The 136,509-nt window shown below is 45.4% G+C and overlaps 4 protein-coding genes, 1 long non-coding RNA gene and 1 other non-coding gene across 8 annotated transcripts; 3 read left to right on the top strand and 3 right to left on the bottom strand.

Annotated features, from left to right (window-relative positions):
* Positions 1–9,140: 9,140 nt before the first annotated feature.
* Positions 9,141–18,668, bottom strand: LOC132807086 (oocyte zinc finger protein XlCOF15-like). The gene is made up of 3 exons (XM_060821388.1): positions 18,613–18,668; positions 16,257–16,353; positions 9,141–9,641 (listed from the first exon to the last, which is right to left on the bottom strand). Exons 1-3 carry the CDS (start codon positions 18,666–18,668, stop codon positions 9,141–9,143), a joined length of 654 nt encoding a protein of 217 aa, XP_060677371.1.
* LOC132807088 (zinc finger protein 3-like) lies at positions 18,667–22,376 on the top strand. Its single transcript, XM_060821389.1, has 2 exons — positions 18,667–18,704; positions 21,862–22,376. Exons 1-2 carry the CDS (start codon positions 18,667–18,669, stop codon positions 22,364–22,366), a joined length of 543 nt encoding a protein of 180 aa, XP_060677372.1. The 3' UTR covers positions 22,367–22,376.
* A 12,159-nt stretch (positions 22,377–34,535) lies between these two features.
* LOC132807089 (zinc finger protein 850-like) lies at positions 34,536–60,001 on the top strand. Its single transcript, XM_060821390.1, has 3 exons — positions 34,536–34,664; positions 36,135–37,662; positions 58,185–60,001. Exons 2-3 carry the CDS (start codon positions 36,531–36,533, stop codon positions 59,459–59,461), a joined length of 2,409 nt encoding a protein of 802 aa, XP_060677373.1. The 5' UTR covers positions 34,536–34,664; positions 36,135–36,530; the 3' UTR covers positions 59,462–60,001.
* A 3,370-nt stretch (positions 60,002–63,371) lies between these two features.
* Positions 63,372–70,690, top strand: LOC132807143 (uncharacterized). Of its 2 annotated transcripts, XR_009641930.1 has the most exons (3): positions 63,372–63,686; positions 65,274–65,427; positions 70,388–70,690. It is a non-coding gene; the product is annotated as an uncharacterized LOC132807143 (long non-coding RNA). The 2 variants fall into 2 exon arrangements; XR_009641931.1 differs by lacking the exon at positions 65,274–65,427.
* Positions 70,691–74,620: 3,930 nt separating this feature from the next.
* LOC132807142 (oocyte zinc finger protein XlCOF15-like) lies at positions 74,621–80,901 on the bottom strand. 2 transcript variants are annotated; one of them, XM_060821465.1, is made up of 2 exons: positions 80,816–80,901; positions 74,621–76,401 (listed from the first exon to the last, which is right to left on the bottom strand). In XM_060821465.1, exon 2 carries the CDS (start codon positions 76,008–76,010, stop codon positions 75,291–75,293), a length of 720 nt encoding a protein of 239 aa, XP_060677448.1. In that variant the 5' UTR covers positions 76,011–76,401; positions 80,816–80,901; the 3' UTR covers positions 74,621–75,290. The 2 variants fall into 2 exon arrangements, with proteins under 2 accessions (XP_060677448.1, XP_060677447.1); XM_060821464.1 differs by having other exon boundaries at positions 80,812–80,901.
* Positions 80,902–125,289: 44,388 nt separating this feature from the next.
* On the bottom strand, positions 125,290–125,361 carry trnaw-cca (transfer RNA tryptophan (anticodon CCA)). The gene has a single exon. It is a non-coding gene; the product is annotated as a tRNA-Trp (tRNA).
* Between the last annotated feature and the right edge of the window lie 11,148 nt (positions 125,362–136,509).

Raw genomic sequence — 136,509 nt, forward strand, 5'->3', positions numbered from 1 at the left:
GTAAGTGAATCAGATGGGGGTTTTCTCCAGCCCCCACCCCACCCATGAAAATGGCTTCATCGTTAGATTCTGAACTCCAGATTTCTGACTGAATTCTAATTCCACCATCTGCCGCCGTGGGATTCGAACCTGGGAGTCCCCGGAACTGGGTTGATAGTCCAGTCAATAATAGCACTTAGTCATCATTCCTTCAACCCCCCTGCGATGGCACGTGAACTCGCTGGTGCCTCTGCAGTTGGAAGGAGCGGGTGAAGCCCTTCCCAAAGTGAGAGCAGGTGAACGGCCTCTCCCTGGTGTGGACCTGCTGGTGTCTCAGCAGCTTGGAGGAATCGCTGAAAGTCTTCCCGCACTCGGGGAAACTGAAGGCCCTCTCCCCAGCGTGGACCCGCTTCTGTTTCAGCCTGTCGGAGGAATGGCTGAAGGCCTTCCTGCACTCGGTTCAGGGGAAGGGCCTCTCCCCTGCATGGACCCGCTGGTGGGTCAGTAGGTTGGAAGCCCGGGTAAAGCTCCTCCTACACTTGGGGCAGCTGAACGGCCTCTCTCCTGTGTGGACCTTACCCTGGCCTCTGCTCTGCTGAGGCACAAGAAAGCCCTTTCTGCACTCAGGGCAGGTGAACGGCTTCTCCCCCATGTGGACCTGTCGGTGGGTCAATAGGTTGGAGGAATTGACGAAGTCCTTCCTGCACTCAGGGCAGGAGAACAGCCTCTCCCTGGTGTGACTGTGTCGATGAGTCTCCAAGACAGACAGGAAACAGAAGCCTTTCCCGCAGTCACAACACTTCCACGGTTTCTCCACGGGGCGGGATTCCTCTGGTTTCTTCATGGCTAAAGCTTCAGCTGCACACAAAATTGTGTACAGGCCCTCCCTGCAGTGAACTCCTCTTTCCAGTCCCATAAAACTGTTTCAGGCTCCACACTCAGTGCCCTGCAACAGATGGATCTCTCATCCAGTCCCACTGATACTGAAAACATACTCAAGCAGGAACCAAAAGCTTTGCTCCTTCTCATAGATTCAGTCGAAAATCGGTGGGGTTCCAATGGATTGAATGACTGTCAGCCATTGGCACCAAAGTGAGAATTGCAGACACTGGATAGTCAGAGTCTTAAAATGCAGCACTGGAAAAACACAGTAGGTCAGGCAGCATCTGAGGAGCAGCAGGGTCTGTTTCGGGCATAAGCCCTTCATCTGCTGATCTTGAAACTTCCATCTTCAGATCTTCAAATACTCTGTAAAAAGAGATTACAAAAGTTATCACTGTCAGTCCGGGGTAGTAGAACATTCTTTTCTTTTGTTATTTCATAAATTTGAAAGCACTACCTCACTCTCTTCCCCCTCTGTTCTCATTCCATTCTTTCTAATTCTCCTGATGTACCTGATTCAACATCTTACAGGGGCAGAAAAGCAAAAATGTCAGGACTGACATCACTGAGTTTTGGATAACTCCACCTGAGTGTTAATATCTTTCACAATATTGGGATATTGCCGAGAGTAAGCAGGTCTGATTTTGGGAAGCAAAAGAAGTGTAAATTCAGGTTGAACTTGCAAAACAGCTTCTTGAGGAAAAAAAAACAGACATGAAATGGTTAACATCCCCGGGAAGTGGGAGTGGAATGAGGCACCAAAACATTGACACTGACACGAGAGAGACACTGAACATACAAATGTGGCAAATGTTTAGTGGAAAGCCAGAGTCATTAAGATATACAGCACAGAAACAGTCCCTTCAATCCTACTTGTCCATGCCGACCAGATATCCCAAATTAATATAGCCCCGTTTGCCAGCACCTGGCCTCTATTCCTCTGTACCCTTCCAATTCACATACCCATCCAGATGCCTTTTGAATGCTGTAATTGTACCAGCCTCCACCACTTCCTCTGGCAGCTCATTCGTTGCACACACCACCCTCTGAATGAAAAAGGTGCCCCTGAGGTCCCTTTCAAATCTCCACCCATCACCACCCCACAGCCCCTACATTCTAACTCTGGACACCCCTATCCTAAGGAAAAGGCCTTGTCTATTTGCCCTATCCATGCCTCATGATTTAATAAGATCACCCCTCAGCCTCTGACGTGCAAGGGGAAACACCCCCAGTCTGTTTGGCCTCTCACTGACACTCAAACCCCCTGGCAATGTCATTGTAAATCTTTTCTGAACCCTTTCAAGCTTCACAACATCTGTCTGATAGGAGGGAGGCCAGAATTGTACACAATATTCCAAAAATTGCAATGGTTCTGTTGGGCAAAGGCAATTTAATTCCAAAATGCAAATTCCTTCATGAGAAGGGAATAATTGGCAATGTAGCTGTGAGAGGTCCCTTGTGGAAGAGTGAAGAACTGAGTGAGAGAACTTTCCATTATGATGGAGAGCAACAGAGTTGATAATGAGACTGGGGACTTAAATCTAAAGCAAGGAAATTACAACGGCAGAGACATGAACAGGCCACAACAAATGAGGGAACATTATTGAAAGAAATGACAAACATTTAGATAGCACCTGGAGGAACTGCAATAGTTGTCCCTTACTGTCTGAAAAATAAAACACAAAAGATGGCCCAGCCACGGCTAACAAGGGATATTATGGATAATACTGGATCCAAAGAAGTGGTGTACAAATTAGCTAAAAAATAAAGCAGCAGATCTGAAGACTGGAAGCAGTTCAGGTTTCAACAAAGAGATTGATTAAAAAGGGGAAAATGGGGTCTGTGAAGACAAAAAACAAATTGTTGAAAACAATTAGAGTTAGAAACAGGCAAAGTTCTCGTGGAACAGAGAGATGGCAGACCAATTAACCACATATGTTGCTTCTGTCATCACAAAGGAGGGCACAAGTAACATCCCCAAAATGTTGGGGAACACATGGTCCATTGAGAAAGAACTGAAGGAACTGAGTTGTTGTAGGAAAATGGTGTGAGAGAAATTGATAGGATTAGAAGTTTACAAATCCCCAACACCTGGTAATCCACACCCCAGACTATGGCCCAAGATGCATCATGCAGTTGTCGAATTTGGGCTGATCTTAGGACTTCTACATTTAATGGTAAGGTCTTTGGGAGTATTGCTTAACAAAGAAACCTTGGAGTCCAGGTTCGTAGCTCCTTGAAAGTACATTAGGAAGTGTGGCAGACATAGTGGATTCATGAGTTACACGATTTCAAAATTTTCTGGACATGACAAAAGCGGCAGAGACAAACCACTATAAATGCCAGAGGAAACATCACAGAAGCGCTTCACAGGAGGTTCCCAAGCACTGAGAATGTTACCTAGACAGGGGATGAAACGTCTGCAACACAAATTCCTAGCTCGGCGAACAGAACCACAACAATGAGAAAGATTCATTGAATTTATTTAAGACTGAGATAGGTAGGTTGTTGATTGTCAAGGTGATCAAACGTTATGGGGAGAAAGCGGGAGAATGGAGTTGAGAAGCTTGTCAGCCATGATTGAATGGTGGAGCAGACTTGACAAGCTGAATAGCCTAATTTCTATGCCTATATTTTATGATCTTATGGTTCCAGTGGATTGGAAAAATGCTAATACAATGCCTGTATTCAAAAAGGGAAGGAGGCAATATGTGGGAAATTTCAGACCAGTTAGTTTAACACCTGTTATTGGGAAGATGTTTGAGTCAATTATCAATGAAGCAATATCAGGATGTTTTGAAAGTCAAAACTCCATCCATCAGAGTCAGCATGGTTTTATAGAGGGCAAATCAGGTTTGACTATGTTCTTCAAAGATGTAACAAGCAAAGTGGAGAATGGAGATCCTGTAGATGTAATATATCTGGCCTTCCAGAAGGCATTTGCTGAAGTGCCGCACAAAAGGTTAATTCATGAGGTTGGATCATATGGGATTTGGGGGGATTTACCAGCTTCCATAGGTGACTAGCTGATAGGCAGAAAACACACAGTCCAAATCGATGGCTTTTTTCTGGATGGCAAGATGTAATTAGTGAGGTGCCAAAGGACTGGGTCCTTGGAACCCAGCTATTTACAATCTACATTAGTGACTTGGATACAGGGATTAAAAAGCTCTTTTGCCAGTTTTGTGAATGACACCAAAATAGGCGGACAGTAAATTGCAATGAGGAAATAAGAACCTTACAAATGGACAAAGATAGGTTAGGAAAGTGGGCCAAAACGTTAGGAGAGATGGAGTTTAAGGTGGATAAGTGTGAGGTCATGCATTTTGGTTGAAAAAACAGGAAGGTGGCCTATTATCTAAATGGGGAGAGACTTTGGTGTGCTCTGGTGCAGAGGGACATGGGTATCCTCATTAATGAGTCACAGAAAACTAGCATGCAGGTACAGTAGATAAGAAAGAAAGTGAATGCAACATTGGCTTTTATAGCTAAAGAAATAGAATATAAAAGATAAGGAAATGTTGCTGCAACTATACACGGCATTGCTGAGGCCACACCTGGAGGATTGTGCCCAGTATGCTTTCCATAATTGGTCAGAGCATTGAGTATGGGAGTTGGGAGGTCATGTTGCAGCTCCGCTGGACATTGGTTAGGCCACTTTTGGAATATTGCTTGCAAATCTGATCTCCTTCCTATCAGAAAGATGTTGTGAAACTTTAAAAGGGTTCAGAAAAGATTTACAATGATGATGCCAGGGTTGGAGGATTTGAGCTATAGGGAGAGGCTGAACAGGCTGGGGCTGGTTTACCTCGTGCATCGGAGACTGCGGGGTGACCTTAGAGAGGTTTATAAACATGAGGGGCAGGGATAGGATAAATAGACGAGGTCTTTACCCTGGGATGGGGAAGTCCAGAACTAGAGGGCATAGGTTTGGTGAGAAGGGAAAGATATAAAAGAATTCTATGGGGCAACTTTTTCATGTAGAGAGTGGTTCGTGTATGGAATGATCTGTCAGAGCAAATAGTGGAGGCTAGTGCAATTGAAACATTTAAAAGGCATCTGGATTGGTTTATGAATAGGACGGGTTTGGAGGGATATGGGCTGAGTATTGGCAGGTGGAACGAGATTGGGTTGGGATATCTGGTCAGCATGGACAAGTTGGACCGAAGGGTCTGTTTCCTGCTGTACATCTCGATGACTCTAAGACTTGAGGAGCCCTTTCTTTTCAAAATAGCAATTTGTGTGTGGAATAAACGTCCAGAGGGAGTGGTGGATGCAGGTAGAGTTACGACATTTGAAAATCATTGGAAAAAGTATATGAATAGGAAAGTTGGGAGGGATATGAGCGAAACACTGGCAGGTGGGACTAGTTTAGTTTGAGAACAGAGTCAGCATGGGCTAGTTGAACTGAAGGGTTTGTTCCTGTGCTGTATGACTCGAACTGTTCTGTACTGATCTTAAAATCATTTTCTTGCCTTCCCCCATAAATATCCACTTCTTTGTTTTTCAAAAATCAGCCTTGAATATATTCAATGACCCCCTAACTGCAGGACGACATTGCTATTATACCATTGCCTTGCAAAGTGGGAATTCATTACATTGTGGGGATGAAGTGCTTTAAGGCTTACCAGCAGTAAATACACTGTGCTGAGCGGGGTCCCCAGTGAAGGGCTAGGTGGATTTTTGAGTTAAACTGCTCATTTCTGTCAGCCTCTAACGCTTTATTTCCAATGCTGTCCATCTAAAGGAGCGGTGAATCAGTAACTGGTATCGTTAGAAGCCTTACAATTTTCAGTAGTGCAGGAATTGCATTGTTTCATCAGCATTGTAAAGGTTACTGGCAGAGGGAGGCACAGGTTGTATTCACTAGAAACGATTAAGCATATAGATAACACACATATGAGACGGCAGGGTGGGATTTGTCTTTTGATTTGCAGAAGGTGGGAGATTCTGGGAGCTGTGATCTGAGGCAAACGCAACTGCGGTAAACATAGAAGCCCTACAGTGTGGAAGCAGGCCAATCAGCCCATCAAGTCCATGCTGACCCCTCCAAAGAGCATCCTGCTCATACACCCCTCCCGCATTACCCCTTAGGGAATCAAGAGTGGCTGAGGTAATGCAGGTAGGGGGAGCTGAGACAATGAATAGATCAGCTACAATCTTAATAAATAGTGAAGCAGGCTCAACAGGCCAAATGGCCTACTCCTGCTTCTATTACTACGAAACTATAACTCTGCATTTCCCATTGGCTAACCCACCTAACCTGTACATCCCTATGGGCAATTTAGCATGGCCAATCCAAATCAAGGTAGGTAAGCAATTAGTGATGTGGAAAATGAACGTCAGAGAACAATAGAAAAATATAAGGAGCATAAACGTACCAGCAATTAGAACTGGATTCAAAAGATTGAAACAATAAAACTAAAAGGTCAGTATCTGAATGTGTGCTTGTTATGAAGGGATAGAAGTACTGTACCTTTAAGGGAGTTAAAAGTCTAGCAGAACAAAGCGTTCGAAACAAGATGACAATGTACATTTGGAAACACAAATAGAGCAACTGGGTTGCCATAAGGCACAAACATTGGAGCGACTGGACTTGTACACCATTGAGTTTAGAAGACTGAGAGGGGATCTGATTGAGACGTATAAGATTATTAAAGGATTGGACACTCTGGCAGCAGGAAACATGTTTCCACTGATGGGTGAGTCCCGAACCAGAGGACACAGCTTAAAAATAAGGGATAGGCCATTTAGGACAGAGATGAGGAGAAACTTCTTCACCCAGAGAGTGGTGGGTGTGTGGAATGCTCTTCCCCAGAAGGCAGTGGAGGCCCAGTCTCTGGATTCATTTAAGAAAGAGTTGGATAGAGCTCTCAAGGATAGTGGAATCAAGGGTTATGGAGATAAGGCAGGAACAGGATACTGATTGAGGATGATCAGCCATGATCATAATGAATGGTGGTGCAGGCTCGAAGGGCTGAATGGCCTACTCCTGCACCTATTGTCTAACTCATCCATGCCGACCGGGATTCCCAAACTAAACTAGTCCCACTTGCCTGCATTTGGCCCATATTCCTCTTAACCCTTTCTGTTCATGCACCCATCCAAATGCCGTTTAAACATTGAAACTGTCCCTTCATCTACCACTTCCTCAGCAAGTTCATTCCACCCTCTGTCAAAACATTGCCCCTCAGGTTCCTTTTAAATCTCTCTCCTCTCACCTTAAAAAAAATGCCCCTAGCTTCAAGCTCCCCCTTTGCTATTCACCTTATCTCCACTCCTCATGATTTTATAAATCTCAATAAGGTCACCCCTCATCCTCCTGTGCTCCAATGAAAAAAGTCCCAGTCTCTCCTTATAACTCAAACCCTCCAGTCCTGGGAACATCCTAGTAAATCTTTACTGAACCCTCTTATAGAATTCTTCCTATTACAGAGCCACCAGAAATGTACTTAGTACCTGGAAAGTGTCCTCACCAACATCCTCCATTTCCTATACTCTTTGGTGTGAACAGTGAAGTAAAAAATGAGGTCTGCAGATGCTGGAGATCACAGCTGCAAATGTGTTGCTGGTCAAAGCACAGCAGGCCAGGCAGCATCTCAGGAATAGAGAATTCGACGTTTCGAGCATAAGCCCTTCATCAGGAATAAGAGAGAGAGAGCCAAGCCGGCTGAGATAAAAGGTAGGGAGGAGGGACTAGGGGGAGGGGCGATGGAGGTGGGATAGGTGGAAGGAGGTCAAGGTGAGGGTGATAGGCCGGAGTGGGGTGGGGGCGGAGAGGTCAGGAAGAGGATTGCAGGTTAGGAGGGCGGTGCTGAGTTGAGGGAACCGACTGAGACAAGGTGGGGGGAGGGGAAATGAGGAAACTGGAGAAATCTGAATTCATACCTTGTGGTTGGAGGGTTCCCAGGCGGAAGATGAGGCGCTCCTCCTCCAGCCGTGAAGGCAATGGTGCTAAATGACTTCTTAACTGCCATGTCTACCAGAGTTACAACTTTCAAACAATTGTGTACTTGAACTTCCCGCCCATGTCTCACTGTTTTGCAATACGACCCAAGGTCCTACCCTTAATTGTACAAATCTTGCACTTCCTTGTTTGAGCAAAACACAACCCCTCTCTTTTATTCATACCTCTCTCATACACACAAACATACACCCCCACCCCCCACCCCCAACATCTCACAGGCTTCTATTCCATCACACAATTTACCAAGCATGCAAACACTCTTACGCGCACTCCCATGCACAAACTCACATGGACACAATCACACTCTCTCATGCGCGCACACACACACATAACTCTGGGGTGAATTTGTATTGGCAGTATTATATTTGCAGACACATTCAATTTTGCTCAAAACATGCACAGTCTGCAGGCAGCTAATACATGTAATATTTTATAAATTCCCACTTTGGAAATAGAACCAGTCTGATTCAAGACTGGGATACTGACAGATTCAAACCCCACACCTTTCACGCATTGTCTGAGCTGTCACTTTTTTTTAATGAAACCTTAAGTCATCTTGAGAACGTGACTGAAAAGATGTTCTGGGATTTACATATTAATGAACTGAAACCTGCAACCCACTTTAAAAGGTGAATGAGTTAACAGCAATCTAAGTTTGTTCAATATATCCTATCAGTTGCATGAAACTGTGAACTTTGGCTACAAAATATGTGCCTTTTGATCCTGCTTCACAGCGACCTGATGAAGGAGCATTGTTCCAAATGTTAGTGCTTCCAAATAACCTTGTTGGACCTTAACCTGGTGTTGTGTGATTTTTAACTTTGTCCTTTCCAGTCCAACACCGGCTCCTCCATATCGTTTCTAGTGAATACAGCCCACACCTTGGTGCTGCCAGTAAACTTTACAATCCCGATGAAACGACGCACTCTGCGCTCATGAAAAATTTACACTTTCTAATGATACTAGCTACTCATTCACTGCTCCACCTGATACACGACATTGGAAAGAAATGAACAGCTTTAAAACAAAAACCTCTAGGAGCTCAAAGCTTTCATTGAGAGTCTGAGCCTGGCCATAAATTCAGGTAACCTTTATTGTGACCCAACTTTGTTACAGCTTCAGATCTCCCCAGCAAAAAGGTGAAGAAAAGGTAGCTGCTTTTTAAACAGCTCAAAGTCAAAGAGCACCCCCCCCCCCCTCCAACACCACCACCAAGCCACCTCACTTCCTTTACTATTGGTCCAGTCAATAATGGCACTTGACCATCATTCCTTCAATTCCCCTGCAATGGCACATGAACTCGCTGGTGGGTCTATGGGTGGGAGGAACAGGTGAAGCCCTTCCCGCACTGAGAGCAGGTGATTGGCCTCTTCCCAGTGTGGACCCACTGGTGCTTCAGCAGGGTGGAAGAATTGCTGAACGTATTCCCACACTCGGGGCACATGAATGGCCTACCCCCAGTGTGGACCTGTTGGTGCTTCAGCAGGACAGAGGAATTGCTGAAGGCATTCCCACAGACAGGACATAAGAATGGCCTCACCCCCATGTGGACCTGCTGGTGCTTCAGCAGGTTGGAGGAATCGCTGAAGGTGTCACTGCACTCGGGGCATTTGAAGAGCCTCTTCCCAGTGTGGATCCACTGGTGCCTTAGCAGGGAGGAATTGCTGAAGACTTTCCCACAGACGGGGCAGGAGAATGGCCTCTCCCCGGTGTGGCTGTGCCGATGAGACTCCAGGGCAGATGGGACATGAAAGCCTTTTCCACGGTTGCCACACTTCCATGGTTTCTCCAAAGGGTGGGATTCCTCTGGTTTCTACATGGCCGAAGCTTGTGCTGCACACAAATGCGTGTACAGTCGCTCTCTGCAGTGAATTCCTCTTTCCAGACCGCATCGCTGTTACACGCTCCACACGCAGTGCACTGCACCAGTAGGGTCTCTCATCCAGTCCCACTGATGCTGAAAATGTACTGAAACAGGAACCAAAAAGCTTTGCTCCTTCTCAGAATCATAGTTGAAAATTGTTGTGGTCCCGATGGATTGAGTGACTGTCAGACATTAACGTCAAAGTGAGGACTGCAGACGCTGGAGAGTCAGAGTCAAAAAGTGCACACTGGAAAAGCACAGCAGGACAGGCAGCATCCGAGGAGCAGGAGAGTCAACGTTTTGGGCATAAGTACTTCATCTGTTGATTTTGAAACTTCTGTCTTCAGATCTTCAAATACTCCGCAAAAAGAGATTACAAAAGTCATCACTACCGTTGCAGGGTAGAAATTCAGAACAAGCAATTCTACTTTCTGCAGAATATTCTTTTCTTTTGTTATTCCACAAAATTGAAAACACCATCCCACTCTCTCTCTCTCTCCCCCTCTGCTCTAACTAATCCTCTTGACAGAGGATAATGGACAGAGGGTGCTATGAATTGCGGGGTAGTGGATTGGACAGGGGACGCTTAGGGTGGGAGGGGAATGGACGTGGGTGCTATGGGTGGCGGGGAAATGGATAGGGCACGGTGGATGGTGGGGCGGGCAGAATGGACAGGGGTGCATACGGGGCGCTGTGGGTGACAGGGTGAATGAATGGGGGAGATATGTGTGGCAGGGGAATGGACAAGGAATGCTGTGGGTGATGGGGGGGTGGATCGAGGGATGTAAGGGAACATCTTTTTATGCTAAAGTTTGTGATTGTGTGTGTGTGTGGAACAAGCTGCTAGAGGACGTTGTGCAGTTGAGTACAATTACAGCATTTAAAAAGGTGTCTGGATGAATCTTTTGGGTTTAGAGGGATATGGGCCAAATGTGGAAATTAGGATTGGGTCAGTCTCAGACAATCGGTCAGCATGGATGTGTTGAACTGAAGGGTTTGTTTTTGTGCAGTGTCTCTATAAGTCAATAACACTTAGAGTCATAAAGATGTACAACATGGAAACAGACCCTTCGGTCCAACCCATCCATGCTGACCAGATATCCCAACCCAAACTAGTCCCACCTGCCAGCACCCGGCCCATACCCCTCCAAACCCATTTTATTCATATACCCGTTTAAATCCCTCTTAAATGTTGCAATTGTACCAGCCTCCACCACTTCCTCTGGCAGCTCATTCCATACCCGTATCACCCTCTGTTTGAAAAGGTTGCCCTTCGGTCTCTTTTATATCTTTCCCCTCTCACCTTAAACCTATACCTCTAGTTCTGGACTCCCCGACTCCAGAGAAAAGACTTTGCCTATTTACACTACCTGTGCCCCTCATAATTTTTTAAACCTCTTATGAGCGAAACTTGACCTTTTTAGTGATAATCTTCCCACTGGATTTGTTTTAATGCACCCAGTTTCCGGAGCTTTTTAGTGGGTAAACGTGGCATAAATCCACTAGATCTTGTGGAAGCAGTGCATTTGTGAAATACTTTCATCTGTCCATCTTCTACAAGGCACAATTTAACAGTGTAATGTAATACTCTCCCACCAGCTTGGATGGATGTAGCTTCAACATCACTGAAAAAAACTTGATACCATCCAGGACAAAGTAACCTGGCAGATTGGCACCATATCCACATACTTCCACTCGCTCTGTTCCACTGTTCAGAACCAGTAGTGTGTACTATCTACAAGAGGCACTGCAGAAATTCAGCAAAGAACCTGAGAAAATACCTTCCAAACTAACAACCACTTCCATCTAGAAGGAGCAGGACAAAAGCTACTTGGGAATACAATCTCTTGCAAGTACCCCTCCAAGTCACTCATCATATTGACTTGGAAATATATTGCTGTTCCTTCAGTATCGCTGGGTCTAAATCCTGAAATTCTCTCCCTAAGGGCATTGTGGGTCATTGTGAAGCGTGTGGACCACAGCAGTTCAAAAAGGCAGCCCACCACCGCCTTCTCAAGGGGAACAAAATGCTAGCCAGCCAGCAACTCTCATGTACCACGAATAACTTTTAACAAATAATTGAAACAGAGAGTTGGAATGTGCAAACTAAAAATAAAATCAACGTTCAGGAGTGACAGGTGGAGGGTATTAATTCGGTCCTTGTTTGAGGACAGATAAAGAGCAATATACTGACACTGAACTGGAAAGAGAGTTGAGAGGTAAACACCTGCAGTCTTTCATTCAGTGTATACATTTAAAATCGATTAAAGGTTGGTTCCTGAGATGTACTACAGCAACACGCGAGTAGGACGGTTAAGAAGGCATATGAGACACTTGATTTCATCTCTTTAATAGTAGCTACATCTCCCATGCGATGGGGAAACCGCTCTTCTGATGGCGGATTGTGCACGTACGCTGAGAGGGAGGTGCTGGTAAGCATGTGTCAGATTGGCGTGGGGCGCCGCCCTTCATCGTTCTGATGGACGGCTGACCAATCTTTGGAAACCCTGGAGGACTGGAAGGAGTTTAGTCATCCGGCCAATCAGAGACCCCCCTATTGTGCAAATGCGGAAGGTGGACCATGAGCTTCTAAAGGTGTTGCTGCTCCTCGCTTTCTCTCTGAATGAAGATTGAGCTTAAACTCAGACGGCAACTTCCTTCCTCTGTCCAACACCCTCCAAATGGTCCAATTTGAAATCTAAATGTTGACATTGCTTTTGTGCACCTCCTGTACAGCCGTAACCCTGCACGCCTCGCTCGGTTTAAGCGCCGTATAACTTGCATGTCCGTGTTTGCTCGGATCTAACTGTACTGCTCACAAATCGAAATTTTTGACTAGAACACAGAACAGTACAGCCCCTTTATCCTACTCTCAAATGAGGCATACCCTTCATTGTACTAACTTCCATGTGCCTATCCAAGAGTCGCATAAATGTTGCTAATATATCTGACTCTACTATCACTGCTGGCAGTGGATTCAATGCACCCACCACTCTGTGAAGAACTACTTTGACATCTCCCCCAAATCTTCCTCCAATTACCTTAAAATTATGCTGACTTGGAACAATAATTTCTTCCAATGTTATCCACTCTATCTATGCCTCTCAACATCTTGTATACCCTCTATTAAGACACCTCTCATCCTTTTTCACTCCAATGTCCATTTCATACCTTGTGCTAATACTTTTTGAAGGACTTCTTCAGAAGGATAATAGATTACAAGGGGCAAAGATAGTGTACATACATAATATGAAGTCTTTAAACTTGATTACATTTTAATGAACAGAAGAGCTTATTTATAATAAAATGGGTAAACTGAATACGCATTTTGAAGGGTGAGTGTGTGGAATATTTAGAGGTGCATGGTAAAATAGGACTGAATCTGCACGGCTTTGACAAGAGGAGGTCATGTCTAACAAATCTATTAGGATTCTTTGAGCAGGGAATGAGTCCGTTAGACAAAGGGAGAGCCATTGGATGTGATGATTTGGATTTCCAGAAGGCCTTTGACAAGGTGCAGCACAGGAGGCTGCGAAATAAGATAAGAGTCCCAGGTGTTAGGGGCAAGGTGCTGGCACAGAGATTGGCTGGCAGAAGGCAGAGTCGCAATATAAAGGGACACTTTTCAGGAGGGGGCAAGTGGTGTTCCAGAAGGGGTCCATGCTGGAAACACAAAGAGACTTGGAGTTCCCAGCTCAGGATTCTCAGGGGAGGATTGTACCATTCTGGGGGGAATGGGGACTGAAAAGGATCCTACCATGGGCGGCACGGTGGCACAGTGGTTAGCACTGCTGCCTCACAGCGCACGAGACCCGGGTTCAATTCCTGACTCAGGCGACTGACTGTGTGGAGTTTGCACGTTCTCCCCGTGTCTGCGTGGGTTTCCTCCGGGTGCTCCGGTTTCCTCCCACAGTCCAAAGATGTGCGGGTCGGTTGAATTGGCCATGCTAAATTGCCCGTAGTGTTAGGTAGGGGGTAAGTGTGGGGGTATGGGTGGGTTGCGCTTCAGTGGGTCGGTGTGGACTTGTTGGGCCGAAGGGCCTGTTTCCACACTGTAAGTAATCTAATCATTCATAGGTTGTGGTAGGGGATGAAAGGATTGTACCATTCACATGGGAAGGGGACAGTTACACAATTCAGACAGCAAGGGTTGTACCATTCATGTCAGATGTGGGTAGGGGAGGACTGTACCCTGAATGGGTGTGGGACAGAAAGAATTATAATTGTTCATTTGAGAGGTAGCAGTGAGGAGGATTGTACCATTCACAGGGAGAACTATTTTTATTTTCCAAAATTTCAATGATACAGGACAGATGCCAATTTTTGGATTAGTGGTGCTGGAAGAGCACAGCAGTTCAGGCAGCATCCAAAGTGCAGCGAAATCGACGTTTTGGGCAAAAGCCCTTCATCAGGAATAAAGGCAGTGTGCCTGAAGCGTGGAGAGATAAGCTATAGGAGGGTGGGGGTGGGGAGAAAGTAGCATAGAGTACAATGGGTGAGTGGGGGAGGGGATGAAGGTGATAGGTCAGGGCGGGGTGGATAGGTGGGACTTTTTCACTGGAGCACAGCAGGTTGCGAGGTGACCTTATAGAGGTTTATAAAATCATGAGGGGTATAGATGAGGTGAACGGCAGGTCTCCTTTCTCTAGGGTTGTGGTTTCAAGATTAGGGAGCAAAGTTTGACGGTGAGTGGAGAAAGATTTTAAAAAGACGTGAGGGGCATCAGTTTTTTTTTAAAAAAAGAGCATGGTTTGTGTGTGGAATAAATGTCCAGAGGAAGGATGCAGGTACCGTAACAACATTTAAAAGAAATTTGGATAAGTACATGAATAGGAAATGTTTGGAAGGATATGGGCTAAACACAAGCAGATGGGACTAATTTAGTTTGAGAACATTGTCAGCATGGATGAGTTGGAGTGAAACTGTTTGAAAACCATTTTCTTGCCTTCCTCCATAAACATCCACTTCTTTGTTGTTCAAAAATCAGACGAACTCAGCCTTGAATATATTCAATGACCCCCTAACTGCAGGAAGGCATCCCCACTTCTGAACTCAATTCCTCTTGCTAACAAACCACTTGCCTTGCTAATTGCTGGCTGCACCTGTCTGACAACTGACAGTGATTGGTGTAGAAGGACGCTGAGCCCCCTTTGTACATTCACACATCATTCCTGATGAAGGGCTCATGCCCAAAACATCAACTCTCCTACTCCTTGGATGCTGCCTGACCTGCTGTGCTTTTCCAGCATCTGCAGTTCTCACTTTTCGAATCTGATCTCCAGCATCTGCAGTCCTCACTTTCTTCACATCCCAATACATCACCATTTAAATAATACACCTCCTTTCTGCTTTGTTTTTCACAGCAAAGGCTATACTTTTACATTGTGGTACTGCATTTGCCATGTGTTTGCCAATTGTGGTCTTCTCTACATCGGGGAGACTTGGGAAACAGTTCACCGAGCATCGTACTTGGGCCTGCAGAGGCCGACCGGACCTCCCAGTCACCAGCCATTTTAATTCCCCTTCCCACTCCCTTTCTGACATAATCATCTTTGTCCTCCTCCCTTACCACAATGAATCAAATTGAAAATTGGAGGAACAACACCTCATCTTCCGCCCGGACTGCATAAAGTCAGGACAACTCAACATTGGAGAACTCAATTTCAAATAAGCTCCCTTTCTTTCTAGCTCCTCCTCCTCCCTGCCACCAACCAGATTCTTTCCTGTCATTGATGGGGTCTAGAGAGTGGAGCTGTGGAGAACAGAGAAAGAGAATGGACGGTGGCTGGAGAGAATAGTGAGAGAATGCTCGGGAGGTGGTGGAGCTGTGGAGAACAGAGAGAGAGAATGGATGGGGGAGCAGAGGGTGAGGGAGAGGAGAAGGACTGGGGGTGGAGAGAAAAACCTGCAGGGCAGAGCGTGGGGGACCCAGAGAATGGGGGGGAAGGGTCTGAGCGGGAGAATGTGGGGGTAGAGTGTTGGGGGGGGGGGCGGGAGAGAGAATGGTGGGAGGTGCAGAATGTGAGGAGAGACAGAGAATGGATGGGGGACCAGAGGGTGGGTGGAGACAGAGAATGAGTGGCAAGGAGAGGGTGAGGGCACTGGAAGAATGGGCAGCAGAAGGTTGTGAGAGAGAGAGAATAGACAGAGAACTGAGGGATGGAAAGCGGAGGGTGAGGGGAGAGAGAGAGGATGGATGGGGGGCAGAGGGTAGCGAGAGGGAAATAGACTGTGGATGGCCAGGGGGCGCTGTGGGTGGTGGGGGAATGGTGAGGAGGTCTGTGGGTGGCAAGAAGGGAATAAGTGACCTCACGGACAACCTTTTTATGCAGAGGGTTGTGTGTGTGTGTGTGTGTGTGTGTGTGGAACAAGCTGACAGGGGAAGTGGTGGAGATGGGTACAATTACAATATTTAAAAGGCATCTAGGATGGATATGGGCCAAAGGCTGGAACTGGGACTGGGCCGGATTGGGACATCTGGTCAGCATGGATGAGTTGAACCAAAGGGTCTGTTTCCATGCAGTGTGTCTCTAGATGTCTATAACTCTATGATCGAAACCAGACCTTTCTACTGATAATCTTCCTGCTGGATTTCTTTAGTGCATCCAGTTTCAGGAGATTTGTGGTGGATTTCAGGAGATTTCCCCCTATCGTGGGAATTCTGGAAAATATAAAGGGGGTGTTAAAAGTACTTCAACTTTGGGAACACTGGGTCTTGTGGAAGCTGTGCATTTGACAAACCTTTTCAGAGAAATTCTCTCCAACTGGCGGACTATAGATAGTTTTCCCACGGAATATTACACATATATTAAGAATGTTACCTTCTGTAAAACATTTTCCTGAAAAATGCAGAAGAAATCAACTTGCTAATGTGAAACAAATGTTGGAGAGAAAGGAAACTGCCAAGATCAAAAGGCTAATGAATATCAACATTTATCAGATTGTTTCGAGAACAGAAAAACCCTGCACTGGAGACATCCTGAAGAGGGTTGTCTCATAACAATTAAGACATACAAACAATATTTCAAAACTAATTGAAGGAATAGTTAAGTCATACCTAGCACATGGAAAGATAGCTATGGTTTGTGGAGGTCAGTCATCTCGGCTCCAGGACATCTCTGCAGGGGTTCATTGATGAAGATGGTTCGGCCTATGACCTTCCTCCATCATAAGTTCAGAAGTATCAATGTCGCAATAATTGCAGATGTTCAGCACTATAAACAACTGCTCACAAACTGAAGCAGTTATTTGAAATGCAACAAGATCTTAACCATATCCAATGGGCTGATGAGTGGCAAATAACATGAATGCCACGCAAATGTCACACAATGACACATCCCCAAAAGAGATCATCTGACCACCGACCTGTGATATCAACAATGTTAATGTCACTAAATACCCCATGATCAACATCCTTGTGGTTTACCATTGAACAGAAACTCAACTAGATGAACCATATATACGAAGTGGCTACAAGACCAGGTCAGAGGCCAGAAATACTGTAGTGAGTAACTCACCTCCTGACTCTCCAAAACGTGTTCCAAAAGTCAGCAGTGTAATGGAATACTCCCCACTAGCTTGGATGGGGTTGCAGCTTCAACTGTATTTGAAACACTTCATACATTCCAGGTCAATGTTGCCTACTTGATTGGTACCATACCCACTGTTCAGAAGCAGTATTGTGAAGTATCTACAAGACGCACTGCAAAAATTTACCAAAGCACCTTACAAATTACCTTTCAAACTAATGACCACGTCCACCTAGAAGGACCAGGACAACATATACTTGGGAACACAACCTCTTGCAAGTACCCCTCCAAGCTACTCACCATCTTGATTTGGAAATATATTGTTGTTCCTTCAGTGTCACTGGTCCAAATCCTGGAATTCCTTCCTTCAAGACATTGTGGGTCACTGTACTAGATGTGGACTGCAATGGTTCAGGAAGGCAGCTCACCACCGTATTCTCAAGGGGAACCAAATGCTGGCCAGTCAGTGACACCCATGTACCAGAAATAGATGTTAATAAGTTTTTGAAACAGAGGGTTGGAATCTGCAAACTAAAAAAAATCAACGTTAAGGAGGGTCAGATGGAGGGCATTGATCTGGTGCTTATTCGAGAACAGATAAAGAGCAATTAAAAGCAAATTACTGCGGATGCTGGAATCTGAAACCAAAAGAGACAATGCTGGAAAATCTCAGCAGGTCTGGCAGCATCTGTAAGGAGAGAAAAGAGCTGATGTTTCGAGTCTAACTGACCCTTTGTCAGTTAGACTCAGAACGTCAGCTCGTTTCTCTCCTTACAGATGCTGCCAGACCTGCTGAGATTTTCCAGCATTTTCTCTTTTGGTTAAAGAGCGATTATACTGACACTGAATCGGTACTAGAGTTTAGAGTTGAACACCTGTAGTGTTTCACTCAATGTATTAATCTAAAATCGATGAAAGATTGGCCCCTGACGTGTACTTCAGTAACACGTGAATAGGACAATTAAGAAGGCGTATGGGATACTGGATTTCATGACATTAATGGCAGCTTCAATTCCCACGATGCCATGTGATGGAGAAGCGTCTCGATGGGGCCATGTGACTGAGTGTGAGAAAGAAATGGCGCCAGCGGCTGAAGGAACAAGAACAGAAACCGCTGGAAAAGCTGAGCAGGTCCGGCAGCTCGTGTTGAGAGAAATGTGAGGACGTGTTTCGGGTCCGGGGATCCTTCTTCAGAACAGGACCAGGTTTCAGAAACATCCCGGGGAGGTCGCCAGGCCCGAGCGCCAAGACCTGGCTCCTGCCCCCGGGGAGAGGATACAGTGAGACAGGGTAGGATTGGAGACCGCGGGAGGAGGGAGACTGGGGAGTTTATAAACTCCTCGGGGAGGTCTGAGGCCGCGAATAAAACCTCCCCAGGCCCACTTCACCACCGAAGGAGCTCCCGTGTTGCCCGGCAGGGCGCCATCATTGTAAGGATAAGGCGCATGTTGACTTGGGGCGGCGAGCGCGGGCGGCCATCTTGGTGAGGGCATCACCAACATCACTTCCGGGTGAGAAATGACAGTTGGTGTCATTCAACTAGAATTTCCTCATTTCACTCTGAGAGACCTGGCCCTGAGCTTGGTCTGTGTGTCATTAACACAGGAAAAGGGAGTGGGAGGGAGAGAGAGATCTAGAATGACACGGCTGTGAATTTGAGGTGAATGAATCTGATCACTTGTGGTGCTGGAACAGAAACTGGGTACTTCCAAGATCGCAGTGACCAGGAGAGCATTGATGTGTTGATGTTATTTTCAGTTTGTAGACAGGAGAAAAGAGAACGCCAGGAGTGGAGGAAAGACATGATGAAGATGGATTTGAAATTCAATGCAGAAAGAGGGATAACTTGAGCCAGCACCCGGCCCATATCCCTCTGAACCCTTCCTATTCATATACCCATCCAGATGCCTTTTAAATGTTGCAATTGCACTAGCCTCCTCCACTTCCTGAGGTAGCTGACTCCATACACTTAGCACTCTGTGTGAAAAAGTTGCCCCATAGGTCTCCTTTAAACTTTCCCCTCTCACCCTAAACTTATGTTCTAGAGTTATCGACTCCCCCACCCCAGGGAGAAAACTTTGTCTATTTATTCTATCCGTGCACTTCATAATTTTATAAACCTTTTATAAGGTCACCCCTCAGCGTCTGACTCTCCACGGAAAACAGCCAGCCTGTTTAACTTCTCCCTATGGCTTAAATCCCTCAACCCTGGCATCATCCTTGTAAATCTTTTCTGAACCCTTTCAAGGTTCATACATCCTTCATTAGGAAGGAGACCAGAATTGCATGCAATATTCCAAAAGCGACCTAACCAATGTCATGTACAGCCGCAACATGACCTTCCAACTCCTGTACTCAATACTCTGACCAATAAAGGAAAGCATACCAAACACCTTCTTCACTCTCCTATCATTCTGCAATGTTCCTTTCAAGGAGCTATGAACCTGCACTCCAAGGTCACTTTGTTCAGCAGCACTCCGTAGAACCTTACCATTAAATAGTTCTGCTAAGATCAGCCCAAGATTTGCCAATTGCATGACCTTGGACCATAGTTTGGGGTGTGGGTTACCAGCACTGGGATTTGTAAACTTTTAATCCGATCAATTTCCCGAACACCACTTTCCCACAACTACTCATTTCCTTCAGTTCTGCTCTCATTGGACCATGTGTTCCCTAACACTTTCGGGATGTTACCTGTGTTTTGTGAAGATTGAAGCAACATATGTGGTTAATTGGTCTGCCATCTCTTTGTTCCACATGAGAACTTTGCCTATTCTAATTGTTATTGTTTTCTCTTTTTTTTTGTCTTCACATACCCATTTTTTCCTTTTGATCAATCCTTTTGTTGAAATCTGAACTGCTGCCAGTCTTCAGATCTGCTACTTTAATTTTAGCCAATTTGTACGCCACTTCTTTGGATCTAGTTCTATCCATCATGTCCCTTGTTAGCCGTGGCTGTGCCACCTTCTGTGTTTTATTTTTTCAGACAGGAATGGACAACTGTTGCAGTTCCTCCAGGTGCTCTTTAAATGTTTGTCATTTCTTTCAATAATGTTCCCTCATTTGTTGTGGTCTGTTTGTGCCTCTGCCATTGTAATTTCCTTGCTTTAGATTTAAGTCCCCAATCTCAGAATCACTTCTGTTCCTCTCCATTTTAATGGAAAGTTCTCTCATTCAGTTCTTCACTCTTCTGCAAGAGACCTGTTACAGCTACATTGCCAATTATTCCCTTCTCATGAAGAAATTAATATTTTGGAATTAAATTGCCATTGTTCAGCAGAACCATAGCCACCTTTTGGAATGTTCTGTGCAGTTCTGGTCTCACTCCTATCAGAAGGACGTTGTGAAACTTGAAAGGGTTGAGAAAAGATTTACACGGATGTTGCCAGGGTTGGAGAGTTTGAGTGATAGGGAGAGGCCAAGCAGACTGGGTTGTTTCCCCTTGCGCGCTGGATGCTGAAGTTGATAAAATCATGAGAGGCACAGATAGGGTAAATAGTCGAGGTCTTTTCCTTGAGATGGGTATTCCAGAATGTAAGGGTAATAGGTTCAGGGTGGGAGGGTGGGGTGGGGAAGGGAATGTTTAAAAGGGACGTAAGGGGCAACTTTTTCATTAAGAGGGTGTTGTGTGTAAGGAACGAGACGTTAGAGGAAGTGGTGGAGGCTGGTACAATCACAACATTTAAAAGGCATCTGGACGAGTATATGAATAGGAAGGGGTTAAAGGAAAATAGGCCAAGTGCTGGCAAACGGGCTTAGATTGTTTCTGGATACCTGGTCGGCTACTTCACTTTCTCTCTGCTGTTGGTGTCAATACCTTGATGTCTCATTTGCTCCCCCTTCGAGGGGACGTTAACCATTTCGTGTCTCATTGTTCGTCAAGAAGCTGCATTGCAGGTTCACCCTGAATTGACATAGTTTTTGCTTCCCAAAATCAGACCTGTTCAGTCTCATCTTTCCCAACATTGGAATCCTGCTATTAACTTTCAGGTGGAGTTATCCAAAATTCAGAGAGATGTCAGTCTTGACGTCTTGGCTTTTCTGCCCCTGTAAGATCCTGAATCAGCACCTTCAGAAGAATTAGAGCAGAGTGAGAACAGAGGGCAAGAGAACGAGAGTGGGATGATGTTTCAATTTTGTGGAATAACACAAGAAAAGAATGTTCTGCAAAAATCAGAGTTGCTTGTTCTGAGTCTCTACAATGGACTGACAGTAATGAATTTTGTAATTTTTTTTACAGATTATTTGAAGATCTGAAGACTGAAGTTTCAAAATCAACAGATGAAGGCCTTATGCTTGAAACATCTACTCTCCTTCTCTTCGGATGCTGCCTGACCTGCTGTGCTTTTCCAGTGCTGCACTTTTCGACACTGACTGTCCAGTGTCTGCAGTCCTCACTTTGATGTCAATGTCTGACAGTCACTCAATCTATTGGGAACGCAACAATTTTCGACTGTGATTCTGTGAGAAGGAGCAAAGCTTTTTGGTTCCTGTTTCTGTACATTTTCAGAATCAGTGGGACTGGATGAGAGACCGTACTTTTGCAGTGCACTGAATGTGGATCCAGAAATAGTTATACAACCTGGAAAGAGGAATTTACGGCAGGGAGGGGCTCTACACATGTTTGTGTGCAGCTGAAGTTTTGGCCATGGAGAGACTGAGGGATCCTGCCCCGTAGAAAAACCATGTAAATGTGGTGACTGCAGGAAAAGTTTCCATTTCCCGTCTGTCCTGGAGACTCATTGGCGCACTCACACCGGGGAGAGGCCGTTCCCCTGCACAGAGTGTGGTAAGGCCTTCAGCAATTCCTCTGTTGCTTCAGCAGGTCAGGTCCACACGGGGGAGAAGCCATTCAACTGCCCCAAATGTGGGAAGGGCTTTACCCAGGCCTCCAGTCTGCTGACCCACCGGCAGGTCCACACCGGGGAGAGGCCGTTCCTTTGCACCAAGTGCGGGAAGGCCTTCAGCAATTCCTCCACCCTGCTGAGGCACCAGCGGGGCCACACTGGGGAGAGGCCCTTCAGCTGCCCTGAGTGTGGGAAGGTATTTAGCAATTCCTCGACCCTGCAGTGGGTCCATACAGGGGAGAAGCTTTTCAGCTGCCCCAAATGCGGGAAGGGCTTTACCATGCCTCCACCTTGCTGACCCACCAGTGGGTCCACACTGGGGAGACACCCTTCAGCTGCCCTGGGTGCGGGAAGGCCTTCAGCAATTCCTCCGACAGGCTAAAGTACCAGCAGGTCCACACAAGGGAGAGAGCCTTCAGCTGCCCCGAGTGTTGGAAAGGCTTTACACAGGCTTCCACCCTCCTGGCCCACCAGCGGGTCCACAGTGGGGAGTGGCCATTCACCTGCTCTGTGTGGGAAGGGATTCACCCGCTCTTCCCACCTGCAGAGGCACCAGCGAGTTCACATGCCATGGCAGGGGGATTGAAGGAGCAATGGCAGAATCCCATTATCGACTGGACCCCTGGGTTTGAATCCCTTTGTGGCAGATAGCGGAATTAGAATTCCATCAGAAGTCTGGAGTTCGGAATCTAACGATGCAACCACTTTTTGGGGGCAGGGGCATGAGAACCCCATCTGAATCACTCATGTGCTTTTTAGGAAAGGAAACTGCTGTTGCTGGAAAGGATTCATTCAGTTGTCCCAGCTGCATCCTTTACCCGGGTGGCCTACATGTGACTCCAGACCCACAGCAGTCTGGTTGACTCCTCGAACTGCAGAAATGAACAGGGAGAAACTTACTTGGATACAGGGTCTGGGTTGAAATCGCTGAGTATGGCAATATTTCCTACAGGTTAAGACTGTACCAAGGATCCAATTACAAAGGGATAACTCGGTGCTGACCAATAGTAAAGAAAGTTGGGGATGGGGGGACTGTGTACGCTTTGACCTTGAGCTGTATTTAAAAAAATAAGCTACTTTTTCTACGTCTTTTTGCTGGGGGGGGATCTGAAGCTGTAATAAAGTTGGGTCTTGATAAAGATTACCTGAACTTACTGCCGGGCTCAGACTTTCATTGAAAGCTTTGAGCTCCAAGAGATTTTTGTTTTAAAGCTGCTCATTTCATTTCAGCCTCCTGCACTAAGTTTCCAATGTCATGGAGCGGTGAATGAGTAGCTAGTATCATTAGAAATTGTAAATCTTTCATGAGTGCAGGTACTATGTCATTTAATCAGCATTGTAAAGTTTACTGGCAGCACCGGGAGGTGTGGGCTGCCTTCACTAGAAAGGATGTGGAGGAGCCAGAGATGGACTGGATTGGATCAAGTTAAAAAATCACACATCCGGTTATAGTGGTTTATTTGGAAGCACTAGCTTTCGGAGCGCTGCTCCTTCATCAGGAAGCTGTGGAGCAGGATCATAAGACAGAATTTATAACAAAAGATCACAGTATAGTGCAACTGATCAGATATATTGAACAAACCTATATTGTTGTTAAGTCTTTTGTCTTTTAGAATAGGTTGCAAGTTTTAGTTCATTAATGTGTAAATCCCAGAAAGTCTTTGAAGTCAGATCCTGGAGATGATTTAAGGTTTTATATCAATAGGTTACTTCTCAGTTCAGACAATAATGAAATGTGTGAGGTTTGAGTCGATCTGTATCCCAATCTTGAATCAGACTGGTTCTATTTCCAAAGTAGGAATTTACAAATATTACATGTATCGACTGCTTGTAGGTTGTGTGCTTTTTGATCAAAATTGAATGTATCTGCAAATGCAAATTCACCCCATGTCTGTGTGTGCATGACAGCGCGTGTGTCTGTTCACGTCTGTGCATGCTTGAAGTGTGATTGTGATCGAGTATAAACCTGTGAGAGGGTGCAAGTGTTTCAGAGAGGTATGGATAAAAGCGAGGAGTTGCATTTTGCTAAAATAAGGAAGGGCAGGATTTGTATAATTAATGATCAGGCCCTGGGTCGCATTGTAGAACAGAGACGTGGTGGGTTTCAGGTACATTGTTTTTTTTGAAAGTTGCATCATTGGTAGACAGGGTGGTTAAGAGGCGTTCAGTACACTTGCCTTCATTGTTCACACTGTTATGTATAGGAGTTGGGACATCATGTTGGTAAGACCACTTTTAGAGTACTGAGTACAGTTCTGGTCGCCCCGTTATAGCATGTCGGAGAAATTTGCCCAATATGTTAGAGATCACAAAGTGCAGGTCAAAGTGTAATTGACAAACAGTTTATTGCAAGCGATATTGCTGGAAGAAAAACTGACTAGGCTGACACAGAACTGACAATTCTGATCTACCTGTACAGACTTCTCTTCCAAGAGCTAAGGATGAGATCAGTTTTTATAATAATGCTGTGCAATAAGGCTGATTAAGAAATATACAATATATACAATATACAATGTATCTGGCAATGGAGTAATCTAGTTACAATGGAGTAATCTAATTGGAAAACAGTTATCGGATGAATGTCCTGTTCCTTCACACAATGCAACATCCTGACTATCGATGGTTCCATTCCTCTTCACAGGTAGGTGTTACTGTCTCCTCTGAAGTGGTGAGGTGTTCTGGAACAGTACAGGAAGTGGCAAACTCCACAGCAGATGCACTCTGGAAGCAATGTCCTTGCTGGTGCCTCTCTGTCTGACCTGCTCTTTGTGTGGCTTTGGTATTGCTGAGTTGTGAAACTGCCTTTGGGGCTTTGAGATATCTGTGATGCTCTGTCATTGTTAGTGAGGTTGAAGTATATTTCTTTGTCCATGTGTGCTGTCCGGTTTAGCTTGTGAGCCTGCATGGGCATTCTGGGTGTTTTTGGTACAGTTTGGCCAATATTGCTTTTGTGGGTCTATTGTGGGTTGGCAGAGTGGCAGATCTTTTCCCACAATTCCCCCTCTTTTTTTTTCTTCTTTTTGTTTTGCTAGGGGAGGGATGAGCAGGGGCAATGTAGCCAGAGCCAGGGGGATTGTCGAGTGGAGGGGGGGGGGGGGTGTCTAGGTATCAGACAGGCAGCTCTGTGTCCAAGGCTGGTCCAGGAGAGGCTATTTTAGGGGCAGGGATGTTCTCCCAGTGGATCTGTGCTAGCTGAGTGGTGAGGGGGGGCAGAAAGTAACAGAATTGCATGTAGGTGTAAACAGCACAGTTGGATAGCCATGGCTAGCACTCTAAGCCCGGCAATGAAAGCAATGAGGACTATTGGTCCCTGCAGTCACGTTATGCACATGCCCTCTTTCGCAGCAAGTCCAGCACCACCTTGTTTTGCAGAGCCACAGTACAGATGGCAACAGCCTCCACATTCAGCTGGGCGAATGCATCTGCTGTGGAGTTTGCCACCTCCTGTCCTGTGACAGCGAGTTTGTGGGCTTCTACCTGTAACTGTAAGGTTGCAGAGTGGGGTGACATCAGGCAGAGAGCTGCTTCAATGGCAGCGAGGGCTCGTCTGCTGCGTGGCATGGGCTTTGGGAAGGGAGGGGACTGGGAGTGATAAATGAATGGTACCGCAAACCCAACATTGCAGCTCCCAGTCCAGGACAACAGCAGCCAGGGGTAGGCTTTGTGGCCACAGATAAAATAGGTGCCATTGTCCTTCCGGAGATGGCGGGTCTGGGTCCCTATCCAGCTGGTGAGGAAGGTGGTGTTCTCGGTGATCCTGTTGAGGACCTGTCGGTTTAAAATGCTGCCTTCTGCAGTGGATCGGCGTGCTGTGGGGGTTAGGAGCAGGGAGTCAGTGCATCGGCTGCAGCCAGCCTCCCATCCGGGTGGCCATGTGTGTTTCAAATAGATGGATCCTGCAGGTGGACCGTGTGGGCTGGTGTCAGCAATGGTCAGGGCTAGGGGCTCATGGGAGAGGGTGTAGGCCGGGTAAAACCACCCTTTAAATTTGTCCAGGTGGTATCCCGCAGACCTCCAGCGGGCTGGGCTGTTGTCCCCATATTTGGTCATTGCTGGTGGTATTTTGAGTGTGGTAACCTCAGGGGACCTGTCTGGTTCCAGGCACCATTCCGCCATGTCAGAGATATTGAAGGGGATTGAGGCTATGGAAATGCCCCCCGTGAGAGTGGACAGGGACCTAGTACAGACCCAGCAGTGGGTCTGCTTAAATCTCCGAGTATACCCATGGGCCATTTTGAGGAAGATGTTGGCCTGCAAATCACAGTGGGTTATGAAATGTGCTGCGCCTTGGCCCTGTTTACCAGCAAGCCACAGTGTGATGGTCAGACAGATCAGATGGTGATGGCTGCTGCGAGCAGCTGGATTCATCCTCGGTGATCGGAGTGGTGCCTTCCTCTGTGTGGTCCCTGTTCATAGGTTGTGGAGCCCTCTTCCAGCGGGTGGCATGTGTCCATTCGGGCCATCCTTCCAGTTTCACAGCAGTCCAGGTTGTCATCAAGATCAGGTACAGGCCTTTCCACCGAGGGGGGAGAGAATCTTTTTCTAGCGATTTTATCATGGCATAGTCCTCAGGTCGGAATGGATGAATGGGCACTGATTGGGTTGTGGGCAACGCAGCATTGACCTGGTCGTGTGTGGCACTAATCCTCCTGCTAAGGGCCTGGACATACTCTAGTGGGGCCTCTCGTGTCAGAAGCAGGGCTGTGTCTGTGGGGAGTGTCGGGGTTCTGGTGGCAGTGAGCATAGGCTGCCCCATAAGTACTTGAAAAGGGGTGAGCACAGCTGTTCAGTTTGGCTGTGCATGTGTAGCACAGAGGGCAAGTGGCAAGGCGTCTGACCAGGTCAGTCCTGTTTTCTGGGGGGTTTTAGTCAGTGTGGTCTTCAGGATGCCATTCATCCGCTCGACCATGCCTGATGACTTGGGTTGGGAGTGGATGGGGTGTCACCATGGTATCCCCAGTGCCTCACTAATGCCGGTCACAAGCCAAGCCTTGAAGTGCATCCCCCTGTCCGTCCGGAAATTCCAAATCTGGGGATGACATCCTTTAGGAGGCATTTTGCTACCATTCGTGCATCATCCTTTCTTGTGGGAAATGCTTCCACCCATTCAGAGAATATGTCTCTGATGACCAGGATGTACTTGTAACCCTATGTTTGGGCCATGTGTGCGAAGTCAATCTGTAAGCGGCTGAAAGGTCCTTCAGAGACTGACAGGTGGTCATACTTGGCAACTGGCTTCCCTGCATTGTTCTGCTTGGGCAGTGGCAGTGAATCCTGGTGCATACTAGAACTGATTCAGTATGCATCATACCCCCTAGGGCCAGTGTGTGTAGGTGGGCTCTTGGGCAAATGATGCGGCCATCAGAGTGTATTAACAGGCTGAGGGAAGGAGATTGTGTGGTCCCAAGTGTCCTTTTCCTGCTGTGGACCAGCTTCTTGGATAGCTGGCACTGCCTCCATGGGGTCAGGGAATATTGGGGCCTTCACTATTCTGGGGACCTGCAGCATGTAATTGGTGGGGTGCAGTGCGACTTCCAGGCTGCTGTGTCAGCGGAGGCATTCCCGAGGGTGACCAGGTCAGTGGCTGAGGTATGGGCGTGGCATTTGATAATTGCTAGGGCTGAGGGTAACAGGGCTGCTTCCAGGAGATTAGAAATCAGTGTAGTATGTTGTAGTGGATGACTCCGAAGGCATATCTGGAGTCAGGATCAATGTTTGCTGTGTGTTCTTTAGCAATGACACAAGCCCTAGTGAGCACAAACGGCACCGCAGCTTGTGCAGATGTGCCTTCTGACTCCAGAACTGTGAATAGAGATCAGAGGGCATATCCTGCCAGTGTGCAGTGGTCTGAGGGCCTGAAGGATAAACCATCTGTATAGAGTATGAGGTCAGAGTTGTCTAGAGATGTTTTAAAGAGGTCAGGGCACGGGGTGATGACCTGTTGGACAACGTCTAAACAGTCGTGGGCGTCTATAATGGTGACATGAGTAGGGTGGCGGGATTCAGGACAGGGGCACGTTGTAGGGACAGGTTGGCTTTAGATAGTAAAGCGACCTCATCACCAGTTTTCTGGGTGGCAGTGAAATGTTGCTGCTGGAAATGGAGTAATCTAGTTTCAGTGATGCTAATTGGAAAACCATTATCGGAGGAATATCCTCATTCTCTACTTAAAGCTACATTCTGACAGTGTGGATGTGTCCAGAGCTTCCATTCCTCTTCGCAGGTCGGTGCTCATGTCTCCTCTGAAGTGGTGAGGTTCTCCCATTGTCCTGTCCTGGGAGCAATGCTCTTGCTGGTGCCTCTCTGTCTGACCGGTCCTTTGTGTGGCTTTGGTGTTGCTGGGTTGTGAAACTGCCCTCGGGACTTTGAGATGGCTGTGGTGCTCTCTCATTGTTAGTGGGTGCTTGAAGTGTACAGGTATTTCCTTGTCTGCGCGTGCTGTCTAGATTCGCTTGTCAGCCTGCTTGGTCCCTACTGAGGCATTCTGGGTGTTTTGGTACATTTTGGCCAATTTTGTTTTTGTGGGCCTATGTGGGTGGGCAGGGTGGCAGATCTTTTCTCACATAAATTAGCAGGAATACTTGGAATCCTGAGAAGGATTCAAGTGATTCCGAAAGAGATGTTGCATCCCTTGGACTATTGTTGTCAGGAATGTCCGAAACGTTGAATCTCCTGTTCCTTGGATGCTGCCTGACCTGCGCTTTTCCAGCAACACATTTTCAACTCTGATCTCCAGCATCTGCAGTCCTCACTTTTTTTTTTCCCTTGGACTGTTCCCAGAAAGTGATTGAATGATCAAGATTCATGTAAATATTCGTGGGAACTCTTGCAGGGAAGTAAAGAAAACTAGATTTATAATTTAAGGTCAGACATGTTATTCTACTAAATTACTCCAGTTAATTGGTATTTTTTTCCTTTGTTTAAAAATGTGAAAACTTAATGAACAGTTTCTCCAGTTAATCACTGGGTATTCAAATTTCTCTTCAGAATTAGAGGTCATAACAAACGTGGGAGTCATTGTGGGATTTTGAATCTGCAGCGTTTGCTTGGTAAAATTTGAATGAACAATATTTCAAAGAGAATTTTATCATCTTTAGTACTGAGACTTTCTGGAGAGGAAAGATTTGCCCTTGTGTGTTTTCCAACACTTAATCAAGGTCAGTTCAATAGAATAAGCAGACAGGTTGATGCTGGAGTTGAGAGCTGGGGCAAAACATAAGAAATAATGCAGGCAGTAGCACAGCAATTAGGGTTAGAAAATTAGTCAAAAATATAAAATCAGGTTGGAAAGTTTCATCAGGTTATTTTTTTTGTGATTTTTTAAATTAAGTACTAGTTTTGTGGATAAAGAGATGGCAGATGAATTGAAAAGAGTTTGAATGTCTTTACTAAAGAGGATACAAGTAACACCCTCATACTAGCTGTAAAGCAGGAATTGAAAGGGAGGGAGGAACTGAAGAAAATTACAATTACCAGGGAAGTAGTACTGAGTAAACTGTTGGAACTATGAGTTGCCAAGTCCCAGGTACCTGAAAGATTTCATCCTTGACTCTTAAAGAAAAACTAGGTAGTGAAATAGTTAATTTGTTTTAATTTTCCAAACCTCATTAGTTTCAGGGAAGGTTTCTTTAGACTGGGAGACACCTTTTCTTGAAAAAGGGAGATCGAGAACAGGAAACTGCAGACCATTTACCTTAACATACGTCATGGGGAAAATGTTCAAAGCTATTAACAAAGCTGATATGACAGGGCACTTGTCTAAGTTCAAGGTATTCAGCAGTGTGAATGTGTTTTTGTCAATATGAAATAATGTAATAATTTTTTGAGGAACTGCCGCTCCCCACTGCGAGTGAGCTGATGAATCTCCAGTGTGGACAGGGAATGAAATCTCTTCCCTCAGTCCCCACATTTCCATGACATCTCTGCAGTTCTGGTGTCCTTTTGGCTCTGTGTTTCTTTATGAACAATTGAAAGTGTGACCACAATCAGAAAACGTGTACAGTCACCCCTTACTGCGAATAGTGTAATGTTTCTTCAATCTGTGTAACTGGTTAAAACTTCTTCCCACAGTCAGCTCACAGGGCCACTCTCTCTCTCTCTCAACAAGGGTAAAAGACATACAAAAATTGAGCAGCCGGATAAAATGCAAAAGCAATAAGATTTTGAGGCACAGGACAAAAAAATTGAGACTGCTTTTTCTCTCCCCCTATGGGCGTTTGGACACTTAGTGACAAATTTTAAGTCCCGTGTTCCCACAAAGCATACAACGCATATTTGCCAGTCGTCAGAAAAGCAGTGCGTATGCCCACTGGTGTCAGCAAAACACTGGGCATTCTCATCGCTGCCAGCAAAAATGATGCGAGACCTTCTTTTGATGGACGATTGGGGAACTCTGGAGGACCGGAAGGAGACGAGTCCTCCTGCCAATCAGAGTCGCCCTATTGTCTGAATGGGGATGTTGGACCATGACCATCTGAAGTTGGTTGACCTGCTCTTTTCTGTCTGAATGAAGATTGAGCTTTGCCCAGACTCCAAATTCCTCCTTCTATCCAATATCTGTGAGTACGGTATTCTCTTTTCTTGCCCCTTTTTCCATTTCTCTTTTATTCTGGGGTTCAATTGTTGACTTGCAGCGACTGAAAGGAAAGGAGTGAACCCGGGAGGGGACAGACTCTGGAAATGTTGGTCCAAGATTGTGTCAATTGGCAAAATAGAAGGCAGGAGACTGGAAGAACACAGCAAGCCAGGCAGCATCAGGAGTTAGAGAAGTCGACGTTTCGGGTGTAACCCTTCTTCAAGACTGGGATGGGTGTTGAGGGAGGTGCAGATAAAGATAATCTTGAAACACCTCGAAAAGGACATGTGCTATTCACCTCCTCTATACCCCTCATGACTTTATAAACCTGTATAAGGTCACCTGTCAACCTCCTGTGCTTCAGTGAAAAAGAGTGTGGTGATGGAAAAGCACAACAGGTCAGGCAGCATCCGAGGAGAATCGAGGCTTATGCTCCTCTGATGCTGCCTGAGCTTTTTCAACACCACACCCTCTACTATGATCTGCAGTCCTCCCCTTCCAGTGAAAAAGTCACAGCCTATTCACCTATATGCAAGTAGATTCATATCTAGTTATGATCTGTTCAATGCTGATCCAGGTTCAAAAGACCAAATGGCCTACTTTTGCTCCCAATTCTTTTCTAGGACATCAACAGACCATGAGACATAGTAGCAAAAATTATGCCAGTCACCCCATTGGGTCTGCCCCACCATTTGATCATGACTCGAGTTTCTCAACCCCTTTCTCCCTGTAACCCTTAATACTCAAGAACCTATCTATCTTGTATTAAATATACTCAATGACCTTTCCTTCACTGCCTTCTGTGGCAGTGAATTCCATAGATTCCTTGCTCTCTAGCTAAAGAAGTTACTCCTTATCTCCTTTCTAAAAGGTCTTCCATTTACGCTAAGGCTGTGCCCTCGGGTCCTAGTCTCTCCTTCCAATGGAAGCATCTTCCTAGCCTCCACTGTGCCCAGGCCATTCACTATTCTGTATGTTTCAATTAGATCCCCCCTGTGTATGGGCCTGTTAATCAGCATGAATCAGATCCTTCAAGATGTGGGACAGCAGGGAATAGGTTCAGCAAATTGAGAATGGAGGGAGTGTGTGTGGAATGGAGATTTTCAGCTTTTTGGGAATGAGAGGGGAAAGAAAGTTTGATATAAAGTAGAATTGATTGGATGGACCGATGTCCCGGGGAGTTAGGGTTGGAGTTTATTTTGGAGAAATGTGAGGTGTTGCATTTTGGTCAAGCAATCCAGGCAGGACTGACTCAGGTAAGGGGAGTGTTGCAGAACAAAGAGACCTTGGCGTGCGGATTCAGAATTCCTTGAAAGCGGAATTTCCGGAAGATACAATAGTGAAACAGGTATTTCGTATGCTTTCCTTTATTGGTCAGAGCATTGAGTGTAGGAGTTGGGAGGTCAGGTTGCGCTACACAGGATATTGGTTACACCCATTTGCATTCAGTTATGGCCTCCCTGCTATCGGAAAGATGTTGTGAAACTTTGAAAGGGGTCAGAAAAGATTTACAAGGCTGTTGCCAGGGTTTGAGGTACAGAGACAGGGTTGTTTTCCCCAGAACTTCAGAGGCTGAGGGGTGCCCTGAATGACGTTCATAGGGGGCATGGCTAGTGTGAATATCCAAAGTCTTTTCCCCAGGGTAGTCAAACTAGAGGGCATATATTTGAGGTGAGAGGGGAACGATTTAAAAGGGACCCAAGGGGCAGCTTTTTCACACAGAGGGTGGTGCATGCATGGAACAAGCTGCCAGAGGAAGTTGTGGAGACTGGTACAATGACAACATTTAAAAGGCATCTGGATGGTTATATGAAGAATAGGAAGGGTTTAAAGGGATATGGACCACATGCAGGCAAATGAGACTCAATCAATTTAGGATATCTGTCGGCACGGACAGGTTGCGGTGAAGGGTCTCTTTCCATGCTAGATTACGTTGATCACCTTCGGTGAAAGCAGAAGTGTTGTGAAGGCTGGACTTTCAGAGCAGCTTTCAAATATGCTTTGCCCTCACTGGGAGCAGAAAAAGTCACAATAAATTCTTTGCTGTGTGAGACAGCAATTCAGTGAGTACATCTGCGATTTTAGTGGAAAGTGGGAACTGGGGGGATGAAACCCTACCCTATCCAGTCATTTCTGCTCGTGGACGAGATGAGGCATAAGATTACGGGGAGTAGATTTAGGACAGAAATGAGGAGGAACTGTTTTTCCCTGAGCATAGTGACTCTATGGAATTCTGTGCCCAAGAAAGCAGTAGAGGCAGCTTCATTAATTATGTTCACGACACAATTGGATGGGTTTTTGCATGATAGGGGAATTAAGGGTAGTTTCGATAATGCAGGGGGGAGGAGCTGAGACAAAGGATATATCAGCCATGATCTTAATGAATGGCTGATTAGGCTTGATGGGCCAAATGGCCTACTCCTGCTTCTGTTACGATGTTATAACCCTTCATTTCCCATAGCTAACCCACCTAACCTGAACATCCCTCAGCACTGGAGGCAACTTAGCATAGCCAATCCAAATCAAAGCTGGTGAGCAATGTAGCAATATAGAAAATGAACATCAGAGAATGATAGAAAGGGACAGGAGAGTAAATATACCAGCAATCAAAACTGAATTAGAAAGATCACAAAAATTGAAACTAAAAATGGTGTGCATTGTAACAAAAGTGAATGAATGAAGCGCACACATCGAAGAGAATAATTATGATCTGAAACTCCTTAAGATATATAGCTTTCGGATGACAAGGTTGGATCCTGAATATTGAGGGGGTAGTCAAATGGGAAGCTAGGTAAAGGCAGAGGGTTGGCATTGCTAATCAAAGCACTGATCACAGGATAGTCTGGTGTTCGTTCGGATTTCAGGTCCTGATGTCGGTCTGTTCTCAACTCTGCTGGATTTATGCTGAAGCTTTGACGCCCCCTCTCTTCCTTTGACAACAATAAAACATTCAGTCAATCAAGCCCCAACCCACAATCTCCCAGCCTGTCAACCATCCAGACAGACTGTAATCAAAGCAGGGGATCAAACGAGAAAAAATGAAAAGACATTCGAAATAAATGGGTGCTAGTGTTTAATGTTTGTTCATTCAGAAGTAAACCAGAAATGGGGGTCTCTCAGGATTCATGTAGTGCCTGACTTTAGATATTCTTTCTCCTTTACATTTAACTATTATTACTCAGCTATGATGTACAACAATATTTACACCAACAGAAATAAGGTATCTGTTCTCAAATAGGTATGGAGATATACAGGATGGATGAAGACATTTTCTTTCTCTCATGCAGTCGCACACGCATAAGTCCACGGAGTGAATGTGTTTGAGAAGACGCCTTACAGGAAGTTCTGGGATTTGCATATTAAGGGTACCTGCAACCCATTCGAAAAGATTAAAGTCTTAACAATCCAGGTTTGTTCAATGTATCATTTCAGTGGCAGGGCACTGTAATGTTTTTCCATAAATTATGTGTCTCATGATCTTATTCTCCGCAACCACCTATTGAATGAGCAGCACTCCAAAAGCTAGTGTTTCTAAATAAAACTGTTGGACCCAAACCTGGTGTTGTGTGATTTTTAACTTTGTCCAGGTTAGGCGGAATTTGCTACGCTAAATTACGCCTAGTACCTAGGGATGTGCAGGTTAGGTGCCGTATACGGGGGGGGTAAATGTAGAGCGGGAAGGGAATTGTTGTGGGTGGGTTAACCTTCGGAGGGTCGTTGTGGCCTGCTTCCACACTGTTGCGGTGCTCTGAACGGAAGGGATTTCCACAAAATGTGCAAGGCACTGCGCAGTGCGGGGTCCTGCTGTAGGTGGAGCCCAGATCTCACCCCGCCCCGTCTCCAATTCCCTGCCCGACCCCTGACCCATTGATGACATCACAATGCGGAAGTGGCCCTACCAGTTTGAGTGAAACTGCTTTCCTCTGGGCAACTCTTCATCCTGAGACAGAGAGAGGGGGAAATCTGTTCATTTGTAGTAACTAGAGTGAATCCAGGGAGGGAGCAGACTCTGCAAACTCAGGTATGTGTCTTAATTACCCGGGTGAGGAGGAACGGAAGGATAGGGTGGGGCAATTTTTTCCCAGCACGCCAGAGACTGAGGGGTGACACAGACTTTTATAAAATTATGAGGGTCATGGATAGGGTCAAGAAACAAGGACTTTTCTTTGGGTTGGGGGGGGGGGGGTGTTGTGGGAAGGTTAACCCACCCACAACAATTCCCCTCCCGCTCTACATTTACCCCCCGAATACGGCACCTAACCTGCACATCAAGGTTAATAGGTGGCACAGTGGTTAGCACTGCTGCCTCACAGCGCCAGAGACCCGGGTACAATTCCCGCCTCAGGCGACTGACTGTGTGGAGTTTGCACATTCTCCCCGTGTCTGCGTGGGTTTCCTCCGGGTGCTCCGGTTTCCTCCCACAGTCCAAAGATGTGCGGGTCAGGTGAATTGGCCATGCTAAATTGCCCATAGTGTTAGGTAAGGGGTAAATGTAGCGGTATGGGTGGGTTGCGCTTCGGCGGGTCGGTGTGGACCTGTTGGGCCGAAGGGCCTGTTTCCACACTGTAAGTAATCTAAAACTGGTCTATGTCAGCATGGCTTAGGTTTAGGGTGAGGGCAGGGAGAGATGTAAAAGAGACCTCAGGGGCAAGTGTATGGTGTGTGTATAGAATCAGCTGCCAGAGGAAGTGGTGGAAACTGGTACAATTACAACAGTCAAAAGGCATTTGGATGGCCGTATGAGTACATAGAGATGTACAGCACAGAAACAGACCCTTCAGTCCAATTCGTTCATGCTGACCAGATAGCCAACCCAATTTAGTCCCATCTGCCAGCACATGGCCCATATAGGAGCCAAGTTATGACGAATGTGACTAGATTAATTTAGGATATCTGGTCAGCTTGGACGAGTTGGGCCAAAGGGTCTGTTTCGGTATTGTACGATGCTAATCGTCCTTCGGTGAATGCAGAACTGTGGTTGTGAAGACTGAACTTTCAGAGCAGATTTCAAGAATGTTTTGCCCTGACTGGGAGCAGAAGAGTTTGACTGGAGTGTGTTGGTGTTAATGCCTTGATGTTTCATTTTGCTGCCACCTTCCTGGGGACGTTAACTGTTTTGTGTCTGGTTGTTCCTCAAGAAGCTGCATTGCAGGTTCACCCTGAATTGCCACACTTTGTTTTTTGCTTCCCAAAATCAGACTTGCTCACTCTCAGCAGTAGCCCGGTGTTGGAAAGACATTAACTTTCAGGTGGAGTTATCCAAAATTCAAAGAGATGTCAGTCTTGATGTTATTGCTTTTCTGCCCCTATAAGATCTTGAATTAGCACCTTCAGGAGAAGTAGTTAGAGCAGAGTGAGAACAGAGGGGGAGAGAGTTCTTTCAATTTTGTAGAATAACAAAAGAAAAGAATGTTCCGCAGAAAGTAGAATTGCTTGTTCCGAATTTCTACTCTGCACTGACAGCGATGACTTGTGAAATCTCTTTTTGCAGAATACTTGAAGATCTGAAGACAGAAATTTCAAAATGAACAGATGAAGGGCTTTGCCCGAAACGTTGACTCTCCTGTTCATTGGATGCTGCCTAACCCGCTGTGCTTTTCCAGCGCTGCACTTATTGACACTGACTCTCCAGTGTCTGCAGTTCTCACTTTCATGTCAATGTCTGACAGTCACTCGATTTTCAACGGTTTTCAACTGATTCTGTGAGAAGGAGCAAAGCTTTTTGGTTCCTGTTTCAGTACGTTTTCGGCGTCAGTGGGTCTGGGTGAGACACCCTACTGTTGTAGCGCACTGAGTGTGGAGAGTGTAACAGCTATACAGCCTGGCAAGAGGAATTCACGGGAGAGAGGGCCTGTACACACATTTGTGTGCAGCTGAAGCTTTGGCCATGGCGAAACCCGAGGAATCCCACCCAGTGGAGAAACCATGGAAGTGTGGTGACTGTGGGAAAGGCTTTTGTGCCCCATCTGCTCTGGAAACTCATCGGCGCAGCCACACCGGGGAGAGACCATTCTCCTGCCCCATCTGCGGGAAGGGCTTTAGTAGTTCCTCCGCTGTGCTGATCCACCGGCGGGTCCACACGGGGGAGAGGCCCTTCAGCTGCCCTGAGTGTAGGAAGGGCTTCTGCAATTCCTCTTCTCTGCTGAGGCACTGGCGAGTCCACACAGGGGAGAGGCCCTTCAAGTGCCCCAAGTGCGGGAAGGCCTTCAGCGATTCCTCCACACTGCTGAAGCACAAGCGGGTTCACACCAGGGAGAGGCCCTTCAGCTGCCCCGAGTGTGGGAAATGTTTGACCCAGGCCTCTGCCCTGCTGACCCACCAGCGGGTCCACACGGGGGAGAGACCTTTCAGCTGCCCCGAGTGCGGGAAGGGCTTCAGCAATTCTTCCGACCTGCTGAAGCACCAGCGGGTCCATACTGGAGAGAGGCCCTTCAGCTGCCCTGAGTGCGGGAAGGCTTTCAGTGATTCCTCTGCCCTGTTGAGGCACCGACGGGTCCACACCGGAGAAAGGCCCTTCAGCTGCCCCGAGTGTGAGAAGGCCTTCAGCAATTCCTCTGACCTGCTGACCCACCGGCGGGTCCACACCGGGGAGAGGCCGTACTCCTGCCCTGAGTGTGGGAAGGCCTTCATCAATTCCTCCAACCTGCTGACCCACCGGTGGATCCACACCAGTGAGTGGCCCTTCAGCTGCGCCATATGCGGGAAGGCCTTCAGGAATTCCTCCACTCTGCTGAGACACCGGCTGGTCCACACGGGCGAGAGACCTTTCAGCTGCCCTGAGTGCGGGAAAGCCTTCAGCGATTCTTCCACCCTCCTGAGGCACCGGCGAGTCCACACGGGGGAGAGGCCTTTCCCCTGTGCCGACTGCGGGAAGGCCTTCAGCAATTCCTTCAACCTGCGGACCCACCAGCAGCTGCACACAGGGGAGAGGCCATTCACCTGCTCTCAGTGTGGGAAAGGCTTCACCCGTGCCTTCCACCTGCGGAGCCACCAGCAAGTGCATGTGCCATCGAAAGGGGATTGAAGGAGTATTGGCTGAGTGCCATTATGAACTGGAATTTCCACCTAGTTCTGGGGATTCCTGGGTTTGAATCCCAACGCAGCAGATGGCAGAATTGGAATTTGGTGAGAAATCTGGAGTTAGAGTCTAACTATGAAACTATTTTCACGGGGGGTGAGGATCCAATTTCAAAGGGGTAACTCGGTGGTGACCAATAGTAAAGAAAGTGAGGTTGGGGGTTGGGAGGGGGGGAAGCGGTTAGGGAGTGTGTGCGCTTTAACCTTGAGATGTTTAAAAAGCAGCTACTTTTTCTATGCCTTTTTGCTAAGGGGATCTGAAGCTGTAACAAAGTTGGATCACAATAAAGGTTACCTGAACTTACCACCAGGCTCAGACTCTCATTAAAGGCTTTGAGCCCCAAGAGGTTTTTGTTTTAAAGTTGCTCATTTCTTTCAGCCTCCAGCACTAAGTTTCCAATGTTGCTTATCAGATAGATAGAGCAGTGAATGAATAGCTAGTATTGTTAGAAATTGTAAATTTTTCAGGAGTGCAAAGTGTGTTGTTACACTTTAGCATGCAAAGGAAACGGCAGCATCAGGAGGTGTGCGCTGTGTTCACTATAAACTATGTGGAAGTTTCTAGTGTACTGGACTTGGGTGGATAAAGTTAAAATCACACAACAACAGGTTATAGTCCAACTGATTTATGTGGAAGCACTAAGTTTCTGAGTGTTGCTCCTTCATTGGGTAGCTGTGGAACAGGATCATAAGACACCGATTTATTGCAAAAGATCACAGTGTCATGAAACTGAGAGGCTATATTGAACAAACCTAGATTGCTGTTAAGTCTTTCATCTTTTAGAGTGAGTTGCAGATTTCGGTTCATTAATATGTAAATCCCAGAACATCTTTTAGTCACGTTCTCAAGATCACTTAAGGTTTTATATACAAAAAAAGTTACATCTCGGCTCAGACAATGCATTAAAGGTGTGTGGTTCAAGTCTGTCAGTATCCCAATCTTGAATCAGACTGGTTTTATTTCCAAAGTAGGAATTTATAAAATAGTACATGGATTGACTGCCTGCAGACTGTGTTTTTTGAGGAAAATTGAAAGTATCTGCAAATATAATTCTTCCAATACAAATTATCTCCATAGAGTTATGTGTGTGTGCGTACATGAGAGAATGTGGTTGTGTGCGTGAGAGTGCATGTAAGAATGTGTGCATTCTTGGTAAATTGAGTGTGTGATGGAGTATATGTGTGTTTATGAGAGAGGTATGAATAAATGTGAGGGATTGCATTTTGCTAAAAAAAATGAAGGGCAGGACTTGTACAGTTAATGGTAGTGCTTTGGGTCATATTGCAAAATAGAGAGACATGGGTGGGGTGGTTGTGTGTTCAGGTACTTGGTTCTTTGAAAGTTGCATCACTGGTAGACGTGGTTAAGGATGCATTTAGCACCATTGCCTTCACTGTTCACACCATTGAGTATAGGAGTTGGGACATGATGTTAAGGTTGCACAGGATGTTGGTGAGGCCACTTTCCAGGTACTGAGTATGGTTCTGGTGGCCTTGTCAGAGGAAGAATTCTAGAGGGTTCGGTAAATATTTACCAGACGTTGCCAGGACTGGAGGGTTTGAGTTAGAAGGACAGGCTGGCACGTTTTTCAATGGGTGACCTCATTGAGATTTATAAAATCATAAGGAGTGGAGGTAAGGTGAATAGCAAAGGCTCTTCCTTAGCATAGCGGAGCTTGAAACTTGGGGCATATTTCTTACCTGCGCATCCCTGGGCACTATGGGTAATTTAGTACGGCCAATCCACCCTAACCCATATCCATATCGATAAATTACCTTCTCAAAAATGTAATTTAAATGCAGAGCTTTTCTAAGAAAATGTCTGGTTCAACATTTGGACGTAGAATCTACACCTATTGTCTCTCAAAGTGATATTTCTGCGAATAAATAGGGCAACGTCTCTTCGAATTGTAGATTCATTTAGATAAGACTGCGTCACTTTGCATAGCGAGATATCTCTCTGAATGTGCCCACACCCTTTAGAAATATAATCGTGTCCATTAAAAATTCTTTATTTGCAGAAATAGCCCTTTAAAATGCACATTTCCCCATTGAGATATGACGATGTTTTGTTATTATGTCGGAATATCTGTTTAAATGGAGCCGTGAGCTTTCCCAATGTAGACAGGGCTCCTCGAAACGTGGCAGTGTCCCCCCTGCAGCTGCAGAGCGAGACAGGAGAGTTTGTTTTTGTGAATGAGCAGTTGTAGCGCGAGGTGGCTGTTGCTTGGTGACGGTGAGGCTCCCCCGGCCCCGCCCATCCCCCCGTGCAGACGTCACGCGGGGGTGAAGGCGGTTGGGAGGAGAAGTCGCTCGAGCGGGGAAGCGGCGGCCGTTAGGAAAATGGCGCCGTGCGGCCCGGGGCAGACCCCCGTCACTGGTCACCGCCGCCTTCCTGGTGCAGCTGCTGTGTCACGGCCACACCGGCCGGCTGTACAGCAGGCAGGAGCCGGTGACCATTCTGGAGGCGGATGGGGTTAAGGGCCTGTTTGGGAACTGGTCGGCCGCCTGGGCGGTGGAGTTCTACTGGTCGTGGGGCGGCCCCTGTGTCAACTATGGGGCCACCTGGAAGGTACTGGGCCCGGGAGGTGAAAGGTGAGGCAGGTTGTGGGGGGGATGGAGGGGAAGGAATGTGGGGCCTGTCCTGTCATAGTCACATTTTACACTCACTTTCCATCTGCTTTTACTGGCGCTTGTGCTGTTTACCCCTCACTGTTTTTTAAAAAATCCTTGTGCTTTTTACTCTCTCACTCTTTAAAAAAAATCCTTGTTTTTGTACTCTTGCTGTTACTTGTGCAATTGCTGAGGCAAGTGTGTAAATACTAGTGAAGGAGATTATGCACCAGCATATGCGATGTTCCTCGGTCACTGAAGGGACAGGACCTGCTGAGACTGGTTAGTAAAGCATGTGGTGTACTAAGCCTTGTTAACATGGATATAGTTTGTTATTTTTCAAAGTATACTTTTTATTATTTAGAGTCACAGATATACAGCATGGAAACATGCTTCGGTCCAACCCGTCCATGCTGACCAGATATCTTAAATTAATTGAGTCCCATTTGTCAGCACTTGGCTCATATCCCTCTAAACCCTTCCTATTCATGTATCCATCCAGATGCTGTAATTATACTAGCCTCCACCATTTTCTCTGGCAGCTCATTCCATAGACTCACCACCCCCCCACCCCTTAGGTACCATTTATATCTTTCTGCTCTCACCCAAAACCTATGCCCTCTAGTTCTGAACTTCACCCCATACTGGGGAAAAGACATAACGTTGAGCAGCCAGACAAAATGCAAAAGGAATGAAGTGTCGAGCCACATGGGGAAAAAATATTGTGGCTCTACCCTTTTTTCTCCTATTGGCATTTGGACACTTAATCTGTTAAAAACACCAGCATCACCACAGAGTATATTGTGTTTGCTTTTCGGTGTGAACAAGCAGTGTGCATGTTTGCTGATGTCATCAAAACATGTTCCTTGCTGTTGGCAGAAAAGGCGACATTGCTTATCTCTGTTATACAGTCATAGGGATGTACAGCATGGAAACAGACCCTTCGGTCCATCCCGACCAGATATCCCAATCCAATCTAGTCCCACCTGCCAGCACCTGGCCAATATACTTCCTATTCATATACCTATCCAAATGCCTTGTAAATGTTGCAATTGTACCAGCCTCCACAACTTCCACTGACAGCTTATTCCATACACGTACCACCCTCTGCGTGGAAAAGTTGCCCTTTAGGTCTCTTTTATATCTTTCCCCTCTCACCTTAAACCTTTGCCCTCTAGTTCTGAACTCCCCGACCCCAGGGAAAAGACTTTGCCTATTTATCCTATCCATGCCCCTCATAATTTTGTAAACCTCTATAAGGTCACCCCTCAGCCTCTGATGCTCCAGGTAAAACATCCCAGCCTGTTCAGCCTCTCCCTACAGCACAAATCCTCCAGCCCTGGCAACATCCTTGTAAATCTTTTCTGAACCCTTTCAAGTTTCACAACATGTTTCCGCTAGGAAGGAGACCAGAATTGCATGCAATATTCCAACAGTGGCCTGACTAATGTCCTGTACAGCCGCAACATGACCTCCCAACTCTTGTACTCAATACTCTGACCAATAAAGGAAAGCATACCAAAACGCCATCTTCACTATCCTATCTATCTGCGACTTAACTTTCAAGCGGCTATGAACCTGCACTCCAAGGTCTTTTTGTTCAGCAACACTCCCTAAGATCTTACCATTAACTGTGTAAGTCCTGCTAAGATTTGCTTTCCCAAAATGCAGCACCTCTCATTTATCTGAATTAAACTCCATCTGCCACTTCTCAGCCCATTGGCCCATCTGGTCCAGACCTTTACCCTTAAAGCTGTGCCCTCTGGTCCTTGTCTCCCCTACCAATGGAAACTTCTTCGCACTGTAATTTTTACTGTGGGGATGAAGTCCTACCCTATCCAGTCATTTCTAATGGTGGGTGAGACGAGGCCTCAATGTTAGGGGGAGTTGCTTTTGGGCAGAGATGAGGAACTGCTTTTCCCAGAGAGCAGTGAATCTATGGAATTCTCTGCCCAAGGAAGCTGTAGAGGCAGCTTCATTATGTATATTCAAGACACAGTTGGATGGATTTTTGCCTGGTTGGGGAATTGAAGGATTACTTGTGACAATGCAGGGGGAGGAGCTGAGACGATGGATATATCAGCCATGATCTTAATGAATGACGGAGCAGGCTCACTTGTAACAACTGGAGTGAATCCGCAGATGTGTGTGGGGGGGGGGGGGGGGAAGAGGAGAGAGAGAGAGAGAGATCTGTTCACTTGTAGCAGCTGGAGTGAATCCAGGGAGGGAGCAGACTTTGCGAACTCTGGTATGTATCTTGATTACCCTGGTGAGAGTTGGATGGCAGGGTGGGACTGTTTCCCCATTGTGCTAGAGTCTGAGGGGTGATGTTATAGACTTTTATAAAATCAGTAGGGACTTGGATAGGGTAAATAGACATGGTGTTTTCCTTTGGATAGGGGATTCAGAACTAGAGGGTAATAGGTTTAGCATTGAGAGTGTGGTGCTAGAAAAACGCAGCAAGTCAGGCAGCATCTGAGGAGCAGGAAAACCGACTTTTCGGGCAAAAACCCTTCATCAGTAAAGTGTGTGTGTGCAAATTTGTGCATGAGAGTGCGCGTAAAAGAGTGTATTTGCATGTGTGCATGCTTGGTAAAGTGTGATTGTGATGGAGTACGAGCCTGTGAAAGGGTGAGTGTGTTGCAGGGGTGTGTGTGTGTATGTGTATGAGAGGGGTTTGGATAAAAGTGAGGGGTTGCATTTTGCCAAAATAAAGAAGGCAAGACAGGCAATGATAGGGTCCTGGGTTGTGTTGTCGAACACAGACCTGGTGGTATTCAGGTTCATTGTTCTTGAAAATTACATCACTGGTAGACAGGGTGGTGAAGAACGTGTTCAGGAACGAAGCATGGATGTACAAAGGGGCATCAGCGTCCTTCTACACCAGTCACTGCCAGTTGTCAGACAGGTGCAGCAAGCAATCAGCAAGGCAAATGATACATTAGCAAGAGGAATTGAGTTTAGAAGTGGGGATGTCTTCCTGCCAGTGAATATATTTGAGGTTGAGTTCATCTGATTTTTGAAGAACAGAAAAGTGGATAGTTATTGGGGAAGGCAAGAAAATAGTTTTAAGACCATTATAGACAAGTTAGTCATACAGCACAGAAACAGACCCTTGAGTCCAACTAGTCCATGCTGACTATATTCAAAACTAAACTAGTCCCACCTAGTTTGGCCCATTTCCCTATGAACCTTTCCTATTCACGTACTAATCCAAACATCTTCTAAACATTGTTACTGTACCTGCATCTACCACTTCCTCTGGACATTCATTCCACACACAAACCACTCTCTATGGAAAAAGATGCTTCTCCTGTCTTTAAAATCATTCTACTCTCACTTTAAAAGTTTGCTCCCTCATCTTGCCATTCACCTCACCTATACCCCTCATGACATTTTAGACCTCTCTAACATCACCTCTCAACCTCCAATGCTCCAGTGAAAAAAGTCCCAGCCTCTGCACCTAGATGTAGGGAGATCCATATCCATTTGTGATCTGTTCAATGCTGGTGCAGGCTTGAAAGGCTGATTCCTGCTCCCAATTCTCACTGTGTCCAGGACAATGAGACCATAAGACATAAGAGCCAAAAGTAGGCCATTCAGCCCATCAGGTCTGCTCATACCAATAATTTGTGGCTGATAAGTTCCTGAGCCCCATTCTCCTGCTTTCTCCCCATAACGCTCGATCACCTTGATACTCAAGGACCTAGCTATCACAGTCTAAAATATCCTCAGTGACCTGGCCTGCACAGCCTTCTGGGCCAATGAATTCCATAGATTCGCCACGCTTCTTATCTCCATTCTAAAAGGTCTTCCCTTTACTCTAAACCTGTGCGTTCGGGTCTTAGTTTCTCCTACCAATGGAAACATCTTCCCAACATCCAAACTGTCTAGGCCATTCAGTATTATATATGTTTCAATTAGATCTCCCCTGAGTGTGGGCCTGTTAATTAGCATGAATCAGACCCTTCAGGGTGAGGTGCAGCAGGGAATAGATTCAGCAAAGTGAGAATGGAGGGAGTGTGTGGGATGGAGATTTTCACCTTCTTCGGGATAAGAAAGGAAAGAGAGTTTGCTATAAATTAAAATTGATTGGATGGGCTGACGGGCCATGGTGTGGCAGATGGAGTTGAATTTGGAGAAATGTGAGGCTCACATTTTGGTCAAGCGATGCAGACAGGACTTGCACAGGAGGGGTGTTGCTGAAGAAAGAGACCTTGGAGTGCAGGTTCATAGTTCCTTGAAAGTGGAGTCGCAGGTAGACAGGATAGTGGAGATGATGTTTGGTATGCTTTCCTCAGTTGGTCAGAGCATTGACTGAAGGAATTGGGAGGTCATGTTGCGGTTAGGCTACTTTTGGAATATTGTATGTAATTCTGGTCTCCGTCCTGTGGAAGGATGCTGTGAAACTTGAAAGGGTTTGAGAAAGGTTTATAAGGCTGGTGCCAGGGTTGTTGGGTTGAGCGAGAGGAAGAGGCTGAATAGGCTGGGGCTATTTTCCCTGTAGTGTCAGAGGCTGAGGGGTGACATTATGTAAGTTTATAAGAGGCATGCATTGAGGTGAATAGCCAAGATCTTTTCCTCAGGTAGGGGATTCCAAAACTAGAGGGCAGAGGTTTGAGCTGAGGACAAAGATTTAAAAGGGACCTGAGGGGCCAATTTTTCACACAACGTGCTGGATGTATGGAATGAGCTGACAGAGGAAGTGGTGGAGACTGGTACAATTACAACATTTAAGTATCATCTGGATGAGTACATGAATAGGAAGGGTTTTGAGGAATACGGGCCACATGCTGGCAAATAGGAATAGATTGATTTTGGATATATGGTTGGCATGGACGTGTTGGGCCAAAGGGTCTGTTTCCATGGTATAGGACTCTAATTGCCTTCGGTGAAAGCAGAAATGTGGTTGTGAAGACTGGACTTTCAGAGCAACTTTCAAAGATGTTTTGCCCTTACTGGGACCGGAACAAGTTACAATGAAATCTTTCATTTGTGAGACAGCAAGCAACTTAGTGAGTACATCTGGGATTTTGGTGGAAAGTGGGAATTTGTTGCACTGTGGGTATGAAGCCCTACCCTATCCAGTCATTTCTAGGTCTCAAGCTTAGGGGGTGTCAGTTTAGGACAGAGATGAAGAGGAGGAAGTGAGGACTGCTGCTTTTCCCGGAGAGTAGTGTATCTGCAGAATTCTGAAGCAGGCTCCAATATACCCCGGTCCAAATTCTTCGGCTTGACGTACCTATGAATGTAAACTTTGAAGTGTTTTGGTTAACTGATGCAAATATTTTCCACTTGTCCAATGTTATAGTGGCAGCTGCTTCAGTCATTGGGATGGTTTTGATTCATCTACTAAATACACCACTCTTATTAGGCAATATTCATAACAATGTACGCAAGGTGATTCTGTAAAAGCAAGTTGTAGATAAGTAAAAAGGCTGACCAGGTAAGGAGGTGGTTAACAAACACAGAGTATGCATACAGGAGTATGCATCTTATTTGTTTACAAATTAAATATGGTTCAGCTCTTTTCCTAGCTGCTTTCCAAAAATCTGGGTGCCACCATGTTCGTGAGTGTGGACAATAATGTATATAATCAACTGAAATAGGCAACAGCAAAGAGTGAACACAAACCAGTCCAGTGGGGATCTCACACATTTTGGTTTAAGTATCGAGGGTGTACTGCTTTTGAGGCCATTGTTGTGCGCTTCAGCAGGGACTTCCCCTGTGATTTCAGTACCATACCCAGGTAAATGTGCATTTAAACCAGATTACTAAGTGTTAACCTTTCTGCAAACTTCTGTCTGTGTGTGTCTTTCTGTAATATTCTCCAACTTTGTTCATATCTGTTTGTCAGCTTTTTTCTTCCTTTTGAAGAGTAATGAAGCACACACTTTCCAGAACAGTCAAAGTTAGTGAGTTGAGCGTCATAAATCCTGGCTGTGATACATAGCTGCTTATATAAGTTGTGAGTGTCTCTGCATTAGTCCACAACCCAGGGGAAAGACAACAGATTCTTTAGTAGTTGCCCAATGTGTCCTGTATGCCAAATTCATTCAAGTCTGGACACCCTGAGGCGAGCAATTATACTTCAGATTTCTATTATCCAATTAAAACTAATGCTGGGCACACGATCGGATCGGGGGCATTTTTAAATAGATAATTAATTATTCCCTACAGTGTGGAAACAGGCCCTTCAGCTCAACAAGTCCACATTGACCCTCCAAAGAGCGACTCTTCCTATTCATGTACCCATCCAAATGCCTCTTAAATGTTGCAATTGTGCCAGCCTCCACCACATCCTGTGGCAGCTCATTCCACACATGTACCACCCTCTGCATGAAAAAGTTGCCCCTTAGGTCTTTTTCTATATCTTTCCCCTTTCACCCTAAACCTATGCCCTCTAGTTCTGGAGTCTCCGACCCTGGGAAAAGACATTGCCTATTTACCCTATCCATAACTTTGTAAGCTTCTATAAGGTCACCCCTGAAAATGTGTTGCTGGAAAAGCGCAGCAGGTCAGGCAGCATCCAAGGAGCAGGAGAATTGACGTTTCGGGCATGAGCCCTTGTTCAGGAATCAGAATTCCTGAAGAAGGGCTCATGCCCAAAATGTCGATTCTCCTGCTCCTTGGATGCTGCCTGACCTGCTGTGCTTTTCCAGCAACACATTTTCAGCTCTGATCTCCAGCATCTGCAGTCCTCACTTTCTCCCCTTCTATAAGGTCACCCCTCAACCTCCGATGCGCCAGGGAAAACAGCCCCAGCCTGTTCAGCCCCTCCCCATAGCTCAAATCCTCCAACCTTGGTAACATTTTTGGACTGTGGGAGGAAATCAGAGCACCTGGACAAAATCCACACAGGTGGTTGCCCGAGGTGGGAATTGAACCCAAATCACTCAAAGTTACTGCTTCCAAAGAAGCCTGTTGGACTAAAACCTGGAGTTGTGTGATTTTAAACTTGTAGATTTGATTAGGTTACTTATTTAGTGTGGAAACAGGCCCTTCAGCCCAACAAGTCCACACCAACCCTCCAAAGAGCAACCCATCCAGACCCATTCCCCTACGGTTTCCCCTTCGCCTAACACTACGGGCAATTTAGCATGGCCAATTCACCTAACCTGCACATTTTTGAACTGTGGGAGGAAACCGGAGCATCCGGAGGAAACCCACGCAGACACGGGGAGAACGTGCAAACTCTACACAGTTGCCCGAGGTGGGAATTGAACGCTGGTCTCTGGTGCTGTGAGTCAGCATTGGTAACCACTGTGCCTTGATGCCACCAGGTTAAAAACTTTGTCCATAGCGCCCAGGGATGTGCAGGTTAGGGTGGATTGGCTATGTTAAATTACCCATTGTACCCAGGGATGTTCAGGTTAGGGTGAATTGGCTATGCTAAATTATGATTGTATTCATTGGAGTTTAGAAGATTAAGGGGAGATCTAATAGAAACTTACAAGATAATATATGGCTTGGAAAGGGTGGACGCTAGGAAATTGTTTCCGTTAGGCGAGGAGACTAGGACCCCTGGACACATCCTTAGAATTAGAGTGGGTAAATTCAGAACAGAAATGCGGAGACATTTCTTCAGCCAGAGAGTGATGGGCCTGTGGAATTCATTGTCGCAGAGTGCAGTGGAGGTTGGGATGCTAAATGTCTTCAAGGCAGAGATTGATAAATTCTTGCTGTCACAAGGAATTAAGGGCTACGGGGAGAATGCGGGTAAGTGGAGTTGAAATGCCCATCAGCCATGATTAAATGGCGGAGTGGATTCGATGGGCCGAATGGCCTTACTTCCACTCAGGGTTAAATGTAGAGTTATGGGGGTAGGGAAATGGGTGTGGGTGGGTTACCCTTGGGAAAGTCGGTGAGGCCGAGTGGCCTACTACCACACTGTGGGGATTCTCCTGAAGGGAAGAGGTTTTTGGAAAGGGCGTTCTCCTCGCCTTCTGCCGCATGGCAACGCATGCGCAGAGCGAGGGCCCGCTGACGGCATCGCGCCGCCCCTTCATTGTCACTTTTCCTTGCCCCGCCCCTCATTTCCTTAATGACGTCGCAACGCGGAAGTCGCCATGTCAGTTTCAAAGTGAATATCCCCCTTTTTGGGCAACTCTTCAACCTGGGAGGGAGACAGAGATGGGAGGAGGTGAAATGTGTTCACTTGTAGCAACAGGAGTGAATCCAGAGAGGGAGCAAACTCCGCAAACTCAGGTGTGTGTCTTAATTATCCGGGTAGATAGCTTTTCTGTTTTTATTTTTAAAATGCACCCGATTCCCACAAGTAACTGCAACAAGTGCAAGTACAGCACATGCAATATTCGTCATTGCAGCTTCAAGCCGGTTTTGCATCCTCTGTTCTTTTTCCGCCTTGGCTCCAGCACACTAGTCAGCACACCATAGTGGTCTGAAAACGCCCGATCTCGGATGGTTAGTAGATTAGATTAGATCACTTACAGTGTGGAAACAGGCCCTTCGGCCCAACAAGTCCACACCGACCCGCCGAAGCGCAACCCACCCATACCCCCTACATTTACCCCTTACCTAATACTACGGGCAATTTAGCATGGCCAATTCACCTGACCCGCACATCTTTGGACTGTGGGAGGAAACGTGCAAACTCCACACAGTCAGTCGCCTGAGTCGGGAATTGAACCCGGGTCTCAGGCGCTGTGAGACAGCAGTACGAACCACTGTGCCACCGTGCCGCCCAGTACTTGGGTGGGAGACTGCCAGGGAATACAGGTGCAGTATGTGGGCAGCACAGTGGTTAGCACTGCTGCCTCACAGCGCCAGTGAATGTTTGCATGTTCTCCCGTGCACATTCCTCTGGGTGCTCTGGTTTCCTCCCACAATCCCAAAATGTGCAGGTAAGGTAAATTGGCCATGCTAGTGTTAGGGGAATGGGAAACCGTATGGGAATGGGTCTGGGTGGGTTGCTCTTCAGAGGGTTGGTGTGGACTTGTTGGGCCGAAGGGCCTATTTCCACACTGTAAGTAATCTAATTCTGCATTCTACCCCGCTTCTACCCCCCCCCCCGCTGACCCTCAAAAGGTCAGTTTGTCCCTCCATTCTGGCCCGGTTGTTTTTTTGTGGGTTTTGAAAATAGGGAAGTTATGTTATAGCTGCACCAGACATTTGGTTAGGCCACTTTTAGAATATTGTGTGCAGTTCTGGTCTCTCTGCTGGAGGAAGGATGTTGTGAAACTTGAAAGGATTCAGAAAATATTGACAAGGATATTGTCAGGGTTTGAGCTGAACAGGGTGGGGCTGTTTTCTCTCGAGCGCTAGAGGCTGAGGGATGACGCTATAAACTTTTATAAAATTATGAGGGGCATGGATAGAGTATATAAATAAGATCATTTTTCTTGATGGGTCGTAGGTTCAGGTTGAGGGTGAGATTTAAAAGGAACCTAAGGGGCAACTCCTGTAATCAGCAGTTGGTGCGTGCAAGGAATGAGCTGCCAGAAGAAGTGGTGACGGCTGGTACAATTACAGCATTTAAAAGGCATCTGGATGGGTATGTGAATGGGAAGGGTTTAGAGGGACATGGGCCAAGTGCGAGTAAATGGGACTAGATTGATTTAGGATATCTGGTCTGCATGGACGAGTTGGACTGAAGGGACTATTTCTGTGCTGTACATCTGTGATTCTGGCTTGCCACTAATGTTTGCCATGTCTGTATGTTCAGTTTCACTCTGGAGTTGGAGTTAATGCCTTGATGTCTCGTTTTGCTCCCCACATCCTGGGGACAGTAACCATTTCCTATCTGGTTGTTCTGATGATCCGGGTCATTGAGTTTCTGCGATTGGCTATTCTTATTCTTTGATATGGCTGGGTCGGTAGATTCTGATCAACCCAGAAGGATGAGTACTCCGAGACCGCCAAAAGAATCCGCTGACTTTTACAAAGTTTGCATACAGCTTATGTACATTGTTTAAAGTCAGACATGGAATGTGATCACATATTAACAACCAAACAGATCCCACAAGGTCCTTGTCCACTTTTGACTTAGCCTATCATAATTTCTTGTAAACAAACTGTTATTCATAGAGTCATAGTCATAGAGATATACAGCATGGAAACAGACCCTTCGGTCCAACCCGTCCCTGCCGACCAGATATCCCAACCCGATCTAGTCCCACCTGCCAGCACCTGCCCATATCCCTCCAAACCCTTCCTATTCATATATCCACCCAAACGCCTCTTAAATGTTGCAATTGTACCAGCCTCCACCACTACCTCTGACAGCTCAATCCATACACTTCCCCTCTGTGAAAAAGTTGCCCCTTAGGTCTCTCATATCTTTCCCCTCTCACCCTAAACCTATGCTCTCTAGTTCTGGACTCCCCGACCCCAGGGAAAAGACTTTGCCTATCTATCCTATCCACGCCTCTCATAATTTTGTAATAAGGTCACCCGTCATACTCCGACATGTCAGGGAAAGCAGCCCCAGCCTGTTCAACCTCTCCCTATAGCTTAGATCTTCTAACCCTGGCAACATCCTTGTAAATCTTTTCTGAACTCTTTCAAGTTTCACAACATGTTTCAGATAGGAAGGAGACCAGAACTGCATGCAATATTTCAACAGTGGCCTAACCAATGTCCTGTACAGCTGCAACATGACCTCCCAACTCCTGTACTCAATACTCTGGCCAATAAAGGAAAGCATACCAAACCGCTGCCTTCACTATCCTATCTATCTGCAACTCCACTTTCAAGGAGCTATGAACCTGCACTCCAAGGTCTCTTTGTTCAGCAACACTCCCTAGGACCTTACCATGAAGTGTATAAGTCCTGCTAAGATTTGCTTTCCCAAAATGTAGCACCTCGCATTTATCTGAATTAAACTCCATCTGCCACTCCTCAGCCCATTGGCTCATGTGGTCAAGATCCTGTTGTAATCTGAGGGAACTCTCTTTGCTGTCCACCACACCTCCAATTTTGGTGTCATCTGCAAACATACTAACTGTACCTCTTATGCTCGCATCCAAATCATTTATGTAAATGACAAAAAGTAGAGTACCCAGCACCAATCCTTGTGGCACTCCACTGGTCACAGCCTCCAGGCTGAAAAAAACCCTCCACCACCACCCTCTGTCTTCTACCTTTGAGCCAGTTCTGTATCCAAATTGATAGTTCTCCCTGTATTCCATGAGATCTAACCTTGCTAATCAGTCTCCCATGAGGAACCTCGTCAAATGCCTTACTGAAGTCCATATAGATCACATCTATTGCTCTGCCCTCATTAACCCTCTTTGTTACTTCCTCAAAAAACTCAATCAAGTTTATGAGACATTATTTCTCCGCACTGACTATCCCTAATCTGTCCTTGCCTTTCCAAATACATGTACATCCTGTACCTCAGGATTTCCTCCAACAACTTGCCCACCACCGAGGTCAGGCTCACAGCTCTATAGTTCCCTGGCTTGTCCTTACCACCCTTCTTAAACAGTGGCACCACGTTTGCCAACCTCCAGTCTTCTGTTACCTGACCTGTGACTGTCAAAGATATAAATATCTCAGCAAGAGGCCCCGAAATCACGTCTCTAGCTTCCCACATAGTTCTCGGGTACACCCGATCAGGTCCTGGGGATTTATCCACCTTTACCCGTTTCAAGAATCCAGCACTTCCTCCTCTGTAAACTGGACGGTTTGCCAGGTGTCACCATCTATTTCCCTACAGTTGATATCTTCCATGTCATTTTCCACAGTAAATACTGATGCAAAATATTCATTTAGTATCCTTCCCATTTTCTGTGGCTCCACACAAAGGCCACCTTGCTGATCTTTGAGGAGCCCTATTCTCCCCCTAGTTATCCTTTTGTCCTCAATATATTTGTAAAAACCCCTTGGATTCTCCTTAATTCTATTTGCCAAAGCTATCTCATGCCCCCTTTTTGCCCTCCTGATTTCCCTCTTAAGTATACTCCTACTTTCCTTATACTCTTCTAAGGCTTCACTCCCTGTCTGTACCTGACATGTGCTTCCTCCTTTTTCTTAACCAAACCCTCAATTTCTTTAGTCATCCAGCGTTCCCTATACCTACCAACCTTTCCTTTCACCCTGACAGGAATATACTTTTTCTGGATTCTCGTTATCTCATTTCTGAAGGCTTCCCATTTTCTAGCCATTCCTTTACCTGCAAACATCTGCCTCCAATCAGCTTTCAAAAGTTCTTGTCTAATACTGTCAAAATTGGCCTTTCTCCAATTTAGAACTTTTAGATCTGGTCTATCCTTTTCCATCATTATTTAAAATCTAATAGAATTATGGTCGCTGGCCCCAAAGTGCTTCCCCACTCCATCTCATTCACCTGCCCTGCCTTATTTCCCAAGAGTAGGTCAAGTTTTGCATTTTCTCTAGTAGGTACATCTACATACTGAATCAGAAAATTGTCTTGTACGCACTTAACAAATTCCTCTCCATCTAAACATTTAACACTATTGCAGAGAAAGATACGAACAGCATACTGTCAGCTGCGAGTCTTCTCTTGACCTGGAGCACATGTCAAGAAACTTCTATACATCTTATGATATAATCGGTCAGTGATGAGATTCATGTCTTTGTAACTTGATGTGTTTATTGTAAATCATTTGCAAAATCGTTGATAGTTTCAATACATTCTTTATCAGTTCCAGCACGGCCTTTATTAATTTTCGCACAGTCGTTGTCAGTTTCAGTGCAGACATTGCCAATTTCAATGTCTGCATAGAAATCCATTGTTGTAGTAATGGGCTCTGATTGCTCTTCCTGAGAAGGAGGATTCCTGCAGCCCTGGCTATTAGCATTTCGTATTGAGTCTGTATCAAGCTGTTAGCACTTCTATAAGAGATGATGGCTGGACCCAGTGCTCATTGCTCATGTGTATTCTCTCTCCCACCCACCTTAAACTGTGTTATGAATCCATTGTGCTGGCATTCTGGTGGCCCCAGGCAGTGTCTGTATCTGCTCTGCTGTTTCTCTGTATTGTGATCCGGTGGTCATTTTGTGTGTCAAGTTGGCCAACTGATGGCTCAGTGGCCGTCTTGTGTATCCGTGTGCCTGGTGTCACCCTGTCCCGTACTAGCTCCCACTTCTCTCTCTGCCCGTCCATTCTCTCTCTCAAGCCCACTCGTTTTCTCTCTCTCTGTACTCCCACCCTCTGTACCCCCAAGTCTCTGGATCAGTGGTGCTGGAAGAGCACAGCAGTTCAGGCAGCATCCAACGAGCAGCGAAATCGACGTTTCAGGCAAAAGCCCTTCATCAGGAATGAAGGCAGTGAGCCAGAAGCATGGAGAGATAAGCTAGGGGAGGGTGGGGGTGGGGAGAGAGTAGCATAGAGTACAATGGGTGAGTACAAAGGAGATGAAAGTGATAGATCAGGGAGGAGAGGGTGGAGTGGATAGGTGGAAAAGGAGCTAGGCAGGTCGGACAAGTCATGGGGACAGTGCTGAGCTGGAAGTTTGAAACTCGGTTGAGGTGGGGGAAGGGGAAATGAGGAAGCTGTTGAAGTCTACATCGATGCCCTGGGGTTGAAGTGTTCCGAGGTGGAAGATGAGGCGTAGTTCCTCCAGGCGCCTGGTGGTGAGGGAACGGCGGTGAAGGAGGCCCATGACCTCCATGACCTCGGCAGAGTGGGAGGGAGAGTTGAAATGTTGGGCCACGGGGCGGTGTGGTAGATTGGTGCAGGTGTCTCAGAGATGTTCCCTAAAGCGCTCTGCTAGGAGGCGCCCAGTCTCCCCAATGTAGAGGAGGCCGCATCGGGAGCAACGGATACAATAAATGATATTAGTGGATGTGCAGGTAAAACATTGATGGATGTGGAAGGCTCCTTTAGGGCCTTGGATAGAGGTGAGGGAGGAGGTGTGGGCACAGGTTTTACAGTTCCTACGGTGGCAGGGAAAGGTGCCAGGATGGGAGGGTGGGTCGTAGGGGGGGCGTGGACCTGACCAGGTAGTCACGGAGGGAACTGGGCCTCCTTCACCGCCGCTCTCTCACCACCAGACGCCCGGAGGAAGAACGCCTCATCTTCCGCCACGGAACACTTCAACCCCAGGGCATCGATGTAGACTTCAACAGCTTCCTCATTTCCCCTTCCCCCACCTCAACCTAGTTTCAAACTTCCAGCTCAGCACTGTCCCCATGACTTGTCCGACCTGCCTAGCTCCTTTTCCACCTATCCACTCCACCCTCTCCTCCCTGACCTATCACCTTCATCTCCTTTGTACTCACCCATTGTACTCTATGCTACTCTCTCCCCACCCCCACCCTCCCCTAGCTTATCTCTCCATGCTTCCGGCTCACTGCCTTCATTCCTGATGAAGGGCTTTTGCCTGAAACACTGATTTTGCTGCTCGTTGGATGCTGCCTGAACTGCAGTGCTCTTCCAGCACCACTGATCCAGAATATGGTTTCCAGCATCTGCAGTCATTGTTTTTACCCCCAAGTCTCTGTTTACCTCCACCCCTTGCCCCTGTCAGGAATGAAGAGCTCCTCCGCCTAAGTTGCTGCCTGGCCTGCTGCACATTTCCAGCTGAACTCTAATCTTGACTGTAAAGGGGTGAATGGCCTAGTCCTAGTCTTGTGAAGTTGATTCCGACCATCAAGAAATAGTCACGGAGCACAGAAACATACCCTTCGGTTCATGCCGCCCAGATATCCTAAATTAATCTAGTGACCCATTTGGCCCCTTATCCCTCTGAATCTTTCCTATTCATAATCCCCATTCAGGTGCATTTTAAACATGAGCATTGTAATAGCCTCCACCATTTCCTCTGGCAGCTCATTCCATATACGCACCGCCATCTGTGCAAAAAAGTTGCCCCTCAGAAATGTTTCCCCTCTCACCCTAAACCTCTGCTCTCCAGTTCTGGACTCGCGCCCCTACCCTGGAGAAAAGACATATAAAGGTAGAGCAGCCAGACAGATTGCAAAAGCAATAAATTGTCGACCCACAGGGAAAAACAAATTGTGGCTCTACCCCTTTTTTTCCTATTGGCATCTGGACTCTTAAAACACCAGCACCCGCAGTGAGCATACTACGCATGTTTTCCGGTGTCAGTAAAACTGTGGGCATGCTCGTCGCTTTCTGAAACAAAAGGCGCGCGACCTTCCTTTGATGGCCCAATAGGGAACCACGGAAGACCGGAAGGCGACAGGTCCTCCTGCCAATCAGAGCCAGCCCATTGTCTGAATGCGGAAGATCGACCATGAGTTTCTGAAGCTGTTATTCCTGCTCCTCTCTTTTTGAATCGACATTGAGCTTCACCCGGACTGCAAAATCTTTCCTCTGTATGAGATGGATAGCAGTGAGTTGAGGGGTGCGTAGGTTAAGTCTCGGCACAACATCGTGGGCCTAAGGGCCAGTTCTGTTCTGTACATTTCTGTCCTAAGATCTGTGAATACGACACGATATTTTCTCGCCAGCTTTTCCATTTCTTTTTCACTCTGGAGTTCAATTGTTGACTTGCAGCAACTGAAAGGAAAGGGTGTGAATCCAGGAGGGGACAGACTCGAAACGTGGTCCAGGTCTGTGTTTCAAATGGCAAAATAGACAGATCACAGCAAACCAGGCAGCATGAGGAGGTGGAGAAGTCGACGTTTCGGGTGTAACTCTTCAGGATTTTGTGCTGGGGGCAGAAGCTAAAGTGGGAATAGATGAAGACAGGGAGAGGGTACGACCTGATTATTCAATGGGAGGAAGAAATCTGATTTGTGGCAGGGAGAAGTGGAAATGAGGGGCACGAGGCTGAGAAGGGAGTTAGGGAATGGAAAGTGAGTTTATTTGAAATTGGAGAACTTGATGTTGAGTTCTGCAGGCTGGCCGGGCGAAAGATGGGGTTTTGTTCACGCAATTTGCAGTTTGGTTCTTGTTGTGGTTTTGCTCATGCTGGGTATCGGGTCCTTCGTCATGATTCACCACAAAGGTATACAGGAAAGCCACACACAGAGACCAAGTCCTGAACTACAAAAGCAACCACCCCAACACACACAAAAGAAGTTGCATCAAGACACTATTCGAAAGGGCCACAACACACTGCAGTACACCAGAACTGCAAAAGGAGGAAACAGAACACCTATACAATGGCCAAAAACGGATACCCGCACAATTTCATCAACAGATGCCTAAGAGAAAGACAACGGAACGAGGACTTTCTGCAACCCAAAGGACTAGCCACACTACCATACATCAAGAGCATTTCTGAACTGACAGCCAGACTACTGCGACCACTGGGACTCAACAGCACACAAACCAACAGCCACTCGGACGACAACTCATCAGGACGAAGGACCTGATACCCAGCATGAGCAAAACCAATGTAGTGTACAAAATCCCATGCAAGGACTGCACAAAACACTACATAGGACCAACAGGAAGACCGCTAACGATCCGCATCCATGAACACCAACTAGCCACGAAACGACACGACCAGCTATCCTTAGTAGCCACACACTCAGATGACAAGCAACACGAATTCGACGGGGACAACACTACTATTATAGGACAAGCCAAACAGGGAACAGCGAGGGCATTCCTAGAGGCATGGCATTCATCCACAGATTCAATCAATAAGCACATCGACCTGGACTCAATTTACTGGCCACTGCAGCAGACAGCTGGAACTGACAACCGGAAGCGGCAGGTACAAATCACTATAAATGCTGGAGGAAACATCACAGAAGCGCTTCACAGGAGGCTCCCAAGCACTGAGGATGTCACCTAGACAGGGGACGAAACATCTGCAACACAAATTCCAGCTCGGTGAACAGAACCACAACAACGAGCACCCGAGCTACAAATCTTCTCACAAACTTTGCAGTTTGATTCACTATGGCAATAGAGAAAGCCTAAGATGTTCTTGTCAGAAAGGGAATGGAAAGGGGACTGGGAGGTCTGGTCGGCCTCGATCTGGCTGAGATGCTCGGTGAACCATTCCCCAAGTTTGTGCTTTGCATCCCCGATGTAGAGAAGACCACAATTGGCAAACACATGGCAAATGCAGTACAACAATGTGAAGTAATAGCCAATGCTGTGGAAAAAACAAGTAGAAAGGAGGTGTACTGATTAAATGGTCTTCCGTGAAAGCAGTAGGGTGGTTTTGAAGACTGGACTTTCAGAGCAGCTTTCATGGATGTTTTGCCCTTACTGGGAGCAGAAGAGCTTGACTGAAGTGTGTCGGTGTTAATGCCTTGATGTCTCATTTTGCTTCCACCTTCCTAGGGTCGTTAACCATTTTGTGTCTGGTTCTTCCTCAAGAAACTGCATTGCAGGTTCACTCTGAATTGACACACTTTTTTTTTGTTTCCCAAAATCAGACCTGCTCACTCTCAGCAGTATCCCAATGTTGTGAAAGATATTAACTTTCAGGTGGAATTATCCAAAATTCAGGGAGATGTCAGTCTTGATGTTTTTGCTTTTCTGCCCCTGTACGATCCTGAATCAGTACCTTCAGGAGAATTAGTTAGAGCGGAGTGAGAACAGAAAGGGAGAGAGAGTGGGATGGTGCTTTCAATTTTGTGGAGTAACAAGAGAAAAGAATATTCTGCAGAAAGTAGAATTGCTTGTTCTGAATTTCCACCCTGGACTGATAGTTATGACTTTTGTAATCTCTTTTTACAGAGTTTTTGAAGATCTGAAGACGGAAGTTTCAAAATGAACAGATGAAGGGCTTATGCTTGAAAAATCTACTCTCCTGCTCTTTGGATGCTACCTGGCCTGCTGTGCTTTTCCAGCACCGCAAGTTTTGACTCTGACTCTCCAGTGTCTGCAGTCCTCACTTTGTCAATGTCTGACAGTCACTCAATCCATCAGGACTGCAACAATTTTCAACTATGATTCTGTGACAAGGAGCTCACAGTTTGGTTCCAGTTTGAGAACGTTTTCAGCATCAGTGGGTCTGGGTGAGTGACCCTACTGCGCAGCGCACGGCGTGTGGAGCGTGTAGCAGCTATACGGTGTGGGAAGAGGAATTCACAGCCTGGAGAGGCTGTACATGTGCACCTGAAGCTTCGGCCATGGAGAAACCCGAGGAATCCTGCGCTTTGGAGAAACCGTGGAAGTGTAGCGACTGTGGGAAAGGCTTCTGTTTCCCGTCTGTTCTGGAGACTCATCGGCGCAGCCACACCGGGGAGAGGCCATTCTCCTGCCCTGTCTGTGGGAAGGGCTGCAGCAGTTCCTCCAACCTGCTGACCCACCGGTGGGTCCACACAGGGGAGAGGCCCTTCAGCTGCCCCGAGTGTGGGAAGGCGTTCTGCAATTCCACCAACCTGCTGGCCCATCAGCGGGTCCACACAGGGGAGAGACCCTTCAGCTGCCCCAAGTGTGGGAAGGCCTTCAGCAATTCCTACAACCTGCTGACCCACCGGCGGGTCCACACAGGAGAGAGGCCCTTCAGCTGTCCTGAGTGCGGAAAGGCCTTTAGCCATTCCTCCACCCTGCTGAGGCACCAGCAGGTCCACACAGGGGAGAGGCCATTCCCCTGCACCGAGTGCGGGAAGGCCTTCAGGCGTTTCGACACCCTGCTGAGTCACCGGCAGGTCCACACGGGAGAGAGGCCCTTCACCTGCCCCGAGTGCGGGAAGGCCTTCAGCAATTCCTCCAACCTTGTGATCCACAGGCGGGTTCACAGGGTAGAGAGGCCCTTCAGCTGCCCCGAGTGCGGGAAGGCCTTCAGCCATTCCTCCACCCTGCTGAGGCATCGGCAGGTCCACACGGGGGAGAGGCCATTTCCCTGCACCGAGTGTGGGAAGGCTTTCAGGCATTCCAACACCCTGCTGAGGCACCGACAGGTCCACACAGGGGAGAGGCCCTTCACCTGCCCTGAGTGCGGGAAAGCTTTCTGCAATTCCTCCAACCTGCTGGCCCATCAGCGGGTCCACACAGGGGAGAGGCCCTTCAGCTGCCCCGAGTGCAGGAAGGCCTTCAGCAATTCCTCCAACCTGCTGGCCCATCAGCGGGTCCATACGGGGGAGAGGCCATTCAGCTGCCCTGAGTGCGGGAAGGCCTTCAGCAATTCCTCCAACCTGCTGGCCCATCAGCGAATCCACACGGGGGAGAGGCCATTCAGCTGCAATGAGTGTGGGAAGGCCTTCAGCTGTTCCTCCAACCTGCTGAGGCACCAACGAGTTCACGTGCCATTGCAGGGGGATTGAAAGTGCGACGGTCGAGTGCCATTATCGACTGGACTATCAACCCAGTTTGGAGGATTCCCAGGTTTGAATCCCACAGTGGCAGATGGCAGAATTGAAATTTGGTCAGAAACCTGGAGTTCAGAATCGAACAAAAACCCATCTTTTGGGGGGAGAGATGTAATGGAAAATTATCCATTTACTGTGAAATTTAAAGAGAATGCTTTTCCTTAATTCAATGCTGTACTGAGCTTTGTAAGCGCTGCTTTGATGAAGGTTTGACGTTAGCTTATCTCTGTTTGAATTCTGTCAGCATTCAACACGACCTTGCGATAGTCGAACTCAGCGAAAGCTGAAGAACTGTTATGTCTAGGACCAGGGGATGAGAGGATAACAACTTGGGTTTCCCCCAGTCTTTGCCCTTGAGAGTGTGATAAGGAACGCTATAAGGCAAGCATCTGTACAGTGTTTCAATACTCTTTGCATTGAGGCATCTGGCTTAGTGTAATGAGTCAATCCTGCAGGATTTAGAAATAAAGATCCGTTCTTTGCTCTGGCTAATAATTGAGTCAAGTCGATTTAATTTCCATGACCGGGGGAATCCCCATCTGATTTATTCACATCCTTTTAATGGAAGGAAACTGACGTTTGGGAAAAGGATTCACTCAGTCGTTCCAGCTGCATCCTTTACCTGGTCTGGCCTATACATGACTGCAAACCCACAGCAGTCTGGTTGACTCTACACTGCACCCCTTGGCAAATGAGTGGGGAGAAACTTACTTGGAGACAGGGTACGGGTCGAAATTGTTGAGTGAATCGCTCCGGGTTAAGGCTGTACCAAGGGACCAATAGTAAAGAAAGTGAGGTGGTGTGAGGGTGACCTTGAGCTATTTAAGAAGCAGCTTTTTTTTCTATGCCTTTTGCTAGGGGGATCTGAGGCTGTAACAAAGTTGGGTCACAATAAAAGTTACCTGAACTTAGCACGGGGCTCAGGCTCAAATTGAAAGTTTTGAGCTCCAAGAGTTTTTTGGTTTAAATCTGCTCATTTCTTTCAGCCTCTTGCACTAAGTTTTCAATGTCATGTATCAGATGGAGCAGTGAATGAGCAGCCAGTATCGTTAGAAATTATAAATCTTTCAGGAGTGCAGGTACTGCATGGTTTCATCAGCATTGTAAAGTTTACTGGCAGCACCGGGAGGTAGGCTGTGTTCACTAGAAACGATGTGGGTGTGCCAGTGTTGAACTGGAGTGGACAAAGGTAAAAATCCCACAACAGCAGGTTATAGTTTATTTGGAAGCACTGCTCCTTCATCGGGTAACTGTGGAGCAGGATAAAAAGACACTGATCTTTTGCTATAAAATGTATCATGCAACTGAGGATATATTGAACAAACCTAGATTACTGTTAGGTCTTTTAACCTTTTAAAATGGGTCGCAGGTTTTGGTTCAGTTAATATGTAAATCCTAGAATATCTTTTAAGTCGCATTCCAGAGTTGCTTAAGGTTTTAATTTAAAAAGGTGACATCTCAGCTCAGACAATTCATTAAAGGTTCAAGTCTGTCAGAATCAGTCTGATCCAAGATTGGGATACTATTTCCAAAGTAGGAATGCATAAAATATTAGATGGATTGACAGCCTGCAGATTGTGCACTTATTGATCAAAGTTATTTTTGCCAATACAAATTCACCCCACTGAGTTGTTTGTGTGTGAAAGTGTGAATGTGCTGGAGTATAAGCCTGAGAATGTGTTGGGGTGTGTGTGTGTCTGAGAGAGAGCATGTGTATGAGAAACACATGAATAAAATTGAGGGCTTGTGTTTTGCTAAAACAAGGAAGGGCAGGACTTGTACAGTTAATGATAGGGCCCTGTGTCATGTTAAATTAGATTAGATTACTTACAGTGTGGAAACAGGCCCTTCGGCCCAACAAGTCCACACCGACCCGCCGAAGCGCACCCACCCATACCCCTACATTTACCCCTTACCTAACACTACGGGCAATTTAGCATGGCCAATTCACCTGACCCACACATCTTTGGACTGTGGGAGGAAACCGGAGCACCCGGAGGAAACCCACGCAGACACGGGGAGAACATGCAAACTCCACACAGTCAGTCGCCTGAGTCGGGAATTGAACCCGGGTCTCAGGCGCTGTGAGATAGCAGTGCTAACCACTGTGCCACCGTGCCGCCCAAGAACAGACAGACATCGCGGGTGGGGGGGAAGGGAAGGGAGGTGTTGAGATAAAAAGTTCTTTGAAAGTTGCATCACTGGTAGACAGAGTGGTTAAGAAGATATTTAGCACCATAGCCTTCATTGTTCACACTATTGAGTATAAGAGTTGGGACATCATGTTGAGATTGTACAGGATGTTGGTGAGGCCACTTTCAGAGTGCTGAGTACAGTTCTGGTGACCTGTAATAGGAAGAATTCTATTAGAGAGGGTATAGTAAAGATTTACCAGGATATTGCCAGGATTGGAGCGTTTGAGTTATAAGGAGTGGCTGGGATTTTTTTTACTGGAGTGCAGGAGGATGAGATTTATAAAAGCATGAGGAGTGGAGGTGAGGTGAGCAAAGGGCTCTTCCTTTGCGTTGGGGAGCTCAAAATTAGGGGGCATATTTCTTTAAGGTGAGAGGAGAGAGATTTAAAAGGAACCTGAGGGGCAACGTTTTGACAGAGGGTTGTTTGCATGTGGAACGAACTTGCTGAGGAAGTGGTAGATGTAGGTACAGTTACAATGTTTAAACGACATTTGGATGGGTACATGAAGAGAAAGATTTCGAGGGATTATGGACCAAATGCAGACAAATGGGACTGGTTTAGTTTGGGAATCCTGGTCGGCGTGGACGGGTTGGACTGAAGGGTCTGTTTCTGTGTTGTATACCTCTATGAACCAGAAGTGATCTTATTGAAACCAGTAGAATTCTGAAAGGGGCTTGACAGGATAGATGTAGATAAAATGCTCCTTTGTTGGGGGATGTCATAGAATCCCGACAATATGGAAGCAGACATATTGTGGGCGGCACGGTGGCACAGTGGTTAGCACTGCTGCCTCACAGCGCCTGTAGACCCGGGTTCAATTCCCGACTCAGGCGACTGACTGTGTGGAGTTTGCACGTTCTCCCCGTGTCTGCGTGGGTTTCCTCCGGGTGCTCCGGTTTCCTCCCACAGTCACAAAGATGTGCGGGTCAGGTGAATTGGCCATGTTAAATTGCCCGTAGTGTTAGGTAGGGGGTAAATGTAGGGGTATGGGTGGGTTGCGCTTCGGCGGGTCGGTGTGGACTTGTTGGGCCGAAGGGCCTGTTTCCACACTGTAAGTCTAAGTCTAAGTCAGACCATTTGGCCCAACTGTTCCACCCTGGCCCTCCGAAGAGCTTCCCACCGTTACCCAATCCCAATTTCCCATAGCTAATCCGTCCTAATTTGCACACTCCTGGGCACTATGTTTTTTACCTATACTAAATTACCCAATGATTGCAGATGCTGAAAACCAGATTCTGAATTAGAGTGGTGCTGGAAAAAATTGGGCAACGTCTCTTCGAAATGTAGTCATTTGGATATGACTACGTCACTTTACATCTTAAGATATCCCTTTGAATATGCTCACATCTCTTTTAAATTGACTACATTACATTTCAATCTCTTTATTTGCAGAAATAGCCCGTTAAAATGTCCATGTCCCTTTAAAATGTAAATTTCCCCCTTTAGATATGACGAGTATCGTCATATGTCGGAATGTCTCTTTAAATGGAGCCGTGAGCTTTCCCAATGTAGACAGGGCTCCTCGAAACGTGGCAGTGTCCCCCCTGCAGCTGCAGAGCGAGACAGGAGAGTTTGTTTTTGTGAATGAGCAGTTGTAGCGCGAGGTGGCTGTTGCTTGGTGACGGTGAGGCTCCCCCGGCCCCGCCCATCCCCCCGTGCAGACGTCACGCGGGGGCGAAGGCGGTTGGGAGGAGAAGTCGCTCGAGCGGGGAAGCGGCGGCCGTTAGGAAAATGGCGCCGTGCGGCCCGGGGCAGACCCCCTGTCACTGGTCACCGCCGCCTTCCTGGTGCAGCTGCTGTGTCACGGCCACACCGGCCGGCTGTACAGCAGGCAGGAGCCGGTGACCATTCTGGAGGCGGATGGGGTTAAGGGCCTGTTTGGGAACTGGTCGGCCGCCTGGGTGGTGGAGTTCTACTGGTCGTGGGGCGGCCCCTGTGTCAACTATGGGGCCACCTGGAAGGTACTGGGCCCGGGAGGTGAAAGGTGAGGCAGGTTGTGGGGGGGACGGAGGGGAAGGAATGTGGGGCCACCTCCACACTCACTTCCCTCCAAGGCCCCAAGGGATCCTTCCATATCCGCCACAAGTTCACCTGTACCTCCACACACATCATCTATTGCATCCGCTGCACCCGATGTGGCCTCCTCTATATTGGTGAGACAGGCCGCTTACTTGCGGAACGCTTCAGAGAACACCTCTGGGCCGCCCGAACCAACCAACCCAATCACCCCGTGGCTCAACACTTTAACTCCCCCTCCCACTCCACCGAGGACATGCAGGTCCTTGGACTCCTCCACCGGCAGAACACAACTACACGACGGCTGGAGGAGGAGCGCCTCATCTTCCGCCTGGGAACCCTCCAACCACAAGGTATGAATTCAGATTTCTCCAGCTTCCTCATTTCCCCTCCCCCCACCTTGTCTCAGTCGGTTCCCTCAACTCAGCACCGCCCTCCTAACCTGCAATCCTCTTCCTGACCTCTCCGCCCCCACCCCACTCCGGCCTATCACCCTCACCTTGACCTCCTTCCACCTATCCCACCTCCATCGCCCCTCCCCCTAGTCCCTCCTCCCTACCTTTTATCTCAGCCGGCTTGGCTCTCTCTCTCTTATTCCTGATGAAGGGCTTATGCTCGAAACGTCGAATTCTCTATTCCTGAGATGCTGCCTAACCTGCTGTGCTTTGACCAGCAACACATTTGCACCTGTCCTGTCATAGTCACATTTTACACTCACTTTCCATCTGCTTTTACTGGCGCTTGTGCTGTTTACCCCTCACTGTTTTTTTTTACAAATTCTTGTGCTTTTTATCCTCACTTTTTTTTAATCCTTATGCTGTTTAATGTTGCAGTAACTTGTGCAATTGGTCAGCTTAGTGTGTAAATACTAGTGAAGGAGATTATGCACCAACATATATATGTTGTTCAGTCATTGAAGGGGCAGGACCTGTTGAGAATGGTTAAAGTACGTGGTGTACTAAGCCTTGTTAACATAGTTTGTTATTTGTGAAAGTATACTCTATAATTTAGAGCTGCAGATGTATGGCACAGAAACAGATCTTTTCATCATCCCCATCCATACTGACCAAATATCCTAAATTAATCTAGTCCAATTGCCAGCACTTGGCTCTTATCCCTCTGAACCCTTCCTATTCATCTACCCATCCAGTTGCCTTTTAAACCTGTAATTGTACCAGCCTCCATCCCTTCCTCCGGCAGATCATTCCATACACGCGCCACCCCATGTTCTACATGTAAAAATTGTCCCTTAAGTACCTTTTGTACCTTTCTGCTCTCACTCTAAAACCTTTGCCCTCTAGTTCTGAACTTCATCCCTACACTGGGAAAAGACATAAAAACGTTGAGCAGGCAGACTAATGCAAAAGTAATAAAATGTCGAGCCACATGGGGAAAAAAATTGTGGCTCTACCCTTTTATTCTCCCGTTGGCATTTGGACACTTAAAATCTGTCAGTAACAACAGATCGTATTGTGTACACTCCTTGATGTCAATAAGTAGTGTGCATGTTCACCGGTGTCACCAAAACATTGGGCATGTTCCTCACTGTTGGCAGAAAAAGGGTGAGAACTACTTTTGATGGACCAATTAAGAGTACTGGAGGACCGGAAGGTGATCCCCTATTGTCTTAATGTGGAAGGCGGACCAAGAAGCTCCTGCTCCTCGCTCTCAAGATTGAGTTTCACCCCAGACTGCAACTTCCTTTCTCTGTGAGTACGGCACTCTCTTTTTGTCGCCATCTTTTCCATTTATGTTTCATTCTGGGGTTCAATTGTTGACTTGGAGCTACTGAAAGGAAAAGGAGTGAATCCAGGGAGGGTGAGAGCCTCGGGCAAAGTTGGTCCAGGTCTGTGTCGCAATTGGCAAAATAGACAGGCAGGAGACTGGAAGAACACAGCAAGCCAGACAGCATCAGGAGATGAAGAAGTCAATGTTTCAGGTGTAACCTTTGTTCAGGACTGGGGGGCGGGTGTGGGGAACGCTGCAGAACAAGGGTGTGCTTGGGGGCAGGGTGGTGAAGTGGGGATAGGTGGAGAGTATGACCTGGTTGGTCAATGGGAGGAAGGAATCTAGTTGGTGGCAGGAGTTGTGGAAGGAAGGGGAAGGGCTGGGAAGGGAGTTGGGGGATGGTAAGGGAGGTTATTTGAAATTGGAGAACTCAATGTTGAGTCCTTTGGACTATAGCCTGCCTGAGCGGAAGGTGAGGTGGTGTTCCTCCAATTTGCGGTTTGGTTCGTTGTGGCAATGGAGGAGGCCAAAGATAGTCATGTCAGAAAGGGAGTGGGAAGTGGAATTAAAATGGGTGGTGACTGGGAGGTCCGGTCGGCCTCTGCGGATCCAGCTACGATGCTCGGTCTCCCCAATGTAGAGAAAACCACAATTGGCAAATACAGAACCCCAATGTGAAGTTATAGTCTTTGCTGTGGAAAAGAAAAAGCAGAAAGGAGGTGTATTATTTAAATGGTGATATATTCGGATGTGGACAAAGTGAGGACTGGAGACCAGAGTCAAATAGTGTGTTACTGGAAAAGCACAGCTGGTCAAGCAGCATCCTAGGAGCAGGAGAGTCGAGGTTTCGGGCACAAGTCCTTCATCAGGAATGACGCATGGATGTACAGAGAGGCGTCTGTGTCCTTCTGTGCCCGTTGTCAGACAGGTGCAGCAAGCAATCAGCAAGGCAAATGGTGTGTTAGCAAGAGGAATTTAGGTCAGAAGTGGGGGATGCCTTTCTGCAGTCGGAGGGTCATTGAATATATTCAAGGCTGAGTTCATCTGACTTTTGAACAACAAAGAAATGGATGTTTATGGGGAAAGGCAAGAAAATGATTTTAAGACCAGCTCAGAACAGTTGCAGAGTCAGACAGCACAGAAACAAACCCTTGAGTCCAACTATTCCACGCTGACTGTGTTCTCAAACTAAGCCAGTGTTTGGCAGTTATCCCTCTGAACCTTCCCTATTCACGTACTTATCCAAATATCTTTTAAACGTTGTAACTGTACCTGCGTCCACGACCTCCTGTAGACATTCAGTCCACACGTGAGCCACTCTTCTTTCCGTCTCCTCCTTCACTGAAGCGCGTCATCCGGGCCCCCTCCAATCAGAGTGCACCTTACTCCACCTGACCAATGGCGGTCGGCGCTAGTTGTTACTGACAGATCTTGTGTCCAATTGCCAATTTGGGATAAAAATAGTGGGAGCCACAATTTCTTTTCCCTGTGGTTGTACATCTCATTCCCTTTGCTTTTTCTCCTCGCAAGGGTGAAGGGGGACCTTAACTAGAGGGCACAGGTTTACGGTGAGAGGGGAAAAATTTAAGAGGATCCCAAGGATTAGAAAAAAAAGTGTGAAAGTTAATTCACCTCAAGAAAAGCCCTCTCTCACGACCTGAACAAAATAGATTGTTCACAGCCTATTACTGTCTAATCAGGAAGAATGTTGTGAAACTTAAAAGAGTTCAGAAATTATTTATAAGAATGTTGCTAGGGTTGGAGGGTTTGTGCTACAGAGAAATGCTGTATGGGCTGGGGCTGTTTTCCCTGGAGCACTGGAGGCTGAGGGGTGACCTTATGGAGGTTGATAAGATCATGACAGGCATGGATAGGACAAAAAAAAAAGTTTTTTTTCCTGGGGCAGAGGAGTCCAGTACAAGAGGGCATTCGTTTTGGGTGAGAGGGGCAAGATTTAAAAGGGTCCCAAGGGGCAACATTTTCATGTATAGGTTGGTGTGTGAACTGAATGAGCTGCCAGAGAAAATGGTGAAGGCTGGTACAAATACAATTCAAAGGCATCTGAATAGGTACATGAATAGGAAAGTTGAGAGGGATATGGACAAAGTGCTGGGAAATGGGACTAGATTAATTTAGGCTATCTGGTCAGCACATACAGAAGGGATGTTTTTGAGCTCTACAACTCGATGATTCTATTTCTACAGAGCCAGAACCAATTTCACAAGACTAGGATTATGCCATTCGCCCCTTACACACTGTGGCCTAACTGAGCATATTTCAATTCTTAGTGCTATGTAATGAGCCAGACTTTATTAAAAAAATCTTAAAGCAAAGGAACACTTAGGAGGCAGTGATTATAATATGGTAGAGTTCAGTGTGCAGTTTGAAAGAGAGAAGGCAAAATTGGTGTTACAGTTAAATAAATGTAATTGCAAGGGCAATGAGAAAGGAACGGTCAAAATTTTATTGGAAGTAGAGCCTAGTGGGGGAGGACAGAGTAACAATGGCAGGAATTTCTGAGTGTAATTGAGGACACAGTACAGAGGTTCATCCCAAAAGAAAGAAAGAAAGATTATCGGGGGGGGGGGGGGGGGGGTGAAGATGATAGCCATGGCTGACAAAGGAAGTCAGGAAATGTACCAACAAAAACGAGAGAACCTACAAAGTAGCCAAGAGCACTGGGAAATCAGATGCTTGGGAATACTACAAAAACAAACAGAAGATAACAAAGAGAGCAATAATGAAGGAGAGGATCAAATATGAAGGTAAGCCAGCCAGTTATGTTAGAAACGATAGTAAAAATTTGTTGCAATACATAAACAAACAAGAGGCAAAAGTAGAGATTGGGCTGCTCCAAATTGGTGCAGGAAGACTGGTGATGGGCAATAAGGAAATAGCTGAAGAACTTAGGGAATAGCTGAAGGCCCTTCAGCCCAACAAGTCCACACCGACCCGCCGAAGCGCAACCCACCTATACCCCTAACCTAACACTACGGGCAATTTAGCATGGCCAATTCACCTGACCCGCACATCTTTGGACTGTGGGAGGAAACCGGAGCACCCGGAGGAAACCCACGCAGACACGGAGAGAACGTGCAAACTCCACACAGTCAGTCGCCTGAGTCAGGAATTGAACCCGGGTCTCGGCGCTGTGAGGCAGCAGTGCTAACCGCTGCGCCTTTGTGTCAGTCTTCACAGTGGAAGACATGAGTAATATCCTAACATTTAAGGAGAGTTAAGGGACAGAGTTGAGTATGGAAGCCATTGCAAAAGAGAAAGTGCTAGAAAAGCTAAAAGGTCTAAAATTTGAGAAATCTCCTGGTTCTGTGGGAGGTGGCTGAAGAATTAGCAGAGATGTTGGTTGTAATCTTTCAAAAATCACTGGAGTCAGGGAAAGTCCCAGATGATTGAAAAATCACTGTCATAAGTCCTTTGTTCGAGAAAGGATCAAGACAAAAGATGGAAAATTATATGCCGATTAACCTAACCTCTGTTGTAGGTAAAATTCTAGAATCCATCGTAAAGGATGAGATTTCTAAATTCTTGGAAGTGCATGGTTGGATTAAAATAAGTCAACATGGATTTAGTAAGGGGAGGTCATGCCTGACAAACCTGTTAGAATTCTTTGAAGAGTTAACAAGTAGGTTCGACTTGGGAAACCCAGTGGATGTCATCTACCTAGATTTCCAAAAGGCCTTTGATAAGGTGCCTCATGGGAGGCTGCTGAGTAAGGTGTTTGAGATGAGCTACTGGCATGGATTGAGCATTGGCTGCCTGACAGAAGGCAGAGAGTTGGGATAAAAAGTTGTTTTTCAGAATTGTAGCCAGTGACAAGTGGTGTCCCGCAGGGCTCAGTGTTGGGGCCACAGCTGTTCACTTTAGATGTTCATGATCTGGATAAAGGGACCGGGGGCATTCCCGCGAAAGATTTGGACAGTTTAGGAGAGTGTCCAGGAAATAGCTGATGAAATTCAATGTAAGCAAATGCAAAGTCTTGCACTTTGGAAAAAAGAATACAGGCATGGACTATTTTCTAAACAGTGAGAAAATTCAAAAAGCCAAAGTACAAAGGGATCTGGGACTGCTAGTCTAAAGGTTGACTTGCAGGTTGAGTCAGTGGTTAAGAAAGCAATGTAATGTTGTCATTTATGTCAAGAGGGTTAGAATGTAAAAGCAGTGATGTGCTACTGAGACTTTATAAAGCTCTGGTTAGGCCACATTTAGAATACTGTGTCCAATTTTGGGCTGCACACCTGAGGAAGGACATAATGGCACTGGAGGTTCACATGATGATCCCTGATATCGTAGGCCTAACATATAATGAACGGCTGAGGATCCTGGAATTATATTCATTAGAGTTTAGAAGGTTGAGGGGAGATCTATTAGAAACTTACATGATATGGTGCATGGCTTAGAAAGGGTGGACGCTGGTAATTTTTGTCCATTAGGCAGGGAGACTAGGACCCATGGGCATAGCCTGATAATTACAGGGGGTCAATTTAGAATGCAAGTAACGAGACATTTCTTCAGCCAGAGAGTGGCGGGCCTGTGAATTCATTGCCATGTAGTGCAGTGGAGACCAGGACGTTAAATGTCTTCAAGGCAGAAATTGATAAATTCTTGATATCGCAAGGAATTAAGAGCTATGGGAAGAGTGCGGGTAAGTGGAGTTGAAATTCCTATCAGCCATGATTAAATGGCGGAGTGGACTTATGGCCTTACTTCCACTCCTATGTCTTATGGCCTTAAGGAAGAGCTCTTTGCTATTCGCCTTACCTCCACTCTCCATGATTTTATAAATCTTAGTAAGGACACCCCTCAACCTCAACACTCCAATGAAGACAGTCCCAACTTCTCCTTATAAATCAAACCCTCCAGTCCTGGCAACATCCTCGGTAAATCTTTACAGAACTCTCTCTAATAGTATTCTTCCTATTACAGAGCCACCGGAACTGTACTCAGTACCCAGAAAGTGGCCTCACCAACATCCTGTACAACATGATGTCTGAACTCCTATACTCGATGATGTGAATAGTGAAGGCAATGGTGCTAAATCCCTTCTTTACCATCCATGGGGGTGAGGGAAGGAAGCAGTGTGTGCTGGAGCCAAGGTGGAGGAGGAACAGAAGATGCAAATCCAGGTTGGAGCTGCAATGAGAAGTATTGCACGTGCTGTACTTGTACTGGTTGCATTTATTTGTGGGACTCGAAGCATTTTAAAAATAAAAACAGAAAAGATTTCAACCCCTGCTCCATCCCAATCTATCCTTCTGTCCCTGACACAAACCTGAGTTTGCAGAGTCTGCTCCCTCTCTGGATCCACTCCAGTCGCTATCTCTCTCCTGCTGTCCTCCCCCTACCCTCTCCACCTCTGGCCAGTCCCTCTTCCTACCGTTTGCCTCCCCATGCATTTTCTCTCTCCCCCTACCTATTGCTCCACATTTACCCCTGATTAATTCACTGTAATCTGAACATCCCTGAGCACTATGGGTAATTTAGCATGGCCAATCCACCCTAACCTGCACATCCCTCAATGATATGGGTAACTGAAACACAGCCAATCCACCCACACCAGTCCAAAACTGAACAATGGGTAATTTAACATGGTGAATACATCCTAACCTGTACAAAGTTACAAATCACACAATGCCAGGTTACAGTCCAACAGGTTTATTTCGAAGCACCTGCTTTCGGAGAGCTGCGCCTTATTCAGTTGGTTGTGAAGTACAAGATCAATAAGACACAGAATTTATGGAAAAACATTACAAGTGTCCTGCCACTGAGATGATATACTGAACGAACCTGGATCATTAAGTCTTTCATCTTTTACAATGGGTTGCAAGTATCATTAATATGTAAATCCCAAACTTCCTGTGAGGCTCCTTCTCAAGATAACTTAAGGTTTTATAAGAAAAGGTAACATCTCAGCTCAAACAACGCATGAAAGGCGTGAGGTCAGAGTCTGTCTGTATCCCAATCTTGAGTCAGCCCGCTTCAAGTTGCAAAGTGGAATTTATAAAATATTACATGTATTGGCTGCCTGTGTTGACTGCCAGCATGTTGTGCATTTAGAGTCATAGCATGGAAACAGACCCTTTGGTCCAACCCCTCTATACTGACCAGATATCCCAACCCAATCTAGTCCCACCTGCCAGTACCTTACCCATTTCCCTCCAAACTCTTCCTATTCATATACCCATCCAGATGCTTTTTAAATGTTTCAATTGTACTCGCTTCCACCACTTCCTCTGGCAGCTCATTCCATACACATACCACCCACTGAGTAGAAATGTTGCCTCTTAGGTCTCTTTTATATTTTCCTCTCTCACCCCATACCGATGACCTTTAGTTCTGGACTCCCCTATCCCAGGGGAAAGACTTTGTCCATTTATTCTATCCATGCCCCTCATGATTTTATAAGCCTCTACAAGGTCATCCCATAGCCTCTAACACTCCAGTGAAAACAGCCCTGGCTGATTCAACCTCAGCCTTGCAGTGCAATGAATTACCACTTTCCACCAAATCCCAGATGTACTCACTCACTCAGTTGCTGTCTCACAAATGAAGGACTTCATTGGAGCGTCTTCTGCTCTGACTAAGGGCAAAACATCTTTGAAAGCTGCTCTGAAACTCCAATCTTCACAACCACAATTCTGCTTTCATTTAAGTTGATTGAAGTCATACAGCACAGAGAGAGATCCTTTGGCCAAACTCGTCCATGCCAACCAGATATCATAAATTCATCTAGTCCCATTTGCCAGCATTTGATCGTATCCCTCTAAACCCTTCCTATTCAAATACCCATTCAGATGGCTTTTAAATGTTGTCATTGTACCAGCCTCCACCTCTTCCTCTGGCAGTTCGGTCCACACATGCACCACCCTTTGCATGAAAAATCTTTGTTGTTCAAGAATCAGATGAACTCAATGACCCCCTAACTGCAGGAAGACATCCCCACTTCTGAACTCAATTCCTCTTTCTAATTGCTTGCTGCAGCTGTATGACAACTGGCATTGATAGGGGCCTCAGCGTCCTTCTGTACCATTGTCCATCCACACATCGTTCCTGATAAAGGGCTCATGCCCGAAACATAGATGCTGCCTGACCTACTGTGCTTTCCAGGAGCCACACTTTGCCTCTGATCTCCAGCATCTACAGTTTTCACTTTCGCCACATCCCGAATACACCACCATTTAAACAATACACCTCCTTTCTGCTTCTTATTAGCAAAGGCTGTAACTTCATATTATGGTACTGCATTTGCCATGTGTATGCCAATTGCAGTCTTTTCTACATCAGGGAGACTGAGCGTAAGCTTGGGGAACAGTTCACCAAGCATCACAGCCAGGTCTGCAGAGGCCAACTGGATCTCCCAGTCACCACCTATTTTAAATCCTCTTCCACACTCCCTTTCTAGACATGACCATCTTAGGCTTCCTCCATTGCCACAATGAACCAAACTGCAAATTGGAGGAACAACACCTCATCTGCCTGGGCAGCCTACAACTTGGAGGACTCAACACGGAGTTCTCCAATTTTAAATACTCTCACTTCCATCCCCCGACTCCCTTCTCAGCCCCGACTACTCATTTTCGCTTCTCCCTGCCACCAACCAGATTCCTTCCTGATCAACTAGGTCATACCCTCTACGTGCCTTCACCTATCCCCACTTCACCACCCTGCCCGCAGCACTCCCTTTCTCTACATCTCCCCCTACACCTGAAGAAGGGTTACACCCAAAATGTCGACTTCTCCACCTTCTGATGTTGCCTGACTTGCTGTGTTCTTCCAGCCTCCTGCCTGTCTATTTTGCCAATTGCGACACTGACCTGGGCCAACGTTTCCAGAGTCTGTCCGCTCCTGGATTCACTCCCTTTCCTTTCAGTTGCTGCATGTCAACAATTGAACCCCAGAATGAAAAAGAAATGGAAAAGATGTTGAGAAAAGAGAGTGCCGTACTCAGAGATCTTCGATTGAGGAAAGAACTTGCAGTCTGGGTGAGGCTCAATCTTCTTTCAGAAAGAGGAGCTTCAGCAGCTCATGGTCATTGACCATGCTGAATTTCAGTGTTGTGTGGGTAAGGCTATGCTAAATTACCCATAGTGCCCAGGGATGTGCAGGTCAGGGTGGATTGGCTACGCTAAATTGTCCTATAGTGCCCAGGGATGTGCAGGTTTGGTGCATTAGTCAGAGGTAAATGTAGAGCAATAGGGAAATTGGTGTGGAGTCTTTGGGCCAAATGGCCTGCTTCCACACTGTGGGTATATTCTCTGCTAGGATGGTAACTTTACTAAACGTGCAGGTCAGCCGTCTGGAGCAGACGCGGTAATGGTTTCTGCAGCCTGCCTCGCCCCGCCCACTGTCTTGGCCTAACCCTTGTCCACTCTGTCACTTTCAAACACACACACACCCTGCCTCTAGCTAACTCTTCATCCTAGGAGGAGAGGGGGGGGAAAATCTGTTCAATTGTAGCAATTGGATTGAATCCAGAGGGGGATGGGGAGGCAGGAGGGAAATTTGTTCAGTTGTAGCAACTGGACTGAATCCGGGGCGGGGAAGAGGAATGAGCTCTGTTTACTTGTTGCAACTGGATTGAATTCAGGGAGGGACCAAATTCTGGTATGTCTCTTAATTACCTGGGTGAGGAGACGGAAGAATAGCATGGGACTGTTTTCCCTTGCACGCCAGAGTCTGAGGGGTGACCTTGTAGACTTACATAAGATTAACTTAAGACTAATCGGCAATCTAGTTTTGATCAATACGCCGTATCAGTTGCATTACGCTGCAATCTTTTGCTATAAAATCTGTGTCTTATGATCCTGCTCCGCAGCTCCCAGATGAGCAGTTAGTGCTTCCAAATAAACCTGTTGGACTTAAACCTGGTGTTGTGTGATTTTTGACTTTATCCAACCCAGTCCAACACCGGCTCCTCCACATAATTTCTAGTGAACACAGCCCAGACTTCCTGGTGCTACCAGTAAACGTTGCAATGGCATGATGCAGTGCCTGCACTCTTGAAAAATTTACCATTTCTAACGATACTAGCTACTCATTCACTGCCCCTTCTGATACACGACATTGGAAACATAGTGCAGGAGGCTGAAAGAAATGAGCAACTTTAAAACAAAAACCTCTTGGAGCTCAAAGCTTTCAATGAGAGCTTGAGCCCAGCTGTAAGTTCAAGTAACCTTTATTGTGACCCAACTTTGTTACAGCTTCAGATACCCCCACCCCACACCCAGGAAAAAGTAGCTTTTTCAAAAACAGCTCAAGGTCAAAGCGCACACACACCACTACGTACTCCCCCCACCTTTCCTTAATATTGCTCACCACCGAGTTGTCCCTTTGTAATTGGATCTTTGGTACAGCCTCAACCCATAGGAAGTATTTCCTCACACAGCAATTTTAACCCAAATCCTGTATCCAAGTAAGTTTCTCCCTCCTCATTTGCCAGGACAGGGCAGTGACGAGTCAACCACATTACTTTGGGGTTGGAGTCACATGTAGGCCAGATGGGTAAAGGATGCAGCTGGGACAACTGAGTGAATCCTTTCCCACGACAGTGTTCTTCCCTAAAAATGATGTAAGTGAATCAGATGGGGGTTTCTCCAGGCCCATACCCCCGAAAACTGTTTCATCATTAGATTCGGAACTCCAGATTTCTAACTGAATTATGATTCCGCCATCTGCAACAGCGGGATTTGAACCCGTGAATCCCTGGAACTCGGTTAATAGTGCAGACGACAATGACACACAGCCGTCGCTCCTTCAATCACCCTGTGACAGCATGTGAACTCGCTGGTGCCTCCGCAGTTGGGAGGAGCGGGTGAAGCCCTTCCTGCACTCAGGGCAAGGGCGTCACCCTGGTGTGGACCTGCTGGTGCCTCTGCAAGTTGCCCACCTGAATGAATTCCTTCCCGCACTCAGGGCAGCTGAAGGGCTTCTCCTCCTCATGGACCCACTCGTGCTTCAGCAGATCAGAGGAATTGCTGAAGGCCTTCCTGCACTTGGGGCAGGTGAATGGCCTCTCCCCCGTGTGGACCCGCCGGTGGGTCTGGAGGTTGGAGGAATCGCTGAAGGCCTTCCCACACTCTGGGCAGCTGAATGGCCTCTCCCCCGTGTGGACCCGCCGGTGGGTCTGGAGGTTGGAAGAATAGCTGAAGGCCTTCCCACACTCTGGGCAGATGAAGGGTCTCTCCCCCGAGTGGACTCGCCGGTGCCTCAGCAGGGAGGAGGAATTGCTGAAGGCTTTCTGACATACAGGGCAGTTGAAGGGCTTCTCCCCTGTGTGGACCCGCCGGTGGGTCAGCAAATGGGAGGTATTGCTGAAGGCCTTTCCGCACTCAAGGCAGCTGAAGGGCCTCTCCCCTGTGTGGACCCGCTGATGCCTCAGCAGGTCGGAGTAATGGCTGAAGGCTTTCCTGCACTCACTGCAGGGGAACGGCCTCTCCCCAGTGTGACTGCGCCGATGAGTCTCCAGGGCAGATGGGAAACGGAACCCTTTCCCGCAGTCATCACACTTCCATCGTTTGCCCAATGGGCAGGATTCCTCGGGTTTCTCCATAGCCAAAGCTCCTACCGCACACAAACATGTGTGGAGCCTCTCCCCACGGTGAATTCCTCTATCTAGACCGTTTAACTGTTTCAGACTCCACACAATGTGCTGCAACAGTAGGATCTCTCATCCAGTCCTAGTGATGCTGAAAACATACTCCAACAGGAACCAAAAAGCTTCTCACAAAATCACAGACAAAACTCATTGCAGTCCTGATGGATTGAATGAATGTCAGACTTTGGTGTCAAAGTGAGGACTGCAGACACTGGAGAGTCAAAAATTGTGGCGCTGGAAAAGCACAGCAGATCAGGCAGCATCCGAGCAGCAGGGCAGCCAACGCTTCAGGCATAAGCCCTTCATCGCTCATTTTGAATATTGCATCTTCAGCTCTTCAAATACTCTGTTAAAAGAGATTACAAGAGTCATCACTGTCAGTCCAGGGTAGAAGTTCAGAACAAGCAATTCTACTTTCTGCAGAACATTCTTTTCTTTTGTTATTCCACAAAAACCTCCATCCCACTCTCTCTCTCCCCGTCTGTTCTCACTCCACTCTAACTAATTCTCCTGAATGTACTGATCCAGGATCTTCCAGAAAAGCAAAAACATCAAGACTGACATCTCTCTGAATTTTGGATAACCCCAACTGAAAGTTAATGTCTTCCACAACATTGGAATACTGCTAAGAGTGAGCAGATCTGATTTTGGGAAGCAAAACAAAAATGAGTTTGCCAAAATCTCTTCCCTTCAGAGAACCCCCATGATTTCTCACTGGCCCTCCGAAGGGTAACCCACCCACACTCCATTGCTCTACATTTACCCCTGACTCATGCACCTAAGCTGCACATCTCTGGACACTATAGCTAATTTAGCATGGCCAATCCACCCTAACTTGGACAAAGTTAAAAATCACACAACACCAGGTTAGAGTCCAACAGGAATTTTTGGAAGGACTAGCATTTGGAGCACTGCTCCTTCATCAGGTGGTTGTGGAGAATACGATTATAAGACACAGAATTTATGGAAAATCATTACAGTGACCTGTCAGTGAAGTGATAAATTGAACAAACCTGAATTGTTAAGTCTTTCACCTTTTAGAATGGGTTGCAGGTATCATTACTATGTAAATCCCATAACTTCTTGTGTGTCACCTTCTTGAGAGCACTTAAGGTTTCATAGCAAAAGGTGACATCTCAGCTCAGACAATGTATTTAAGGTGTGAGGTCAGAATCGGCCTGTATCCCAAACTTGAGTCAGACTGATTCTATTTTCAAAGAGGAATTTAGGAAATAGTACATGGATCGACTGCCTGCAGACTGTACTTTTTTTGAGCATAATAGAATGGATCTGCATGTTCAAATTCATCCCCATGGATGTGTGTATATGCATGATAGAAAAAAAAAAGTCTATTTCTGTGCTGTATATTTCTACGTCTGTTGATAACAGATGCCATATTTCTGTTGGTGTCAATATGGTTGTAAATCACAGCTGGGTACTAATAGTTAGATGTAAGGGAGACAAAACTCCTCAAGTCAGGCACCAGAGGAATCCTGAGAGAGCCCTATTTCTGGTTTACTTCCTCATGAACAAAACATTAAGCATGAACACCTATTTATTCCTAATTTTGTTTCATTTTCTTGTTTTATTCCCTGCGATGACTACACTCGGTCTGGATGGTTGACAGGCTGGGAGATTGAGAGTTGGGTCTTGATTGACTGAATGTTTTACTGTTCCAAAAGGCGGGGCAAAGCTTGAGCAGAAATCTAGCAGAGCTGAGAACAGATAGACATCCACATGCCTTTAAATGTTATAATTGTATCAGTCTCCACCACTTCCTCTGGCAGTTCGTTCCATACATGCTACACCTTGTGTGAAAAGGTTGCCCCTCAGGCCCCTTTTAAATCATTGCCCTCTTACCTCAAACATATGCCTTCCAGTTTTGGGCTCCTCTACCCTGGGGAAAACACTTTGGGCATTCACCCTATTCATGCCCCTGACAAACATCTATAAGATCACCCCTCAGCCTCCGGTGCTCCAGGGAAAATATCCCTGGCCTATTCAGCCTCTCCCAGTAGTTCAAACTCTCCAAATCTGGCAAAAGCCTTGTAAATCTTTTCTGACGCCATTCAAAGTTTCACAACATATTTCCTGAAGCAGGGAGACCAGAACAGAATGCAGTATTCCAAAACTGGCCTAACCAATGAGCTGTACAGCCACAACATGACCTCCCAACTCCTTTACTAAATGCTGTGATACGAAATGCTTTCTTCACTATCCTGTCTACCCGAGACTCCACTTTGAAGGAAATATGAACCTGCACTCCACAGTCTCTTTGTTCTACAACACTCCCCTTAACTGTGTCAGTCCTGCCTGGATTGATTCACATTTCTCTAAATTAAACTACATCTGCCAATCCATGACCCATCGATCAATTATAATTCATAGTGAACTCTTTTTCCTCTCTTATTCCCTTGAAGCTGAAAATCTCCATCCCACACACTCTCCCTCCATTCTCACTTTGCTAAACCTAATCCTTGCTGCACCTCATCCTGAAGGGCCTGGTTCATGCTGATTAACAGGCCTATTCTCAGGGGAGATCTAATTGAAACAAAATACTGAATGGCCTGGACAGAGTGGATGTTGGGAAGATGTTTCCATTGGGAGGACAGACTAGAACCTGAGGGCACAGCTTTAGAATAGAGTAAAGGGAAGACCTTTTAGAATGGAGATAAGAAGAAACTCCTTCAGCCAGAGAGCGGTGAATCTATGGAATTCATTGCCACAGAAGGCTGTGGAGGCCAGGTCACTGAGGATATTTAAGACTGAAATTGGTTCTTGAGTATCGAGGGGACTGAGGGTTATGGGGAGAAAGTGGGAGAATGGGGTTGAGAAACCTATCAGTCGTAGTTGAATGATATGCACAGACCTGATGGGTTAAGTGGCCTAATTTCTGCTCCTATGTCTTATGGTCTATTGCTGTCCTGGACACGGTGAGAGAATTGGGAGCAGTTGTCGGCCATTTGGTCTTTGGAACCTGTACCAGCATTGAACAGATCATAACTGGATATGAGTATCCCCACATCTAGTTGAATAGGCTGGGACTTTTTCACTGGAGCACAGGAGGTTGAGAGGTGATCTTATAGAGGTTTACAAAATCATGAGGGCAATAGATGAGGTGAACGGCAGGTGTCCTTTCCGACAGGTGGGGGCTTCAAGATTCATGAGCAAATTATGAAGGTGAGATGAGAAAAATTTTAAAAAGACTTGAGTCGCACCTTTTTTCTTTTAAGAGAGTGGTTTGTGTGTGGGATGAATGTCCAGAGGAAGTGGTGGATGCAGGTACAGTTACAACGTTTAAAAGACATTTGGATAGGTACATGAATAGAAAAGGTTCAGAGGAATATGGGGCAAACACAGGCAGGTGGGATTCCTTTAGTTTGAGAACACAGTCAGCATGGTCTATTTGGACTGAAGGATCTGTTTTTTGTGCTGTATGACTAACTGTTCTATACTGGTCTTAAAAGGATTTTCTTGCCTTCCCTATAAACATCCCTTTCTTTCTTATTCAAAAATCAAATTAACTCAGCCTTGAATATATTCAATGACACCCCAACTGCAGAAAGACATCCCCACTTCTGAACTCAATTCCTCTTGGTAATATATCACTTGCCTTGCTGATTGCTTGCTGCACCTGACTGACAACTGGCATTGACTGGTGTAGAAGGATGCTGAGGCCCCTTTGTAAATCCACATATCATTCCTGATGAAGGGCTCTTGTTCCTTGGATTCTGCCTGACGTGCTGTGCTTTTCCAGTGCCACACTTTCCGACTCTGATCTCCAGCATCTGCACTTCTCACTTTCGCCAGATCCCAATAGATCACCACTTAAACACTACACCTCCTTTTTTCACAGCAAAGGCTATAACTTCACATTGTGGTACTGTATTTGCCATGTGTTTGCCAATTGTGGCCTTTCTACAATCAGGGAGACCAAGTGTAAACTTGGGGAACACTTCACAGAGCACTACAGCTGGGTCCGCAGAGGCTGACTAGACCTCCCAGTCACCACCCATTTTAATTCCCCTTCCTGTTTCCTTTCTGACATGATCGTCTTTGGCCTCCTCCATTGCCATAACAAACCAAACTGCAAAATGGAGGAACACCCCAACATTGAGTTCCCCAATTTCAAGTAACCATTTTTCCCATCCCCATCCCCTCTCCCACCCTACCACCAAACAGATTCCTTCCTCCCATTGACCAACCAAGTGTTCGCCTATCCCCATTTCACCACCTTGCCCCCAGCACCCACTTGTTCTGCAGCTCTCCCATAACCCACACCCAGTCCTGAAGAAGGTTTACACCCAAAACATCGGCTTGTCCACCTCCTGATGCTGCCTGGCTTGCTGTGTTCTTCCAGCGTCCTGCTTTTCTATTTTGCCAATTCAGACACAGAATCTGGACCAACATTTCTCGAGTCTGTCCCCTTCTTTCCTGTCAGTTGCTACAAGTCAACAATTTATAGAATCCCTGCAGTGTGGAAAGAGGCCTTTCCGCTCAACAAGTCCGTACCAACCCTCCAAAGAGCAACTCTCCCAGACCCATTGCCTTACTCTATTACTCTACATTTACCCTGACTAATGCACCTAACCTACACATCCCTGATTACTATGGGCAATTCAGCACGGCCAATTCACCTAATCTCTCCGTCTTTGGGTTGTGGGAGGGCACCGGAGCACTTGGAGGAAACGCACGCCCATTAATTTAAGAATGAAAAATAAATGGAAAAATGGAATTGGAAAAGAGAATTACGTACTCACTGAAGTTGCAGTCCGAAGTGAAGCACAACCTTCCTTGAGAAAAAGAGAAACAGAAGCAGAAGCTCATGATCCAACTTCCGCATTGAGACAATGGGGGCTCTGATTGACGGGAGGACCAGTCATCTTCCGGTTCTCTTGGCTTCCTATTGGTTCATCAAAAGTAGGTCGCGCGTCTTTTCCGCGGACAGCGAGGAGCATGCGTAGTGCCTTACTGATGCCGTAAAGCATGCGCAGTATGATCAGTGGCGGTGCTGTTGTTATTGACAGTTTTTAAGTGTCCAAAAAGGAAAAAAAGAGGGTCGAGCCACGATTTTTTTCCTTTTGCATTCTGTCTGGCTGATCAACGTTTTTATGCCTTTTCCTCAGGGTAGTGGGGGGCGAGTCCAGAACTAGAAGGTATAGGTTTAGGGTGAGGGGGGAAAGATTTATGAGGGACCGAAGGGGTGACTTTTCACACAGAGGGTGGTGTGTGTTTGGAATGAGCTGCCGGAGGAAGTTGTGGTAGCTGGTACAATTACAATATTTAAAAGGCATCTGGATGGAAAGGTTTAGAGGGATATGGGCCAAAGTTTAGATTAGAGTGGTGCTGGAAAAGCACAGCAGTTCAGGCAGCATCTGAGGAGCAGTAAAATCGACGTTTCGGGCAAAAGCCCTTCATCAGGAATACAGGCAGAGTGCCTGAAGGGTGGAAAGATAAATGAGAGGAGGGTGAGGGTGGGAGTGGGGAGAAAGGAGCATAGAGTACAATAGGTGAGTGGGGGAGGGGATGAAGGTGATAGGTCAGGAAGGAGAGTGGAGTGGATATGGGCCAAATAATGCCAAATGGGTCACGAGATTAAATTACGATATCTGGTCGGCCTGGACTGAAGGTTTTGTTTCCGTGCTTTACAACTCTAATTCACAAGTGGAACCAATTTCATGAGACTAGGCGTAGGCCATTCACCCCTTACAGCCTGTCCTGAGCTGTAGCCTAACTGCGCATATTTCACTGCAAGTTTCAGAACGATTTCAGGAACTCTTTTTTTTATTTTGCTTCCCAAAATCAGAACCTGCTCACTCTCAGCACTATCCCAATATTGTGATAGATATTAACTCTCAGGTGGAGTTATCCAAAACTCAGAGAGCTTTTCTGCCCTGTGAGATCTTGAATGAGCACCTTCAGGAGAGTGGGATGGTGCTTTCAATTTTGTGGAATGACAAAAGAAAAGAATATTCCATACAATGTGAATCAGTTGTTCTGAATTTCTACCCTGGACTGACATTGATGACGTTTGTAATCTCTTTTTAGAGTATTTGGAGATCTGAAGACAGAAGTTTCAAAATCAACAGATGAAGGGCTTATGCCTGAAACATTGACTCTCCTGCTTCTCAGATGCTGCCTGACCCATTGTGTTTTTCCAGTGGCGCACTTTTCAACTCTGACTCTCCAGTGTCTGCAGTCCTCACCTTGACGTCAATGTCTTAACAGTCACTGGATCCATCTGGATCACAATGATTTTCCGCTATGATTCTGTGAAAAAGAGCAAAGCTTTTTGATTCTTGTTTCAGTACGTTTCCAGCAGCAGTGGGACTGGATGAGAGATTGTACTGTTGCTGTGCAGTGAGTGTGAAGCCTGAAACAATAATACCGCCTGGGAAGAGGAATTCACGGTGGGTAGAAACTCTGCACTCGTTTGTGTGCAGCTGAAGCTTCGATTTACATGGGGAAGCCCGAGGAATCCCACCCTGTGGAAAAACCATGGAGGTGTGGGAAAGGTTTCTGTGTCCCAGCTGCCTTGGAGACTCATCAGCGTATGCACGCTGGGGATAGACCATTCTTCTGCCGTGAGTGTGGGAAAGGCTTTACACAGGCCTCCACCCTCCAGGTCCACCAACGAGTCCACACGGGGGAGAGGTCCTTGCAAGGTTTGTGAAGGTTTATAGCTCAGGTTGAGGTTTACTCACTGAGCTATAGGTTCGATATGCAGACGTTTCAATACCTGGCGACCTCCAACTGAAGGGAAGAGGCCCTTTAGCTGTCCTGAGTGCGGAAAGGGCTTCAGCCATTCCTCCGACCTGCTGACCCACCGGTGGGGCCACACGGGGGAGAGGCCCTTCAACTGCCCCAAGTGCAGGAAGGCCTTCAGCAGTTCCTCCAACCTGCTGAGGCACTAGCGACTCTACATGGAGGAGAGGCCCTTCACCTGCCCTGAGTGCGGGAAGAGCTTCAGTGATTCCTCCATACTGCTCAGGCACCAGCGGGTCTGTACAGGGGAGATTAGATTACATTAGATTACTTACAGTATGGAAACAGGCCCTTCGGCCCAACAAGTCCACACCGACCCACCGAAGCGCAACCCACCCATACCCCTACATTTACCCCTTACCTAACACTATGGGCAATTTAGCATGACCCACACATCTTTGGACTGTGGGAGGAAACCGGAGCACCCGGAGGAAACCCACGCAGACTCAGGGAGAACGTGCAAACTCCATACAGTCAGTCGCCTGAGGCGGAAACTGAACCCGGGTCTCAGGCGCTGTGAGGCAGCAGTGCTAACCACTGTGCCACCGTACCGCTCACAGCTGCCCCGAGTGCAGAAAAGGCTTTACCCGGATCTCCCACCTGCTTACCCACCGGCGGGTCCACACAGGGCAGAGGCCCTACAGCTGTCCAGAATGTGGGAAGGGCTTTACCCAGGCATCCAACCTGTTGACACACCATCAGATCCACTCTGGGGAGAGGCCTTTCAGCTGCCCCGAGTGCAGGAAAGGCTTCACCCGCTCCTCCAACCTGGAGAGGCACCAGCGAGTTCATGTGCCATCGCAGGGGGATTGAAGGAGTGATGGTAGAGTGCCATTATCGACTGGATATCAACCCAGTTCCAGTGGTGCCTAGGTTTGAATTCTGCCTTGGCATATGGTGGAAATGGAATTCGGTCAGAAATCTGGAGTTCAAAATCTAATGATGAAACCATTTTTGGGGGTGTGGTGGTGGGGGGGGGGGCGCGGACCCCCATCTGATTCACTCACGTCCTTTTTAGGGAAGGAAACTGCAGTTATGGCAAAGGATTCTCTGAGTTGTCCCAGGTACATCCTTTACCCTGTCTGGCTCACACGTGACTCCCGACCAACTTACTTGGATATAGGATACGGGTTGAAATTGCTGAGTGAGGCAATACTTCCTCTGGGTTAAGGCTGTACCAAGGATCCATTTACAGTAGAACAACTCGGTGCTAACCAATAGTAAAGAAAGTGAGGGAGCATGTGCACTTTGACCTTCAGCTGTTTAAAAACCAGTTACTTTTGTATGCCTCTTTGGTGAGGGGATTGGAAGCTGTAACAAAGTTGGTTCACAATCAAGGTTACCAGGGCTCAGGCTCTCATTGAAAGCTTTGAGCTTCAAGACATTTTTGTTTTAAAGCTGCTCATTTCTTTCAGTCTCCTGCACTAAGTTTCCAATGTCGTGTATCAGATGGAGCAGTGAATGAGTAGCTGGTATCGATAGAAATTGTAAGTTTTTCAGGAGCGCAGAGTGCGTCGTTTCATCTGCATTGTAAAGTTTACTGGCAGCAGCGGGAGGTGTGGGCTGTGTTCACGAGAAATGATGCGGAGGTGCCGGTGTTGGACTGGGGTGGACAAAGTTAAAAATCACACAACACCAGGTTATCGTCCAACAGGTTTATTTGGAAGCACTAGTGCTGCTCCTTTAGCTGTGGAGTAGGATCATAAGACACAGATTTCATAGCAAAAGATCACAATATCATGCAACTGACAGGATATATTGACCAAACCTAGATTGCTGTTAAGTCTTTCATCTTTAGAATGGGCTGCAGGTTTCAGTTCATTAATATGTAAATCCCGAAACATCTTTTAAGTCACGTTTTTGAGTTGACTTAAGGTTTTATTTAAAGAAAACATGACATCTCAGCTCTGAAAATGCATTAAAGGTGTGAGATTTGAGTCTGTCAGTATCCCAGTCTTGAATCAGACTGGTTCTATTCCCAAAGTAGGAATTCATAAAATATTACATGGATTGGAAGCAAAATTGAATGTATCTGCAAATATAATTCTGCCAATACAAAGTCACTGTGTAGAGTTATCTGTGAGTGTGCTTGTAAGAGTGTGCGCATGTTTGGTATATGGAGTCTAAGCCTGTGAGTGTGTTGGGGGTTATATGTGTGTTTCTGAGAGAGAGAGCACTTGTATATGAGTGAGGTGTGAATAAAAGCGAAGGTTGTGTTTTGCTAAAACAAGGAAGAGCAGGACTTGTACAGTTAATGGTCGGGCCTTGGGTCATATCCCTCACTTGGCTCATATCCCTCAGGCTCTCACTTGGCTCATATCCCTCAAAAACCCTTCCTATTCATATACCCATCCAGATACCTTTTAAATGCTGTAATTGTACCAGCCTCCTCCACCTCCTCTGACAACTCATTCGATACACGCACCACCTTCTGCATGGAAAAGTTGCCACTCTATCTTTCCACTCTAGTTCTGAACTTCATCCCTACACTGGGGAACAGACGTAAAAAGTTGAGCAGCCAGACTTAATGCAAAAGTAATAAAATGTCAAGCCACATGGGGACATTTGGACACTTGAAATCTTGTCAATGATACCAGCATTGCCACAGAGTATATTCTGTAGACTCCTTGGTGTCAACAATCAGGATGCATGTTCACTGGTCTAATCTAAACATTGGGCATGTTCCTTGCTGTCGGCAGAAAAGGTGCAAGACCTTCTTTTGATGGACCAACAGGGAACACTGGAGGACTGGAAGGAAACTTGTCCTCTTGCCAAGCAGAGCTCGCCTATTGTCTGAATGTAGAAGGTGGACCATGAGCTTTTGAAGCTGCTGCTGCTCTTGCTCCTCTCTCTGAATGAAGATTGAGCTTCACTCCAAATCGTAACTTCCTTCCTCTGTCCAACATCTCTAAGTGTGGCACTCTCTTTTCTCATCCCCTTTTCTGTTTATTTTCTCATTCTGTGGTTCAATTGTTGACTTGCAGCACCTGAAAGGAAAGAGAGTGAATCCAGGGAGAGGACAGCCTTGGGAAAGGTTGGTCCAGGTCTGTCTCAATTGACAAAATAGACAGGCAGGAGGCTGGAAGAACGCTGCAAGCCAAGCATTAACAGGAGGTGGAGAAGTCAACATTTCATGTGTAATCTTTGCTCAAGACTGGACTTGGTGTAGGGGGAGCTGCAGATCAAGGGTGTGCTCAGAGCACGGTGGTGAAGTGGGGATAGGTGAAGAAAGGTAGAGGGTACAACCTGGTTGGTCAATGGGAGAAAGGAATCTGGTTGGTGGCAAGGAGGTGTGGAAGGGAGGGGGGAATCAGGGGATGGAAAGGGAGGTTATTTGAAATTGGAGAACTCAATGTTGAGTCCTCCAGACTGTAGACTGTCTAGGCCGAAGATGAGGAGGTGTTCCTCAAATTTGTGGTTTGGTTCGTTGTGGCAATGGAGGAAGCCAAAGATGGTCATGTCAGAAAGAGAGTGGGAAGGGGAAGTAAAATGGATGGTGATCGGGACGTCTGGTCAGCCTCTGCACTCGGCTGCGATGCTTGGTGAATCATTCCCCTAGCTTATGCTCAGTCTCCCTGATATAGAGAAGACCACATTTGGCAAACACGTGGCAAATACAGTACCACAATGTGAAGTTATAGCTTTTGCTGTGAAAAAAAAAGCAGAAGGCATGTGCTTTGTTTAAATGGTGATATATAATCAAATGTGAAAGAAAGTGAGGACTGCAGATGTTGGAGATCAGAGTCAAAGTGTGGCACTGGAAAAGTACAACAGGTCAGGCAGCATCTGAGGAGCAGGAGAGTTGACGTTTCAGGCATGAGCCCTTCATCAGGAATGATGTGTGGATGTACAAAAGGGGCCTTAGTGTCCTTCTACACCAGTCACTGCCAGTTGTCAGACAGGTGCAGCTAGCAATCAGCAAGGCAAGTGGTATATTAGCAAGAGGAATCGAGTTCAGAAGTGGGATGTCTTCTTGCAGTTAAGGGGTCACTGAATATATTCAAGGCTGAGTTTATCTGACTTTTGTACAATAAAGTGGATGTTTTTGGATGAAGGCAAGAATATGATTTTAAGACCAGTACGGAACAGTTAGAGTCATACAGCACAGAAACAGACCTTTCATTCCAACTTACCCATACTGACTGTGTTCTCCAACTAAACTAGTCCCACCTGCCAGTGTTTTGCCCATATCTCTCTGAACCTTTGCTATTCATGTACTTATCCAAAGGTCTTTTGAATGTTGTTACTGTACCTGCATCCACCACTTTGTCTGGACATTCATTCCACACAAATCGCTCTGTTTTAAAAGGTGCCTCGCAAGTCTTCTAAACATCTTTCTCAACTCACCTTCAAAATTTGCTCCCATGAATTTGCTAATCTTCAACGCCCACCCAAGGGGAAGGACACCCGCCGTTCACCTCACCTATCCCCCTCTTGATTATATAAACCTCGAAACGGTCACCTCGCAACTTCTTGTGCTCGAGTGAAAAAAGGCACAGCCTATCCACCTAGATGTAGGTACATAGAACAGTACAGCACAGAACAGGCCCTTCAGCCCACGAGGTTGTACTGACCACTGATCTTCATGTATGCACCCTCAAATTTCTGTGACCATATGCATGTCCAGCAGTCTCGGATTCATTTCCAGTTATGATCTGTTCAATGCTGGTCCAGGTTGGAAAGACCAAATGGCCTACTCCTGCTCCCAATTCTCACCCTGTGTGTCCAGGACAGCAAGAGACAATCAGACATAGAAGCAGCCGTTCAGCCCGTCAGGTCTGCTCACACAATAAAATCGTGGCTGATAAGTTTCTCAGTCCCATTCTTCCGCTTTCTCCCCATCCCGTTGTTACTGAAGAACCTATCTCAGTCTTAAATATCCTCAGTGTCCTGGACTCCACAGCCTTCTATGACAATGAATTCCATTAATTCACCGCTGTCTAGCTGAAGGAGTTTCTCCTTATCTTTGTTCTAAAAGGCCACGTCATGTCCTTGTCTCTCCTACCAATGGAAACATCTTCCCAGTGTCTGCTCTGTCCAGGCCGGTCAGTATTTTGATGCTTCAGGATGAGGTAGAGTAGGGATTAGGTTCAGAAAAGTGAAAATGGAGGGGGAATGTGTGGGATGGAGATGTTCAGCTTCTCCGGAATAAGAATAATGAGAGTTTGCTGTAAATTAGTATTTATGGGATGGGCAATGGGCTGAAGAGTGGAAGATGAAGTTTAATTTAGAGAAATGTGAGGTGTAGCGTTTTGGTTAAGCATCCAGGCAAGACTGACACAGTTACGGGGAGTGTTGCAGAAGTAAGAGAACTTGGAATGCAGGTTCATGGTTCCTTGAAAGTGGAGTTGCGGATAGATAGGATAGTGAAGAACACATTTGGTAATCTTTCCTTTATTGGTCAGAGCATTGAGTAAAAGAGTTGCAAGGTCTTGTTGTGCTGCACATTGGTTAGAGCATTTTTGAAATACTGTGTTCAGTTCTGGTCTCCCTGATATTGGAAAGAACTTGTGAAACTTTGAAAGGATTAGATTTGCAAAGCTGTTGCCAGAGGTGGAGGGTTTGAACTACAGGGAGAGGTTGAATAGGCCAGGGATATTTTCCCTAAAGCATCGGAAGCTGAGGTAACCTTACAGAAGTTTACAAGGGGTATGAATACAGTGAATACCCAAAGTCTTTTCCCCAGGATAGTGGAGTCCAAAATGAGGGGGCATATGTTTGAGGTGAGAGAGGAATAATAGGGATCTAAGGGGCAATTTTTTCACGCAGAGGGTGGTGCATGTATGGAATGAGTTGCCAGTGGGAGTGGTGGAGGCTGGTACAATTACAACGGTTAAAAAGCATCTGGGTGGGTATGAAGATCTGTGTCCTCTCGGTTCGAGATCGGTCAAAGGAATCGACAAATGTGGTCTATTCAAAAAGGAAGGTTCATTAGTTTATTGAATTAAGGTACCTTGACGCAATTCTATCCAGCAACACAGAGGTTGAATCTTCTGTATTCCATGAAGTTGTGCAATTACATTTGAAAATGACACACTATTTATATTTTATCTTAAGAAATAGTATAGCCTTAATTACAAGAAAGACCAATCTCACATAATAAGGTGACATGATTTATAGCAAGTTAATCCAATAATATTTTCTTTAAGAAGGATATCTAATTTACGTAAATTGTCATGCCATTTATTAGTTCAAGGTTAGTTCAAATGGTCAATTAATGTGTCAGTATTCATATGAAAACTATTGTCCTCTTATCTTAGAAATGCAAGTTAATTCTGCAAATCAGTAATATGGTTTACAGGCCATTTAAATCGAGAACCCATTTTGTTGAAATAAAAATCTTCATATTTTGTTGCCGAATTTCTGATTTTAGATCCTCATTTCCCCTTTGGTCATTTTATGACCACACCATAAAGGCATAGATCAAATCAATTCAATTCAATAGCAGCAAAAGACTGTCATGTTTCCTCTTCCTCCGACGGGGAACTAAGGGCAATGGTGTTTCCTTGTCTTCAGTTAGGCAAAGAAGAAGCATTTTCAGGTTGGAACCAATGTTGTCAAAAGAAGTTAATATTTTAGCAATAATAGGCTTAACTATAGCAATACCAACAAAAAGACAAATTAAAACAATAGAACCATACAAAGACATATTAATTAATCAGTTGTACCATGAGCCAAACCCCAATCTTCCCATCCCACACCAAGGTTCATCTGGTTGACAAGTGTGAATATTATCAATATGTCTCGTAATGGTTTTGAAAAATCAGTGACGCTCATAATGCATTTTCCTTTACCTATAACGCAAAATCCACCTTCCTTCGCAAGTATGTAATCGACTTTGTTGGGCAAATAGGTGCAATTCTGAAAGCATTTCTAATTTCTATTTAGGTAGCGGTTGTCTCATTTCCCAAAATTGTAAGTTCACCAATGAGATAATTATGGTTTTGATGAGTAATAATTCTTAAGGACTCTCCTAATGAAAGAAAACTAAGAGCTGCATATGTGTGTTTTACTTCTTGATATGATCTTTGGATTCTTCCATTCTGCACAGAAGTCAGGAGAAACTGTATGTTTAAAAGGGGAATTATGATTTCATCGCCAGGTAATTGGACAGGGAACAGGAGTTGGAAATATTGTTCCTACAGCTATGACATGAGCAATACTTGCTCTCTTCAGGACAAGGTAGTTAGTTGCATTATAACTGAAAAAAAAAATCCAGGTTAGCATAGGTTACAGAGGGACTTTCCCAGTGAGATGCAGGCCTATATTTGTGACTTGCTTGGGTATGTGGATAATTCGGCCCTAAGTGCTGAGGGTGAAAATCATCCAGTACTAATGAGGTGTGTTTCTTGATAAGAAACATGGTCAAATCCCAAAATGGTTCTTCCCCTCCAAGAACTGGGAAAATATTGGTACCGTTAGGGGTATCATAACGAAGGTGTGTGTTGTTACCCTCTCCACATAGAATTTGAATTCCAGTGATAATAGGGATACTTTTTTTGTTAAGGCATACAAATGAGATGCAAAGTCCTTCAGCAAAGTATTGACGACTAATACATTTAATCATAGCACAAAAAAAATTAGGTACTCTTACATAAGCGCACCCCCATTCCTTACCCTTGTAGTAGTTTGGATAGGATATTACGGATTTATTGGAGGAAATCCATAAACAAGTAGCATAAAAAAAGATATTATGTCCTGTAAATACTTTAGTACTATTTCATACCCCCATGTTAGGATTTGGAAGGATAAAAGGGGTCAGGGAGTCTCTTACTGAAGTAAGGGCATAACAAATTACTTCATCTTCTCCAAAAAATTTTATTATGGGTTTCTAGAAACATCCGCCCTTAGTCTCTCATACTACGTGATCTATCTGAAAGGGGATAAGGCGTATCAGGGATGCCCATCATACAAATGTAATCAAACTGGCACACAACAGTTTTACATGGTAAAGACCATTTAGACTTGTTCTGTAAATGAACTGTTAATTTTTTTATCCACTTTCTTGGCAACAGTCTTTTGGCACACAAGGACATCAAATAGCCCACCGGAGTAAATATATTGTCCATACTGACAAAAACTTCGTTCATTTTAAATTATGCACTAGCATTCCCTTCCTTCCCATTACTTTCTTATTTTATATGGAAAGGCCCAGGCATGGGCGAATTAAGCAAATCTATTTTTATAAATCCAGCTTTGCTGGGATGTAATGCTGTTTGAAGTTCTGGTATTAAAAAAACTATGTCATCTAAAATTTAAATTAGTTCTGCAATATATCCATATATCTATCTATATATCTATATATATCTATATCTATCTATATATCTATATCTATCTATATATATGTGTATGTGTGTGTGTGTGTGTTTTAAGAAAATTACCATTGTGCCCAATTAAATGGCATAATCTACAGCTTTAATTAGCAGTAGCTAGAATTAAATGTAGAAATCTGATTATGCTTTTGAGAAAAGTCAGTAATAACTATTCACTGGAGCGCAATGCTGTCCCCAAATTATGGTAACATTACACAAACTTTCACACCACACACATTTTTCTAATATTGAGGTAACCCTAGATTATAGATATTGGTACAGTCCTAAAATTATAAACCATCACTGTTCAGTACTAAATATCTAAATGAAGATATAGCTCAGCCAGACACCCCTTCTTAGATCTAACAACCCAATCCAAAAATAAATCAAATCAACCAGTGTGTATTCTTACAAGCTCTATACACAAAGCAAAGATATTTAGGCTTAGTGTCCATATATGAAATCAAATCACTTGATAATTCAGGCAGTAGTATATTGTAGGATAAAGTGTCTGTAAATATTTCAGAAATGGAAATTTCCAAATTACTTCCAAATTTCAAAACAATATTGAAAACAATCCAAACACTAAATCTGTATGATTACAGTCAGTAAGAAATGGAGAAATCAACCTCTACATTGCAATTTTGCACCTTACCCAGGTCTGGCATACCGTCCTTATACTGTGGCTAAACGGGTTTTGCTAGGGACCCAATGGGATCAGAAGTTTGGGGTGTAAGGCAACCTGCTCGACAGCTGCATCTCCTTGCCCTTTACTCTAGAAACAGTATCAGTTTCATCAGGATGAGCCAGATATCTTGATAACTGTCAGATTGATTGGACAAAATATCATTACTATAACACCACCCCCCTTGGAGTTAAAAATCTTCAATGTTCCCAATGTTCAATCTTCAAGGCTCCAAATAGTGGATCATATTAAAATCACAATGAAGAGTCAGTGTATATTAGAAGATTTTCCTTTTGATTCCTAACGTCAGCTTGGAGATAACATGAAGGACACATTACTCCCCATTGGCCACATTTCAACAGTTAAAGCAAGGGCCAGGCATTTGCCCCGGGTTTTGTTTTATGTCATGTTGCCAGTCACAAAGGTGAAATATTGGGGCCTGCCTGTCCCCATTTTCAGGGTCCCCTCGGGAAAGTGTTGTCCAGCAGTGGTCACCAGGTAGGTACATGAGGTTGGTTCCAACCCCAGTGGGTATCTTGGGTCCAATCAACCCTATCAGGGCTGGCATACGGCATTTGGGATTGCGAGGATGCTGAATATAATTTGTTTTACCTGTAACTTGCATTGTGGTTAAGGCCATCCCAAATGAAATCCAACACTCACTTCGTTTGCGACTGGAAATTCCTGGACTGGTTTGTACTGTTGGTCTGGATCATGTCAGTGACTCCAGACAGAAAATATTGCAAAAGCATAGGATTAAATAAAGTTAATTGAGCTTCTTGATTGTTGTTCAATTGTTTGTCACTTCCATCAGACAGATAGGTGCATCTTTCAGACTTGTAACACAAGCCATTCATATTCAGGCTACTCCTAGAATTTTACTACATTTGCATCTGTATCACACTTGGACATACAGATCAAATTTGGCCGTTTGGTCTTGCAGTCAGGGGCATGCTTCATTAACATTATTCTAGTCCCTGGGATGGGACCTGGTTTAGGATGGCACAAATCATTCATCCCCATGATATCGACTATGAAGACTGAATGCTTCATTTTCAAAAGGAGGAAACGTTTCAACAAGCCTTAAGTTAAGGCTGGGGACAATCAGGAGCTGATTCAATTTCCTAGAGTGTGGAAACAGGCCCAACAAGTTTCCACCAATCCTACAAAGAATAAACCACCTAAACCCATTTCCCTCTGGCTAATGCACCTAACACTACGGGCAATTTAGCATGGCCAATTCACCTAACATGCAAATCTTTGGACTGTGGGAAGAAACCGGGGCACCCGGAGGAAACCCACACAGACACAGAGAATGTGCAAATTCCACACAGACAGCCATCCAAGGCTGGCATTAAACCCGAGGCCCTGGCACCACGAGGCAGCAATGCCAACCACACAGCCCAGCATGTATACAGGAACGAAATCCCAATTCTCAAAAAAGGTTAGTATGCCAGACATAGATCTTACTTGGAATCCTGAGCCTAAGTTTTTTTTAATGTTACAGTATTGTTGCTTTAACATTGTTTATGTATTCCTCAACCTTAGTGGCCTTAAATTGTCTTCTCATGTTATTTCGATATTTTATATACATATATATAACCATTCACAATCACCTCCCCAAGTTTTGGGAGTTTCATCTATCTATCTATCTATATATATATCCCTATTCCCCCAGTCATATGCAAAATTTCTTCAATTGGCCAGTAATATAACTTTCCATTCTTTAATTAACTATGAATTAATGCAGTCATATTTTAAATTAGCCATGAATCAATATGACCGGTCACTGAAAATGTGTGAAGGAATCCTGCCAATTAATATTGATTCAGGCTAACACAATTGATTTATTATAAATAATAATATAATTAAATATTTATAATAATAAATGAAATAATTATTATCTTTAATTCAGGGTGGAAACCCAACAAGTGACTAAAACATTTTAGAAACTGCACTCTGCTGCTTTATCCTTCTTACTGCATCATTCTCTTCCCTTCTGTAGTTGATCTCCTTGCCTCTGTTTTCATTTTAACCTCATTTAACCAATTTATTAATTTATGCTTGTCTAACTTTAAAGCCTGTTCTTAACTATACATTTTGGTATCTTTGTCATATTCTGAAAGCTAATTTTAGGATTCGAATTTTCAGCTAATCAAAAATTGCAAGAGGAGAATAACTAAATAGGTGATTTGTCTCATTGACTTGTCGTAGTCATTGTATCACATAGCTGTGACATTAATGAGCTTGCCAACTCCATGAAATGGGGCAGTGATGCTACAAAAGAAATAGTGATTAATATACCACCCTATTCCTCGATATGTTTGACTGTCCCTATTTTCCAAAGGTTGGAATGTTGGGTGTCAGCAGTGCCTGCTTAAGTCCAGGCAGTGGTGCTTTTTCATCGTCAGGGATACCTAATGATATGGATAGAATTCAGCTTGAATTTTAGAGAGAGCACTGAGTGGTGGTACCAAGCGTACTTTATGCATTACTGAATGTGGATGCATCTGAAGATTATGGAGTATAAGTTTTTCAAATATTTTTGTGGACATTGGAGGATCAACAGAGCTTAGTTCTCAATCTCTTGTTTTTGAGAGCGGATCTCCTCTGTGGTAATATACCAATGGTCAGTTTTTATAATATATCTGAGTAACATAAAACATTTTATTATTATTTTTTAAATATATATTTATAGATATGTAAATTGGAAATTCATTTATTCAGTATTTAATATTTAAAATGTAAAATGCATACAGTTCCCAACTTTGAAATCCACTCTAATTGCCTGGTTTTAGTCCCTTAATTTAAATCCAAAATTAGTTTTCTTAAGTAGTCCTGACCAGTCATTGCTCAATTACAATGCTATAGGTTGTGAAATAACCAGAGCTGTCTTAAAAGGATTTGTCTATTCAAGTTAAAGAAAAACTACTAATGCATGAATAATGGCTGAATCCAAGGACACATATTAACCATCAGGTTTTTTTTGATGATGTATTACAATCTAATGTTGAACTGAAACTTCAACTGTCATTGAGGGAGGGAACTTTTTGAATAAAGCTAGGGCTGGCACATCATAATCACCAATGAAACACATCAGTCTTAAAATTAACTGGAAACAAATGAGTCTGAAACACAATAAAAAGGTTATAATGTTGTTTTCCTCCTTATTAAGCAGATTTGAAATTGAGTAAGGTCAGCTTTTATGTAAGGATAAAAGAGATTAGTTAGAAACTGATAGTAAGGCAGTCATGACCTGTTAAAAAAAAACAGATGTTAATATTTTATTTCATAATCACTGTTAAATCCTTAACCTTAAAAGAAATCATGTTAAATTTCCATAATAGAAATCAGATTCAAAACAGTCCTGACTCTCAAGCTCCAGGGAACAAAGCACATTCAATAACTTTCTATTAGCTTTCTCTCTCTCTCTCTCTCTCTCTCATACACACACACCATATCTCAAGTTTTTAGCTTGGGAGTTTAGTCTGATAGATCCTGGCTGTGGCATCATTGCTTAACCAAGTGTGGAAGAATTGTTACTGCTGGCCAGCCTTATCTTTGGACACATCAAGAAAGAATAACGACCACCCTCCATATTCCATAAACAAAGAACAATCACCAAAATGAACAAAAAAGCAACAAAGCAAGACAAGCCAAGCTGAACAGGTACAACAACAACAACAACAACAACACTAAAGCAGACACATCAGTGACATTATTATCTTGTCAATGTTGTTCCTGGACTACAGCAGTAAAGTTATTGAGAATTAAGTGAAACAGCTGTAAATTCCAAAGACCGATCAGCCTGTGAGGAAGAGTCTGAAATTGGAGCTGCAAAAAAAATTATATACTATTAAAAAAAACCACTCATCTAAATCCAAATTATCATTGTCTTCCTCATTAAAACTAAGGCCAATGATCGACTTGCGCGGTTCTGTTTGTTTACCAGTCATTTGTGACTTCTCCTTTCGTTTCTGTATTTATTTTGCTCGATCACTTCACTTTTAAGAACCTCAACAGACTTCATAGCACCATTTGCAGTTAATTTAATCCGCAATTTGGTGGCAGTATCCTGCTACGAGCGCAAAACTGATTCTTGCAGAAGTTTGGGAGAGTGGTCCAGGAAATGTCTGATGGAATTCAATGTGAGCAAATGCGAGGTCTTGCACTTTGGAAAAAAGAATACAAGCATGGACTACTTTCTAAACAGTGAGAAAATTCATAAAGCCAAAGTACAAAGTGATCTTGGAGTGCTAGTCGAGGATTCTCTAAAGGTAAACATACAGGTTGAGTCCGTAATCAATGTTGTCATTTATCTCAAGAGGGTTGGAATATAAAAGCACCATTGTGCTACTGAGACTTTATAAAACTCTGGTTAGGCCCCATTTGGAGTACTGTGTCTAGTTTTGGTCCCCACACCTCAGGAAGAACATACTGGCACTGGAGCGTGTCCAGTGGAGATTCACAAGGATGATCCCTGGAATGTTTGGTCTAACATACGAGGAACGGCTGAGGATCCTGGGATTGTATTCATTGGAGTTTAGAAGATTAAAGGGAGATCTAATAGAAACTTACAAGATAATACATGGCTTGGGAAGGGTGGATGCTAGGAAATTGTTTCCGTTAGGTGAGAAGGCTAGGACTCGTGGCCACAGCCTTAGAATTAGAGGGGGTAAATTCAGAACAGAAATGCAGAGACATTTCTTCAGCCAGAGGGTGGTGGGCCTGTGGAATTCATTGCCGCAGAGTGCAGTGGAGGTCGGGATGCTAAATGTCTTCAAGGCAAAGATTGATAAATTCTTGATGTCACAAGGAATTAAGGGCTACGGGGACAATGCGGGTAAGTGGAGTTGAAATGCCTATCAGCCATGATTGAATGGTGGAGTGGATTCGATGGGCTGAATGGCCTTACTTCCACTCCTATGTCTTATAGTCTTTGTGTTACTTATCACAAAACTGTCGCCATGGTCCAATTAACTATTTCATTCCCACTCCGATGTTATGTTGCTAAATCAATTGCTGAGCTGATTTAACCAACTGAACACATTTAGGGATGCCTAATGATATTCTTCATTATGTTTTGTTTAGACTCCGTACAGTTTTCTAAAGTCCTCAGACCTTTCAGGAAATTTTTCACATAATTTCACTAACGTTGATGATGAATCATCTGTTCTGTATATGTAATTACATATTTTAAAGATACTTCAGTTTGATGGCAACTTTTTTTTTAAAAATTACTCACTGATCAAACTTCCACAGACGCTAATAAAACTTTCATTATAAAATATTTCTTTCTTTTTTAAAAGAAATTTATATCAATAATAACCTGTAATTAAATACCAGGAACCTCTTGCCCCCTATAACTTCAAATACCAGGGGCCTCTTGCCCCATTACCTCAAATATCAAAAGTAAATAATTTCCTATATTGAAACCGTTGAGGGCAACAGTCTTCAAAAACTGCTGAAAATATAAGCATCCAATCTTCTTGGAACCTGGGAATAAAAAAATTGAAATGATCTTGAAGTTTTTTTTTACAAAAATAAAAAGAAAGGAAGACTGAGAGAAACAAAGCTCACAATATAATAAATTTCCGGCAGCTTGTTCCATAGAGACATCACCATCCTTATGAGAAAGTTTCCCCTCAGCTTCCTTTTAAATCATCTCAAACCTATGCCCTATACTTTTGGACTCCCATATCCTGAGGAAAAGATCTTGGCTATGCATCCTACCCATGCCCCTTATGAACTTCTATAAGGTTACCCCTCAGCCACTGACACTCCAGGGAAAATAGACCCAGTCTATTTAGCCTCTCCGTGGAGCTCAAACCTTCTAACTGTGGCAACAGCCTTGTAAACCCTTTCTGAACTCTTTCAAGTTTCACAACATCTTTCCTACAGCAGAGAGATCAGAACTGAGTGTGGTATTCCAAAACATGGTCTAACTCAATGTACTGACCAATAGAGGAAAGCATACCAAACAACAGCTCCATTATCTGATCTACTTGCAACTCCACTTTCAGGTTGATAGTCCAGTTGACAATGGCACTCGGCCATTGTTCCTTCAATCCCCCTACGATGGCACAAGATCTCACTGGTGCCTCCACAGGGTAGGAGAAGCTGGTGAAGCCCTTCCCGCACTGACAGCAGGTGAGCAGGTTGTCTCCAGTGTGGACCCACTAGTCGGTCAGCAGCCTAGAAGAATCGATGAACCCATTCCCGCCCTCTGAGCAGGTGAATGGCCTCTCCCCTCTGTGGATCTGCTCGTGCGTCTGCAGGTTGCCCATCTGACTGAATCCCTGCCTGCACATGGAACAGGTGAATGGCCTCTCTCCCATGTGAACTCACTGGTGTGCCAGCAGATTGCACAGCCAATTGAATCCCTTCCCACAGAATGGCCTCTCCCAATGTAAACGCGTCTGAGAGTTTCTAGCACCGAGGAGGAAAGGGACCCTTTCCCACAATCCTCACATTTTCATGGTTTCCCCATGGGGACGAGCTTTCCTTGTGTCACTCTGTGTTTGAAATTAAAACAGAACAGGTACACTGAACCTGTCCCCAGGTGAGATTGATCCCCCCAAGCTGAGTAAATGGTTTGAAGCACTTTTCAGTCAGGGCACTGTATCTCCCTCACTCGGGTGTCTCAGCATTCTTCCTGCCACACTAGTGTCCAAAATCTCTCAAGCAAACAAAAGCAAATGTTTCTTCTGTATTGGAGGCTGCTGATATTCAAGTCCCAATGAATCAAGTGGCTCTGCCAGAAGTCGATGTATCAATTGCTTCCAGATTTGTTTCCACCTGTTTTCCTGCAAAAGAAATTCACAAAATAAGTGATTCTTGTCAGTACAGTTAAATGAATGTAACATAGGTGGCAATTCCTGTAGATTGCCAGATGCCTGGTGATCACATATTATTTAGGATATTGAAACCTGAAAACCCTCATGCAGCCTTAAGTGTGTATGGAGGAAAATTTCATTTCGGTGATAATGACCTGGAACAAGCTCCCTACAAAGGTGCTGGAAATGGAGCTGAGTCAAGGACATGATAATGAAATGACAAGGCTGCTTGTGAAAAGAAAGCCAGTAGAGTTGCTGAATGATTTCCTGCTGTCCTAGTAAATAAAAAGATGACACGAAATACAGTATGTGACTCCATTACTACATTAGATGAAGAATAATTGCCACGAAGCTTTTACAACAGCCAACAATATCAGATATACATCATATGAAGTAACATATGTCTACATTTGAAATCAAAGTGCCAATCCCTTAAATGCTGCTCAGTTCCATGAAAACTACCCTTCTAATTGTGAACATGAGGAAAGAAGCAATTCTCTAAGGTGCAAACTGTATACACGCCAAACTGAGGGAATATACAATGAAAATACCTTTAGGAGGGACAGAGAGCATCTGAGCACCTTTGCAAAGTCTGCTCCCTCCCTGGATTCACTCTAAATGAACAGTGTCTCTCTTTCCCCCTTCAACTGCGCTGCCCTGCAGTTGAGGCACGTGGAGAGGGGTGGATGCTTTGCAAACTCCCTTCACTCTCCTCCAAGTCAATGCAGTCTGAGTTCAAGCAAAGCACAGGGTTTCATTTTAGCTTCACACTCACAGAAAACCGCCTCCTCTGTGAATCCAACACTTTATATACCCCTCCACTCCATGGAAATAGTAATTTGTGAGTTGCTAATATCCTGTTGTAGGTGTTTGGTAGAAACTGATTTTATCACACTCAGAGTTCATTGTCATTCAGTGTTGTTCAGTGGATTACTCAACATACACAAATCAGGAGTCCCCCTCAGACCCATAGTCTCACTACCTGGGACACCAATGTACAGACTAGCCAAGGAACTCCACCAAATAGTAAAACACCGAGTAAAAGACTCACACCACTACGTTCTCTCCACCCAAGAATTCCTGAACACCAAAGACCCCAAGATAGAAGAGGATGGCCTGCATTGATGTAACAGCCATGTACACATCCATTAACATTAACCTAGCCAAAGAAACACTGAAGACACTACTAGAAGAACCAAAGGCACAAATACCAAACAGCGCCAACTTCATCAGCAAAAATAACACTGTCAAGCTACTGGACATGTGCCTTACCCACTTCACATTCAGTAACAAGATTTACAAACAAATCAATGGGACGCCCACGAGACCACCAATATCAGGATTCCTAGCAGAAGCAGTAATGCAGAGACTCAAACAAACAGCCTTCCCAACGCTCCAACCCAAACTTTGAGTCTGCTGTGTGGATGACACCTTTGTCATCACAAAATGAAACAAATTAGGAGAAACCTACAATACCATCAACAATATCCTTACTGGCAAAAAATACACAAAAGAGAACAACAAACATTCCTAGATGTACAGTAGAGCAAACAGTCAATGGGGAACTTCAAACCAGTGTCGACAGGAAAACAACAGACACGAACCAAATACAGGAGCAATCATCTCAACACCCACAAATGAACCTGCATCAGGACATTATTTCAACAAGCCATCATACACTGCAGCACAGAGAAACTACGAACAGTAGAAGAGAAATACCTACACAGCATATTCAAGAAGAACAGGTACCCAATCAAACCAGTCCACTCATTTCTCAACAACAAACCCAACTTGCCCAGAAACCCTGGCCACATTACCTATCAAAGGCATCTCTGAAATGACTTCCAGATTACTCCAACCTCTTGGCATCATGGTAGCCCACAAACCTACTAACACACTTAACAGCGGTAAATGAACCTAAAAGAGACCATACAAACAACCAAAATGAATATCATTTATGAAATACCATGCAAGGAACATAACAAAGATTACATCAGTAAAACAGGCAGAAAACTAGCCACCAGGATACTTGAACATCAACTCGCCACAAAAAGACATGACCCACTATCACTAGTATCCTTCCATACAGTTGAAGGAGGATACTACTTTGACTGGGACATGACACCCATCCGAGGACAAACCAAATAGAGAAACACACACGAGGATTGCTCAAAGCATGACATTCCAATCAGAACTCCATCAATACATGCACTGATCATGGAGCTCTGAGAAAAAGAATCCTCTGAGAAAAAGAATCGGAAATGATATCACCCTGAGAAGCCAAAACACACGAAAGCAAGCAGAACACGGGCGGCACGGTGGCACAGTGGTTAGCACTGCTGCCTCATAGCGCCTGAGACCCGGGTTCAATTCCCGACTCAGGCGACTGACTGTGTGGAGTTTGCACGTTCTCCCCGTGTCTGCGTGGGTTTCCTCCGGGTGCTCCGGTTTCCTCCCACAGTCCAAAGATGTGCGGGTCAGGTGAATTGGCCAGGATAAATTGCCCATTGTGTTTGGTAAGGGGTAAATGTAGGGGTATGGGTGGGTTTCGCTTCGGCGGGTCGGTGTGGACTTGTTGGGCCGAAGGGCCTGTTTCCACACTGTAAGTCTAATCTAAAAAAAAACATAACACCAGCGCTTCACCAGAGGCTCACTGATGATGTTACCCAGTAAGGGTCCGAAATATCTGAAAATGAACCTTCCAGCTGAGCGAACAAACTTATATCCTGAATGAGAAAATTCCAGTTGACACAAAGGCTGCCACGAGGTTGGAATTCTCTCCCGGAAATGACAGTTGATGGTGCCCTCACCAAGATGGCCGCCCGCGCTCCCCGCCCCAAGACATGTGCCTTACCCTCACAAAGATGGCGGCCGGTTGCCAGGCAACCCGAGAGCTCCTTCCCCGGTGAAGTAAACACTGGGCCTGTGGGGCTTTGATTCGCGGCCTGCGGCCTCCCCCTAGGAGTTTATAAACTCCCCAGTCTCCCTCCTCCCGCGGTTCCCAATCCTACCCTGTCTCACTGTCTCCTCTCCCCGGGGGCAGGAGCCAGGTCTTGGCGCTCGGGCCTGGCGACCTCCCCGGGATGTTTCTGAAACCTGGTCCTGTTCTGAAGAAGGATCCCCGGACCCGAAACACGTCCTCGGATTTTTCTCAACAGGCGCTACCGAACCTGCTCAGGTTTTCTAGCGGTTTCTGTTCTTGTTCCTTCAGCCGCCAGCGCCATTCCTCTCCCACACTCAGTCACACTGGCTAGTAATACTGCACATGCGCCAGCAAACAGAGGGCGGGCTCCGGCGTATGACGTCAGACGACCAAAGGGGCGTGGTTGGAGGAATCCTCCAAACAATCGGAGACGCCAGGGGCGGGGCTATCGTTTTACCAGCCACCAGAAAGGTGTGTTTTGAAAATTTTTCAGCCTATTCAGAAATGTTATTCTAGACCTCTGGAAGACTGAAACATTAGGAAACTTTCAAACATAAACGAAGGGATACTAAAAAAGGAATAAAAATAAATTACTAAACAAACTAACACAAAATATATAAAAAAAGCAAAAGCTTCTGTTGATATGCTAAAGGGAACAGAGTCGCTAAGGTAAACGTTGGTCATACTTTCTCGCACTCACAACCCCCACCCCAGACACACACACAGACAGACAAAGACCCAGATGCACACATATATTTTGTGTGGTGAATTTGTACTTGCAGAGTTACATTGCACTTTGCTCAAAAACTGCATACATTCATGTAGAACTCTGAGCTCAAAAAATGCATGAATTTATGTAAAACTCTGTTATTTCACTTTTTAGATTAGAATCAATCTAAACATCAGGCCATAGACAGCGAACACAGGGGGCTAACACCTTCAACATATTGTCTAGCTATCACCATTGTTAGCAGCTAACCCGAGAATGCAATTTTTTCAAAAAAGTTTTGTGATTTACATATGAAAGAAGTGAAACTATCACTGTATTCTAACAGATGAAAGGTTTAACAGGCAATCAATTTTTCAATGTATAATTTCAGTTACATCACACTGCAAATTTTTGCTATAAATTCTGTGTTACGATCGAGCCCTCCACAATCACCTGATGAAGGAGCATTACTCCGAAAGCTCGTGTGCTTCCAATTAAACCTGTTGGACTATAACCTGGTGTTGTGTGATTTTTAACTTTGTACACCCCAGTCCTACACCGGCATCTCCAAATCATGGTTTTTAATGCTATTGCAGTGTTTTTGAACTTTGGAGTAAAAAAGTGAAACCAATAGCACTTTTAAAAGGGAGAAAATCAGCCAAAGGCAGCGAGCACATAGTCTGTATGGAAGAGGGAAATAACACTGCTAACTGACACAGCAGTGAATCTGTGCAGTTACTGCCTTTGTATTTTGAATTCATGTATCTCTGGACATCGGAGTGCATCTAGGAAAAATGAACAAACTTCAAAATTCACAGCTGATCTTGGAGCAACCTGTGCAGGAGAGCTGACAGCATGGGTAACAGATAAGTGCATAGTTTTAATGTGTAACCTTAAAGTACAGTAGTGAACAGAGTGGGTTATTTCTTGATTATATGTTTTATTGAAATCTGTTTCTCAATTACATTTTAAAAATACAAACCATAAGTACTAAGTTAGCCTGGAGCTTTTAGTCTTTTAGAGCAAAGCCGGTGCTATTTTCTGGGTCTGGAGATTTGTGAAGGAGCAGAGTGCTCTTCTTGCCCGATGTGGGAGTTTAGGGAGAGTTTACGTGTTACTGAGGGTTATGTCCGTAGAAAGTGGCTTTGATTGTGAATCCTATTATACTGAATGGATCAGTTACAGCAACAGTTAGAGGCAGTGAGGAATTTACAAGAGCTTAAGGGGGTGTGACCGATGGCCGTTCAAGGAAGGGAGAAAAGTCGCAGATACAGTCAGATTGATGGAAGACTCCAGGAGAGGTAGGAAGGGTAGGCAGGTAGTGACCCACAGAAAGCGATCTACGCAGAGACCAGGGAGCGAATTCCCCATCCAACCGCCATCCTGATGTAAAGCAGCTCTTTAACTAATCCGCCTGTGGTTCCAGACTGGTCTTCAACAACCAACCGCTTCAAGGTGTTCTTCACCTCGAGCTGCTTTTCTCCCGCTGCCAGCGGCTCTGAACCGGGCTTTGGGAGCCGCTGAGACTCGGTGTCACTGAGGCTGCGTGATGTTGCCAGAAGCAGCACTGTGCATATGCCGCAGGGACAGTCGATCTCCGGAGGCGAGCCCATATTGCGATTGCGCAGTGCCGCCCCTCAACGGAGACAGACTGTATTCCGCTCGATAGAGGATTCTGGGTGCTCTCTGCACCATTCCACTCAGTAAATTATGCATGTGAAGGTAACCCATGGAATCTGTAGCAGTTCTTCTGTAGACAAACCTTCCACCGGAGCTTTGGAGAATTAAAGGGATCTCCGAATAACGTCAATAACTCCGACAGGGCGTCGAAGGAACGTGTTCCAGGTGACTGGGGTGTCCAGAACCAGACTTTGCACTCTCATGCATGTAAATGGCTATGAAAGACTGCGAGCCGAAGAAATTTTTTCAGCCAGAGATTAGTGAACTTGGGGAATTTTCTCACGCAGTAAACAGTTGAAGCTATTATATTGTATGTTTTCAAAAGATTTACATGTAGTTGTTAAGGCTAAAGGGTCAAAAGGTATAGAAAAATCGGGAATAAGGCCCTGAATTCACAGAACAGGCGTGTTATTAAATATTAAATAGTGGAGCAGGCTTGAAATGCCTGAATGACCTATTCCAGCTCCTAGTTTCTACATGCCCTCTGAACCTCATGACAGGAACAAACTACCCTGAAGCTAGAAAATAGAAATAAAGACAGAAGATGCTGGAAATACTCAGTACAACAGCAATTATGGAGAAAAGCAGAGTTAATTGTTAAGGTCAGCATCGTTTCATCGGAACTGATATTTTGTTTTGGCAAATAACCGAAGAAGTGGATTGAAAAGGTTATAAAAGTTCTGTGACTACTCCACTGCCTGTTGAGGACAATATCGCTATATCACTCTGCTCTTGTGCATCGTTCAGGGGAGCAGCGTTTATTTTGTACTGTCTCATCCGTAGGAAGCCCTGCAATAATCCGCTACACTGTTTCAAATAACAATGTCCTTTGGGGGACATGAAAAGTCATGAATGATAAGATCGTCATTCGTAATTTCCTGCACAAAACTGATTTTGCCCATTCTGCTCCTTCCCTCTTCCAATGTATGAGAGAGATGTGCAGAGCGTATCCCATCCCCCAGCACCGCCTGCAGTAGAGGAAGATAGTTTAATCCATCTGTCAATGGAAACAACCCAGTCATGGGGAATGGGACAAATAACACCGTCCCCGGAGCAGGGGACAGGACAGAAATAAGCTGTTCATTGCTGCTTTCACTGCACTAAGCAACGGGCTTTAATTTCTAATCAATGTGTTCAGAGATGTTATTAACCACCACTGGGATAGATGCAACTTGAACACGGGTCTCCTATATCCGAGGTAGGGACACTAGCACTGTGTGTGTACCACCTGGTTTAGTGGTAAGTAGCTCTCCCTGGTCGCGATTCGTTGGTCTGGCGGGATGATTCTTGCTTCGGGCGAATGGAGAGAATGCAAGAGGTCGTGGTTCATCTAGATAGAGCTTGTAAGAAGGCCTATGGTGTATTAGCGTTCATTAGCAGAGGGATTGAATTCAAGAGTCGTGAGGTGATGTTGCAGCTCTACAGGACCTTGGTAAGGCCACATTTGGAGTACTGTGTGTAGTTCTGGTCACCTCACTTTAGGAAAGATGTGGAAGCTTTGGAAAGGGTGCAGGGGAGATTTACCAGGCTGTTGCCTGGAATGGAGAATAGGTTTGCTTGATTAGGGTCGTTTATTCATCTTTTAAATCAAATATTTGACAATGCGTTAAGTGGCTTTTTACAAATGTGTTGTTCAACTCGTTTGATTCTAGAACCCGAGCTAGAAATGACCAGAGGTTACTCGCTGAATGTGTTCAGAGTATAGATTCGAAGTGACCATGACTCAAAGTATGAAAGTCCATTTCTCTGGAGTGGCTCATGAAACGGCGCAGCGACTGTGAGTAAAATGATGGAAAATACCGGTAGAAAAGGAGGCAATCCTGAAACAGAAACATGAGGACAAATTTGTTTCCTTTGCTGTGAATGGCACTGCTTCACAAAGTGGGGACTATTGAAGGAAAGCAGTGACAATGATTACCTTTCTGGTTGTTCTCTTTGTGAAAGATCCCATTGCTGTGCATCTAACGTCAGAACTCTGCAGCAAGTAAGCCCTATCTGTGCATGCGGCCAGTGGTGCACACATCAGGAGATTGTAAGGTTAATTCCTACTGCGCTCAAGTGCAAGTCACGACTTCATTTTATATCCAAACACATCTTTCTCATTGTCCTGAAGCCGAGGTGTGGTTTGAATTCCTGATGAGCCGGAATGAATGAGAATCCTTTAACTGTCTCACATCAATAAATGTCCCCAAGAGCATCAGTCAATCTCACAGCGCTGTCAGAGGAGGGGAAGCTGAAATAGTTCTACAGACTGCTCATGAGCACCATTCCATTTCCCAAACTCACCGACCCAACCACTGCAGTCCTGGGATTGGAAAGGAAACAGAACAGCAAACCTTCTCATCAGATTTGTGAAACTTCAGAAATACTTCGGGAATTGGAATCAGATGGGAATGAAAGGTGAGCTGTCCGACTGAGCAGAGACCAACAAGGCAACTCTCCTTCCTTTTAGAGGCTGCAATATTGACTCTCATGTGGTTGGGGACATTAACTGATCTAAGGCATTGAAAGGATTCCTGTCAGAGCTGTTTTGCTATTGTTACCATCAGGAACAATAAACTCAGATTCCCTGACTGGGAGTCAAACCCGAACCGCGGTGGTGAAAGCAACAGCTCCTAATAATTACACCATTCGGGATAAAAGCAGCATCATTTCTTAATGACACCGTTTTGGGTTGATCAGAGGTAAGTTTCTCCTTAGAAATGCTTGAGGCATCGAGTTATTACCGCACAGCAGGAGGCCCAACATCACAGTTTGCCAGCATTTGTCCTGTAGTCTTGTGTGCTCTGACGTTTCAAGTGTTCATCTCAATGAACGTTTCCCTGTAATGTTTTAGTCTCAAATAACACAACGAATGCGACTGAGGTTTGAGATGGGTTCACACACCCTTGGGAATTGAATCTCATTTTCAGCCACAAGATGAAACACACTGACACATGCCCGGGAGAGTGACAGCGGCCTCAGGAAAGAGCAACCCTCAACGATGTAGGATTTCACCAACTTGGCTTATATTGCTCAATTTCAGACTTCAAAACCGGAGCGTAGTTACAGCAAAGAAAGGGAGCATTCGGCCATTCCCCTGTCCGTGTTCCTCCCCTATCTAATCACTGAGCTACTGAGGCAGTACTGTGTGTTTTGAGAGAGGGGTTCTCCTGCACTACAAACTGCAATGTAGTAGATGATTGGACAGCTTGTATATTTAAAACAAGTCACAACAAAAAGAGTCAAGGGGATCCTGTACAGAAGGATGGGAGGATGCAATGCCGAATCAAACAGTATCCAGAGTGATATAAACAGAGATCATCCTGGGTGGTCTAGGTTTTTAGATTCAGTCCTTTCACTGCCATGGCCTGTAATTGGATAACATTGATAGTAATAATATGAAATACTTTCTGATTTTTAAAAGCAGTATTATGTTGTATATGCGTTGTCAAAATTGAGAGAAATTAATCTGATCCTTTTTGGATCCAATACTTAGGCTGAAACAGGTCCATCTAATTTTATCATTAAAATCCAATATTAAACTGTTTTCACAAAACCACAAATGGAGAATCAGAGCTGGGAGACACAAGACTGAAAGAAGTAACTGTTCCTGCGTTTTCCCCACCTTTTGATCCCTTCTGTTCTAAGAACAAGTGCAGACGCAAAGGCTATTGTGAAAAAAAAACTGGAAAATGCTGGGAAGTCCTATCAGGTCTTGGTGGCTTCTGAAAGTGTGATAGAGGTCAACACCAACACAACCTGATTATCTTTACTTTGCATCCACAATATCTAATATCCCATTCACAATTCATTCTGACACACCACGTTGCCTTTACATCTCCATTACTACATCCTTTTGTTGTGCCATGTGGAAACTTTGTGTCAATTAATTCGACACTGACGGGACAGTCATTTAAACGTGGGTGCTATGGAACATGTGAGAAAAGGTCATACTGGTTAAAATGAGGAGCCACTTCAAGAAATTTTGGGTTGATTCCGGAAAGCAAGTGTAGAACTGTTCACAGAAAATTGCGATGAAAAGTCTCTCGACTTTTTTTTTCATGAGAAGTGTTAATGATGCTAATCCAATCGATAAGATGGACATAGATTGGTAAAAGTATTTGGTAACAGTTCTGCAGTAGCTCTGTGAGCGAAACCTAGATCTGAAGGAATGAAGGGGACAATTAGAGACAGCATTACAGAACTCCGTTTTCTCCCACAGGTACTGCCAAACATGTTGAGTTTCTCCAGCAGTTTCTCTTTTTGTCTGGTATTCTCAGCATCGGCAGTCTTTTACGTTAGACATTAAATTAATTCAGAGATCCCTTTGTGCTTCCTCAGTGATTAAGATTTCCCTTTGGGGAACGTCTTCCGGAGCCGATTAAAAACCCAGAACTCCACAGTCAAGAAAGTGTTTGGAGTAAGAACGAAGAGCACTACATCCCTGCGTGGTTATGAACCACCAACCATTCGGTTAACAGCCGAACGTGCTGACCAATTACGCCACAGAGACTGACACCGACACAGCACTCGCACTTTCTTTGGGGAGGCTATTAGTGAATTCATAATTCAGCCGGCCCCGCCGAGAATTACAATTGTCGTCTATCACTTTTACTTTTCCTTAATAATGCCTGGGACATTCATTGTGGAGACACCGGGGACAGTCTGATCCCACCCTCTGCAGACACATCCATGTCACGAGGAACTAGCTTTCTTCCTCCGGGACCGTCGCCTTTCGAGCCTTTCAGTGTTTTGCCTGTTCCCGAGTTCCCTCATTGGCTCGGAGGCGAGAAGGGGTTTGAATTCCTGATGTGCATGAACGAGAATTCTTTCAATGTCTCAGATCAGTTCATGTCCCGAGAACATCAGAGTCAATCTCCCGGCCTCTTCAACAAGGGGACGGTGTCTGGACTGTCTCTGCTCAGTCGGACGGTTCATCTTTCATTCTCATCTAAATCCGCTTCCCAAAGACTTTCTAAATGTTCACAAAGCTGGAGACTGGGATTTCTGTTTTGCTTCATGAACATTTTTCCATTTCCTAACTGACAATATTTTGCCAAAATCTCTTCCCAATTGTACGTCTTGCATCATGTCCAGGGATGAGGAATTTCCATTTTGTGGACACATTCCCACAGTTCTCTTTGGAAGTGGGAAAACTTACCCTTCCCGGCAGGCCTCGCGTCAGTCCACCTTCTGTCCTCGCTGCTCTGTAAAAATTGAAGCCCGACCTTAAAACAATACAGGGTTAAAAACAATATAGACACCCCTTTGTGCTTCCACAGTGGAAAAGATTTCAGTTTGACGAGCACTTTCCTGGCCCCATTAAAAACACGGAACTGTGCAAAGAAAGCTGCTGGAGTAAGAGCAACGTCCCGGTAGCATCTCTAACCACCAACTGCTCGATTAACAGACAAACAGGCTAATCGATTGAGCCACAGAGACGCCAAACCTGACTAAGGAACAAATATTTGAATTTTGGTTGCTATGTTGACAACCACTCAATTTAAATTATGCCCCACCTAACACCTAATCAAGTTTTAATTTACTGGTTTGCCAACATCAAACCAATTAGATGATCCAATGTTTGGGATATAAAGAAACAGGAATTTTGAGAATTAGCCAGAGAGACTAACTGCCATCTAGAGAAATTATGCCATTCAAAACATTTTCGATCAAAGGTGTCTTTTTATATCGAGTCATAGAGACGTACATCATGGAAACAGACCCTTCGGTCCAACCCATCCTTGCTGACTATATATCCCAACCCAGTCTAGTACCACCTCCCAGCACCCGGCCCATACCTGTCCAAACCCTTCCTATTCATATACCTATCCAAATGCCTTTTAAATGCTGCAGTTGTACCAGCCTCCACCACTTCCTCTGGCAGCTCATTCCATTCACGTACCACATTCTGTGTGCAAAACGTGCCCCTTTGGTCTCTTTCCCCTCTCACCCTAAATCTATGCCTTCAAGTTCTGGGCTCCCCCACCTCTTGGAAAAAGACTTTGGTTATTTATCCTATCCATGCCGCTCATGATTTTGTAAACCTCTATAAGATCACCCCTCAATCTCTGACGCTCCAGGGAAAACAGCCCCAGACTGTTCAGTCTCTCTCTATAGCTCAAATCCTCCAACCCTGGCATCATCCTTGTAAATCTTTTCTGAACCCTTTCAAGTTTCACAAGAACTTTCCGACAGGAAGGAGACCAGAACTGCATGCAATATTCCAACAACAGCCTAACCGATGTCCTGTACAGCTGCAACATGACCTCCCAACTTCTGTACTCAATTCTCTGACCAATAAAGGAAAGCATACCAAACGCCTTCACTATCCTATCTACCTGCGACTTTACTTTCAAGGAGCTATGAACCTGCACTCCGAGGTCTCTTTGTTCAGCAACACTCCCAAGGATCTCACTATTAAGTTTATAAGTCCTGCTAAGATTTTCTTTCCCAAAATGCAACACCTCACATTTATCTAATTTAAACTCCATCTGCCACTTCTCAGCCCATTGGCCCATCTGGTCCAGATCTGAGGTAACTTTCTTTGCTGTCCACTACACCTCCAATTTTGGTGTCATTGGCAAACTCACTAACTGTACCTCTTATGCTCACATCCAAATCATTTATGTAAATGACAAAAGGTTGAGGACCTAGCACCGATCCTTGTGGCACTCCACTGGTCACAGGCCTCCAGTCTGAAAAACAACCCTCCACCACCACCCTCTGTCTTTTACATTTGAGCCAGTTCTGTATCCACATGGCTAGTTCTCCCTGTATTCCATGAGATCTAAATTTGTTAATCAGTCTCCCATGGGGAACCTTGTCAAACGCCTTACTGAAGTCCATATAGATCACATCTACTGTTCTGCTCTCATCAATCCTCTTTGTTACTTCTTCAAAAACTCAATCAAGTTTGTGAGACATGATTTCCCACGTACAAAGCCATGTTGACTATCCCTAATCAGTCCTTTCCTTTCCAAATACATGTACATCCTGCCCCTCAGGATTCCCTCCAACAACTTGCCCACCACTGACGTCAGGCTCACTGGTTTATAGTTCCCTGGCTTGTCTTAATCACCCTTCTTAAACAATGGCACCACGTTAGCGAACCTCCAGTCTTCCGGCATCTCTCCCGTGACTATCAATGACATAAATATCTCAGCAAGAGGTCCAACAATCACTTCCCTAACGCCCCACGGAATTCTAGGGTACACCTGATCAGGTCCTGGGGATTTATCCACCTTAATGCCTTTCAAGACATCCAGCACTTCCTCCTCTGTAATATGGGCATTTTGCCAGGTGTCACCATCTATTTCCCTACTGTCTATATCTTCTATGTCCTTTTCCACAGTAAATACTGATAGTCCCCTATTTTCTGCGGCTCCACACAAAGGTTGCCTTGCTGATCTTTGAGGGGCCCTATTCTCTCCCTCGTTACCATTTTGTCCTTAATGTATTTATAAAAACCTTTTGGATTCTCCTTAATTCTATTTGCCAAAGCTATCTCATGTTCCCTTTTTGCCCTCCTGATTCCCTTCGCAAATATACTCCTACTGCCGTCATACTCTTCTAAGGATTCACTCGATCTCTCCTGTCTATACCTTACATGCACTTCCTTCTATTGGGCGGCACAGTGGTTAGCACTGCTGTCTCACAGCGCCTGAGAGCTGGGTTCAATTCCTGACTCAGGCGACTGACTGTGTGGAGTTTGCACGTTCTCCCCGTGTCTGTGTGGGTTTCCTCTGGGTGCCCCGGTTTTCTCCCACAGTCCAAAGATGTGCGGGTCAGGTGAATTGACCATGCTAAATTGCCCATAGTGTTAGGTAAGGGTTAAATGTAGGGGTATGGGTGGGTTGCGCTTCGGTGGGTCGGTGTGGACTTGTTGGGCTGAAGGGCCTGTTTCCACACTGTAAGTAATCTAAAGCAAACCCTCTATTTCTTTAGTCATCCAGCATTCCCTATACCTACCAGCCTTTCCTTTCACCCTGACAGGAATATATTTTATCTGGATTCTCGTTATCTAATTCCCGAAGGCTTCTCATTTTCCAGCTGACCCTTTACCTGCGCACATCTGCTTTCAATCAGCTTTTGAAAGTTCTTGCCTAATACCTTAAAAATTGGCAGTTCTCCGATTTAGAACTTCAACTTTTAGATCTGGTCTATCCTTTCCATCGCTATTGTAAATCTAATGGAATTGTGGTCGCTGGCCCCAAAATGTTTCCCCACTGACACCTCAGTCACCTGCCCTGCCTTATTTCCCAAGAGTAAGTCAAGTTTTGCACCTTCTCTAGTAGATACATCTACATATTGCATCAGAAAATTTTCTTGTACACACTTAACAATTTCCTCTCCATTTAAACCCTTAACACTATGGCAGTCCCAGTCTATGTTTGGAATGATAAAATGCCCTACCATGACAGTATTGCAGTATTATGATAGAAGACAACCCAGGGATATCTTCAACCAGGAGATGCAGGATGCCATAAATGACATCCACTGTGTGGTTTTGAAATTAATTTGATGTAATTTTATTACAGGTGGCTATTGTAACAATATATTGTTGTAACGTTGGAGGCATATAACAAACAGTTTAGAGAGAGGAGGCTTGGAGCTGTAAATAGTGTTGTTTAATGTTCACTTTTTGAGTTCAAGTATACATTTTTTTTCTTTTGTGTCACTCATACTTTAACAGATTGTGAGGCGAGGTGAGCTTTTGTGGGTGTTTCATTTAATTCGCAGAAGGGATCAGCACCGTGCTGTCGCAATATTGAAATATCAGGGTTTCTTCTACTCTGATATACAGCCCGGACAATGTCGGTTCAGAGGGTTTAATCTCAGAAGAAGGGGTTGCCTATTTAAGAAACAGATGCGGAGGATGTTCTGTCTTTCAGAAGGTAGCCAATCTTTTTCACACAAGGCTGTCAAGGCTGGGTATATTCAACGCTGAGATAGACAAATATTTTGTCACTGAGTGAATCAAGTGCCAGGGGACAAGGCAAAAAAAATGAAGTTGAGGACGAACCAAATAATTTATGATCTCATTAAAACGTGTAGCAGACCTGAAGGGCCAAATGACTTACATTTGTTCCAATATCTTATCTTATCATTTGGAAACAAAACTAGACACCATTGTAAAGGAAGAAATAGCAGGATGTTTTGGGTAATACATGGACTGCCCATTGTTTATTTAACAGAAGACACAGGCTCGGGATTGTTGGGTATTTTTCAAGTTGGAAAGATATAATTAGTGAAGTTCAAGAATGATCAACGATAGGACTTCAATTATTTATCTCTGTATTAATGACTTGGAGGAAGAGGCAGAGTGAAATGTGCCCAATTTTGCTGACGGTACACAATAAGAAGGAGGGCATGTTGTGATGAAGACGTGGAAATCTGCCAAGAGATTTAGATCTGTTGAGTGAGCGGGAAAAAAATTGACAGATGCAGTTTCATGTCGGGAGTTTGAGGTCATGCACTTTGGTAGGAAGTGTCAAAATCGAGAGTGTGGCTCTGGAAAAGTACAGCAGGTCAGGCAGCATCCGAAGAGCAGCAGAATTGACATTTTGGGCATAAGCCCTTCAACAGCGCATACCGTCTCATTACACAATTAAAAGTTTGAAATTAAAGTTGCCGCAGTCCCAGAACATCATCGGACTGCTCTCTCACTAGAGGAAGAGAGAGATGGCGCTTTAACCTTCTGGTCACCATGCCTCAGGCAAGGAGTAAGGTTAAGAATATAGGACTTCATAGTGACCTCAGCCAGTACAGGGATCGAGCGCGCGCTGTTGGTGTCACTCTGCGTCACGAACCATTCATCCACCCAGCTGAACCTACCCACTCCCAGTCATTATACTGTATGCAGTCAAAGATGACCTGTCCTCCATTTGGGTCCTTAATGTATCGATCCAAAAAACAAACCTCATCTACACTCCAGGAATGTCTCCTATTACTGATTTACTTTGCTCAATCTATGTGCAGATTGAAGTCACCCATAATATCCATAAGATCATAAGATATAGGAACATTATCAGAGTATTTGATCCTTCGAGTCTTCTCCTCCATTTGATTGTGAGTGATATGTTTCTACCTTCTGGCCTCTCCAGTCAAGACTCTCTCTATCACTGTGATAAGTGCATTCACTGACTTGGTAACCACAGCCGCCTACAGCAATGAGTACCACAGAATCATTAGCCTCAGAGTGAAGGAATTCCTCCTCACCTCAGGTCAAAAGGATCATCTCTTCATTCTGAGGGCACAGAGATGATCCTTTTGACCTGAGGTGAGGAGGAATTCCTTCATTCTGAGGCTGTGCCCTCAGGTTCTATTATCTCATATGCGATGAAACATTTTCTATACATTGACTCTATCCAGACCGCTCAGTATTCTGTAAATTTCAATCACATAGCGTCATCGAGTCAGACAGTATGGAAACAGACCTTTCGGTCCAATCAGTCAATTCCCATCATGTTCTGAATGGAAAGTAATTCCGTCTGCCTGCAATTGGCCCATATCCCTCTAAATCTTTCCTATTTATGTACTTATCCAAATGTCTTTTAAAGGTTGTAACTGGACCCACATTCACCACCTTTTCTGGAACTTCATCCACAGATGAAACACTGAGTAAAAAAAAAGTTCTTCATGACTCTTGAAAAAATATGTTTTAAATCTATTTCCTTTCACCTTAAAAAACGCCCGCTAGTCTTGAAATCCTCCATCCTAGGGAAAGGACACTTTCAGTTGACCTGATCTATAGTCCTCAAGATTTTATACAGCTCTCTGAAGTCCAAAGTCTTGTGAATGACATCCCTACGCTCCTGTGAATGACATCCCAACCTATGCAGGCTCTCCTTATAACTCTATCCTTACATTCCTAGTAGCATCCTGCAAATCTCTTCTGAACTCTCTCTGGTTTAATAATATCCTTCCTATAACAGGACGACCAGAATTAGATGCAGTACTCCAGAAGAGACCTTACCAGGGTCCCATACAATCTCATCATACTGTCCCTACTCCAACACGTTGGTCTGAACATGAAAGGTAAGTATACTGAAAGCCTTCTCAATGGTAGCTCTGCCCCATCCCTACTTCAGGCAGTGCGGTCTCTTTTGACGAAGCTCCTTTTTGAAAAAATTGTTCGGGCATTTCTGCACAAGTCAAATTAAGATGCGTGAGCTCATCGACGATTTGAACGCGGAACCTCTCACATGTCTGCACGGTGGAAGGACCCAAGGGGGAATCATATGCCTAGACCAACAAGCCATACACTGTGGGGCCCTCTCACCTCTCCAAGTAGCAATATGGAATACACTCTACACTCCTCCAAGAATTGCATGCAGCAAAGAGTTTCCAGAACATCTGCTTCTCATTCTGTCTCCCAGGACCCGGGCTATCTCCACTGGCAGATAATTACACTATTCTGTTTATAATTTTTTCTCTAACACCCGAGTGGCCAGGGGACAAGCATTGCCCTCTTCAACAAAGGGTACAGAGAGCAGAAGAACACCAAATGTGTGTCACCTCAACTTCCTATGTTGGGCCAGTATAACATTATGAGATATTTAGTTCGCATCTTCAAAGGCAAGACCCAGAACGCAGCACCAGTGTAGTGAAAAGCTGCTAAAGACAGCATCGCGAGGATAGCTTCCATCTAGCGACCTCTCGGTTATGGGCCCAGCGCGCTCCCGCTGTGCCACTCTGCTATGCTGCACGGCAGCTTTTCCAGAGAAGTATTCAGCTTTTCATCTGTCCTGTGGCATGCACGTTCGAGATTGATGTCAAAAGGTCTTCACTGCTGTAGTGTAATATATTGTTGCGCAGACATACCGCCATTGTGCAAATTTAACTTTGTCTAAATTCCCACATTCTGCTTTTCCAACTGTGAGTTCGCTCAGAATCACACAATTTCAAAAATCACCATGTTCAAACGGAAACACAGTGTTCACAGAAAGAATTAGCCAACATCCGGGAGAAATTTTTCCAAACTTACCTGGGGAATTTCGGTTTGATGAGTTTCGAACTTTAAATAGAAGGAAGGGAAGCTTGCCTCCAGGTTGTGTAATGTGGAGATGTGTTCCCCATGTAAACTGATAGTGGTTAGCCATCCCAGTGCTTCCCGGTGCAGGGCTGCCCTGACCCACAGGGAGGTTTCTTTAATAAACTGTCCCCAAGTCTTCCAGCCGCGTTGTGCTGCCTTGGCACACGAGAGTGGGGAAGCAGAATTGCGGGAGATGGGTCGGACCTGGTTAAAGCGAAGTGCAGACTGGGTGACTGCTTCACTGAGCATCCATATTCTGTTCGCCAAAAAAGATGGATTGTTATTTCCAATCGGTGATAACAACTAGACAACAGTTACATCAGGCAGCACTAGCTTTGCAATATCGTGCTCATTGATCTCACTTCCAGTTGAGCAAATATCACTCAACTCCGGATCTCTTTATTTTCCTGGTGCAAACATGAAATAATCAGCTGAATTCCAGAGCTGTGAGCGATTATCCCTCACATTAAGGTTCTATTTGACAGACTACCGTATCAAGGAATCATAAACCTCGAGTAAATGGCTATCAGAAAATATTATTCTTTCTGCGATAGTAAGTAATTTCAAATATCAAGCCTTCTGACCTGAGTAGATCATAACAAGGTGACTTTATTTAAGCTTGTGTGGAAGAAGTCCGTAAGTCTAGCCTGGAGACGCTCTGCCATTTTCAGCACAAAACTTAATATTAGTACACCTTTCCGTCAAAATAGTGACATGCAATATTAATGTAAAATAAAGTTTTTGTTTGCAGGAACTGATTGACAAAAACAGGGACGCTCTCAAATTTCGACAGGAATTACACTTCTGTTCAAGGTTTGCGTAAAGCTTTGTAGCCGAGCTGGGAAGTGGATATGCAGACGTAACATCCCCTGTCCAAGTGCCATCTTCAGTGCTTTGGAGCCGCCTGTGAAGCGCTGCTGTACTGTGTCTTCTGGAATTTATTTGGTTCTGCTTCTGGTGCTTTTGTTTGACGGTTCTGGTTGTTCGTTGCAGTGATCGGTAAATGTCAACGTGTTTATTGGTGGAGTCCGTGGGTGAGTGCCGTGTTTGTTGAATTTCTCTGGCTGTCCTTTGTTCAGTTGTACTCTGACCGTTGTGTTGTCCCAGTCGAGTTTGTAGTCCTTGTCGTCTGTGTTTGTGTGGGTACCAGAGACAGTGTTTAATGGGTAGATGGTGCTCATGGTTACGGATTACTAGTTGCTTGCCTGCTTCCCCTGTACTGTATAGTTTTCGTGCAGCCTTTGCATGGCATTTTGTAAACTACATTTGTTTTCCACAAGATGAGGTTGGGTCTTTTGTTCTGGTGAGTTGTTGTCTGTTTATGGGCTGTCATGTGGTCGGAGATGTCTGGCTATTAGTTCTGAGACGTTAACGTGTTGGGTCGTGGCATGTCCTCGTCCCGTTGTTTGTCTGCTTGGTGAAGATGGGATGTCTGGGTGGGTAAAGACCGTGGAAGAAGGCGGACAGGTTCTAAGATGATTGAACTCGGTGTTGGGTCCTGAAGGCTCCATAGAAAACGAGGTTCCTCTCTTCCAGCTTGCGCTGTGCCATGTGGGAACACTGCAGCAGATTAGAGACTGAAATGGTGCCATGGGAACACAGTGGGAGGTTGAAGTGACAGGAAACTGGAAGCTGACGATTTATGGTCGAAAGGACAGAGAACGGGGAATGTGCTACAAAAGTGTAAAGAAAAGACACACACACACAGACCAGATCCTGAATTACAACAGTAACCGGAACACAGAGAAGCTGCATAAGGACCATGTTCAAAAGGGCGATGGCACACTGCAGCGCTCCCGGTCTGCGACGTGAAGAAGAACACGTCTACAGAGTCTTCACCAGGAACGGATATCACCTCAACCTCATCCACAAATGCCGAGCAGACAAACAACGGGACAAGGACCGCTTCATCTTATATAAAAAACGACTCCAAACTAACCGCCAGACATCCCGACATCTCGGATTCATGACAGCCCACAAACCGACAGCGACGCCTAAACAACAACTCACCAGAACAAAAGGCCGTCTCCCCATCATGTGGGAAAAAGACATAGTTTACAAGAGTCCATGCAAAGACAGTACGAAACATTATACAGGACAAACAGGCAGGCGACTAGCAATCGGAATCCATCAACACCATTAAACGCTGTCCCGAGTATACACACACAGACACATGACAAGGACTGCAAATTCGACTGGAACAACGCAACGACCATTGTACAATGAAACAGAGAATTTCTAGAAAAATGGCACTCATGCACGGACTCCATCAATAACCACATTGACCTAGACCCAATATACAGACCACTGCAATGAACAACCAGAGCCGGCAAACAGAAGCAGCAGGAATGGAATCAAATAAATTCCAGGAAACACAGTACAGCAGCGCTTCACAGGAGGCTCCCAAAGCACTGAAGATGTCACCTCGACAGAGGATGTAACGTCTGCAAATCCACTTCTCAGCTCGGCGAGCTATGGTAATCGGCGCCCAAGCTACAAAGCTTCACACAACCCTAGAATGGAAGTGTAATCCCTATCGAAATTTGAGAGCATCCTGTTTATGTCAGTCAGTTCCTCCAAAAAGACTTTACACCAGTATTGCATGTAACTAAGGTGTATTAATATGCAGTTTTGAGCTGAAAATCGTAACGTCTTCCAGCTAGACTTAACGAAATTCTTCGACTCATACGTTGTACAAGCTTAAATAAAGTCATCTTGTTATGATCCACTCAGGTCAGAAGACATGATATTTGTAAATACACACTATCGCAGAAAGGATAATATTTTCTGATGCCCATTGACTCGAGGTTTATGATTCCTTGATAAAGTAGTCTGTCAAATGGAACCTGAACGTACAGGATAATCGCTCTCAGCTCTGGAATTCAGTCGTTTGCTCCATATATGCACCAGGAACATAAAGAGATCCGGAGTTGAGTGGTACTTGCTCAACTGGAAATGAGATTCAGAAGCATGATAGTGCAAAGCAAGTGTTGTCTGATGTAATTGTTGTCTACTTGTTATCACCGATTGGGAATAACAATCCGTCCTTTTGGCAAACAGAACACGGATGCTCTGTGAAGCAGTCATCCAGTCTCCGCTTCGTTTCCACGACGTAGTTTCCCAGTCCTGGTGGTGACAGGGCCCTCAACCGGGTCCGATCCGTCTCCCGCAGTTCCGCCTCCCCACTCTCCTGCGCCATGACGTCACGGCGCGGCTGGAAACCTGAAGGACAGTTGATGAAAGACACCTCCCTGTGGGTCAGGCAGCCCTGCACTGGGATGGTCAACCACAGTCAGTGTATTTGGGGACACATTTCCATTTCAAACAGCCTCGAGGCTGTCCCTTCCTTCTACTTAAAGCTCAAGACCCATCAAACCGAAATTCCCCAGGTAAGTTTCTGGAAAAAATTCTTCCAGATGCTCGCTTATTATTTCTTATGAGCACTTTGTTAAAGTTTGAGCAGTGCAATTTTTGAAGTTGTGTGATTCTGAGCGAAATCACAGTTCGAGAAACAGAATGTGGGAATTTAGACAGAGTTTATATTCGCACATCGGCGATATGTCTGCACAACAGCAGTGAAGATCTTTTGAGGACATTGTCGAGCATGTGGCCTGTGGTTCGTTGGCCTAGTGGTATGATACCCGCTAAGGGTCTTCTACTACGCCGACTTGCGAGAGGTCCTGGGTTCAAATTCAGGACAAGCCCGAGTTTCTTGACTTGCGCCAAAAATGCCCGGTTAATTTTCTCGAGAAGCACCTTGGTTAAAAGAGGTTGGGCTGTCTGACGTACAGATGGGGAAGTGAAATGATTTGAGATCGCGTTGAACAAGTTGACGTGAATGGTGCCGCGCTTGAGGAATGTCAGCAATGAAGGTAGATTGGAAAGTTGGGACTATTCTCCTTGGAGAACAGAAGCTTGAAAGCCGCCTTGTTTGAAGTTTTCCAAGTCATGAGGCGTCCAGACAGTGGAAATAATGTAGTAAAGATACTACCACGCCCGAAAGGATCGAGAACGATTCGGCAGAGATTTCGAGGCATTAGGAAAATAAGTAAAAGTGACATTACGAGGAACGTTTACGCACAAGAAGTGGTTAGGATCAGTGAATCCCTAACTGACACTGACAAAGAGGCAGATTCAATGGACACAAACGGGAATTCAGTGGTCATGTTCAAAGTAACAATGTGCACATTTACAAGGAGAAGGCAAAAGAATGATACGAATAGAGACACTCATTTACTTTTTTGTGTAGAACCAGCAGAGTTAAGGTGGGCCTCCGTCTGCGCTGTGATTCAGAGTGAACTCACAGTTCGACCAAGGGAAGGTGGGAATTTAGAAAGGGTTTATACTTACACAACCTCCTCACTTCTGCGCAACAGCAAAATGGTGTAATTATCCGACAGTGGAGAGAGCCCGGTTCCTGGGAATGGGACAAACAGCTGGCTCAGAGGCTTCCTTGTACATTGCTGTCTTTGCGACCAGCGCAGAGGGAGAACAATAGGAGGGACAAAGGAGTGAATAACGATCCGTGTGGGAGGGTGAATAACTGTTAATGGAGACCGTTCGTGGCTAACAATAAGTAGTGTGTCTGAGCAGACTATGTGATAACAAGGACTCGTATGTGTGTGGTAGGGGTCAAGGAATGGGGGAGTTCAAGCCCTAACATTATTGAACAAGGGCTATAGGGTCTCCAAGTGGAAAATGAGGCCTTGGTCTTCCATTTGGAGCTGAGTTTTGCTAGAACACTGCTGCAAGCTTTGGACAGAGATGTTGGCCAGGGAACAGGTGGGCACCTTTTTTGCGGGCAGAACCGAGATGTTCTACGAATCAGTCACCCAGTTTATGCTTCATGCTACGTTGGGGAAAGGACACTGTGAGCAGCGAAGACAGTAGACTGGGTTGTGGCAAAAGTGCTGCTTCACCTGGCAGGTATGTTTGAGCCCTTGGATATTCAGGATGGAGCAGGTAAATGGGCAGGTGTTACACATTCGGCGGTTGCAGGGAAAAGTGCCTTGGGACAATGGGAGGTGGGTGTGGGGTGTTGAGAGTGAAGGACGTGGAGGAGTTCAGGCCCTATCATTATTGAACTCAATATTGAAGACCGGAGGGCTAAAGGGTCTCCAAGTGGAAAATAAGGCTGGAGCTGAGCTTTGGTGGAACACTACTGCAAGCCTGAGACACTGATATTGGTCAGGGAACAGGGTTAAAGTGCAGGCAACTGGAAGCTCAGGGCTTTTTATGTTTACATGGGGAACACATTACGCAGTGATATGTCTGCACAACAGCATATGACTCGACAGCAGTGAAGATCTTTTGACGTCACTGTCGAACATGCATATGCCACTGGCCAGGTGAAAAAACTGAATACATCTGTGGAAAAGCTGCCATGCAATGTAGGAGAATGACACAACGGGTGCGTGCTGCGACCGTAATCCAGAAGTCGGGGATGGGAAACCATTCTCTCCTATTCATTCTATGTCGTCTTTAGCAGCTTTCCCGTATAACGGCGCTCTGTTGTGCACCTCGCCTTCTGATGTGCTTCCCAAAAAACTTCGACGTAAATATTTCACAGTGATAGACCGGCCCAATGTGCACAGTTGAGGTGACTCACTCGTGGAGGTCTGAGTGGTCTTCTCCTGTTCTCTGTACCCTATGTTGATGAGGACAACGCTTGATACTGGCCACTCGGGCGTCAGAGAAAAGTTTAGAAATAAAATGGTTTAATTATCGGCCAACGGAGAGAGCCCGGTTCCTGGGGAAGGGACAAACAGCAGTGTCCTGCGAGCAGGGAGACAGAATGAGAAGCAAGTGTTCTGGAGCCTCTGCTGCTTGCATTTCTTGGAGCAATGCAGAATGTATTTTACACTGAGCAAGTCTCAACTGCTTCAGGGGAGGGCGCCTCAGTATCAGGGGTTGGGCCAGAGAAGCTCTGCAAGAGTCTGTGGCTCATTGGTTCAGGGGTATGATTCTCGCTTCGGGTGTTTGGTTAGGGGAATTTGTGAGAAATCCCAGACGAGCCCCTTTTTTGCTTAACTTGCTTTGTGCACAAATGCCCGATCAATTTTCTCAAAAAGGCCGCTTCGTTAAATAAGATCAGACTGCCGGAAGTGGGGATGGGACAGAGTAGCCAAAACACGGCGAAGGGAAACATTTGTTCAGAGTGAACACAAGTGTTGCAGATATTTCGCCCTCACAATCCGACTCTGAGTGAATCCTGCAGCTGCATTCCTGCTTAATTCTGAGGGTGATACCTCAGGAAGCGGGGAAGTGAAGGGATTGCAGACGGCGCTGAACAGGTTAAAGTGAACGAGGAATGTCAGCAATGAAGGTGGATTGGAAAGTTAGGACATTTCTCTTTGGTAAACAGAAGGTTGAAAGTTGGCCTGATTAACGTTTTTCAAGTCATAAGGGGTCTAGACAGAAGAAATAATGGAGGGAGAATGCTCCTACGCCTGAAAGGATCGAGAATGATTAGGCAGATTCATTAGGAAATGATGTAAAAGTGACATGAGGAAGAACGTTTTCATACAGGGAGTGGGGTCAGTAAACCCCTGTCTGACATTGACAAAGAGGCAGATTCAATGGGCACATAAAGGAATTCGGTGGTCACGTTCAATGTAACAATGTATAGATTTACAGGGGGAAGGCAAGAGAATGATAAGAGCAGAAGAACTCAATGACACATTGTGCAGAGGCAGCAGAAACTTGTGCTGCGACACATTGTGTGACTATGAGTGAAGTCACACTTCAACCAACAGAATGTGGGAATTTGAACAAAGTTTATATTTACACAACCTCGACACGTCAACGCAACAAAATGACACGGCAGCAGTGGAAGAGATCTTTGACGTCATTCTCGAACGTGCATGCTGCACGCCAGAGGAAAAGCTGATATCGTCCTTGCAAAGCCGGCTGTGCACTGGTGCAATGGGAGTGTGGTGGGCCCCAAAGCCAGTGGGCGATAGATCGAAGCTATCTCCCACTATCCAGTCAAGGTCGCTTTTTGCAACTTTCGCCTATAACGGCGCTCTGTTCTGCCCCTTACCTTTTCATCTGTTTCCCAAAGCTTCGTGTATCTGAACTAAATATGTCAGATCGATACACATGTCAAATTTACACAGTTGAGGTGGCACGCTTGTGGAGCTCTGAGTGGTCTTGTCCTGTTCTCTGTCGGTGTGTTCTGATCTCAAGTGTGAAACCTCTTCTCTCAGATGGCAATGAACTGGTGAAGTTGAAATACATGACTTGCTGTTTTTTGTCCATTTCCTGCGGTAAAGAAACAGACGCCCGTGTAACAAAAGACTTTCTGCAGGATTGCTGTGTCAAGGCAAATTCTGAACACCAAACAGGCTGCACAAGAAGGCACTCATACCAATTTACCTGAGCGAAGAGTCTCCGGTGTCCATTTCTCTCTGTCCCGACAGCACAGCATCTTTCTGTCTCTCCGATAGCAGACCTTTCGAGCAAGTTCAAAGTTGCCCATTTCCTATGCATTACCGTAACTGACGTCTCCTACGCCAAGTAATAGTGCGAGAGAGCAGAAGAGAGAATGGGCTCTGCCTTCCACCAGCACAGCTTGCACGTAGAAACAAAATGGTTCAATTATCCAACAGTGGAGAGAGCCCGTCCCTGACGACGGGACAAACAGCTGAGTCCTGCTTAATTCTGAGGGTGATACTTCAGGAAGCGGGGAAGTGAAGTGATTGGGGACAGCACTGAACAGGTTAAAGTGAACGAGGAATGTCAGCAATGAAGGGAGATTGGAAAGTTTGGGGCAGTTCTCCTTGGAGAACAGAGGGCTGAAAGCTGGCCTGATTGAAGTTTTCCACGTCATGGGGGGGTCTAGACAGAGGAAATAATGCAGTGAAAATGCTCCCAGGCCTGAAAGGATCGAGAACGATTCGGTAGAGATTTAAAGTCATCAGGAAAATAAGTAAAAGTGACATTAGGAAGACCGTTTTCGCACAGGGAGTGGGGTCAGTAAGTCGCTGTCTGACAGTGACAAAGAGACAGATTCAATGGACACAAAAGGGAATTCGGTGGGCATGTTCAATGTAACAATGTGCAGATTTACAGGGAGAAGGCGACAGAATGATACAAATAGAGACACTTATTTACATATAGTGTCGAGCCAGAAGAGCTAAGGTGGGCCGCATGGCCTCAGTCTGCGCTGTCACACATTTGTTATTCCGAGTGAAATCCGAGTTGGATCAACAGAACATGGAAAGTAGGATAACGGGTATATTCTGCCCATCAGGATACTCCATCGCAGCAATGAAGGTGTTTTTACGTCATTCTCGAAGGTAAATGACACAATGCAGATTCAAAGCGGAGTCACTGAATCATGGAGTAATGTGTTCACAGTTATTCAGTTGAGGTGAGCGGAGTTGCGCATTGGGAGCCACTCCAGTTGATCTGTCGAAGCCGTTTTCTCCTGTGTGATAGTCCCACCAGCACTCCAATTTGCTGTGCTTCCAGTCAGTAGATGCAGATTACTGCCCCATACTGATACACGGGCCACGATGTGGTGACAAACCTCTGAATGTCTGAGTGCACTTCTCCTGTTCTCCGTCGGCCTGCTAGGATCCGAATCATCAAACCTCTCTTCTCTGAGATGGGAATAAACTGGTGAAGATGAAACACATCAGTTGTGGTGTGTCCCATGCGCAGGAGGCCCTGCAGTAATTCCCCACGCTGTCTCACATAGCTTCATCCTCCCGCTCAACTACACTTGGCAAAAAGTGGCTTGAACCTAATAAATATCCGCCATTGGATTGTACTAACACAGTTTATAAACTTCAGTCTCACCGTTAATGTGGAGAGGGGCCGTCAGACTGTGGTTTCCGCTCCTGCTGTTGAATAAATATCACTTTAACTGTGTCCAGTGAGAGGAAATGATTTGCTGTTGGTGGAAAACTATCTGAACTTGCTGTCACTCTGCTACAACAGGAGGGGCTGGGATCTCCTGCTACCTTGAAACATAAAGCTGGGAATCTCTAGATTACGTTGTAAAAAATATCGGTATAATATTCTTCACACCGCGCTATCACCAAGCACCTGCCCAGAGGGAGGCGGCTGTGTGTTTAAATCCCGTGATGAACAGTTTGTGTTTGACTTCTCACACTGGGGGGAGCTGAGCATTTACCCAAACACTGGGCACACCACCTCCCTGACACAGTGCTCACAGATAAAACTGACAGCAAAACTTCACGTGTGATCGAAACTTTCCGGAAAGAAGACTGGGCTCAACAGATATCCAGAGTGAGGGTACTCCTTTCATGATTTGAAATGCAAGAAGATAACTTCACTGAGCCTGACGTGATTTGAACACGCAACCTTCTGATCTGGAGTCAGACGCGCTACCGTTGCGCCACAAGCTCACATCGAATCACTCACTTCTATTTATAGTTAAGGGAAGTGAGCGCACTGCAACGATATTATGGTCTTAGTAACAACGGAGATCAACCGTTCCTGTCTGTTCTGTCTCTCGAAACAATTTCCAACTCTCTCTCAATAAAAAGCTAAATAAATTGCGGATGCAGTACATCAGAAACAGAAAACAGTAGTTGCAGGTGACCCTCCCACAGAACTGATGGTGATTGGGAAAATATCGGTTTATATGCAGGAGATATTGTGGGAGACAGGCGGACGCAGTAAACGATAGACGAGGACAGAGCCCAAAGCGAGGGAAGAACTGTTGGACAGAAAAAGGAGTAGATAACCATCTGCATGGGAGGGTGAATAACTGTTAATGGGAACTGTTCGGAGCTAACAATAGGTAGTGTGTAATAGCAGACGATGTGATAACAAGGCTTGGTGTGTGTGGTAGGGACGAGGATATTATGGAGGTCAGGCCCTGGAATTACTGAATTCGATATTGAGACTATGGTCCCCAAGTGCAAAATTAGGTGTTTTTTGTTCTGCTGGTGCTGAGCTTCACTGAAACACTGCAGCAAACCTGAGACAGAGATGTTGGCCAGGGAACAGGATGGTGTGTTAACGTGGCAGGCAACTGGAAGCTCAAGGTCTTTTTACAGGCAGTTCTGGAAAGCAGTCATCCAGTTTATGCTTCGTTTCCTGTGGGATATAGGTAAATTAATGTTACTTCTGCAATTATAATTGCTTATACAAAGTAAATGAACTCACACCAGTGTGTATTTGTTTCAGCCAAGAGCTGAGTCAACAAGAATGGAAACTATGTGGAGGAAATGCATAATTGTTTTTTGTATTAGCTAAAAATGTATGCAAGAAAGAAACGGGACTGCAAAACAATGGTAGATATTACAGGCGACTAGATTAGATGCTGTGAAGACAGGCAGTTATACTAGATATGCCTGTATAAACAGTAGGTATAAACATCTGTTTTCCACTATTACAGAAACACAGGAACAAACCCCAATTAAAAGGGCTTCGTGATAAGATGCTGTGAGGGGCAGCACAGATGGAGGGAGTAGATAATGGTAAGGCAAGAATATGCCTAACAATGGACCACAGCAGGATGAGGTCAAACGGCCTTGTGAGGCCAGAAATAAGCATTTTGTCACAGACAAGGCCGGATAAGACAACAGATAAACAGGAGTAATGGGTACCGGTCTTAGGGAAGTGGAGGATGGAAAATGGGGGAAGAATTAAATTTTAAAAATATATAGGAACCAAATTATATAAATATCGAGTATTCGTTGAATTCGGGGTGTGTTTTGTCCCTGCCCTGTGGACATTGGACATCACACCCACTTGCAAGTGTGAAATAAATGACACTACTGATTCAGATCTTCTCTCGGACTGAAATTATTGAGGTGAGTGAGCTTTATTTCTCACATTTCCCCAATGTAGATGAGACCACATTGTGAGCAGCGAATGCAGTAGACTGGTTTGTGGGGAGTCAAAGGATTCTGGGTAATCCAAGATGGAGGATGGGAAAAATTTCTGCCTGTAAGAGCTGCTCCCTTTTTTTTTAGGTATTTTAGGTGTTGGAGGTGATTTCCTCGAATTCCAGGAGCAGCAATTATTGTTTTATATGCTGTAGCATTGTTTTAGAACTTTGGGAAAAAAAGTCAAAACAACAGCAGTTTTAAAAGGGAGAAGAGCAGACAAAGGAAGCACATGGTGAGGACAGTGCAGGAGAGAGAGAGAGAACGAACCTTCACAGTTACTGCCTTTGCTGTTTTAGAATTAATGTGTCGCTAGACATCGGAGTGCATCTGGGAAAATTAGCAAATAGTGAATTTCACAACTAATCTTGGAGGATTCGGTTTGGGTGAAGTTCACAGCACAGAATCCAATAAGTTAATTGTTGTTTTAAGTCTGTCCAAGAGAACAGCTGTATTAGTGAGTACAGTGGGTTCTTTCTTGATTATATGTGTTTGGAGATAAGTCTCTTGATTAAACTTAAAATATAAGCCATAGCTCTTAATTTAACCTGGGGCCATGTTTTGTAGAGGAATAAGACAGTGTTATTTTCTGTGTCTGTAGATTGTGAAGGAGCAAAAATTGCCTTTGCAGTGATATGTACTTCTTGTCAGATGTGGGAGTTTAAAGAGGGTTTAAGGGTTACTGCGGATTATATCTGCTATAAATACTGTTGGATGCGAATCTTATCAGATCGAGTGGATCGGTTGGAGAGACAGTTAGAAGCGATGAGGAATTTGCAACAGCAACAGTGTGAGATGGATGACAATTACAGGAAGGGGGGGAAGTCTCAAATAAAGTTAACTCCAGGAAGTCTAAGTGTGGGCGGTATGGTGGCACACTGCCGCCTCACAGCGCCAGAGACCCAGGTTCAATTCCCGCCTCAGGCGACGGTGTGGAGTTTGCACATTCTCTCCGTGTCTGCGTGGGTTTCCTCCGGGTGCTCCAGTTTCCTCCCACAATCCAAAGATGTGCAGGACAGGTGAATTGGCCATGCTAAATTGCTCATAGTGTTAGGTGAAGGGGTTAATGTAGGGATATGGGCTGGGTGCTGGCAGGTGGGACTACATTGGGTTGGGATATCTGGCCGGCGTGGACAGGTTGGACCGAAGGGTCTGTTTCCATGCTGTACATCTCTATGACTCTGTGACTCTAAGTGCAGGTAATGTGCTGCTTTACCTGGAAGGTACGTTTGGGCCCTTGAATAGTGAAGAGGGAGGAGGTAAATGGGCAGGTGTTACATATTCTGCAGTTGCAGATGAAAGTGCCTTGGGACTATTGGGGTGGGAATGGGGTTAGGGTTGATGGGAGTGAAGGAAGAGTGGACCCAAGGTATAACTCCTGCCCATTTACTTATCTGCCAAATAGAGGAATTTGTTAGGTGTGTACAGGAAAAATTTTCTGATTCACAATGTGGATGTATCTACTGGAGACGGTGCAAAACCTGCGGGCCAGCAACCATAATTCTATTAATGCTAAAATGGAGATTGAAAATGATATATCAGATCTAAAATTTGAAGTTCTAAATTTGAGGAAGACTCAGGTATTAGGCAAAATCTTTCAAAAGCTGATTGGGGCAGATGTTCGCAGGTTAAGGGACTGCTGGAAAGTAGGAAGCCTTCAGATATGAGATAACAAGAGTCCAGACACGGTATATTCCTGTTAGGGTGAAAGGAAAGGCTGGTAGGTGTAGGGAATGCTGAATGGCTGGAGAAATTGAGATACTGGTTTAGAAAAGGAAGGAAGCATTTTTCAGGTATAGACAGGAGAGATCGAGTGAATCCTTCGAGTATAAAGGCAGTATGAGTATACTTAAAAGGGAAATCATGAGGGCAAAAAGGGAACATGAGACAGCTTTGGTAAATCGAATTAAGATAGTCCAAAGGGTTTTTATAAATACATTAAGGTCAAAAGGTAACAAGGGAGAGAATAGGGCCCCTCAAAGATCAGCAAGGCAGTTTATGTGTGGAGCTGCAGTACGTGGGGGAGATACTAAACGAATATTTTGCATCAGTGTTTACTGTGGAGAAGGGCAAAGAAGACATAGAATGTGGGGAACTAGATGGTGACATCTTGAAAAATGTCTGCATTATAAAGGAGGAGGTGCTAGATGTATTGAAATGCATAAAAGTGCATAAATACCTAGGACCTGATCAAGTGTACCTTACAACTCTGTGGGAAGCTAGGGAAATGATTGCTAGCCCCTTGCTGAGCCGTTTGTATCATTGATAGTCACAGGTGAGGTGCCAGAAGACTGTAGAGTGGCTAATATGGTGCCAGTATTTATGAAAGGTGGTAAGGAAAAGCGAGGGAACTATAAACCGGTGAGCCCGATATCCGTGGTGAGCAAGTTGTTGGGGAGAGTTCTGAGAGATAGGACTTACATGTATTTGGAAAGGCAAGAATTGATTAGGGATGGTCAGCATGGCCTTATGCATGGGAAATCATGTCTCACGAACTTGATTGAATTTTTGGAAGAAGTAACAAAGTAGATTGATGAGGGCAGAGCGGGGACGTAATCTTTCTGGACTTCAGTAAGGCATTCAACAAGGTTCCTCATGGGAAACTGGTGAGCAAGGTTTGATTTTCTTGGAATGCAGGGAGAACTAGCCATTTGGATACAGAACTGGCTCGAAGGCAAAAGGCAGAGGATGGTGATGGAAGGTTGTTTTTCAGACTGGAGGCCTGTGACCAATGGTGTGTCACAAGGATTTGTGCAGGGTCCACTCCCTTTTGTCATTTATACAAATGATTTAGGTCTAAACATGGGAGGTATAGTTAGTAATTTTGTAGATGACACCAAACTTGAAGGTGTTGTGAACAGCAAAGAAGGTTACCTTAGATTACAACGAGATCTTGATCAGATGAGCCAATGGGCTAAGGAGTGGCAGATGGAGGTTAATTTAGATGAATGTGAGGTGCTGCATTTTGGGAAAGCAAATCTAAGCAGGACTTATACACTTTATGGTAAGGTCTTTGAGAGTGTTGATGAACAGAGAGACCTTGGAGAGCAGTTGATAATTCCTTAAAAGTGGAGTCGCAGGCCAATAAGATAGTGAAAAGGCGTTTGGTATGCTTTCCTTTATTATGCTCATGCTGCAACTGTACAGAACATTGGTCAGGCTACCTTTGGAATATTGCATGTAATTTTGGTCTGCTTCCTATCTGAAAGATGTTGGGAAACTAGAAAGGGCTCAGAAAAAGATTTACAAGGATGTTGCCAGGGTTGGAGGATTTGAGCTATAGGGAGAGGCTGAACAGACTTGGGGCTGTATTCCCTGGAGCATTGAAGGCGTGAGCATAAGGGTGATCTTATAGAGGTTTATAAAATCAGGAGGGACATGGGTAGGGCAAATAATTCTTTTCCCTGGGATGGGGGAATCCAGAACTAGAGTGCATAGGTTTAGGGAGGGGAGGGGAAATATATAGAAGGGACCTAAGAGGCAAACCTTTTCATGCAGAGGGTGATGCATGTACGGCATGAGCTGCTGGAGTAAGTGGTGGAGACTGGTATAATTACAGCATTTAAAATGCATCTGGTCGTGTATATGAATAGGAACTGTTTATGGCGATATTGACCAAGTGCTGGCAAATGGGACTAGATTATATTAGGATACCTGTACTGCATGGACGAGTTGGCCAAAGGGTCTGTTTCCTGTGCTGTATACCTGTACAACTCTATGACGAGTTGGACCTAAGGGTCAATTTCCGTGCTGTATACCTGTGTAACTCTGCGAGACTCCATGGAATTCTCTGCCCAAGGGAGCAGTTGAGACAGCTTAATGAAGAATATTAAAGACAAAATTGGATGGGGATTGCATTGTAGGGGAATTAAGGGTAGTCGGGATAGTGCAGGTTGGAGGAACTGAGAAGATGGATAGATCAGCCGTGATCTTAATGACTGGCAGAGTAGGCTCGACCGGCCAAATGGCCTACTCCTCCTTCTGTTACGATGAATGTATAACCCTGCATTTCTCATGGCAAAAGGTTTCCCATGGCACAGAACAGGTTTTCTTACCTAAAATTAAATCCCTTGCCTTTGCTTGAACTCAAACCGCATTGACTTGGAGGAGAGTGGGGGTTTGCAAGTGTCCTCCCCTCATTACGTGCCTGAACTGCAAGGCAGCTGTCCGGCCCGCCCTCCATTGTTGACGTCACAATGCAGGTGCAGCCCTGTCAGTTTCAGAGTGAAACTTCCTCCCTCTGGGCAACACCTGGGAGCAAAGCAATGTCATCCCCTTTCCATTGCCCATCCTCCGGGAGTGGGGGGAGGGAGGGTGGGTGAAATACTATTCACTTGTAGCAACTGGAATGAATCCAAGGAGGGAGCAGACTCTCCAAAGGTGCTCAGATACTTTCTTCAACACATTTTCCTTGTGTATCCCTTCGTCTACAGTTTGCATCATAGAAGAGGATTGCTTCTTTCCTCATATTGACAATTTAAAGGGTAGTTTCTCATGGAACTGAGCAGCATTTAAGGGATTGGCACATTGATGGAAAATGTAGACGTGTGTTGCTTCATATGGTGTATATTTGCCATTATTGGCTGTTGTAGAAGTTTCTTTACAATTATTATTCACCCTCTACTGTAATAATGGAATTACGTCCTGTTTCTTTTGACATCATTTTTATTTAATCCGACAGCAGGAAGTTATTCAGTAACTTTACTGCCTTTCTTTTCTCAAGCAGCCTTGACGCTTCATTTTCATATCCTTGTTCAGCTCCATTTCTAGCACCTTTGTAAACAGTTTATTCCATGTTATTGTCACCAAAATGAAGTTTTCCTCTATACACACATAAAGCTATCTGCCTGCATGAGGGTATTCAGGTATCTGTGTGCTGGATAATATATGATCAGCAGGCATCTGGCAATCTACAGGAATTTCCACCTATGTTATGTTCGTTGACAGTGATCACTTATTTTGTGATTTTTTTTGCAAGATGACGTACAGAAAGAAATCTGAAAGCAAATGATACATCAACTTCTGACAGAGCCCCTTGATTCATTGGGACTCGAATATCAGCAGCCATTCCAATCAAGAAGAAATGTTTGTTTTTGTTTGCTTTAGAGATTTTGGACACTGGTGTGGCAGGAAGAATACTGAGACACCCGAGTGAGGGAGTTTCAGTGCGCTGACTGTGAAAAGTGCTTCAAACCATTTACTCAGGCTTGGGGATCAAAATCCCATCCCTCACGATGGGGAGAGACTGCGTATCAGTTCTGTTTTTAAATTCAAACCTAGTCCCAGTGCGACAAAGGGGAAACTGTGGAAATTTGGGGACTGTGGGAAAGGATTCCCTTCACCATCGGCGCTGGACACCCACAGATGCGTTCACACCGGGGAGACGCTGTTCCCCCGCTCAGTGTGCGGGAAGCGATTTAGTTGACTGTGCAACCTGCTGACACACCAGCAAGTTCACACCAGGGAGAGGCCGCTCATCTGCCGCCATTGTGGGAAAGGATTCACTCACTGCAGACACACCAGCGGGTTCACACCGGGGAGAGGTCGTTCTCCTGCTCTCTGTGTGGGCCGCCATTCATCCTGAAACACCAGCGGGTCCACATTGGGGAGAGGCCATTCACCTGCCCCAAGTGTGGGAGGAGCTTCAATCATGTGGGTAACTTGTGGTGGCACCAGCAGATCCACACCGTGGAGAGGCTGTTCACATACTCCCTGTGCAGGAAGTGGTTTGCTCAGTCATCTACATTGCTGATCCACTAAAGGGTCCACACCGGGGAAAGGCCGTTCACTTGCTCTCAGTGTGGAAAGGGCTTCACCCCCACCTCCCACCTGAGGAGCCACTAGCGAGTTCACGTGCCATCACAGGGAAATTGAGGGAGCAATGGCCAAGTGTCTTTATCGACTGGACTGTTAACCCATTTCTGGGGACTCCCAGGCTTGAATCCCGCCGCCGCCCGTGACAGAATTGGAATTCGGTCAGAAATCAGGAGTACAGAATCTCATGATTAAACCATTTTCAGGAAGAAAACCCCCATCTCATTCATTCACGTTCTTTTTTGGGACGGAAACTGCCATTGCGGGAAAGGATTCACTCAGTCATCTCAGCTGTATCCTTGACCTGGTCTGTCCTACACGTGACTCCAGACCCACAGCAGTGTGGTTGACTTTTGACTGCCACCCCCACGGCAAATGAGTTGGAGTAGCAACTGGATACAGTGTGTGGGTTGAAATTGCTGAGTGAGGCAATACTTCCTTCGGCTTAAGGCTGGACCAAGGATCCAATTATAAAGGGACAACTCAGCTGGCTAACAGTAGAGGAAGTGGAGTTGGGAGGAGTGTGTGTGCCTTGAGCTGTTTTAAATACAAGCTTTTCTTCGTAGTTTTTTGCTGGGGAGATCTGAAGCTGTAACAAAGTTGGTTGGCAGTAAAGGTTACCTGAACTCAGACTCTCATTGAAAGCTGTGAGATCCAACAGGTTTTTGTTTTAAAGCTACTCATTTCTTTCAGCCTCCTGTACTAAGTTTCCAACGTCATGTGTCAGAAGGAGCAGTGAATGAGTAGCTAGTATCGTTAAAAATTGTAAATTTTTCATCTCTGCAGGTACTGCATTATTTCATCGGTATTGTAAAGTTTACTGGCTGGACCGGGAGGTGTGGGATGTATTCACGAGAAATAAAGTTAAAAATCACACAACACCAGGTTATAGTCCAACAAGTTTATTTGGAAGCACTAACATTTGGAACACTGCTCCTTCATCAGGTGTTCGTGGAGTATGATCATAAGAGAATTTATAGCAAAAGATCGCTGTTTCATGTAACAGAAATTATCTATTGAACAAACCTAGACTGTTGTTAAGTCTTTCCTCTTTTAGAATGGGTTGCAGGTTTTGGTTCATTAATATGTACATCCCAGAACTTCTTTGAAGACACATTCTCGAGACGACTGAAGGTCTGCATACCAATCTTATGTCAGGCTGGTTCTATTTCCAAAGTAGAAATTTATAAAATCTCACATGGATTGACTGCCTGTAGATTGTGTGCTTTTGAGCAAAATACAATGTATCTGCAAATATAATTCTGCAAATTCAAAGTCACCCCAAAGTCTTAGATGTAAATGTGTGTGCATGAGAGAGAGAGTGTGGGCATGTGTGTGAGAGAGTGTGTATGTGTGATGGAGTATCAGCCTGTGAGACAGTGTGAGTGTGGGGGATATATGTGCGTGTGTCTGAGAGAGGGGTCTGTGTAAATGTGAGTGTGTGTTTTGTGTGTGTGAGCGAGAGTGACAGTGAAGTGGGGTTACCTGTCATGTGACATGGTCCTTGTTGAGGCCATCCTCATGGGTTCCAAACTTGTCTATCAGCCTTTGCTGGACCACTAAAAGTGATTAAGCAGTTACACAACACACATGGGAGAGGGCAGGGTGAGACTTGTCTTTCGATTTGCAGAAGGTGGGACGTTCTGGGTGCTGGAAACTAGGGAAAACACACACTGGAAGACCTTCGGCTCAGAGAGATGGAGCTGGAAGCACGGCTGCAGATACACTGGAGGGAATCATAGAACCCCTCCACTGTGGAAACAGGCCTTTGGCCCAACAAGTCCACACTGACCCTCTGAAGAACATTCCCCCAGACCCACCCAATAACCCCCACAGCTAATTCCTGAATTTAGAACACCCAATCCACTCTAACCTGCACACCTTTGGACCATGGGAGGAAACCGGAGCACCTAGAGGAAACCCACGCGGACAGGGGCTGGGGGAGGGGTAGGAAAGTGCAAACTCCACACAGTCACCCTGAGGGTGGGATTGAACCCAGGTCCCTGGTGCTGCGAGGAATCCCCTCTCCAGCTCTCAGCAATCAATCGGCTGCTTCTTAGTCCTGGTGACACTCCAGTTAGTTTGAGGAATTGAATTTGCTTCCACAGAGTTTCTACGGTGCAGGGGTCATTGTGTCTCAACAGCTCCAACGATCCAATGAAGGGTTCGTCTACAGCGAGAACACTAATCCACATTTTGCTAAAGGGTTAAAGTTCTCTCCACAATCAGAACCCTGGAGCACTCCCACACAGGCTGCATGTAATCACAGGGCTTCTCAATGCACATTGATATTTGAAATCATTTCCCCTCCTGGATTCAAACGCTGCTGATATACAGTCCCTGACTAAATTTCTTGTCCATGCCTGAACAGCAAATCCTCCCCTGCTAATACCTAAAGAAAACAGATCATTGCTGTCAGTGCAGGGCAGAAAATGGGATGAGAGAATTCTGGTTTATACGAAACATCCTTCTCTATCTTCTACCCGAAATCTCTCAATTCCTCCTTCATTCAATGGGATTCCAACCCAAATTCATCCTTCCATTGCCCAGCTCCCATCTCCTAAAAGCGCTAACTTTGGTTAAGTTTCACAGCCACTTCTTGCCATCCCAAGTATATTGCCCATGTCTTTATTTAGTTTTTAAAACAGAAAGGCAATTAATGGTTTGCTGATGCCAGGACGTGATGGTGACTGCGCTCACACAGACTCTCTCTTGTGTCATTCACAAAATCTGCACTGCACATGTGCAGAGAAGAGGATGCTGAGTGTGGGGAGATGCTGGGAATGGGTGGGATGCATTCACCACCTTCCCATTCAATCAAAATCCAATCATCCCCACAGCGTCCCCATCCATTCACCCAACACCACCAACAGCGCCCCCTGTCCATTCTCTCTCGCTATCTCTAGCTTCCCGTCACTTCTCTCTCTCTCACATGCCACCCTCTGCACCCCTCTTGTTTCTTTTCCCACCCTCTTGTCCTCCCGTCCATTCTGGTTAGGCAGCATCCAAGGAACAGGAAATTCGACGTTTCGGGCCAGAGCCCGAAACGTCGAATTTCCTGTTCCTTGGATGCTGCCTAACCTGCTGTGCTTTAACCAGCAACACATTTTCAGCTCTGATCTCCAGCATCTGCAGACCTCACTTTTTACTCCCGTCCATTCTACCGAAACACCCTCTGCCCCCTGGCCAATCTCTCATCCACCCTCTGTCCCCATCCATTCCCCTTCTCTCCCTCTCCACCCCCAGCCTTCCCCCTTCCAGTTCCTCTCCCCACACTCACTCTCTCTCTCCTCCCACTCTCCACTCTGTTCATTCTCTCTCTCTCTTCCCCCACTCTCTGCCGCCTGTCTATTCCTTCTCACTCCCCACACCCTCTACTGCCATTCATTGTTGCTCTCTTTCGCCCCCCACCCTTTGCCCCACCCTGAGACTGTTGTCCATTCACTCTCCCCACACTCTGCAATCCGATTTCTCTTGCTTCATGGTCTGCACTCCCCATTCTCTCTCTCTCTCTGCCAAACCCTCTGCCCCCCACCCTGTGCATCCCCAGGCTTTCTCCACCTCCGATGCTCTGCCCCGTGTCCATTTTTTCTCTCTCTCTCTTCCCTCCAGCCTCTTCCCCCTCATCCAATCTCTGTCCCTGCAACCCCACCCCCACCCCCATCCTTCCACGTGCCTTGAGCCCTCTTTGATCACTGTATCAAGCCCGGAGGATACAGAGAGGATGGTGACGACTCTACTTGGGAGAAGGGAGGGGTGGTGTGATCTTTAACATTGAGCATAGCTAAAATCATGTATTCAGGAACATTGGTAAAGTCTGAAAGTATATTCAATTGTTTGACA

The sequence above is a fragment of the Hemiscyllium ocellatum genome, assembly GCF_020745735.1.
Source record: "Hemiscyllium ocellatum isolate sHemOce1 chromosome 27 unlocalized genomic scaffold, sHemOce1.pat.X.cur. SUPER_27_unloc_1, whole genome shotgun sequence".
NCBI classification, from domain to species: Eukaryota; Metazoa; Chordata; class Chondrichthyes; order Orectolobiformes; family Hemiscylliidae; genus Hemiscyllium; species Hemiscyllium ocellatum.

Bases quoted from the DNA above. Each gene is read 5' to 3' on its own strand.
- LOC132807142 (XM_060821465.1), bottom strand. From the start codon at position 76,010: ATGGAGAAACCCGAGGAATCCTGCCCATTGGGCAAACGATGGAAGTGT.
- LOC132807088 (XM_060821389.1), top strand. From the start codon at position 18,667: ATGTTGACTTGGGGCGGCGAGCGCGGGCGGCCATCTTG. The intron at 18,705-21,861 runs GTGAGGGCATCA...GTGCAGCTGAAG, and splicing joins GAGCGCGGGCGGCCATCTTG to TTTTGGCCATGGAGAGACTG.
- LOC132807086 (XM_060821388.1), bottom strand. From the start codon at position 18,668: ATGCGCCTTATCCTTACAATGATGGCGCCCTGCCGGGCAACACGGGAG. The intron at 16,354-18,612 runs GTGGTGAAGTGG...TATATTTTCCAG, and splicing joins GCAACACGGGAGCTCCTTCG to AATTCCCACGATAGGGGGAA. The intron at 9,642-16,256 runs GTCTGGTTTCGA...TCGGCCATGTAG, and splicing joins GGAAGATTATCAGTAGAAAG to AAACCAGAGGAATCCCACCC.
- LOC132807089 (XM_060821390.1), top strand. From the start codon at position 36,531: ATGGCGAAACCCGAGGAATCCCACCCAGTGGAGAAACCATGGAAGTGT. The intron at 37,663-58,184 runs ATTGAAGGAGTA...TTCCAGTTTGAG, and splicing joins GCATGTGCCATCGAAAGGGG to AACGTTTTCAGCATCAGTGG.